Source organism: Salminus brasiliensis, chromosome 6, assembly GCF_030463535.1.
Source record: "Salminus brasiliensis chromosome 6, fSalBra1.hap2, whole genome shotgun sequence".
NCBI classification, from domain to species: Eukaryota; Metazoa; Chordata; class Actinopteri; order Characiformes; family Bryconidae; genus Salminus; species Salminus brasiliensis.
The window spans coordinates 35,090,713-35,194,450 of NC_132883.1; the positions used below are offsets into that span (position 1 = coordinate 35,090,713).

At 39.7% G+C, this 103,738-nt stretch overlaps 4 protein-coding genes across 6 annotated transcripts; 2 read left to right on the forward strand and 2 right to left on the reverse strand.

The window, feature by feature from the left end:
• Positions 1-15,793: 15,793 nt before the first annotated feature.
• Positions 15,794-24,622, reverse strand: LOC140556916 (transcriptional regulator QRICH1-like). Its single transcript, XM_072681027.1, has 12 exons — positions 24,451-24,622; positions 23,539-23,767; positions 23,267-23,398; positions 21,642-21,728; positions 20,805-21,548; positions 19,916-20,072; positions 19,284-19,438; positions 18,466-18,580; positions 18,210-18,318; positions 17,890-18,041; positions 17,325-17,415; positions 15,794-16,572 (listed from the first exon to the last, which is right to left on the reverse strand). Exons 2-12 carry the CDS (start codon positions 23,764-23,766, stop codon positions 16,383-16,385), a joined length of 2,160 nt encoding a protein of 719 aa, XP_072537128.1. The 5' UTR covers position 23,767; positions 24,451-24,622; the 3' UTR covers positions 15,794-16,382.
• Positions 24,623-30,962: 6,340 nt separating this feature from the next.
• Positions 30,963-58,752, forward strand: nadka (NAD kinase a). 3 transcript variants are annotated; one of them, XM_072682186.1, is made up of 12 exons: positions 30,963-31,215; positions 32,557-32,741; positions 41,904-41,987; positions 50,210-50,339; positions 51,178-51,286; positions 51,384-51,469; positions 52,472-52,574; positions 53,232-53,371; positions 53,731-53,830; positions 53,979-54,136; positions 54,445-54,527; positions 55,671-58,752. In XM_072682186.1, the coding sequence occupies exons 2-12, from the start codon at positions 32,569-32,571 to the stop codon at positions 55,819-55,821; spliced, it is 1,317 nt and encodes a 438-aa protein (XP_072538287.1). In that variant the 5' UTR covers positions 30,963-31,215; positions 32,557-32,568; the 3' UTR covers positions 55,822-58,752. The 3 variants fall into 3 exon arrangements, with proteins under 3 accessions (XP_072538287.1, XP_072538288.1, XP_072538289.1); XM_072682187.1 differs by having other exon boundaries at positions 51,181-51,286; XM_072682188.1 differs by lacking the exons at positions 30,963-31,215; positions 32,557-32,741; positions 41,904-41,987 and adding an exon at positions 47,872-48,323.
• Positions 58,753-62,867: 4,115 nt separating this feature from the next.
• LOC140557598 (uncharacterized) lies at positions 62,868-84,313 on the reverse strand. Its single transcript, XM_072682189.1, has 9 exons — positions 84,202-84,313; positions 81,973-82,069; positions 81,709-81,877; positions 78,348-78,490; positions 74,018-74,194; positions 73,023-73,139; positions 71,123-71,209; positions 68,117-68,264; positions 62,868-65,840 (listed from the first exon to the last, which is right to left on the reverse strand). Exons 1-9 carry the CDS (start codon positions 84,213-84,215, stop codon positions 65,818-65,820), a joined length of 975 nt encoding a protein of 324 aa, XP_072538290.1. The 5' UTR covers positions 84,216-84,313; the 3' UTR covers positions 62,868-65,817.
• A 354-nt stretch (positions 84,314-84,667) lies between these two features.
• On the forward strand, positions 84,668-101,836 carry LOC140556917 (solute carrier family 35 member E2A). The gene is made up of 9 exons (XM_072681028.1): positions 84,668-84,943; positions 86,285-86,756; positions 91,602-91,737; positions 93,549-93,676; positions 95,577-95,697; positions 96,661-96,714; positions 97,898-97,970; positions 98,318-98,463; positions 98,632-101,836. Exons 2-9 carry the CDS (start codon positions 86,474-86,476, stop codon positions 98,858-98,860), a joined length of 1,170 nt encoding a protein of 389 aa, XP_072537129.1. The 5' UTR covers positions 84,668-84,943; positions 86,285-86,473; the 3' UTR covers positions 98,861-101,836.
• Positions 101,837-103,738: the final 1,902 nt, after the last annotated feature.

Genomic DNA, 103,738 nt, shown 5'->3' on the forward strand with positions numbered 1-103,738 from the left:
AGTGAGTGAGAGATAGACAGAGAGAGAAAGAGAATCAGAGGGAAAGAGAGAGAGAACCAAACAGAGAGAGATAGAGAGAGAAAGAGAGAGAGAGAGAGAGAGAGAGAGAGAGAGAGAGAGAGAGAGAGAGAATCATAGGGGGGAGAAAGAGAGAGAGAGAGAGAGAGAGAGAGAGAGAGAGAGAGAATCATAGGGGGGAGAGAGAGTCAGAGGGAGAGAGAAAAAGGGCGAGAGAGAGAGAGAATCATAGGGGGAGAGAGAGAGAGAGAGAGAGAATCAGAGGGGGAGAGAGAGAGAAAGCCAGAGGGATAGAGAGAATCAGAGGGAGAGAGAGAGAGAGAGGGGGGGTGGGGAGACAGAGAGAGAGAGAGACAGGGAGACAGAGAGAGAGAGAGAGAGAGAGAGAGAGAGAGAGAGAATCATAGGGAGAAGAGAGAGAGGGAATCAGAGGGGGAGAGAGATAGTCAGAGGGATAGAGAGAATATGAGGGAAAGAGAGACAGAGAGAGAGAGAGAGAGAGAGAGGGAGGGAGGGAGGGAGACAGTGAGAATCAGAGGGGGAGAGAGAGAGAATCAGAGGGGGAGAGAGATAGTCAGAGGGATAGAGAGAATATGAGGGAAAGAGAGAGAGAGAGAGAGAGAGAGAGGGAGGGAGGGAGACAGAGAGAATCAGAGGGGGAGAGAGAGAGAATCAGAGGGGGAGAGAGAGAGAGAGAGAGAGAGAGAGAGAGAGAGAGAGAGAGAGAGAATGAACTAGGCGATGTGTCACTCTTTACTTCATTGGTCAAACAGGATAAACCGGTATCGGAAATCTTTTCGCACTCTGCTTACTCTCCTTCCACACACACACACACACACACACACACACGCTGCAACATTCAAATAGCTCTTTTTTACCCTGCTGCTCGAGGAACTTTACTCACGAAGATTGAGGTAAGTTGTTCTTTTCTTGGCCGTTATCAATGAATTAGCCTGAGAACTTCCGCGGTGATCATCACTGAGCTGCTGAATAGGGCCTCTTATTCCAGCAGTCTGTTCTGCGTTCAGTCTACAGACGCTGAGCGCCGCATTTCAGGTCTGAGGACTGAGCTCACTGCTGGCTGAGAGGTAAAGAGTTTCTCATGACAACAAGGTGGAGAGTTGAGCTGAAGAGTGTGGGTGATCAAATTTAATGACTTTTTCACTGAGTAACAAGCTAAATCTTCCTTCGGCCGACATTAACAGTTGGTTGGACCTTTTTTCTTAATTAATTGATGTTAAAAATGTCGGGGTTAAATTCGCGAGCTGATTAGGTGGGTGTGTACTGAAAGGACGGGTGTGGAGGGAGCAGCGCTGATGTTTTTGAGAGGCATAGCTAGTTAGGTATGAAAGCTTGTTGAAACAAGGAGGGCAGCCCAAAACCACACTGAGGTAAAAGTGGTGTCTCTTTAATTAAATACTCGCTCAGGCAGTGATAAAATCACCTGCCAAAACAGCCTGAGAGCTAACAGGTATGAGACCAGTCTCCTCACCAACTGGATTCCCTACAAAACTGCAGTGGAAGCAGCTAAACTCTGCATGCAGACTTTTAAAGATAGCTAATGGTGCCTTTAAAAGGTAAGGGTGCTTAAAAACACATTGGTTCCCAACAGGAAAAGGTTTAAATGCATGGTTCTTTAGAGAACTGTATATTTGGGAGTGAGATGTGTGAGTGTGAGGAACTCATTGACAGTGTAAAGGACCTCCACATAATGTAAAGGTTGGTTTAGGACCTACAAAGTCCCTGAAGTATCAAGCTGGAATAGCAATTTTTAAAATTAAATTCAGTTAAAAATCTACTCCCTCAATTTTCCCCCTCAAATTGTGAGAAGGAAAAAAATTGTATCAATTAATGGTTCATATCTTAATTTTTTTTTCTTCCTTGATCATGTAGAGGCTCCATAAGAACGAATATGTTATGTGAAGGTCCATATTTTCCCACACTCAGAATTTCCAGACCTAGTTCTTTAGAGAACCAAGCCTGAAGGTGACACGCAAAGCACCCTTTCCTGGCTCTTACTGAAAAGGTAGTGTAGTTTTGTGGTGTTCTCTTTTTGAGATATCTGTGGTCTGAACCAACGCGCTGAAGCTGGAAAGTGAAACATGAGAGCAACAATGAAACTGTCCATGTGCTGAGCCAGCACAACAGAATGACGTTCAATACAACCGCTTAGCAAGAAGGATTTTCTGACTCTAGCAATAGTGGAACTCTTTAGTTTTACTCTTTTTACCTTTTTTTTACTCTATATAACCATATATAACAAATATAGAATATATTATATAGTATATGTATATACATGTCCATGCATCTTCAAAATGGTGACTTTACAGGCAAAACATCCCTAATTTTGAATGGAAGTCAATGTAAAGAAGTTTATTACGTTTATTAAGTGATTTAGAGCATTTCTATTGGCCCATTCATCCAGACTTAGTGACACAGTGTACAGAAGCAGGTACAGGGTTCAAAGCATTGAAAAAGACAGTGGACAGTAGGGATTACATTACATGGTTTTCATTGGACTGCAGCGACATATAGTTTATTACTGGTGCCATATTATATACAGCAGGGGTTCCATTATAGGGAAGATTTATTTGGCCAGGCAAAGCGCCATTATAGGTTTCTTAACTTACCATGGTTTTGTCTAGCACTGTTAACTTAACTAAAGAACCTTAAAAAAGCTCTTTTAAAGAACGTATGTGGGGATTACGAACTAACTGGAATAAAGTTGATTAGTTTCTTCACAAATATGCTTGTGTTTAAATATTGTGATATTATAATTCTCATAAAAGTAATACTAAAAACTAAAAACTAAAAGTCCATCAGAAAGTTAAATGTAACCAATGCTCCATTAAAGCTTTCGTGCACTGTTGGCTAGATTGGCTTTTCTGGCTGAATTGCGTTGCCTTTCAGTGAAAGATTGTTTCCTTGAGTTGAGGAGAAATAGGCCTTGGACTTCATACATACAACCTTTTTCCCCTGTTGTCCTACAGCGGCCCAGCCTGATGAGGTCAAGTGGAGATTCTGAAATAAGAACATAAGAACTCCTAGGGTGCAAGGGCAGCATCCAGGCTTTCTAGGACCTGACAGCTTAACACTGAGTGTGCAAACTGACAGGAGCCAAGAAGAAGTTACTCTATGATGAGGTAAGACCCTGTGTGCCTGTGAGTTCCTTGCAGAGGCTGTGAAGGAGCCTCATCAAAACTTGTTTGACCAAGTTTTTTATTTCTTGGAAAAAAATTTTGTGAGGAAAATGCAGAAACATACATCATTATATTATTATTAATAATAGTATTAACAATAATACCAATAATAATAGCAACAACAACAATAATAATATAGCATTTTGCATTGTTTAGTGTGTCCATTCTTAACCTTTAATACAGAATCATTTTCTCCTTCTCACCATCCAAGTCATCCCTAACACTTTTAGTAATGTTGAGATCTGTATGCTGGGGAGGTCAATCAGACCCACACTGTGGGAGGATAATCATAAACACCCTGCTTTCATTGTTTTTTTAAAATATAAAAACGTCTGTTTTTTTCCTTTTATTTAACTTTAACTGATATTCTCATGCAAGTGGATTATTTAATTAGAAAATTAAATTACAGGTCCAGGTATAAATAAATACAAATAAAAAAAACTATAGTTACATTTCTAATTGTATTTTATTTGTTATAATTATAATTCTGATTGTAGGATAAGGACATATTCAAGAGCAGACATTCTGCAGAAGTTCCATGTGCATTGTCAGTCTCTCGCAGCCAACAATGATGCAGGATATCGAAGGGAATTTGAGGTAAGTGTCAGCTTTTACTTGAACCGTTGCCACCAAAATCTGAACCGGGACTGTTGCAGGTCTTTGTAGATGGGATGTCATCCTGTGATCTTCAAAAAAAAGTGCTAGAATGGCTTACGCTAGGCGACATGCTTTGGTCAAGTTTCTTCACGTTTCAGACGTCTTACTTCATTTTTTTGAACCATCATTTTTAACAGTGAGCTAAGTAATTAAGTAAATGTTAACATGATTTCTCACTGACCCCAGATGCACTCGATCAGCCGATGTATGTTCAGTATCCTACATGTGCTTCTTTTAATTCATAATGTGAGAGCACACATCAGATACCAAACATAACTTGGTTGATTGACTGTAGTCTGTAGTAGCATCTGTAGTCAGCGAACAGTCATGTTCATTTATTGTTTTATATGTATATGTGTGTGTGTGTTTAGGAGCTGAATGACACAGGACAAGGCTTCACATGTAGAGCTGGAGAGTTGGATGCCAATAAAGAAAAAAATAGATACCCATATATCTTACCCTGTGAGTTTCCTTCATGTTATCCTCCTCATTAAAACAGGGGCTAAACTCTGGGCTCCATACAGAACCCTATAAGTCATTCCTTCCATTAAAAGTAATTACTGAGTTGAGCTAAATTAATATAATGATAATGATAGAATGATATAGTGGCACTTATTGGGGACCTGAAGCTTAATGGTGGTTAACAAAGATGTGATTATTGGGGACCTGAAGCTTAATGGTGGTTAACAAAGATGTGACACAGATTGATTATAATCAAACTATGCTGCTGGTTATTTGACCACTAGCCAGTCACTAAACATCCAATGCCAACATTCCCCACCAACACACATATACCACCTGATGACTTCTGATGTGTCTGTGACCTGTTGTCTTGCAGATGACCACTGCAGGGTTAAGCTCTCTCTGCTGAAGTCTCAGCCACACTCAGACTACATCAACGCTAGCTTTGTGCCCGTGAGTACAGCAAGGAAGAGGTATAGCATAGTTCATTATTTAGTCAGTAAATTATCTTGTCTGTGAGTCTCTTAGTCCCAATGATATTAACAGCCAGTCTGTCAGTGCCACAGTCAGACCATGAGGAAGTAATAACTAATAATCAAAATCCATACAATGCTAATTAATTGGCTCAGGCCTATTGGGAAATATGGACTGTCTGGACCCTGTGGACTAAATCTAGAACTTCTAGGCCTCTGATTTGCCTGATTGAAGGCTATACAGTTTGCAGTGGAATTATGTACATTAACAAAATATAAATGGATAATTAAGTAATTTCAGGATTATGTCAGATGGTGACCGGCACATAGGTGTAGGTTGGGCGTCTCACACCACCTGGAGAGGTGCAGACTGATGTAAAATGTACAGAATGAATATAGTCAATTAGAGTAAGGTGTGTGAATACCCGAGTAGCACATCTCAGTCAGCAAAAAGGAATTTGGGTTAGGCTAGGTCCAGCCGGTTGACTTAAGCAAATCATTGCTGTCATATCAAATGCAATATATCAAATGGAATGCAATTCCATTTTTCCTTTTAAAAAGTGCTATAAATGTCAGCTACATCCTACCAGACAGGGACAAAAGTACTGAAACACCTGCAAATGTATTGTTTGTTCTAAAAATCAGGGCTTTTAAAAACAGTCTATCCTGCTGTTTTGGAGTATGTGCCTCGACTGTCTGGGGAAGCCTTTCTACTACATTTTAGAGCACTGCTGTGAGGATTTGATTGCATTCATTGACAAGACCATTAGTGAGGTCAGGATGTTGGATGATCACCACTCCACCTCATCTCCAACTCCCTAACATATCCTAAAAGTATTGGATGGGGCACCACTATCATGCTCTATAGCTCAATGCTGGGAGGCTTTTTGCCTCTCTAGGCCACGCCTGGCATTAGGCATGGTGCCAATAGGTTCATGTTTATCAGTGTATGTGTGTGTGTGTGTGTGTGTGTGTATGTAAAGGGTGGCTGCTCCGAACAGGACTTCATCTGTACCCAAGCCCCTTTACGGTCAACCATGGCTGATTTCTGGCGGATGGTCTGGGAGCAAAATGTCCAAGTCATTGTCATGGTGACGGGGCTGAGAGAACGCGACAAGGTACCCCCAAAGCTGTAAAAACACACAACGATGCAGTTACAGTTACTGCCAGAAAAAAATTTAAAACTGTTTAACTCAGTAAGTGTGTGTTGCCTTGAAAGCACTATATACCATACAACATACAAATTAAGTCCAATTATCAGTAGTACAAATGTGTTGTTTTCAGTAAAGTTATTGATATATGTGTGTTATTAGAGCACAGGTTTGGTTGTTACCTTCAGCCACTGTATGGATTAGTTCAGTTCCACCAGCAACTCATCTGGTTTACTTTATTAAAGAATTGATAAGACAAGCTAGGTGCTTAATGGAAACCAAATACTGGGCTACCTTGGGGATAGCTTTGGAAATGGTTAAGCTAAGACACTTACACATTCATCCCATGTGTGTTTAATTATTCTAATGTTGGTGTTTGTTTTTTAACAATTTGAATAAACACCTTAATGGAAAGCTCTCAGTCCCATTAGAAGTGACTCAGTGAAATTCATTAAGCCGGTTTGCACCTGCCATTACCATGTATTTCATATCCGGATAGTATCAGGATATACTTTGGCTGGATTTTGTTTACACTGGTCATTAAAATGTCTCCCCAGTGTGACAAGATAAGATCCGATTTTATTTTCCAGTGTAAAAAGCACACCAACCACATACACCTTTTTACTTCCTGTAATTGATGCTTTCTCACCATGGTGGTCTGGTTTGGGAGAGCGTTAATGGTTTGGAGGAAAGGTTGGGGTTCCAAAACGCAGTGGAATAAAAGATGTGCATAGGTGCGCACAATACTCTAATCGCTCCTTTAGAAAATGTGATGGACTGTTCAAGCAGCAAGGGAACACACTCTGCAATACTGCCATCTGCTATGGTTGATCATATATAGATAAATGAGCATGAATGTGCACACACTCGCCACACACTTACCTCACACAGAGCGAGCAAGGGAGAAACCAGTATACAAAACAGTAATAATTACTCTCGTTTTGTTTGTTTTTTTCAACACTTCCAGATGCGGTTTGGGTGATCTGGTTGTAATTCTGGTTGTGTTTACACCTGGCTTTTCATGTGGTTAAGAGAAAACTGAACATGATTCAAAACTAATGTACATTTTAATTGACAATTAACAGAAATTCAGGTTAATGCAAAGTGTAAACTTATGTCCCCCTAATGCCTCAGTAATCATATATCTGAGGCCTGCAAAAGCTAACAGCTAATGTTCTGGCTGTATTTCTGTACTGTACTGTTCTATACTGTTCTATATGAGAATAAATGCCAGCTTTCTACAATTCAGCAATTATCAGCAGTTAATTTTAAGTATATGTATTGGTTTGTTCTCTTGTGTGTGCCTTCCAGATTATGTGTAATCAGTACTGGCCCCCTGAGAGAGGCACAGGCTGTTATGGTGCAGTTGAAGTCACCACAATATCCTGTCACCGTGGGCCAGACTACTACATCACAACCCTCCACTTGCGACAGGTGAGCTACACATAACGACTTACAGTGCAGATAAAAGCTGTTTTCATGGGTCTACATCATTTGCATAACTGTGTGTGTTTTAGCATGGCTGTCCCACAGAGCGGCGTGTAACGCATTATCAGTATCCCGGCTGGCCTGATCAAGGTGTTCCAAAGGACCCTGTCTCTCTTTGTGCCTTCACGGAACATGTCAGGAAGCACCTGGACAACGTCTCACACCTTCGACCCACAGTGGTGCACTGCAGGTATGATTGCACATCAACTAATTTGTGCAAAATAAAATAATGCTTGTTCCAATTGGCATCTTCTTGGTACAGGGCTATATGAAGGAATTTATTTGTCTTTCTTTACCACAGTCTTATCGAGTCATTTCCAGAAGATCTATAAACCTCCTATAAAAAATATGTAAAGTCTCAAAGGACAAATCTTCAATATCATCAATCATCAATATAAGGATAATTTCCCCTTTTCCACTGTTATTTAATTTCTAATCACTGCAACTACGGATACCGTAGCAAATGTTTGTGGACGCTTTTTCTAATGAATGCATTTGGCTGCTTTAAATTGCCCCTATTACTGACACAAACATCCAAAAGCACTTGTCTAGTCCCTGTAGCACATGTCTAGTCCCATTGCCAATGAAATAGGGCTCTCTGGAGCAGATAAAGATAAATCTGTTGGCACCATTCCCAAAGCCAGGCAATAGGTGGGCTAGTGGGTTGTAAAGCAGAAAAAATGTGTTTTCTGGAATGATGGTGCTCCATCCAATGCTTTTGGGATAAGTTGGCAATCTCAGCCTAACATTTATGTCGCTGATTGCAACCAAATGCTTCCCAGAAGTGCTCCAAAATCCAGTAGAAAGCCTTCTCTAGAGAGGCAGTTACTCCAACAACACAGGATGAACTCTTTTTTAAATACCCTTCAGAAGAAACAGTAAATCAGCAGGTGTCCTAATACTTTTGTCCATACAGTGTATCTAGCAACCAACTACCATATTAACTGCCCAGCAATGCCCTAGCAACCACTTTGGATATCATATCAACTGCCTAGCAACACAAAACACTCTTTTTGACTCTCCACAATGAGAAACGTGAGGCCCATACACTGAATACTGCTAGTACCCCAAATGGGACAGGATCTCATTTCAGACAGTGTAAGGATGTAACAAATCTTACTGACACTACTCTTCTTCTGTGTGTGTGTGTGTGTGTGTGTGTGCAAGCAGTGCAGGAGTGGGCCGCTCTGGTACTTTTGTGGCATTGCTCTGGTTGATGCAGCTCTGTGTACGGGGCATTCCTCCTGATGTACGCCTGACAGTCCAAGATCTGCGCAAACGCAGAGTACTGATGGTGCAAACTCTGGTGAGACAGCTTACCTCCTACACACAGTGCATTGCTGTGCTTTAGCCTCTACACAGACAGGTTACACATGAAAGACAATAATATACAAATAAAAGGAAATAATACAAAGTGTTTTTAGCTTCAGCCTGACTGAATATAGGTTCTACAGTCTCTGGGACTGTACTGGAGGAATGGCACCATTGATGGTGGTAGAGTGTATTCTGAAATGTCCAACAGTTGTTCAGTTGTGTTAAAGTCTTGGCAGCTGTGAAGACTATAGCATATGATTTAAATGTTTTTCATACCTCAATTTGTTAGCGACACCTTGTTCCCCATGAGCGATAATTTCATCCTGTAAGCATTGAGATGATAAAGGTCATCAGCCAGAATTTATGCAGTGACCCCTCACTTTATGGAAACAAGTAAACCTGATCACATGCCAGTGTCAGTGCATGCTACAGTCACTCACTGAAGAGACATACTATGCCACATTCATTATGTCTCTCTACTTAATATTTTTTTAAAGCAGCATTATGTGAGAATTTATATTATTTGCTCATGGGCTCCCCTACTGGTCGAGAGTGTAATTAGTTGCAGAGAAGACAAATTGCTCTTTGAGCTCCCTCACTTGTTGAACAGATGTATAGAGATACAGAACTGGCATCTAATGGGAAAGAACCATGTACACTTTGGCAAAAATGCAATATGTTAAAAATGCTCACAGATTGTTTTCTTTTTTAAAAATGACATTTTCCATGATAGGGGCCCTTTTATGGGTCCGTCACCTGTATCATATTGCATTCATGTAAATGCTGTGTGCCTTCTTGAATAGGTTATTTTAAGTTTGGGAGAAAAACTGTGTGTGTGTGTGTGTGTGTGTGTGTGTGTGTGTGTGTGTGTGTGTGTGTGTGTGTGTTTTCAGGAGCAATACATACTTGTGCATCAGTGTCTTCTTAACTGGCTGGGTGGAGACATATTTAGACCAAGGTGAGAATCAATCCCTCTCTCTTCAACAGTGTTTATATTGATGCATGGGGTGCCACTAGAGATTAATGGATAGTGGGGCTAATGCTGCGTGTGAGTCCCTTAGTCTGTCTCCATTTCCTGCCTTCTCTCTTTAACTAAATTATGGTAGTTGAGTTCCACCTTATGGCTTTAGATGGGTCAATGCTGTTAATGCATTCAACATGTCTTGCTGTAAATTTTTTTACTTGACTTCTCTGTTAAAAATCTACTCACTGGAAGATTCAATAACAGCAGGAAGTAAGGCAAAGAGATCAGGAAAAGTTGTAGCAAACTCATCAATAAAATAGCACTTGCCAGACTATTTTTCTCTTATAAATGACCAACTTACAGCTGGTAAGCACTGTCAACCTGGAAAAAGATTCAGTAGAGACACCCTATTGTTTAGTCCATGTAATATAACCAGGTCTAAGGTATGACAGTGTTTTTGTGTAGAGGTTAATATGTTCATTTGAAGGTAGACACTGAACAATTTGTACTTTCTGAATTAAAAATAGATACTGTACTGAATAACTAGTACTTATTAAACAACTGTGTAATATATATGTGTGTGTATATATATGTATATGTGTGTGTGTATATATATATATATATATATATATATATATATATATATATATATATATATACATATATATATATATAATACTTATAATCATAATACAATGAAATACTAGTAGATACAGAATAATGAGTGAGTATTGAATAAATAATTATTGAATTATTAGTGGAATAACTGGTACTTATATAATAATAATAATATATAATAAGTAGATACAGATTAATTAGTGGGTATTATATACATAATACATATTGAATTATTAGTAGATACTGAATGATTCGTAATTAATATATAAGAAGATACAGAATAATTGGTGGTTATTAAATACTTAATACTTATTAAATTATAATTAGTAGATTGAAAATAATTATTACATTTGAATAATAATTAAATACTGAATAATTAGTGTCATATTTAAACCTAAAAAAAGGGTTCAGTGGGTTAAGGTAAAGGTCAAAAGCACTAAATAACAACAAAGTCATTAGAAACAGTGGCAAATCAAAGTGAATGTTAAAGTCTACAGTGGAATAGCACATGGTCAAAATCTGTTAACATTTTGTTTTAAGTCTGGATGATGTCTGGCAGGATGATATATAACCAGCTCTAGAACACATCATGTGCCCTTAAGGTTCATGGCAAGATATTCTACAGAATAAGCTGTTGTAATATAGACAAGCACCCCGACCTTTCTTCATTCAGTTGCTCGTATACATGGTGTTTGGTTGAGAACTACTGATGCCTGGGAGAAAGTGCTTCAGTCTGTGAAATCTTCCTAAAGTGTATCTATTACAAACATGGTTATAGTACACATACTATTTACTCTTTATGTAGGGGAAAAAAGCTTTTAGCCAACGTCCTGCCACAGCTTTTGTGTTTACCTTGATTAGAGCAACAGAAGTGCCCACCAAATTTGCCATAGTAATTCCTGTAATGTAATGGGTGTAGTTTTAGTAAGGCTGTTTTTTGTGTGTTTCTCTTCTTCTAACTCATTAAACAAAGTTTTCTTTTTAAACCTACAGTACCCAGAATGCACATGCACCACCCCGCACTACACAGTCCCAAAGGACCAGACAATCCAAAAGAGAACGGAGGGCCCAAAGCAGACCGCCTGACACACACCAGCCAGAATCCAAACACTCCCCTGAGCAAGTGTCACATGCAAACCCGCCACAGCAGCGAGCATGGCGGGCCATTCAGACCACCCTGCAGACGTTCCACCCCTCTAAACTCCTGCGGAGGATACTGCCCACGTCTTCACAACACACACCACAGGAGACACAGCTCTAGTCTAATAAAACACCATAATAATCAGGCTTATTGTATAAAACTTTTGCAGGTTTTGTAATAATACTCTTATTTCATTTTGTTTTGAATACTTCAAAAAGTAATTTTCTCAGTATATGAAGATATTTTTTGATTTAATTTAAACTGAACTTGAACAATTTTGATTTGAGTTTCATTTTGAAATAAAAATAACATGAAAAATGTTGAAATGTTAGAAAGTTCAATTCTCAATCTGCGTTCTTGTGTGTACTTGTGTTCCTGTGGACTTGTGAAACTTGCGCAACAGATAACACCACTGAGCTACCACACCATGTGGGAGACTGGAGTTCGATTCCTGTTCTGGGTGATTACGCTGCGCTACACCAATAAGAGTCCTTGGGCAAGACTCCTAACACTACACTGACCCACCTCTGTAAGTCACTCTGGATAAGGGCGTCTGCTAAATGCCATAAATGTAAATGAAGCTCAAGAACTGCCTGAATGTGTACTGGTTCTGCCCATCTTCTCCAGGATGCATCAGGCTGTGATGCGTGGACTTGGGCAGTGGTGGCTCAGCCGTTAGAACTCCGGGCTATTGATGACAGGATTGTGGGTTCAATACCTCGGCTCGGCAAGCTGCCACGGTTGGGCCCTTGAGCCACGCCCTTCAGCCTCTCTACTCCCTGGGCAGTTGGCTGCCCACTGCTCCGGAGATGTGTGTGCTCACTGTCCCTAGTTCAAGTGAGAGGGGGGGGGGTCAAATGTAGAGCACATATTTTGGTGTACATAGTACAGTGACAAATACTTGCACCTTAACCTTTTTTGGTTGTAACCTTTACTTGGCACAGCCAGATATCTCAGAATGCATCACACACCACGCTGCTGTTCCAACTGCAAAATTACTGAACAGCGTCCTCCCGTCCTCGAGAGCTTGTACTCATGAGTCACACTTGTCAGCGTTTCCAAGTACACACACCCCCATCACTGCATGTTATCTTGAGAGCCTCCATCCTTCTTTCCCCTCACTAACCACATGAACACGACCAGCACGTGACAGCACAGACTGCCCTTAATTTCCCACCCGGAACTGTGGCCCTGCACACAGGTACCTGGATTTTTATTTATTTATTTATTTATTATTATTATTATTATTTATTTATTTATTGTTTGGGTTTGCCCTTGATGATAGTAATTAAAACTAAAATAATAATATTAAAAAAAATAACGATTAAGGAGCGGGGATAGGTGGTCTCGGCGGGTGTGTAAATGTAGCTGTGTGTGTGTGTGTGTGTTTGTCAGCGTAACATACATACAAAAAAGTAGATCAGTAATTTTTTTAGTTATTTTAAAAGCTCTAGTTTTGTCTGTGTTTTTGGCCTACTGTCCACCGCCCGTTTTAGGCAGCACTAGCTAGCTAACAGAAAACGGAGCTTGGTGAGAAGTTCCCGTGCTGTTGTAAGGACGGGGAAACGTTTTCTGAAAACCTCAGCGTTTTCCTCCTTCTTCGTGCAGTTTTGATGTCTTTCTCTTTATGAGTTACTGTCGCCAACCATACAGGGCAATATTTCCAAAAATATCCTTTAAAACAAAATTGTGTGGACAGGGCCTGAGACTGCATCACAGTCCCTCATGGCCACAAAGTGAGTCCTTACATCCCATTAGATCCCATTTCTGCAGTGAATGAACCTTTTTTAATGTTTTAGTAAAAGCTTCTATGAACTGTTCAAAGCTGTGGTTGACATGCTAGCGATTTACTGGCTAGCTAGCTTTTTGTGCTCATGCTTGACTTTTGCTAAATTTAGCTCTATTTAAGCACGTTTCAGCAGGTGTTTTGTAGGAAGAAACGAAATGTTTTGTCACTTATTTTTTATAAAATGATCAAAATTGAAGCGTCACGCAAATTAAAATTTACTCTATAGCCCAAATCATAGGGTGTTGATGTTTTTATGAATGAACACTTAGCTAATAGGAACACTATATGAAGACTGGGTAGCGCCTCCCTATGCTTTCAGAAACCCTCAGTTCTTTTATTAGACGTTGGGGTTTAAGATCCTGGTCCATGCTGAAATCACTGCATCACACTATTCCTGCAGATTGTTCAGATGCACTTTCATTCTGCGGATCTCCTGTTCTACCACATCTCAGGTGTGTTCCACTGGATTCAGATCTGATGACTGGGAAGACCACTTGCATTAGTAGGGTAAATGTTTGTTGTTTATGTGAATACTTTGGTTTTTTTTTTTTATCTAGTATTTAGTAGTTTTATATTATTTTGCTGAATCCTGTTGGAGCTTCACAGCTTTCTCTATATACATCACTTCACATCACAATTTAGATGTTATAAAGATAAAGCATGTATATAAGTACCAATGCTGGCACTTGCACACAGTAATCAGCAATAGAGAGCACAGATACCATGAAGCTTACTGACACTCTTGTTTAAGGACCACACACTGAAGTTTAGTAGCTTTCTACCTAGAGATGTGCAGCTGAATGTGAAATTGCTGTATAAGTACTTTTTGTTTTTTAAACTGCCTTTTTTCACTACTCTAAAATATGAGTTTTAAACACCAAGTAAAAAGCTGTTTGGTGAAGCTTAGCAAGATTATGCTTCCCTACCTGCAAATGTTTCTGCATTGTGGCCATTTATATGTAATCATAGCTCTGAACCTTTTCCTATGTGCAGGTAGTCCACCAGTAAACGCTCTTCTTTCACGCTTACAACCTATAAAAAGTGGAATATCAGGATTTATACCCATCTATAGAGTATTATCGAGGACTAGCTAAGGTTATCCTTGGGTAAATAGCAAAGCACTTTTGTAAGTCGCTCTGGATAAGAATCTGCTACATGCCTTAAATGTAAATGTAAATATTTAAGTCAAGAGTTTATATCGTGCGTTCCTATTTTTAATCATGCATTTATATTCCAGATATGGCAGATATCTTAAGTCTTGCTCAAGAAGCTTTTTTTCCCTCTCAGTAGCATGTAACCGTCTTGTTGGGTCTTGGCCTGATGGGCAAACTGTACATCAACCTTTTCCTCATTTCTCTGCAGTGGAGCAAACGATACACAAGACGTTCTGTGTATGTTAAAGCAGGAGCAAGCATTCCTTTGAGTTCTTGCATTCCCTGCTGACAATTCCTGCTACAGGTGCACCCAGTCCTAAAAAGAACAACTTCTAAGCTGTGGACCTCCATTGCGTGTGTTATTAGCTAGCCAAGCCCTGTACCCACTTTTGAAGAAACTCTAATTAAGCTTCTGTTTTTTTTGTCTGTATCTTGTAAATTTGCTTATTTTAGCTAATACGCTATCCAAAAAAGGTACTGTGGTAATACCCTCATGGATACCTCTTCGGTACCTTCAGTATGGAAATGTAACTATACCACATTCCTTTACAATAGTTCACAATAGTTTTTGCTTTAGGATGCATTGCTACCATATATTCTCTGAATTTTTGACTCCAGCATAATGTAATGTTTTATAGAAGTTATGAAAGGGCACGTTTCCCCTGGGTATGTGAGTGCAGTGAACTTTAAGGTACTTAATTAGACCTTAATGACTGTGTTGTATAAATGAGAGCACATCTGCACTGTACCATGGAGAAAATGTGCCTGTACAGTACATTTTCACCTTAATTGAAACGTACGTTGCCTTGTTACGCTTATTGAACCTTATTACTTGTCTGTAAAGTATTGGGACACCCCCTGATTCATTGTTTCTCCTAAAATCAAAGGGTATTATGAAAAGATGTTTATCCTGCTTTTGCTGAAATAACTGTCTTTACTGTCCAGGGAAGACTTTCTACCAATTTGGTGTGTTGCTGAGAATTTGATTGCATTCTGTGACAATAGCGTTAGTGAGGTCACCCTGTTGGATGAGCACCACCCCAGCTCATCCCTAAAGTACAGTATTAGATGGCGCACCATCTTTCCAGAGAACCCAGTTCCACTGCTCCACAGATCAATGCTGGGGGGCTTTATACCCCTCAGATCCACATCTGGCATTACTTAGGCATCTGCTCCAGAGTGTTATATTGTATCGACAGCTATCGACAGCTGTGTGTGTGTACTGTGCATCTATGTCAGCAGTGGGTGCAACGTAAAGTAGCTGAATGCATTCGTTAAAAGGGATGTCCACAAACATTCGGACATAGTGTACCAGGGATGCCAATCATGAGACTGCTATTGCAGAAAAGAGACAGACAGAACCATTTAAATAGGTATTGTTTTTATGCATTGCTTATGTATATCAGTCTACATAATGTATGTTACACATTGGCTGGGCTTGACAGCAGCCAGCACAGTCCATGCCCTCTTTTGCGCATAAAAACGTGTCTGTACAATTTGTTTGCTGTGCAATGCACTGAACGACAAATAAACAGGGCAAAAAGGGAAAAGAAAATAAGTGCATGCGAACAAGTAAAAAGGCTCTGTGAAGTAAAAAAGGAAGGATCAGTCATCACACAATGGAAGGCAACACGAATGAAAATGAGTTCCAGGTTTGACTAATAATGAAAAAAAGGTATAAAAATGACACAGGAGGTGGCAACAAGTATCTCCTGTACTTTGGCAACAATACACAGACAACTATGTCCCTGTGAGAGTGTGTCCGAGAGAGACTCTCAGTAAGATTTGTGCACCTAAACAATGGGAGAGAACTTAAAATGGAAAGAGCAGCAGAGGTAGAGGTGTGTGTGTGTATAAGTGCGTTTGTCTCTCATACTGACAGTCCATAATGTGTCTTCTCTTTTCTACTGCATGTGTCTGTGCATGTGGTCGTAAAGGTGTGTTGGCTTGTTTCTACTGCAGAGTTTGGGCTTTGCTGGTGAAGGCCTCCTGAATCTCACGCACGGGGAGGATGCGAGACAGCATGTGCTCCAGCTGTTCCCGCGAGACTGGCTGCGTAGAATACCAAATGGGGCTGGTGGGGGAAACTACAGTTTCCGGGGTCAAATAGAAGGCATCGTTCCGACCTTTGTCACTCTGTGGACTGAAAAAGAAGGGAGGACCAACAAAAAGGATCATTAAAAGGCAGTAGTTTGGCAAAAAACAAAAAAAAAAACACAAACCTAGACCCAAGTTCATCAGCCGGAGCAGGGGTGAAAACACCCTTTTTAAAACCAATGAGCCTCATTCACCAACAATTCTTACAGATTCTTAAGATTTTCCTTCTTAAAACACACTTACAGTTGTTACAATTTACAATCCATCCACAATCCTGCAGTTTAAAATACAACTGGGCAATATGACAATATTTTATCATATCGTGATAAATTTTGTCAACATGATACACAATATGCTTCTATGAGTGTATTGTGGAAATTGTCAGTGCTTATAGATAAACTGCACATTTCATTACAAAGAGTGTAATCAGTCCTATTTTACTGAATGAAGTGCAGCATATTTTGAGTAACAATCACAGTACTCAGTATGGGAGAGTATTTGGATTGCAGTTTTTTTTTTTTTTACTATTGGTGCATTTTTGTCTACATTACAAAATATTGTGATAAATATTGTATATTGTAAAAAATGTCTTTAAATATTGTGATATAAAATTTTTCCATATCGCCCAGCTCTAGTTTAAACACACATCATGAACCTGGCATAGGCTTCTTTTTTTTTAATTCTTAGGAAGACATTGTTGAATAAGGTCCTATGCTTTTCCGTGAGTAGTCCTGCATGTTACCAAACATATGCAGAGACTAAGAGAGCCTTTATTCACCCATGTACTTGTGTGCTCACCATTTAAAGAGGTAGTAATCATAAAGTTTGACAGGGCAACGTAAAGGATTCTCAGGATACTCCAACTGCTCAGCGTACATGTCATCAGTCACTGTGAAGAGACAGACAGAAACAGGCCATCAGATGTGATCATTCCTAGTGTTGTAGCACATCATTTATTTATGTATTTTAATTTTTACCCATATTTCTTCTCAATTACCTGAGCTAATTAAGACACCCCCCCCCCCCCCCCCATTACTGGCAATGCTCCCGCCACCAGAACAGTGAGGACAAACACATGCCTCTGCCCATACATGTGAAGTCAGCCACCGCCTCCTTTCAAACTGCTGCCAATGCAGCATCACTAAGCAGCCAACACACTCAGATACATCAGCTAACACATGCCTTTGCTGGGCAGCATCTCAATGGGAGTGAAGAGGGAAGAGATCTGCCCATCCAGACAGAGCATGGCCAATTGTGCTCTCCCAGGCTCCAGCTACTGATGGCCACAGTATATAATTTTCATCTCTACATACACCCCCCCACCCCATTTCAGTCAAAATGGTTTGGTCTGGCACACCCCCACCTTTCTGGCCAACCTGATGCTGTCCAATTCCTTTTAGGTAGCGTATGCTTGTGCTCTTGTCCTTGGGGTTGGAGGAATTCTTCTTTGTGTGTCGTAAAACCTTTGTGAACGCAACCTTCAGGTGTTGATCCACTGAACTTAAATGAAAATACCTGAGTGGATATAAGAACGTGAGTGTGTGTTAGAATTGTAAATATTAGGTGAACGCTAGCAAGTAACTTTACACTTCTTTCTCTGCACTAAAATACTAGACAATTGTGGGTTATCTTCATCTGCCTGTGTCTTGGTGTTCAAAACCAATAAATGGTGCATGTGCTTACTTTGTGTTGAAGAAAATTAGAGTTGTGAGAAGTGCGGAAGGGGAATGAGCTCCGAGTTGTTTGCATTCCCACAGCATTTCTTCAGTCACATGACTGGGAATAATGTAACCTGGCAAAACAAAATACAATCCACATCACACTGAAACCTTCTTGCTTCTCTTGCTGCTATCGCTAAATGAGCATATTGAGTCTTTACAGGCCCTGAATGTATCTACATAATGTGTATGGATGTATATAGATTAGTGGGTTTTGTCACCTAACGGATGGATGCTGGGTTGCCATAAATTCAATATCTTGTGCAGTGATTGGTGGAAGCGTTGATAATAGCGATCGGTGAAGATATTATCTACTCTGCCATTATCAAACATGTACTGCAAAGAGAGGGGAAAAAACACTCATAAAAACTCACAAAAAGAAGACAATGCACTGGTGAATACCTTATCTATAAGACATTTAAAGGTATTTAAAATATTCAAAGAAAATGAAGGAAAAACCATGCAAAGGTTTGGGCACCTTATGAGATTTCAGCATTTAGATAACCTTTGCCAAGAACCTTATTTTGTTTGTTAGTTAAAAAAAAAAAAGAATGTGGATGTATCAGTGTTTTCAGGTAGTAGTTCAGGAAGCATCCTCAGTTCATAATGCAATTAAGAAGTGCAAATGGGACTGGTGGAGGTCAAGTTTACGTCTGGAAGAAAACTGCTAGGAAGGCAAACCAAATCCCCCGTTTTTACTGTTAATTAGTATAACATAGGATAGTATAGCAGGCTCTGTTCTGTGCACCTTTCTCAAAGAGTTCTTCTGCATCAGATTTCTTAAAGGACACATCTAAACAAGCCTGATGTACTTTAGAATAAAGTCCTGTGGGCTGTTTGGAACGAAGGTTTGTTGAGGGGGATGCAGAAATTCATTAAAAAAACACAGATCTGACTGTTAAACACTGGTGTTGCACAATTATTTTTTGGGCTTGTCTTGCAGACAGTGAAACTGGGAAAATGGAAATCACTGGTAGAGGGAGTACTTTTATGGCCCAGTGGAATATTTAGACGGAAATACTCTAATTTTATCCTGTACCTTTTGTATACAGAGGAAGATGTAGTAAAGCATATCAGCTTCCAAAGTCTCTTCCTCCAAACCTCTGGCCTCCTGAGTCATTAGCGCCAAGCCTAAACTCAGCTCTGCTATGGAACTGGACAGTAGGTCCTCCTGAAACCGCAACTGTTGCCGTCCTACACAAATATACAAACAATGAACTGATTATTAGGATCCCACAGTTATAGTATGCAATTATAGTTCAGGACAAATAAATGTCTTATGGACAGAAATTGAGTGTAGTCCTGGACTACACACTATTTTTTGGACAGTTTCCATTTAAAGGCACTGTATCTGATTTGAATCCACTTGAATCCACTTTGTAAAATTCAGCAAGTGTTTGCTAGCTCTCTGGTTCTCAGCCCTGGCTCCGCAAATGGGAAACAAAGTGGCTTGGTCCTAGAAACACAACACTATTCCAGCCAATCAGCAATCCAAGAGTGGGATTTTTTGGATGTATGTATAATTTGAAATGTTGTGCTAGGTAACATTACCTAGCATGGGGGGAGTGGAGCCCCAGTTGTTCTCCAAAATTGTACACAGAGCCTTTAAAGCAAAACATTCACAAAATATTGCACCAAAAACTATATATATATAAAAAAAAAAACACGAACTGCCAATAGGAGCAAGTCCTGTGTTCCTTTGATCTTTCTCTAGTTCAGAGTTCTTCCTCTGAGCCCAGAGTCTCCACTCCATAAGCCCCTCCTCCGGCTTTAGACAGACAAGTAACGTCTCACTGTCAGCAACAACCTGCACATGCCCCTGCTGCTCCTGTCAGGCAAACACAGATCCTGTTACTATATCACACAGTATGACCACTGAAGGATATGAGTTTTCCAGGTTCTCTTTTCGGTTTCAGAGCACAGTAAAACAAACATGCCAAGGTTATCAAGCTTCCAATTAAGCCGAAAAAAATCATCATAAATGATTTTTAAACATTGCTGCATGTATGATTTCTCTGATGATAAGTCGATAAAAATCTAAAATCTATCTATTTATCCATCTATCTACCTATTTATGGGGCAGTGGTGACTTAGAGGGTGGCTTAGAGAGCAGGGATATTGAAAAAAGGTTGTGGGTTCAATGCCCATGTCCACCAAGTCAAATACTGCCCTTTTCAAAATGCTCAAAGCTCTAATAACCTGAAAACAATGGAGGTATATTTTAAGACACACCTTATTATTAATGTTAGCAGGGGTATAACAATACACTCAGCCTATGATTTGATATTCTTGCAATATTTTGAACAAAATTATAATCTATTAATGAGACTTGTGACACATGATATAATCATGTTGGAAGGGTATGTTTGCAGACTGTGGTGTTTAAACAATGAAACTGTATTAAATATTAAAACTGAACACCTGTTTTCCACCATGCATAGTCACATTTTTACACTGCGATATCACAATGCTGCAATTTATTGAACACTCCTAGTATCGAAAATGTGTCCAACTGAGACACCACCACCTCATAAAACTGATTGATGAACTTACACCCTACCTGTAGCGCCTGCTGCTCCAGAGCTCCGTTCACTTGTGTCTGCATGATCTGCTGCTGAGGGTCCCAGATGTGTAACGACTGTGTGCTACTCTGACATGTCCCTGTAACCCCCGAAACCGTCTGCACAGCAACAGGTATATGAATATTTCCATTCATTAACTGTGCAGGGAACAGGGTGTTTGACAACGTTTGTACCACCTCTTCGTGTCCCCCACAGACCCCACCCCCAGACGGTATGGAAACCACAGACACACTGGGAGCAGTTCTGTTTTTGTCCTCAGCAGCAATGGGGGCGGTGATGTGAAGTGTTTGAGAGGTGCTGTAAGCGTCCTGTGGCACAGCAATGTGGGTGATGCCAGTCTGTTGGGAAGGTGCTGTGTACACAGGGATGGTCCAGGTTTCTCCGGTGGAACTGGTAAGTGTGCCGGTTGTGGTGTATAACTGTGTGCTGTCCACTGTGACTAGATCAGGCCTTAGGGACACATAGCCTGGTTGCTGACCTTGTGGAATGGTTACTACTGTGGCTAGCTGTTGGCCAGGGATGGCATAGGAAACTGTAATGGGAAGGTCCACTTTGCGTTTCTTGGCAGGTTGGAGGACACTTGCAAGGGGGGCGGTGGTTTGGTTGGGGCCATCCCCATGAGGAGAGCTTTGGGGTTGAGTTGGGGATTCAGGCCCAGTTCCTACTGTCTGGATTTGGATCTGCTGTTCGCCTGCGACTGCAGCTATGAACTGAGCCTGTTTCTAATTAGAGAGAGAGAGAGAGACAGTATATTGTGAGTTAGATGGCTCTCAAGATAAAAAAAAACTTGACTGAACCCCAACTGAGTACTGTACCTGTTGGTGTTGCTCCTCTGTGAGCTCAGCCGTTTGAATAACCTGTTGAGATGAAACCTGCCCAATCTCTGCCTGCTGCCCCTGAATCTGCACCGGAGTTGGAGAAAAATCCATTTGTTACTATTCCAAAGTGAAATTTTGAATATATACAGTACTGTATAGATGTTTAGGCTCCTGAGAACATTGGGCCATATCATTCATAATGAGGAATTTCTTCTTAATTACACAGCTTTCACAAAGATTCATTGACAGATATTCAAGGAACTTTTCTCAAGAACAAGGAAATTCCCAAGAAGATACTGGCGAATGAGGCCCTTGGTACTTAAAAAGCCATTTTTATTCTCTTGGGCTCGGACCAGGAACCACAACACTTTTCCAGCCAATCAGCAACAGGACAGGGTCAGGAAGGAGGGTCAGGAAGACCTGATCAGTAGCAAACCTGAGCTTCTTAAGGGTTTATTTGCTCAGAAAAGCACAAATACTAGAATATGTACAACTAACATTTAATACAATAAGTTTCCTTTCAGGGCACGATTAAAGTGGCTTTACATGAGATCATTCCTGCTAAGAAATACAAACAAAAAACAAAAACAGGTGTCATTTTCCACCTCTAAGGTCATGCATGTCTTATTTGATATTTTTAGGTTCCCTGATTTTCCTATATAATAATTATTAATTATTAAAAATTATTAATAATTTTTCTTATTATTTTTCCACTAGAACAGTTGTTTGTACTTTCCATTTAGAAATTTATTTTATTTAAGACAGCTCTATCTGTAAAAGCTGGGATGTGACTGCATTTTTGATCTTACTGAGATATGATCCCGATACTTAAGGCGCACAAAGTGGCCAGCTGTAAATGTGGTCTTAGTCACTTAAGGAGCAGTTAGGGATGCACTTGAACCAACGTATAAATAAAGGTGAATGGGGAAAAAAAGCTGTGTTGACATTCATTAAATATTTTTTAAAAATTACTTCCCATGACATATTTCCATAACCTACATCGCCAAACTAAAACCACACTTGGGGTAGAAACATGGCTTGTGTTCACTATTACTATTATTCATAACACTCTACTACAAAAGTCCTGTATTATTTGTAGTTAACATCTAAAAACTGATTGGGCTAATTTAATTTAAGTTAAATCCGGTATGCTGGCAATGTGTTTTCAGATCTATGCAATGCCTGGGAGCATCAAATCTAGAAACTGGAACCGCTGTTCTTCTAACCAACTTACACTTTGACTACTTACTTTTTTTATAAGCTACAAATTGTTAACACTTTCTACGGTACACACATAAACTTACTTTTCAGATAAATGGTTAAACAGGTAAACAGAAACCGTTTCAAAAGTGCCTGTAACCTTTACATGGTACATTTTAACACTGGATATTTGGACAAACTCAAACAGCAGATCTCTCTGAGCCTGCATGAGATGCCAGAGTACACTGCATGTTAACTTTTTTTTTTTTTGCATGACTGTTTTTTAGCCTTTATCAAGTCAAGAACAGTTTAACTTACAGATCTGATACACAAATCATTACACTCGACTGAAACTACAAAAATACAAATAAAATAACAACACAGAAATAGATTAGCTAAGAGTTATGTGTGTTCTAACCTACCTGTACTTGCATGGGTTGATGCTCTGTTGACTGCTGACAGGCTGTGACCTGTGCTGAGATCTGTGCCATCTCTACCTCAGGCTGCATAGACACTTGTTGCTGTTGCTGAGACTGTTGCACCTGCACTTGGACCTAAAGCCGCCAATCATACAGAACGAGGAGAGAGCAAAGCCTTTAGAAAAGCGACTGCTGAACATAAAGTGTAGTATTTCTACAACCCCTCCTCGGCCCACTATGTCAAAACAATGACTTCTCCAAATTTCCAAACTTACCGGACAGGCCAGCTCTAGCAAAGAGCCGGCCACCTCCGTGCTGTCAGCGTAGATGCAGTTTGCCCCCTGATGGTAGATCACAGCATTGCCATCTCCATCCTGACTGAATTCCTGAAGTGCTTCAGGTCCTTTACTGGCCAAGGACTCCAGGAACTCCTTCATGCGGTGCTGGGGGATGCTACGCGCCTTCAGCCTTACTAGCTCCTCAAACGACACGGAGCTCTCCATGCTGTAAGAGGAACGAACAAAAAAAAAATGTGAACAGGCCTTAAAAAAAAATTTTCAGATTATTATTTAAGTATTTTGTAAAAAAAAAAAAGATCTGTCTGCAAACCGAAGTTCACATTATTGTTACATGCATGGAGAAATTACTTAGTACCTTAGTACATCTAACCAAATACATGCAATATTGTGTAAACCTAGAGACAACACTGCAAATCTGCAATAACAATAACCATAAATGCATATTGTGCAATGTGTACATATTAGGTTCTAGCAGGAGCAGAAGAATGGATCAACATATTTGAGCAGACCAAAGCACTAAAATGGTCTAGGACAGAAGTAACACACAGAAGGGGGATGATGGGTTCAAATGTCAAAGGGGGTTGGGGTCCATCATAAAGTGTAGGTATGCATTTTGATGGGGGGGGGGGTCACTTTTCTCTACTACATTTAAGGAATTATTTGACTTACAAAAATGCTGCAATTGTAATCACTGTCAGCATATTTTAAATGTTTACGTCTGACCTATACAAGTCTTATATAGAGTTTCTACTCAAGTGTGTTTGAACATAAATGTGGCATAATTACATTATGCAAAAACAACGCATCGTCTTTATATTAAATCATCACCCAACAACATTAATCCAGACGGGATGTGAAGGCTGTATATTAGCGATATAGCTAAATTACCTCTCTTTGACTCGGCCTGGCTGCTCAGCTCTTCACCAACACGGGTTCAGGCAGTCTTGCAACAGCGCCGGACAAAGCGAGTTACTTTGGGAAGCAAAGGGCTCAGGAAATCGCGTTTTCACTCCGGATGACAACAATGTTTATGTTTCTTTCTTTATATTTGACTCACGCCTCCCGAGGCGCCATCTTACAACAAAAACCTCGCCGACCAATCAGGAGCGCTGCATGCCATGAGTCCGTGTTCAAATACCGCGAGACTTGCGCGTTCATTCATGGATCGAGAGGAAGGAAAGACGAGAAAAGCGTTTCTGTTTTCTTTACAATCAATCAATCAATCAATCAATCAATCAATAAATAAATAAATAAATTTACTCCAATAATAAGTATGTGTGAGGAGCATATGTTTATGTCAATTGCAGCAGAAATGTTGATAGAGTAAATAAAATTATTATTGTTTATTATTATTATTATTATTATTATTACTACTACTACTACTACTATAAAAGTATTTTTGGTTTTGCTTTGAAGTTTATTTGCGCATTAAAATGTATAAAGAATGTTTAGATCAGTTTTCATCTCCGTTGTACTGTTGATGATAAAAATGCAAAATCTAAAAAGGGTCGATTATTATTATTATTATTATTATTATTATTATTATTGTTATTATTATTATTATTAGGCAGTGAGGGCATGTGACTGCATGTTGTATCACTGTACTGTGTGTGTCTGACAGAGCACCAGCAGGGCGCAGCCAGTGTACCATGACTGCATCTAGTGATGCTGGGACGTCACGGTGCATCCATGTCGTTTAAAGCTCCTCGTGCAGAACCATCATGACCATTTTGCTCTCCACCTGAACAGACCTAATATCCACATTAAGATACTTCTGTAATACTGCTGTTTTCAACTCAGCAATCAACATCTTCAAATATTTATTTATATTAAACTGAGCAGTTAATTCTGCTTCAAATCCACACATTTATTAGAACGCTGAACTTGGACTGTAGATATAAGACTTCAGGAACTGTATCTAGAACTGTAGTTTGGGAGACTTGAATGACAGCTATATAATCTGCAAAGATTTTCAATTAATATGGCTTAAATATATGATACAGTGCTGCCTATATAGTTTCAGTAGTATATGCTATAGTATGCTGGCTGAACATATATATATTACCAGTTCCCTGTTAGTAATGACCACACACATGTGCTAGCATAACAAGTTAAGTAAATGAACCTGCACTTGTCTTCACTGTGTATTATTCAACACCTACTACTCATAATATTAATTCTCCTTAGTGTCACTTTAAAGCAGATTAGTGAGATGTTCAGTCAGACATAAACGCCTTATGAGTCACAAGATTTGCCCACTTCTGCCAATATAGGCTAATCCATCTACCCTATATTTTTGGAATACATAGAATGTGACTTATTTACTTAGCCATACTGTTTAAAGGTATGTAATAACTGTGAAAACCATTGGAATATATGATTTCATACCTGCATAATAATCAGATAATAATTCAAATCACTAAATAATTGTAGATCATCCATTGTAGTGCATCCATGTAATAAGTTTCAGAATGCCTTATATTTTAAAAAGAAAACTTATTTAATGTGTAACTTCCTTCCAATATGGACTAAAGGATTTGGGGCACCTGCTCATTCATTGTTTCTTCCAAATCAGGGGTATTAAAACTCTTGTTTTGTTGGAGTAACAGTCTCCCTGTCCAGGCAAGGCTTTCGACTACATTTTTTAGCATCGCTGTGAGCATTTAAATAAATTCTGTGACAAGAGTATTACTGAAGTCAAGTCAAGTCAAGTCAAGTGGGTTTATTGTCATTTCAACTACATACAGAGTACACAGTGAAACGAAACAACGTTCCTCCAGGACCATGGTGCAACATAGACAGTGCATACAAGACACAAGTGTCAGGGTGTTTGATGATCACCACCCCACCTCATCCCCAACTCGACCCAAAAGTATTGGATGGAGCACCATCACCCCAGAGAACACAGCTCAGTGCTGGGAGCTTTATACCCCTCTAGCCCACACCTGACATTAGGCATGGTGCCAATAGATTGAAGTTTACCTGCTCCAGAGAGTTCTATTCTTTTGGCAGTACTTCTCTTCAGGGACTAGACAAGCTGTGTGTGTGCATTTGCACACCTCTGTCAGCAGTGGGTTCACCTTAAAGTGTCTAAATGCATTCATTGGAAGAAGTGTCCACAAACATTTGCCCTCTGTCCATGTAACTCTCAAGTCAATGTACAAATATGTTATTAAATGTAATTTTGAACCATTTAAAGTTGAAACTGCAACATTTGTTACTTTGGCTTTTGGTGTTGCATTTAGGGTTACTTAAGTAGTCCTTGTGGTGGGATATGTTTAAAGTGGCTATTGCTAAAACTATACCTCAGAACAGAATTATTGTCTGCCTTGTTTCTGTTCACTATTTATGGTGTTAATCTGTCAAAAACATGAAAGGATGTTGAGACTGACATTTGTACACTACCAACTAAAAAGCTAAGTGTAAGACATCAGAGCATATTTTAGAAATGACAATGTGTATGATTTAAACACAGCAATTCCCAAGCCACTTAATGCTACACTTTTAGACATGACTTATATATATACACACACACAATATAGCCTGGACTATCATAGGTACACTGCAACAATGACATAGTTGCAAATAAAATCATATTAAAAACAGTCCATGACCTACTTCTAATATTTTTCTTTTTAAGTTATGAAAATATTACATTTACAAATATAAAATACAAATATTAAAGTGTAACATATTTGCAACAAATAAAATAAGGAACATTAGATACTTCACAAAACCATATTTGCTGGTCTATGCTGTTTTTAAACATGGCATGTATCATTTATGTAGTGTAAAATATGGCTGAATTATCTTATCACCACAGCCAGTATGGAGGTTGCACATGTACGTGCTTCCAAGGCCTACAATCTAATGCTTTTGATCTGCCAGCAGCCACTGTTAAGGGCCTCAAAAATCAAAGAATATTAAATGACTAGTTCCACTTATGAGGTGTAGTGGACTCATTAGATCCACCAGTGACATGTAGTCTACATCAGTGATCATTGGCTTCAATCCTGGCCTGGTGTACCATTGCCTTGCATGTTGCAGCGTTCTTCTTGCTTAAACAAACCCTTCCTGAGTTCATCTCCAGAAGAGCTAACCCTATCCTCAGGAGACAGGTGTTTGATCCCAAGTGATGCCGCACTGGTTGATGTTTACTAGTCAATGGCATGCCTAATTTAGGAAAAGAGTTTTATTTCCAATGTACACAATACGGCAAAGAAGTATGTGGACACCTGCTGGTCATGAGGTTTTGGGAACATCCCATCCAAAACGATTGGCATTAATATGAAATTTCACCCTCAATCCCCACTCCTCTGGGAAGGCTTTTCACATGATTTCATTTGTAAAATCCGGCACAAATGTTCCAAATTATCCTGAAGGTGTTCAGTGGATGGAGAGCAAAGCTCTGTGCAGGCCACTGGGGTTCCACCACATATACACAAGCTTTTGGTGATGCGGGAGCAGGAAAAGGCCCCAAACCGTTGCCAGACATTTGGAAGCATTCAGTGTAATTGTCTGAAATTGTCTTTGTCTGCTGTATTATTAGCATCTCACTTCACATTTATTGCATTAAACGCTAAAAATAGCCCCAAGCCAGTATCCCTCTATTACGCACTAAATCAGACAGTCTGTGTCGAATCGCATCTCGAGTTTTCAAAGTAGTACAGCGGTTCGAAGCCTGGCACAAAATAATGGAGCTCACGGGATCGCTGGAACTGCAGCTTCGTCACTTCCCTGAAACCCAATCTCTGTTCAAATCTGTATCTTGTATCTTGTGGTGCCACTGTTTTCTCAATTCTTCATTGAGGACATGACAGGCTGGGTTGTGTGTATTTGGTAAAACAGCGCCACCAGTTGATGGGAGCTCCTTGGGGTGCTTCGTAGTGGTATGTGTTTGAATTTTATGAGATCTTACATAAAGTGATTAGTCGTTACATATAATAACTTGGTGAACAATTTAAAGAATAATGATAATAATGTTTAAAAATGATTCATTAGTATGATCCATCACAGTTGGACTAGCACAACTATATATTATATAATATTCAGAGGTTTTAAGCAGAGATATTTAATAAATTACTTCCCATAAAATAACAAAGTGAAAAACTCACAGTGAGAGCATGGCTTCAGAATGACATCATGATCCCAAATAATGCGTTATACACAACATTAAAACCAGTCACAGCATCCTATACAAGTACAATGTGCTATTTGTGTGTAGAGAAGCCATACAGTAGTGACCTAACTAGTGCCCTATATAGGGAGCTTTCCTGTGAAGACATTAACAATAACTTTGCCTCAAGAATATGTAGAAAGACTACATCCTATGAGGTCAGAGTTTTTCAACAGTAACTTTTTGAAGCAAGGGGAAGTAAGGGCTGGGTACAAGAGTTACTTTGGGAGAGGATGTAGATAGGCTTTAGGGGAGAAGGGACCTTAAGGATCTGCTTGTTGATTTGATTGTTAAATTTAACCCTCACAGTGTTGATTTAACACTCACTGTGTGGTTTGGTTTAACACTGGCAAATTTGCTGTGTAAGACTGACTCTGGTCTCCCTTTGCGCACCATCAGGCCCCTGCAATTGATCCAGAATGCAGGAGCACGGGTCGTCTTCAACATTTCTAAATTCAGCCATGTAACTCTGTTGCTTCGTTCTCCTCGCTGTAGCTGCCCGCATCAGATTCAAAACCCTAATGCTGGGCTACAAAGCCAAGAATGGACCAGCCCCTCTATACTCGAGGGCAGCGGTCAAAAGCCGATCAGTACCAAGAGCCCTTCGAGCTTCAAGTATGGCTCAGCTTGACCTTCCATTCCTTAAAATCCACAGAAGACAAGCATCCAGGCTGTTCCAAACTGGCGTCAAGTATTATGATTCTATACTGACTTTTGTGTCTAGTAGTATCTAAGCTAAGGCATATTTGAATCCTAGTCTATACACACTAGATAAGGGTATTTCCTGTTTTGCCAGGTCTTTACAGCAGCTGCCTTCAGTTCTGCCATCAGTTTTGTGTTCAGTAAGTAAGAGCTGCTCAATTGGGTTGAGTTCAAGTGACTGACTGACATTTAGAAACATTCCATTTCTGTGCCATAAGAAGCTATTGGGTTGCTTTTGCAGTATGTTTTAGCCCATTGTCCACTGTCAAACAGAAAGTACATATTTATACACTCATACAGCAGTCATATCATCCATAAACACCAGTGACCCAGTTCCACCAGCAGCAATACATGCCCATGCCATGACAGTGCATCCACCCTGTTTGGCAGATTATGTGGTATTCCTATACAGTGCAATATTTTATTGTATTGTTTTTGTAAACCACCCTTTGAATTTAAACTGAGACTCACACTTCATTTTCAGTCCTCTGGGATGGGGTAAAAAATTCAATTACAAATATTGTATTACTATAAAAAAAATTATAAGTAAAATATTGTTTAAAGTGTGCACTAATTTTGTAAAATTGTTAGATGGGGTGGGGGGCAGTTTATTTAGTTAAAATAATCCAAAGCAGTCAAAAAATCAAAGCAGACAAAATGAGCAGGCTTGCTTTTCTAGTAATTCCCTATGAGACTGCTCTTGTGATATTGACCCATTTATGTTAAATCTTGAGTTAGTGATGATCTGATCTCTGAAAATAGCTTCCTGTTTCCTCTTTTCTGAACTTTTCACATGGGATACAAACAACAGTGATTTATGGTGTTGTTATAGGATTGTCATTGCACAAAATCTATACAATCTCAGGTTTGAGCATGTTATGCAAACAGTATTGCAACACACCATGAACTCAGTCCTGTGTAGACCTACATTCTTGTTTTGAAACCTTGACCGTAGCCCCATTCGTAGGGGGAGGGGCCAAAAACTGGCTATGTCCACCTCGACCAATCAGCGAGCGACGACGTCGCTGTGGAGTTCCCTGGTGCGAGCTGACTGGCTGGTGAACTGAGCAAGCCCAGGAAAGTACGCGTCAGTTTACCGAACCGACTCTTTCCAACTGTCAGTTTGAGTGAACAGAACGTCAGATTCAACCATTCATTGTTTCACAACAAGTCAAGACAGTTTAATTCTCCCCTCCTACGTTGTAAAATGATACTTGAGTCAGAGAGGGAGTGAGTATGATGTAGGAAGAACTACTCTACGAATGGAGTCTTCGAATCCATAATAGAAAATGGTACACAGAAAGTGTGTATAGTCTGCTGGATTTGAAGCATAAATAAAATCAGTGGATATGTTTTTAATACTGTATTTGTTGATTTCGGAGTTTTAAAATATAATCTGAGCTTTGTTATACGTCTTATGCACGTAGATTAGATGTTGCACTAAGTTCGATTCACGTGTGAATCGGTACAACCGACTTCTTGACAGGATCCGATTCAAAAGAACAAATGGTTCACGAGTCGGACGTCGCTAGTAGCTACAGCAACAGCAGATGACAGCTCGCGGGCGGCCACTGAACCGGCTGGCGCGCTACTGCGATAGCAACGCTCAGCGATGGAAGAAATGTGGCCGTGAGAGAGCAGCCTGGCCTGTATCGCTGTCTATGGGGGAAAGTCGTTTTCTTATTTATGGCGGTGCAGTCATTCCGCCGAGGGTCTTAGCTAGCTACAAAATCCCCGCTTCCCCCCTGAAGGTAGCTCGGATTTAGCCTAACAGCGTAAGTAGCCTGGTAATGCTTAACGAAACGCACTGGACGCGAGAGGCTAGCAAGCTAACGCTAACTAAGCTCGCTCACACAATACTAACTGACACTTAAGAGCTAATCTTGCAGACGGGAAACGTGTTAATTACATGTTAGGTTTTTTTTATATTCTTTATTTTGTGGAGTTTTCTGTCATTTATACAGCTGGCTAAACTAATGTTGGCGGCGGGCAGCTCGGCTAACTGGCGTTAAACTCCGTGGCAGCAAGTCCCAGTGCCCAGTTGTGTCGGCTAAAGCCAGCCTGCTGACCAACAGCTCGACTGATGGACTGCTATTCTTGTTTCGTAACGTTTCTGTGAGGGAACCTCGTTGTCCTGTAGCTAACTTGTTACGTGACGCTGGCAAGCCAATTTCAGCTCTTGTCGTAAACTTGCTGGTAGTCTGTTTGCGAGCACTGGCCACAACAATACCCGATCACGTCTGTAGATATTAGAGATAGCTAATACCTCTAGCATAAGTATCGACACTCGATGGATACAAATATGGGGACACCTGCTCATTCATTGCTTCTTCCGAAATAAAGGGTATTAAAAGAGTTTATATTGCTTTTGCTGGAGAAACTGCCTCTGCTGTCCAGGAAAGGCTTTCTATTAAGATTGTAGATCATTGCTGTGAGGTCAGAATGTTGAGTGGTCACCACCCCAACCCAAAAGTAGTGGATGGAGCACCGTCGTTCCAGAAAACACACTTCCACAGCCCCACAGCTCAATGCTGGGGAGCTTTGTACCCTTCTAGCTCATGGCTGACATTAGGCATGGTGCCAATAGGTTCATGTTCATGTAGAAAGGCCCATTTTATTGGCAGAAGTCATGATCTTCATTGCATTTCCTTTAATGTCATTTGAGATGGTCATAAGGTTTGCCATAAAAGTCAACACTAGCACAGACGTTACACGCTAGTCGGACTGAGTGAAAAAGTGAGAAACCATGGCGGTAAACTTGTCTGTCTGGACCAGCCACAAAGTGTTGAGGGCTTGAGCAACTCTACAATGAACAGTGGTGTTGACTGTGTTCAGTTTGATATGTGGTTGTAGGTCAGTATTTGTGTTGAGTTTTATTTCACTGCCTTATTAACTACAAGTAACTCCTTACAACATCAACAACATGTGGTAGAGCAACACCCCCTGTTTTTGGTTGCTTCAGTCTGCTCCTGCGTCAGCTCACAAAGGAACTGTGTGCCATCCGTATCGCAGGAGACTTGGCTTCTGTTCAGTTGTGCTTTGACGTAGAACGAGTGCCTTTTTTTGAGAAAGCTATGAGCTTTTTCTCACACTCTTCTCCTGCCTGTCCCCACCAGTCATCACCTCAGATGGAGAGTTCTGAAGAGACAAGCTGGACGCAGAAGTCTGAGACGTGCATGGAGCCGCACTGCTGCTCGGCCTGCGACAGCAAGGAGCCGCTCGTTTCTGAAAAAAAAGCCTTACGAAAGCCTAAAGCCAGGAGCATGTCCACTTCGGCTGTGTCTAGCTGTGCAGAATTCAGGTAAGATTAGACCACCCGGTCAATTCTAAATCAAGGGTAAATGAAAGTAAGTCGAATGTTCTGCACTCTAGAGTTTGACAGAGATGAGGAATTTGCTGTTCTTTGTGTCATTTTCATAGGCTTTTATAGCTTTCTGTAAAAAAAAAAACAAAAATGCTGTGCAACAAGTTATTCTACTGGTGTCACTGATAAATGAGTTGCAAATATTTTTTGTATATGTGTCAGACACTTTACATTTTTGAATATGACCGACGGCTACTGAAACATGTATAACTACCATTAAAAAGTTTGAAACCAATGTTTCCAGACTAATTGCAGATATGCATATGAAATGATTCTCATATGCTGGCCCTGTGCACCTTCAAAGGTTTCGAATTGTTAGCAAAAAGCTTTCAGAATTCACTGAGTTGTAAATTACTATTGAACATTACAAAATAACAAAAATGATTAATATTAACATTTATTAACAGTCATGTAATTTTTAACCCTGTGGGGTCTGAAGATATTTTCTTGATTATTTGTATATCTTAAGTTAATCTGTAAAGGCACTTGCATATAAGAATACTTAAATGTTTTATGTCAGAATTTTCACTATAATGAGCACCCATGTGAACTTAAAGCCATGTGTGAGGAGATACATACATACATTTAAATAATAAATTGAGAAACATTGAATTTGTCCCACCGTTGATTGCCACAGTAATCAGTCACCATCGCTGGCATAATACAGAAGCATCCGCTTCTACGACTCTTAGCACAGTTTCAAATATTCCTTCATTCAACGCACCTGATCAACTGATTATCTGTCCCAGCGACTCTTTCACTTTTTTCACAGCATTATCTGAAACTTCACATCTGTGGGTTGCTAGAAGGACTGAGAAACACTGCCTAGAGAAATCAGTGTTAACATTGTCATAGGCGACAGGTGGGCTGAATATACAACAACAGGTTTGACATTAAGCACTAAAAATGATTCATATGAAACAATATTATGATAATGTCACATACAGATGATATGTTGTCTATTAATATTGATGCATATTTTAAAAAAGAGGAATCAACACTGTGTATTGAAAGTTTAACTTTCCTCAATGCACTTCCAGTTTTGCTAAATTTCCTCCCACAAAGCGTTGTGTAAAACATATTGCAAGTTTGTGCAAATTTTTCAACCCCAGATTTGCTCAATAAACTTTGTTTGCACAGTCTTGCACTGAAATATATCAACCATTAAACAGTGCCCTCCAGAATTATTGGCACCCTTGATAAATATGACCAAAAAAGGCTGTTATGTTTATTAAGCTTATTCTTATACTTGCTAAGCTTAATCATTAATTATGATGAATTGTCATCATTAATCATCATTAATTTGTAAAATATGTAATAAAAACATTTTATTAACGCTGATCCAGATAAATTTAGATTTTGACCTCTGCCTTTTACCCATCCGTGCACTGAACACAGACATGCACTGTAGTGAGCAAACACACATGGTGGACAGTGAGTGGTGGGCAGCCATCAGTGACGTCGTTCATCAACAGCTTGCTGAGCCCGCGTGTCAAAACCGCAACCCTGTCATCAGCAGATACAGTCAGGTCCTTAAGTATTTGGACAGTGACACTATTTTTGTTTTGTTATTTTGCTGCTGTACACCACATTAATGAATTTGAAGTTAAGCAATCAGAACATGGTTGAAGTGCAGACTTGCAGCTTTAAGGGGCTTTACACCACATTTACCATTTAAGAATTATAGCCATTCCTTTGCAGTCAATGACTGTCTAAATGTAGAGCCCATGAACCATTTTCACATGTGAACCCTGCAAAATGTCCAGTTGTCCAAAAACCCAGTTGTAGTCTCACACATGTAGCTTACACCTGGAGATAATGACCCACTGTGAATTCTCTGAGAAATGTGCTCTATTCATGCTCGGACATTACCCCCACTTTGTACTAGAAGGCTAACAGGATAAAGTCTGGCACAGTGGACATTTGCGGTCACACACACGGCTCCTCCAGGTAATGTCTGAAAAACCTCTGCGCTGTATGAAAGAGGTTATGAACACTAACACTAAATTTCTTCTGACATGTTTTGCTAGGCCTTTACTGCAGCCACCTAGTGGATGCTTGTTTGTGTGCATTCCTTCTTTTTAAAACATACCAGATTTTTGTTTTCCTATTGTAAATTTTCTGCTGTCTTGCATCAACACCTTATATGAACCACATATTGAGAGTCCTCATGAACAGCTACCAGTTTCAACATACAAGTGGCCAAGAAACTGCTTATCAGTTAGTTGTTCGATAACTTTTCAACCTGTGAAAATGAAGGGCCTGCTAAAGATTAATTCATGTTTGTTATTGAATTAAAGCTGAAAGTCTACACTTCACTCACATCACATGGCCATTGCTTTATTCAGAATCCATTGTGGTGGTGTGCAGAGGCAAAATGATAAATTGTCAGTGCACCAAATACATTTGGAACTGAGTATACAGTTGAAACCAGAAGTTTACATGCACTATATAAAAATGATACAGATTTTTTTCTCACTATCTGACATGAATTTACATTTAACATTTTAGGTCAATTAGAATTACCAAAGTTATTTATATGTGCTAAAAGCCAGAATAATGGGAGAATGCAATTTTTATTACTTTCTTCAAAGTCAAAAGTTTAAAGACATTTCATTAGTATTTGGTACCATTGCCCTTAAACTGAATGACTTGGGTCAAATGTTTTGGAAATCCTTCCACAAGCTTCTCACAATAGTTGGCAGGAATTTTGGCCCATTCCTCCTGACAGAACTGGTGTAACTGAGCTATGTTTGTAGGCCGCCTTGCTCACATATGCGTTTTCGGCTTTGCCTATACATTTTAAATAGGATTGAGATCAGGGCTTTGTGATGACCACTCCAAAACATTTGACTTTGTTATCCTTGAGCCACTTTGTTGCTTTAACTTCCTGGCCGATGTGTTTGAGATGTTGCTTCAGTATTTCCACATAATGTTCTTTCCTCATGATGCCATCTATTTTGTTAAGTGAAGCAGCAAAACAACTCCAGCAGCAAAACAACCCTACAACATGATGCTGCCACCCCCATGTTTCACAGTTGGGATGGTGTTCTCAGGCTTGCAAGCTTTCCTCTTTTTCCTCCAAACATAACAATGGTCATTATGGCCAAACAGTTCAATTTTAGTTTCGTCAGATTACAGAACATGTCTCCTAAAATTAAGGTCTTTTTTTGCAAACGTTAATCTGGCTGTTTTATGTTTCTTTTGGAGTAATTGCTTCTTCCTGGCAGAGTGGCCTTTCAGCCCATGTCGATACAGTACTCCTTTCACTGTGGGCAATGACCCACTCTTATCAGCTTCAGCATCTTTACAAGATCTTTTGCTTTTGTTCTTGGGTTGATTTGGGCACATTTCGGACCAAAGCACATTTATCTCTGAGACACAGAACCCCATCTCCTTCCTGAGCATTATGATGCCTGGACATTCCCATCTTGTTTGTACTTGCATAAAATTGTTTGTACAGATAAACGAGGCACCTTCTGGCATCTGGAAATTGCACTCAAGGATGAGCCAGACTTGTGCACAGTCCACAATTCTCTTCCTGATTTCTTTCGACTTTCCCATGATGTTACACAAAGAAGCAGTGTGTTTCAGGTGTGCATCCATAGGTGTATCTCTAATTAACTCAGATGATGCAGATGAACCAGATCAGAATCTTCCAATGACATGACCTCATTATATGGGCTGTCCCAAATTGTTTAAAGGCATAGTAATCTTAGTGTATTTAAACTTTTGAAGAAAGTAATAAAAATTGCCTTAAAAATCTAATTATTCTGGCATTTAGCAAATAAATAATTATGTTAATCATAAATAACCTAAAACAGGAAAAGTTTCTTCTAGATTCATGTGAGACAGTGAGAAAATTGCAAATGTGTCTTTTTATATAGTGAATGTAAACATCTGGTTTCGACTGTATATGTGCATGTATCAGATGTGAACATCAGTTCCTGTGTTAGTATAGTTCTATTCCAAATGTGATTCCTGGGGCCCAATTTTGAATTATAGGGAGTATCTTAGCTTTCCCAGAAGGGAAGTTTGGGTAGAACACAGTAGCATTGCAAGTTTGGGCAGAACATGGGTAGTGAACAATTCAAACATTCAGTTTAAAGTGAAATGAACCTCCAGTAAGTGCTGCTGTTGGACATTAAATAAAGGTGTGCCTTGCACTATTTGTTCCTGTATAGGTTTGTTTGTTTTTGTCCTGTGGTTTTATCTACATATTGGTAGGTTGTATTGTTACTGCTCAGTTGATCTGATTATTAAGCTTTGTTGCCTTTTGAATGCCATTTCGGAGAAAGTGTGTTGGTGTGTAGGGTAGGTTCTGCATTTGTGTTTATGCTTATGCATATGCCAGTTGGTGTGTTAAAGTATAAAAGATGTGTTCTTAATGTACATAATAATTGGATTTATATATCATGCTCATGAGGAAATCTGAAGTTAACTAGTTCAGCAAAACTCCAGCAAACTCCAGACATTTCCATTTGTGGTTGGATGACCACAAAGTCGTTTTCTGGCAGACCTTCTAAGTAGTTTTTGTGGAGGTGTCATCTAATTGTGAACATCATGACCGCATGATTCCTCTAAAATGCTGCAATTGCTGCCTCTAAAACCATCTTGTTCACTGTGTGTGGGAGCAAAAATACATTTAAGTCTCCTTCCACCTAGCGTGAACACAACTCCACTTCTTTTTAGCTGTGCAGTTATTGTCCCGTGTATGTTTTACAGTTGTCACCTAATTAAGGAGTCTGTAACCCTTGGTCTCATTTTGTTTGTGTGTTCTCTGATCGTCCCCATGTTGGTAGATAACTAATGGGTAGGTGGCCGGTTGCCTGTAGGTGAGCTCATTCTTACACCACAGTGACACAGCAAGTCATAGATGACCACTTAAGATAACTTAGGCTTGCTTAAAAGTTGGAATACATGGAGGGTAAAATATACTAATTCGATTGTTCATAAGAAAAATGGGTTGCTAATTATGGTGCAAATGAAAATAGGCCGGCCGAATGCAAATGCATGTGAAGGAGACAAGGGGATGGAGCGGGATAAAGAGAAAATGGGAAAACAAATCTACAAAAGAACTGTCCTGAGTTTGACACAAGCACAATATTCTACATGTAAAAATCAGTCCAAAACCCAATATTTGGTCAAGCCTCTAGGGACTTGGCTCATGTCTGTGAGGCATTTTGACATATGAACTCTGGAAAATGTCCAGAGAATCCAGTCCAGACATTTTCCTCAGTTGTCATTTCACACATCATGCTGGAGATTTTCCGTGTCGGACACATTCTCACTACAGGAAATATTCCGCATAGTTTAGGCCAGGGGCAGCCCCTGTCTAGCGCATGCTGAGAGGCATAGCCCACTGTGAATTTTCTGTAAAATTACCTGCTCTGTTCACACGTGTGCTTACTTAGACATTACCCGGACTTTGTACTAGGGGTGGATGTCTGAAAGGGGCTGTGGTAGACCTCTAACAATCAAACAAGGAAATAAATGGCTGATTTTTCCTTCCTGGTAAATGAATCAAGTCCTTATTAAATGCCCATTGGTGTTAAGTTACTGAAACACAACACCTGTTCATGTAGTATGAAAGCTGCAGAGTGTTACTGTTCCTGTTACAGCTTTCTGGCCCAAGAAATTAAGGGTCTGCTGAGGGAAAACTTGCTAAGCTAAAGCTTAGAGATCTGCTTTTAATAAGAAAATAACAAACTAAATGAAAAATAAATGCACAGGGCAGTTCCACACAATATTTGAAGGCTTTTCCACGTCTGATCCTTTGTTCTTACCACTGCGCCATTGTGTAAGAAGCACCATAAAAGGACAATATTCACACCCTGCAGCCATGAGAAGAGTTCTCAGAAGGAAACAATGTGGTTTAGATGTATGACCTGTGGAACTATTTTACAGTAGATCATAAAAAGTTGGAAAGTCTGTAAGTCAGATGTTTTGACTGCGTTTGAGCCCGGGCATAAATGGAGACGTTCCAAGGCTGTTTTTTAGGGATGCACCAATCTGACTTTTTATGTTACGATACGATGCGTTGCGTGTCGGTCAATACCATTGTTGAATTAATAAACCCTAACGGCATCAGGATTGACTTAAGCATTACTTTATTAAATTTGTAAAACAACCTATGACCTGAATTATGATATAAAATAGCTGAATTGTTATTTATTTCTCACTAAACTAAATAACTGTGCTGGACCTTTGCACAGTGTTGTCTGGGCTCAGGACTTTTATTCTGAAATTTGAAGTCTATATATATATATACTGCATATTATGCAAGTACACATCAGATCAGTTTATTTTTATTTCATATAGTTTCATGAAATCTTCTGACCCTGATCATTATAAGATATTGAACACATTGTATAATAGTCATTGTAAAACAAAGGCAAAACATTTCAGTCCAGAATATATAAACAGTGAAGTATATATAATTTTTAGCCAATATTTAATAATTATTTTATGATCATCATAAAGCAGTGTTTAATATTTAATGCAGGTGTTAATATAAAGTATTATTAAATGTTTATTGTTGGGAGAGCTCTAAATGAATTGAAAAATCATTAAAAAAATTATTTTAATGTTAAAGAAAAACACTAACTGAAAAGCATTAAGTACTTTACATGAGTGCATTTTGTTTCGACCATTGTGCTATTGTTTTGTTTTAATGGGTACTCTTATGCATCTTAAAACTCAATTCATTTGCCTAGTGCCAAAAAAAATGGTTGTACTGTATTTCACACAGGTAGTAGGGCCAAGGCTGAAACAGGTGGTGGTACATACTGTCAGTCAACACATTGATCTTTCACTTGCTTGAGCTGTATTGTGTATTTACCATATCACTGGCTATCTCTGAAGTTACACACAAGTTGTTGCTCTAGCTGATTTCCTAGCAGACTGTAATGGCCAAGATTACTGCTGTACTTTCTCTCAGTTGCATACATGCAGAACAGAGTTTTGACACTGTGGTATGTTTGTTGAGTGTTTTAGGTTATGGCTTATAGTGAGTCTTTATCAGCTCCTCTGTCTTTTGGAGGAAGCGCTGCTTCCATACAGTAGCGCTGTTTCTATGGCACGGGCAGCAGCATGTTCAGTTCGAAAGAGGATCAGCTGTGCTTTTTATTAATTTATTTATTAATTTATTAATTAATTTACAATTTCCAGTCACGGATGGCTGTGGCATCACCAGGGATCCAACCTGTGCTCATGTGATGATGAGGCCAAAGTGTACTTAAATGAATGTGCTAGGTCTGGTATATGGTGTCTTTATATGGTGTTATTTGGTTATAGGAAGTAGGTTTCCAGAATGACTGATGGTGTAAAAATTTACTATGTATCAGTAGCAAACATTGAGAGAACTGCATATAACCGTATCAACAGATCGGCATGAAACAATAAGCACAGCTTCACGTTTCAAGTTAGCATTGCATATGATTGAAATTGATGGGTACGGTGTTGCAGTTCGTTGTGCAAGCGCTTGCAAATGACATGCTTTGTTTTATGTCAACAGAGCAACAGGTGGTTATCTAACTATTTGAATACAAGTGAAAATTACCATTTGGAAATCTGTGAAATCTGCCGCTTTAGTGTGAACTGTGATGGGTTTCTAACATGTCCGAAAGCATTTAAATTCATATTCTGATGTTCTTAAATCAACCATTGCGTCATAGAGCTTGCTTGGTTGCTTTGATCCTGCTTATATTCAGAAGGGGTTTTCATGTGTCACAGGTGTCCTATTGTTGCTTTGAACTAGCATCCAAATGGATAAAGAGGCCGGAAGTGTATTTAATAGTGTATAGCATCTAATGTTTCATAGACAAAAACAAGCAAAATTTATTGCAGCGCACACAAAACAGCACTTTGTAATTAGTTCTTTCCAAATTGGAATATGTGATGATTATAAATAATATATCCAATACACAATTGCCTTGTGTTTTGTGTTTTCCTTGCTGGTGCCATGCGCATATGATCATCTGCTCATCTGACTGGAACAGGCTGGTGTTTGGTGAATGAGAGGATTCTGTAGGATGTGACTCATGCAGAGATTAGTGCCATGGCATCTGGTTTGTGGTGTGTGTAGCCTGTAATGACCCAGGATGAAGCTGATGACGGACTGTGCTCTAATAACCTGTTATTAAAGGAATTAGGATGTGTTTGTGTAATTGGACACAGTGATGTTCCCTGTCACTGTTCAAAGGAAGAAATTATTTGTGTCAGCATAGGAATAAAAATGTATGTGAAAAATCAGATCTTGACACTAATCCAGAATTCCCAGATGCCTTTAAAAATGTAATAAATAAACAAATAAATTATATATACATGTGCGCACACACAGTTGTTTTCTAACTTTAAATAAACAAAAAGGTTAATACATAAATTTTAGATTAAAATAAAAAAAATAGATAAGATAAATTTGGACATTTGGACATTCCGGCATGTTAAATGTTTAAATAGTGCTCTAAAGATAGCATACGAGGGCTATATTTATATCTTTACTTAATTTCACCTAGAAAATTAACAAAACATCTTTTCACATAGGATGCCCAAACGTTTGCATAAAATTTACAAAAAGGTGGAGATTTATTTTCATATAACAGGCCATTGTCCCTGGGCACTGCAACTAGTCGCTCATAAGGGAGTAGCCTAAGTCTCAGACCATTGAGTTAAGGTGTTTGTAATGTAAAGAGAGTAGCGAGACTGCTTGTGAAGTATGAAACACTGCAAATAAACCTGAATCTACTTTGTACGTTGAAAATTTTACCAATGTCGTAAGCTGCATGTTTCCAGAATCCTGAAACATTCCCAAACTTCCATAGAGGTAAGGTAGGAATTACAGGCAATTCTATTGAGTATCACTAGTGTTCTATGCAATCTGTAGCCGTGCTTTTCAAACCAGTCCCCAAGGACTCTCAGATGGTCCACATTTTTGGTCGATCTGTATGAATTGTTTGTTTTAGCTGCTGGAAATACACTCTTCTCTGCAATCTTGCTATCCAGTGTATTATCTATTCTGCCTGAAATGTCACCTTGCAAGAAATCTTTTTGGAACCATACAGTTAACCTTTTCTCTTCCTTCTTTTTTTTTTCTTTTAGGCGGACCCAGTCACTGCATGGACCAAGCCCAGTGACTACTTTTGGGCCAAAAGCTTGCATGCTGAAGAACCCTAAAGCAGTGATGTAAGTCAGACTGACATGGTTCAAGCTTTGTTTTGTTTTTCCATTTGTTTTTCAAGTTAGACCTCTACATATTTGTGTTGTACTACTTATAGTTAGATTATGATTAAGCAAGCAACGTTTATCTAAGATTAAGCTTCAATCATTGCTTTCATTATTTCATTATTTTCAATATGGCTTCCCATATGGCAGACCTCTTATTGATGAACTGCTGTACAGTGATTTTGCCATGAAGATAATGTGAATAAAAATAATTTATGATAGTTGTGCAGCTTCTGTGCAGTTTTCTGCTGTCGCCCATAACAGTGGAAATTTTATTGCAACATAAAACTAGTTGGTTTAGAATTGTGGTATTTTAGAAGAAAAAAAAAAAAGTAAAAAAATGAATATCCTCTTTTTAATGCTGTTTTAGTCAGCATTAGTTTAGTTTCAGGGGTTACTGGAGCCAGTGATTCATTGTTTATCCTAACTATAAAGTCATAGGTGAATGCTGAAAGGTTGTTAATGAGTCTTACCCTCCTCTTCTTCTGGGAAATCCCACAAAGAAAGAAGAGGAAGCAGACATTTTCCTGAAAACCAGGGGATGACCTATTACTCAATATTGAAAATTCGCAAGAGACCGGTCACTGTTTCCTATGTTTCTGATACTTAAACAAACTGTTTTACTTAAAAATGTAATGCTAATTGAAATCTAACCTAACCCCAAAACTAAATATTTACAATGCTTGCCCACTGTAGTTGTTATTGAAGGCATCGCCAAGACTGCTCTCATGATTTTAACAAGGTCTAAGAATAGAGTCATGGGATGTTCAAGGATTTCGAGTCAATGCTAAGTTATAAAAGGACCTTGTGAAATCTTTGCTTTGCTCAACTGCTATAAGAACTGTTCTGGGTGCTATGCTCATGTAACTGTAAGATAAGCTTCAGTGGTCCTCTTTGGGCTATACTAATAGATGGATTAGCATTTAGTGGCCGGCTCTTTAGCTGCTGAGAGACAGTGTGTTGGCAGGACATACTGTAGTGCAAAAAAATCTCTTCATTATGCAACATGGTTTGGTTGATCTTATCATCATGGCCTACATTGTGTTTGCGGGTTGCCGGCTAAGAAATTGTTATGCAAGTCAGCATGACTTTGAATTGTAGAATCTCTTCTCAGAGTGGTTGGTCATTATAGGCTGGTTTGATTGGATTTTATTTCAACATAGATTGATTGAGCCTTTGCTTGACTTTATCAGACAGCATAGCCTATGACCTGTTCTTTTTTAGGGAGTGATTGTTGTCATAGTTTGATTATGTTTAAAGTATGGGTGTTTACTGAACACATGATCATGTGTTCTTTTGGAATTCCCTCCCTTTTATTGACTGTGATGAATGCAATAGGCGTTGTCAAATGCAAGGTGAATTTTGATTGATTTCCTTTACCGGGTGGCTTTGTTGACGTCATTGATGGACGTGCAGTACTCATATAGAGAGTCTGACTTAAATAGGTGTTCCTTCACAATATGCTCAGTGTTCTCCAAAGGTCTAAAATAAACTATTTTTCAGATGTAAAGTTCATGGGCTTGGCTAAAGTGAAGATTTATGTCATGGAAATGAGAACAGGCCAATGAGAAAAGCCGTGCCCTTATTTAAATTACTTTTCATTTAAATTGTTATGGTAGGTAAAGTAAAGTATTTGGATATTGTTGAATTTGGTTTTCTGGGAGGTCATCTTAATTAATGAGTTAATATTTAATATGTGACCAGCTTTTGCCTGATTTAACAGACTGGAGAAATAATTATTTTACATTTTTCTGCATGAATAAAAAAGTATTGTAGTGGATTATTAGGTGGAATGTGGAGTTGTCATAAGCTTTGTGGACATTTAAAGATAATGTGCATGTATAGTCAAGGTTCCTCTGATTCTTTTATTATCTTTAATCTAATATAGTCTTGAAAATATAAAAAATTGAAAATATAGTTATAAATATAGTCATAAATATAAAAAAAATATTATTTTTTACTATTTGGAGATATGATATTCTGGAAACATTCCTTTGAGATTGTGGTTTATGTTGAGTTGATTGCTGGAAATTTTAAGGAATTTTTACTTTCATGCTGCAAATCTTCCATTCTTCCATCTTCCATTGTTTTCTGGATTCAGGTGTGGTAACCAGATCCACTGATGAACTTTGAACTCATTGTCATGTTTAAGAAACCAGTTGGAGATGACTTTTGCTTTGTGACATGCTGCATTATTAGTAGCCATTATAAGAGATTTAAAATTGTGGTCATGACGGAACATGGTCAACAACAATACTCAAATGGCGTTTTTCCATTTAAGTATCTATACTGCTTGACTCAACTCTACTCTGCTTTTTTTGCTGTTCCATTAGGCAAATTTGGTACCTGGAACCGAGTGTTAAGCACGGCAGTGCTAAAAAAAAATTTTGTAACTACAAGGCTATCAAGGACCACAATGGCCATTACACCACCTCTACTAGCCTGAACTGTTGACAAGGAAGGTTGGGTCTATGGATTCATGCTGTTTGTTCCAAATTCTGACTCTACCATCTGTGTGCCTTGGCTGAAATAGAGATTTATCAAACCGGGCTACAGTTTTCCAGTCTTCAGCTGTCCAGCTTTCTGTTCTTAGCTGACAGATATGGAACCTGGTGTGGCCTTCTGTTGTTGTAGCCCAGTCGCCTCAGGGTTTGATGTGTTCTGCATCCTGAGGTGCTTTTTTAGCTCACTACGCTTGATCAGAGTGGTTATCTGAGTTACCGCAGTCTTGCTGTAACTCAAACCAGTCTGACTTAGACCAGCTTAAACCAGTCTGGCCATTCTTGGTTGACCATAACAAGGTGGTTCCATGCACTGAACCGTTGCCGCTCACTGGCTGTTTGTCCTTTATTAGACCATTTGAGTAAACTCAAGAGACTGTTGTGCTTTGATTTTCAACTAATATGGGTATTAGATATGCCTTTTTGAAAACTGGCTGGAGGAAAAGTCTTTATAAGAAGTGTTACACATCAAATTTGCAATAAAGTTTGACATTTGGACATTTACGAAGTAGACTTGCAGAAGTGGTGCAAAGCACAATGGATGTACACTTAAACCAACAAAGTCCTACAATGAAAGGCATGTACCATAGATAAGTACATTTACCTGTTCAGATAAGACATTTTTCCTCTTCTTGTATGACCTGTTTTGCTAGTGTTTGGTGTGAGAGCACCTTCAGAGTTTCAGAACCTTCTCCTGACCTCTTATGTGGGCAGTAACTCGCTAAAACCTGTCTACAGGTCTTCTCCAGTCTACTTCACTGCAGTGGTTTCCATATTATTCACTATCCAACCTTAGATATTGAACTCCCTGCTGTGTCAGTCCTCATACACACATGTCCATATAGCCATGATGCATATGTAAGACAATTTAGCAATTCCTCTAAAATGTACAGTACAATAAAATTTGTCACCCACCAGGTCCTAATATTGAATAATGGTAAATACATATTGTTGGAATGGTTCTCTATTCCTGAACTGTAGGTGTGGTTTGGATTGCTGTCAGAACCCAGGGCTAAGGAATAGGAATAAACTTTTAGTACAAATAAGTATTAATATAAGTATAATTAATAACAGGATGATGGTCTGTAGTCGGTTTCATGATGCATGAATCGGACAGCTGGTAAATGAACACTGAATAAGAAATTATAACATCAGCATAATATTTGACTACTCCTCAACATGAAAAGTGATGCAAACATAAACGAACTGCCGGCTAAGTGCTGATCACTGCCACCACATCTGGGAAAGTGATACTAACAGGTGCACATATGCTTTAACGCCAGTTAATAAGGAATACTCACATCATTCAAGCACATAATAAAGTACTGGATTGATTCTACTCATTCGTTTCTTCTGAACATTACACACTTTAGGGACTGGAGTAAAAGGCCTTCTTCTTCATTTACGGCATTTAGCAGAGGCTTTTATCCAGAGCGACTTACAAAAGTGCATTGCTATTTACCCAAGAATAACCTCAGCTTGTTTGAATAGGCAAAAAATTCAAAGATACCTTTAAGTTTAGACACTACTAAACAGAAGTCACTAAGGTGACCACTCTGCTATTCTCCATCCCTACTTTTTATACAAATAACAATAAAAAAAAAATAAGAGCAAAACGAACTATGTGAGCATAGGTTTGCCACATTGGATGCTAGAGCTGGGCAATGAAGCACTATTCCCTTAAAAACACTCTGTCAAATGTGTAGTAACTTGATACCGCCATGTCCAGTCTGTGACATGGAAGACAAAGACACCCATATTTACCATTTGTGTTGGACACAGATGGAATTTGGCCTCCGCCTTTAACCCATCCACGCAGTAACCACATACATACGTACTAGTACAAGTCTTTTCAGAAACTGCCAAGGTAATGGAATGAAATGAAATACCATAGTTTAGGAACCTCTGTCCTACAAGGAGTGGCATTTTATTATCATGAATAATTACATAGTTATTGAATTCAGTTGTAAAAATTCTGTGAACAATAACGACTAGTGTAACTGCATAAGCTGCATAGTAACAAGTAGCTGTTGTGTAACGTTGTGACGTCATCTCCCTAAGGCTGCTACAATTATTACATCACAGTTTTCCAGCTAACCCCTAGGTTTTACCCCCCACAGTTGTTAATTTCACAGTCATCCCAATTATTAATTGACGTCACAGTAAGCAGAATGTGCTCAGTTGTAATGAGAGAAAATATAATTGGTAAATTTTTTATTTTTCAGGATGGTAAACGAGTTGCCAATGTTTCCTTATCGTGACTGCAGCTTTATTTTCATCTTTTTTTTTTTCTCTCTTAAATTGTTCATTTGTTTTAAGCAAAATTAAAGCTTTTTTCCCCCTCATCCTTTAACCTTTTAAGCCCTATATAAACGATTCAGTTATTAATACTAAAGCAAAAACTATTCTGAAGGTATTAAACTTACCAGGTTTTGTGGAATCCCACACGGTTCTGTTTTAGGGCCTATGAAACTGATATTTAATGAAGGGGACTTGCATATAGGGTTTATAGGGCTAAATGTATCGTTACTATTTTGCTTATTCCAAGTATTTTGTAAATTTTAGAACAGCACTGTATCATAAAATTATGAAAAAGTATTCTGATTGTACCTTTCCCCCAACATATTTATATGTTATGTTACATGGAACTCAATGTGGTATTCTTGCTAGTGTCTGAGGGTGTGATGTGTGACTTTTGCCGAAACTGTGCCCCCATCCCCCCCTTTATTGTAATAATTGAATGAGTGGGAAGGTGAAGTGTGAAACACTTGGGTGGAATGGGTAATGTTTACCCTGGTTGACGGTCAATATTGATATGATAATTACTTTTTATTGAGTTTACTGTCCTTGGTCCTTGTCCTTATTATTGTCATTTTCTATTTTTTCCCCCAAAAACCGTTTACTTGTTGAGGTGAGGACGAGGGCAACATCTGATTAAACCAGATTAAACCTAAACCAAGCTTTTGTTTGTATTTAGCCGCAGCCTGTCACTTCTGTACTCTGAACTGTCTCTCACTGTGCAGTGTCCGCCGTTCAAGCCTCCTTAATTCAGTCATGTTTTAAAATTGAGGCTTGTGTTTATGTCATTGCTTTAAAAAAGGCAGTTTCAGTTGGGGTGCTGTTTAATAACGGCAGTGACCGTTGCTGCTGTTCATTATGTAAACACGTGGAGATTTAGTGATGCAACTGCGGACAACCGGCATGTAGGGGAAGTCCTAGTTTCAGTGGAACATAACTTTGTCAGCCAGTCACTGAGTGACTTTGTCGGTAGGGGTGGGACCAGGTGCTGTGTGGGCGGGGCTCGAGTGGCGTGGTCAGTTGAGGTTTGTTTTAAAGATTAGTGTGAGGTGTGCTCAGGCAGCAGAGCCGGGCAGAGGAACTGTCGCGGCAGATACTGTTTAGCCACTGACAAGGAAACAAAGGATAAACCTGTTCTGCGGAACTGTCGGAGGAAGAGGGGGAAAAATGGTTGAGACACCCATTGATTGCGATAGGTGGAGGAGCTGGTCATTACATAACTGAGCACACTGAGGAATAGAAGGTGCTTGGAATCTTTTAAAGGAGGAGCAGATGAGGATGATCTGAGCTTTTTGTCATCGTTCAGCAGCAGAATGAGACAGTAGCGTAGAACATTGGCCGATGAGCTGGCCTTGGAGTGCTTAAAGCTAAATCAGTGCTGCTTGCCACTGTGCTCTTCTTTGTACTGGTGGCTTCATCACATGAAGAAAACCATGAAATTCAATCAGTGTGTGCAACAGCAGGCTCCTAACGGAGGAAACAACTGCATGTGGAAATGGTAAGAGAAGGACTTTACATTTTTTGTCTGTTGTTGATTCGAGGTCTTTTGATTTTAATCAGTAATTGGGTAATTACTGTTTTTTTGATAATTTAAATAAATAAATAAATAAAAATCATGTATAGCTTTTAAAAGAAGCCCAAAAACTGGACATTGACAAAATAAGAAAAATACCTCACTAATATAGACCGTTGCAAAAATACGTGCAATCGTGTGTCTAATAGTATAATATGTAAATATATGTTTAAAATATGATTTATTATGACCAAAGTGGACAACTGATCATGAGTCAAATAGTTACATCAAGGTGTGAAAGTGGTTTATGTTACATATAAGGGCAAGAACCTTGCAATATGATCTGTATTGCGATACAGGGATTACGAATCAATATATTGCGATAATGTAAGAAAGGTTATATACTGTGATATTTTCTGATTTTTTTTTTTTTTTAAATACTATGATTGTGTGTAATCTCAAAAACACACCATTATATGCACAAAATAAAAGTAAATGGAATGTTGGCTTTTATACATTTAGAACAGTGGGACCTAAAGGCAGTTGGGGTTTAAACACCACACGAAATGACCCGCTGTCTGCCGCCAATCTTCGCGTGTAATATATTAATAAAAAAATATATATTGTGTTTTTGAGAATCAAAACTATATTGCAAAGCACTATATCATGATACTTCAGTATATCAATATTTTCTTAAACCCCTGGCACATTTTGGTAAGAGCAGTAGCGAGTAAGGACGAGTCTTGTACCAAGTGTCCTTAGATAGCCTGGCATGAGGCATCTAAGTTGCACAGAGTGTGCTCCACAGGCTACAATATATATATATATATATATATATATATATATATATATATATATATATATATATATATATATATTTTTTATTTATTTTTTTTTTTTTAATATATATTTTTTGTTTATTAACACTTTGTTGAAATGGTACAGCATTTTTCTAAAACCCCAGCAGGTCGAGGAACTTAATGTCCATTTTAGTCGATGTCCTATGGCAAAGTAAACAATGCTGGCTGTTCTGGACTGTGTTGTGTTACGCACACTGTAAGATTAGGGTCTCCTAAACTGACCTTTTAACCCGATACCCTGCTTTCTTATGCAAATGTATAATTGATAAGGCTTAGTTTCTGTTTAAATGGTTCTCAGAGAACTGGCAGAAGCTTTCTGTGAAATGCATGAATCATTTAAACAAGTTATGTGTTGGTAAGGTAGGTGATCTATACTGTGTGTGTGTGTGTGTGTGTGTGTGTGTGTGTGTGTGTGTGTGTGTGTGTGTGCGCATTCTGTGAGATAATACTGATTGTGGTTATGTAATGGTCAGGTCTGTGTCCTTGCCTTTCCGCTGAGCTGCTTGTCCTAAGCCACTGTGTCTTAATAGGATCGAAATGATCAGGGTGTCTCTGGTGGGAGTCTTCCAGTTTATCCCAGAAGAGTCTGTATGCATACTTATATGTATATACCCAGCAAATGAACACCTTTATAAATGTTATTTTTTTTATATTTGAGTTTTAAGTTACACCACATGCTGACCTCATTATTGTAGTGTTTTTTGTTGGTGACTCCTGCATCTCAGGTTTTATTTTCACACATCTCCATGTAAATTAAGGGTAGAAAAAAAGAAAAGGTGCCGAATTACCTTTTTAAAGTTGGAATTGAGTCGAGATTGCATGATGCAGGGGCATTCAAGTGCACTGAAGTGTGTCTTGTGCCAAGACTTATTTCTAGCTGTTAGGTGTAATATACAAACAGCAAAATGCAGAGTCATTCTTTTAATGACGCTTAGGAACCACAAAGCCCTGCCTTGTGTTTACGGTTAATTGTTTTGTGGGTGTGTGTTTTGTGTTTCTGTATGTTTTCAGGCACATTCAGGACCCAGCAAGCCAGAGGCTGACCTGGAATAAGCCACCCAAAAGTGTCCTTGTAATTAAAAAGATCCAAGATGTCAGTCTGCTGCAGCCTTTCAAAGAGCTTTGCATATTCCTCACAGAGGTCAGAATACCTCTTCAAGCTTTTTCGTGAACATTTATTTTATTCAATTCATAAACAAATGGAACAATTATAAGAATGAACTTTTTTTGCATATAGAACATATACCCTTCCCACCCACCCCCAAAAGAACAAGTAAAGGAGAAAAAAAAGCAACAAAATTTGACCTTAAGAAAAGCTGTCTCAATCCTTTTGTTGTTCTTGGTTTAGCTCCATGTATTCAAGCTGTTGACAGCTCCATTGAGATAATGTATTGCTTAAAAGCCCATGCGGTCCACCCACCACAAAACTGGGGATCCAAGCGTTTTACCAAAAGAAGTTGATCATTTATTTTAGTTAGGAGAAGTAGATATGGAATTGTTACAGATGGGTTAAATCAGATCTATGCATGCATTTCCAGTGAACTGTTATCTAAAGATTCAGATTTTCGATTCAGAAGCCTAAGTGATGATCTCGCAGGTCATCTGATTAGGAAAATAGGATTGGTATCCAACCACCTCCGTGTAATGCCAGGAAGAGTATGGAAACAATACAGTTTGAGCTTGTTGCCTAAAACAATCTGTGGTTAAACATGTTAACTTGAAAATATGGAAGTGTGACATGTTGACAAGTGGTGGTGGACTAAAACGGGTATTAGTAAACCAGTCATTTGTTACATGGTCATGTAGCAGATAAACCACTTGCTCAATAGATAACACACTAAATGTATTTGCTAATAATGTGCAATCTGTGCTCTTCACTCCAATACAGCTGACTCATTTTATTTGAAAATGCTTTAATGTGCAAAAATGAAACTCATTTCTGCCTTCTTTGTGGCTGTTTTTGTCTCAACGGACCATAGCAGAAGAAGATGATTGTTTACGTGGAGAGGAAGGTTCTAGAGGACCCCGCTATTGCCAACGACGAGAGCTTTGTGGCCGTGAAAAAGAAGTTTTGCACTTTCAGAGAAGGTAAACAGCGCAATTCACTAAATTCCTGCTTGAGCGCCTCCATACCATGCATTTCAAAGTGTCTTGACATAACTTGTCTTGCTTTTGTGTCCCACAGATTTCGATGACATCTCCAATCGTGTAGACTTTATCATTTGTTTGGGTGGAGATGGAACTTTGTTGTATGCTTCCTCACTATTCCAGGTATAAATAATAGGCATAAGCTGGTCTAAGTGTGTTTGTTTAAAATGAAACGATTTGTTATTAAGCCATCAGACCCAGCTGCTGCTGATTTATGTTTGACAGACGGATTGCTCAACCAAACCTTTGCACTCACTGACATGTGCACAGTCACTAACAAAAGCATTTAGACACCTGGACAACTGTCCCTATTTTGCATACAAGGAGTGCATGTGTGTATAGAGGTCATGAGGATAAGGACTTCTCTTCAGGGAAGGTACTCTGACTGGGTGGTTCATGTTATCTCTGCATTAAATCAGATGTGTCCTAAGCCAATGTCAGAAACTATTTTTCCATGTATTCCTTTTAAATAAAACATGGAAATTTTTTTCGTACCTTGTTTCTAACCTTTATTAGAGGGCACTTAAAGCTAGAGGATATCCGTCAGTGCTGTTCGTCACAATAAATAGTTTCACAAAGATAGTTTCGGGACCTTATAAATTAGATTACAGAACCAAAGCTTAGCTCAGTTTGTTTTTTTACAGATTCAGATTTTCTAACAGTAGCCCACGTGATCAGCTGCTTGCTAAGAAACTGTGCAAAAAACCCTGGTAAAATTAAAGTAATGAACCTTTTTAGAAAATAGCGAGTAAAAAGTACAGATTTCTTGTGAGAAATGTAGGGAGTAGTAAGTATAACATATTTAAGTGACAAATACTGAAGGGAAGGAAATCTACTTCAAAAATCTACTCAAGTACAGTAACAAAGTGACTTTGTGACTTGCCACCTATGACTATGCCAGGATAAAAACTTTTGTATTTTAGGGCAAATTTAAGACTTTTAATCAGAACATTCTGTTTTACCCACTTTATTCACCTCAGTGTTGCAAAGTGTCACAAGTAGGTTTTAAAAATATGAATGTATTTATGGAACAGATTGCATGCAATATATGCACAAACATCTAATTCTATTGTTTTACCTACACGTTTTACGTACAACATTTTTGATTCTGTGTGTCTGTTCTAGGAGAGCGTTCCTCCGGTTATGGCCTTCCATTTAGGCTCTCTGGGCTTTTTGACGCCTTTCAACTTCGACACCTACCAATCTCAGGTCACACAGGTTATTGAAGGTGAGTGAAGGGGGATTTGTACTGACAGAATTGTCTTTTTTTTTGTGTGTGTGTGTGGGTGGGGGGGTGGTTAGTTATTGCCACCTTGCCCTGTACTACATTATCTGGCATTTATCTTATGTGTACAGTGTGTGTTTGCTTTTTTTGGACCACTTTCCTTCCTTGTATAGCTTCTTTCCAGGAAGTTTTTGCTCTTTTGTGACTGCCTTCCCATCAGCCAAACCTTGTGTGTGCCTAGTTGTGTATGTTACAGGGACACATTACTCATGCAGTATTATTATGCAAGCTGTAAGAGGAGAGGAACAATGGCATCAGAAGAAAGAAATGCTTGTCAGCTGTATCTGTAGCTCATTGTAATAGCTCATAGGATATTATCTGCTATTGAGAACCTCAAATTTGGGAGTAGTTTTACAAAAAGAAAAAAATCCTTTTCCGTTTTATAATTTAGAAGTAAGCTTAATCTATATCTGGGAAAGTGGACCGAATAGTACTATAAAAATGCATCGGAAGGTGGGGATTCAACTCTGAATGTTGGTTTAGTATTATTTTAATAAGTATAATAGTAATATTATTACTATTTAATAATATTATTTTTTGATATAAATATAAAACTGTATAAATAAAAAAAAAAAATAAATGAATGATATGTCTCTGCAGGTAACGCAGCAATCATACTGCGCAGTCGGCTGAAAGTGAAGGTAGTGAAGGAGAGTCGTGAGAAAAGCAAGACGAAGGACAAGAATCTGATCATCACTAACGGGGAAGCCGAGTCTACCCGCAAAACTATGCAATATCAAGTGAGTAAGAGCAATAAGCAGCAACCATCTCAGTGTCTATATGTGTGTATGTGTATAGGACTGCAGGAGGTGTCATAAATAAGCACATATGCAGTCAGTTGGGTTCTTAAGTCTTTAATACCTCAGTACCTACTCACACGCCTTGTGGATAGTTGTCTTGTTTGGGTGTGACAATGCATGTATTTCAGTGCACTACAAACCACAACTCTGACTTCAGGTTAGTTAATGGATATGTGCACATGCTAGAGCATGCCTCCAGCTGGATCGGTTTCAGTCTGTAAATTATTTAAAAACACACTGTGGAGGCCACTGCTTGGCCTATATAGAAGGTCTTTACTTTTTTCTGTCTTTCCTCCCAGGTGCTAAATGAAGTGGTTGTGGACCGAGGCCCCTCATCCTACCTCTCCAATGTTGACCTCTTTTTGGACGGTCATCTGATCACCACAGTACAAGGCGATGGTCAGTGTACTTTGAAGTATATTGTGATTTCTCCTTCTTTGATTTGAGTGACTCAATTGTTTAATGTGTAAAATAATTTTCTCCGTAGTGCTTTCATATTTTATAGTTATCATTCAGTCTGATTGCAATCACGTTCTTGTGCTGTCAGGTGTGATCGTGTCCACTCCAACTGGCAGTACTGCATACGCTGTGGCAGCAGGGGCCTCCATGATCCACCCCAATGTCCCTGCAATCTTGATTACCCCCATCTGCCCCCACTCGCTGTCCTTTAGACCCATAGTAGTTCCTGCGGGTGTTGAGCTCAAGGTAATCAGCATATTTTTTGCATAAATGTTTATAACTTGTAGAAAAATATAATAACATTTATTTCTGTGGGGTAAGGAAACATTCAGTAGACATTTTAACATAGCAACCCAGCATTACTTAAAAGTTCTGCTCATCCCGACTCAAATCTAAATGTTTGTCTGTTGTCTGTATTCTTTTAACAATGGTCTGCTGATACCCATTATTATGTATCCCTAATTGTGCGCCACAATTGTGTTTCTGAGTGTAATATTTCTCTTTTGAAATAATGTGGGACAGTTACTGACATGGCCTGTGGTCTCTTCCTCTAGATCATGTTGTCACGTGAAGCCAGAAACAATGCCTGGGTTTCCTTTGATGGAAGAAAACGGCAAGAGATTGGACATGGGGACAGGTGAGCAATTACAGCATCATTACAGGTGCTAGCAATCTGACAGTGTTTGATTTATTGATGAAAGTAAAAAAAATATATAATTTAAAAGATTTTTTTGAATATCCAAACACTTTTGTTTGTTGGAATGACTGGAATAACCTATGGCCTTATGTTTTGGGTTTTTGGCTCTTAATCTGTTGAACATGGCATAGACCAGCACATCCAACTGGTTTAACCTATAATTCAGTTATGTTGAGTGGAACATGGTCTCAGTCAGTAACTACCACAGTTGCTCTTGAAATCAGCACATTAACAAGTTTACTGTGTAACCTGACTGTATAAAAGAAAAAAAGGGTACAGAGCCATACAGACCAAATACGGACTGCCGTTACACCTCTGCGAACCTGCTTTGTTCTTTGAAAAAGACATGTTTCTGATACTGTCCTTTAGGGCTGCAAGAATGTGCTGTTTTGTGATCTATTTTGCCATATTAACAATACAGTAATTACAACCAGATTTCGCTGGAGGTCCATGATCCAACACGTTGTGATATTAATAATGGCCTCTGTGAATTGAAGATTGGCATAAAACAAATTATATTGGCCAGATATTCTCTGCCTCTGGTTTCCTTTTGTATTTAGCAGCAAAAAGCATGATGTGTCTTATTTAATTTTGCTGTATGTGACATTGCACAACCTGCAGTGACTATTGACTATTGCACATACACACATTGTCTCTTTGTGTGTTAGTTATTATAGAATAGCCAGTCTCTCTTCAACCATTTGGGCTCAGATCCTTATGCAAACATTTGGTTACTAAAGACGTTCGTCCTGTGATGACTTTATGTGATGACTCCTCTTGATAAAGGAATCCAATCCGAACAGGGCCAATGTAATAACCAAATTAGATTTAAGCACTCATTCTGTCTACTACACAGTTAGGTTAGAGTAGAAAGATGTAAACTGACTTCTTAATCAAGTTATCATGCACGTCCTCAGTTTTCATATGATAATACTCTTTCTGAGGAAATAGTTCCTCAGTGAGATGGAGAGATAATGCATTTCTGGAAAGCAGCCATTAACTTAAAAGGCCCTTTTGTGCATTTGGGCGTGTTGGGGAACAGAATACCCAGCACAATTAACAATTTTCCTTTCCTTTCTCCAGTATCACCATCACCACTTCCTGCTTCCCAGTTCCCTCCATCTGTTTCCGGGACCCAGTGAACGACTGGTTCGAGAGCTTGGCGCAGTGTTTACACTGGAACGTCCGCAAGAAGCAGAGCCACCTGAGCTCAGAAGAGGAGGAGGAGTTCTGAGGCCTCGGCCAACAGAGACCAGCATGAAGCACTTTGTTTGGTTTTCTTTGCTTTCTCCTTTGGCCTGTCTGGGACCGTAACCCCAACCACCTTTGACCACAGACTTTAATGTTGCTATGTGTTTTTTTTTGTTTGTTTGTTTATTTGTTTTGTTTTTTGAATTATTATTATTATTATTATTATGTTTTTTTTGTCTGTAACAACCTTTTAACAAAAAAAAAAATCTAATTGTAGTTTGCCTATGACGTATTGCTGTCATAAGCTGCCAGGAAGTCTGAAATGTGTGACTTAGCTTCACGGTAAGACAGCGTGTGGAGGTATAATGTCAGGAATTGTCCACTTACGGACGAGGAGCATTTAAGCACCACAGCAATAAGTGTATATGGATAGAACTGTGCCTTAAATCACCTAGAATGTTACAAAGAAATCATCATTTGAGGGGTGGGTAGCAACATCTTACAACAAAAACAAAAGTTTAAAAAAAAAGGAAAAAGTGCATCATCACTACAGATGCTCTGTAAACATTAAGCTGTAGGACAATTTGTCTAGGATGCTGCAAAACAAGCCAAGGGAAAAGACCTTCTGTTGCATTTATGTTATGTTGGAAAACTACTTGTGTTGTTTGAGTTCAGAGTCTTGGAGCTAGACAACCAGCTTGATGTTGAAGTAACAATATCTCAACCAGTCCATTCCAGGTCTATTAGGATCATTCCTTAATGTTCTTTTTGTCAGTTTGTTAACATTATGAGCAATATTTGAATGAGTTATACAGCTCTGTTTCAAACACCTCATTCCATGATGTTTTGTACAGTAGTAGTAATATGATGTTTTGTTTTTCTCTTCTTTTTCCTTATTTTTTATTTCTAATAGTGTGGTCTTGAATGGGTGTTAGGAAATTGTGTGTGAAGGCAGACTGAGTCTCGTTTAAAGTCTCCTTCCCCCGATGAACCACTAAACTTTTATCAAACGCTTTGGCTGAGACATTTGAACTGGGGGAGTGCGTTCCAACTTACTTTGATACCTAGCAAATGAGATTTATCAAATGGGTAATCGGTTAACCATGGGGAAGGAAAGAATAGCCCAAAAAATGGACTTGAGACTGGCTTACTTTTAGATGATGGTAATACTAGTGTTCAGTAGCACCACAGTTTCATTAGAGTGGAATACATTTGAAAACATGTATAGGAAATAGTGGAGGAAAATCAATGTGTCGAATGAGTAGAGAAATGTAGCCAGTGAACTAAGATAAATGACTAGTACGCTGTTGGATGCTAATGAAGACTCCTCTCTTCTACGCTAGATATTTTCTCCTTATTGGATAGTGTGTTAGCATGTCCGTTTGTCAGGGAAATATATTTCCACTGTTTCTGAACCTGTTCAGGAACAACACGGAGTAGTAACATCTATCTAACACCTGCTAGAATTGTTACCATCTAGCGAACACCTGCTAGCATAAGAAATATCTGGCTAACACCATGTAGAGTAGTTAACATCTAACTAACTCTGGCGAGGGTAGTTGATAGCTAGCTAACCCCAACTACTATAGCTAATATCCACCTATGTCCAGCTAGAGTAAGAAATATCTGGCTAACACCATCTAGCGTAGTTAACCTCCAGCTAACTCCAGCTATAGAGGTTAACGTTGTTTTGACGTACAACTATGGGCAAAACTGTCATGTTTTACAGTCCTGTTATAACCTGAAATTGCAGCTTAGATGGTATACGTTCCAAATCTTCCTTGATTAAACCTAATGAAGACCTAAATGGTGATTTCAGTATTTAAAGACTGGCATCTCATAATGGTTAACCTACTGGATTCCCGTGCTCCCCCCAGTTCAAACAGGCTATTCTCTGAAGTAAAGAAAAATCAGAGGGGGCTTAATTTATGTTGCATTGTGTTTCATGAGCTCACACACACTTAACACCTAGTTTACTGAAGTGTGTAAAGGGTTTTTGCACAGTAAGAGGTACATTCAGCTGTGTGTCCTCACCAAAAATGAGGAAAGTCTGTTTACACTGTTTCCCTGAAATGGCCAAATAGTGAACTTGTGAAATTTTGTCCTTACAAAATATCTCTGCTCTTCATAATGAAAGTAACCTCAAAAGTGTAAGCTCTCCATGTCACGTTTCTGGTTCTGACAAGTGGAACCTGATTATAAATGAAGGGTTGTTTTTTTTTTTATATATATATATACTCAAGTCCTACAATAGAGTTCCTATATATATATGCATAAGATCGTATCATTATTATATATGATATAATATATCATTATAATCATATTATTCTTTACATCAGAAAATATGACGGAAAAAGCCTTTCAGTGATCATATCGGCGTATACCAACAGAGTACATTTTACTAATAGAGTCGCTGCATCTGTTGAGAGTGATCATGCGTATTTAATGTAGCCTTCCCCCTCACTCTTGGTTTACACTAACGCCTGGTGTCCAATGTTATTCTGTTAGGTACTTTATATATTATCTATATAGCTCTATATAATAATATATAAATCACAAGTAGCTGTATTTACATGTCAGTCTTCAGCCGAAGACACACTTGTTTTCTTCTTTAAAAACATTAACAGTCTTAAATATTTACACTCAGTCATGAGTGTTATCAACCATATAAAAACATTCATCTCTCAAGGTTATGTACATGAGTTTTTCAGATATTGTTGATACCAGGCCTGTAGTCTAGTGGACCTTTCTGTAAGACTCTGCCTAAAGCTAGTCTAGACTAATTAAGACATGAATTGACATCTTTTCAAGTAAAAGTCTAATCTCTTTCACACAAACCTTTCATCTGGATTTGCTTTCTTCTTTTTTACTGTTCATCTGACCGTTTTTGTAATGTACCCTTTCGAGAATATATTCTGAAAAATGGGTTTTGCATTTTTTACATAGCACTTTAATAAACAATCCAAAAAAGGTGTCTGCAGACCGTTTGTGTCCTCCTACCAGAAAACAAACCAGTTATCTTCGTTGAAATTCTGAAAAATACGGCTGTAGAAAAAACATGAATGTTAAAATCATTATAAAATACAGAGCCAGCTTCATGGGAGCTGTGTGGAAGGGCCTGTGACTGACAGGAGCCCTAAGTTGTAGAGCTCAGTGTAGTATATTTTCATGGGGCCCAAAATCCTTGACAGTGCCCCCCCGAGATGGGATTGGCTCCTCAATTTACACACTGCCATCACCTCAAAAAAAATATAACCCCCTTCTACTAAAAGTAAAATTTTAGTTTGCAAGCTAGCCGCTACATGTTCTTAACAAGTATGTAGACTGTAGGCTACGCTCAGAATGACTTGTCTAAAGCCGCCAGCAGCGTTACACCTCTGCGAGTCCTTTGGCTTATCCTCTGGATTTGACTGAGGTTTGCCATAGACTTTAACGAACTGAGGTATTTGTGCCATGCACAACAAACCTTCCTTCTTGACTGCCTTCATACTTGAGAAAAAATGTCAAACACTCCTTGTCCACAGGGCAAGACGGAACATTAGTACTAACCTTAATATACATTTGTTTGTTTTACAGAAAGTTAAAGGCAGTGGAATCTTTGCCGATGAGGGAGCAGGCAGTACATATACATGGTGCATTCGAACGGGACATGTGGTGCCACTGTTTCTTCTTTTCTCTTATTTGTATGAGCTGAATGCAATAAAAAATTTACAAATTTACAAATTTGAAAAAAAGAAATGCCAATTAACCCACCTGTTCGGAGGATAAGGACTTAACACAGTAGAGCTTCAGCCGATGTGGCATCGAGAGACAGCAGACACGCTCTGAGAAAAGCTAAAAGCTAACAGCTGCAAGCCATCATGGCTTAAGAGTGATGAGGGCAAATTGTGCGCTTTCAGACTCCGATCACTGCATGGCACAGGATTCAAACAGGATTAGATTCAGAGCCCTGGTTTAATTAAAGAGCCCTAAAGTTTTGAAAAGTGCTTGGTCACACATGTACGTTTTAAAGTAACTAATATATAAAGAATGAACATTATGAGGTGTTTGGATTGAGCAGTATGATGATCACCACCTAGACTTAAATAGGCCATTAAAACGTCTCTCTGGCCCAACGTTGACAGAATAAGTGTAGATACAGTGGAAAATGCACTGAAGTGTTTAAAAGCTGCCACACTGGTTGTCTGAAAGAGGAAGTCCAACAAGTCTGGCTGAGCATCAGTAACCCCAATCACTCACCCAAAAGAACACATTTGCACAAAAAACATAATAAATAAAATACTAAATTCTAACCAATATAAAAATGATGCATTTTGTGAGAATTGGTATTGTTGCTCTTGGGCTCCCTCTACAGTTGTGAGAATCACCCTCATGGACAGCTGTACACATGCATTTGTTGACAAACTAAGAAACACAGAAGCATATGGACTGAGATAGTAGAGATGCTGCTTTAACTCCCTCCCCCAGTATCCACTTTTTTGGTAACCCTATGGTAACGCTTTCCACCTAAAACTGGCCTAGTCACGCCCAAAGCTCCACTGTACGGTGTTTTTCCACACCTAAAATCACCTGGCATCTCATTTTAATTTCCTTCCGTTTTATTCCTACCCGTCTTTCTGAGAGAAGGCCATGATTTAACAGAAGCTCTCACAGGAAACAAGCTGATATGATGTTGTAACATTGTTCCTCTGCCTGCAGTCATGCTTAGTTTGAGCCAGGCCCCTGTAACCACACACTTCTCCTTTTTTTTTTATGAGTGGCATAGTCCATCAGCGTGAGAAACGAAAAGTATATATAAGGCAGATACCATACTGAGCATCGAAAAGGCACTATAGCATTTCACATTTATTTTTTACAATTTAATCCCCATTGAAAAATGACAGTTCTGTAAAGTAAACTCTTTTGTAACCTTATAAACTGCCTTTAAGCAAAGGGAGAAGACCATCAGGAATAGAGTCACATGCCCTGACGTGAATACTTTAATACAAGGAGCTTCAATAAAGCTAACAAAGCTCAAACAACAGAGCTAATAAGGCAGACATGGGCTAGACAGAGTCAGAAACAGAAAAAAAAATTATGCAAACAAACAAACAAACAAACAAAAACAATAAGCAACGATAGCCGCTCAGTAAACCCCAGCATGTTGGCAACACTTTGGAAAAAAGGAAGGTCGGTCACTGAACAGGTGTTTATACAAACACAGGGATTAAAAACAGGTGAGACACATCAGTATTCAGGTGAACGAGAACGGGGATTGGCTCTATGATTGGCTAAGGTGCATGGTGGTATCATGAAGCAGGGGATTCTGGGAGTTCAGCAGGTTGAGGGATACAGAGGGAGACATGACACGCTAGTGCTAACTTCCATGAGGCCCTGAGCAAAGCTTGACTTGGGGCCCCCTTCCTTACCTAAACCGCTAAACTGCATCCTTTAGCAACGTAATGTTAAACTTTCACTCCCACCTTTTTAATCCTCCTTCTGATCACCTGCTGTTAAACACAGTGTTCTCCCAGGAGTTCTTCTATTACATGCTGTCAGTTTACACAACAGTCTGTAGTGTTACTCAGAATTCTGCAGGTGAAGACGCCTTGTTGTTGAGAGTGGTCAGCAGAAAGGCTACAGTTACTGTGGTGAGCAGAAAAGCATCTCAAAACACCACATGTTGAACCTTGAGGCGGATGAGCTACAACAGCAGAAGACCACGTCGGCTTTCACTTCTGTCAGCCAAGAACAGAAAGCTGCGGCTGCAGTGGCTCAGCACAGGCTCACAAACGCTGGACTGTTGTGGACTGGGAATCATTGACTACCCTGATGAATCTCAATTTCTGCTGAGGCATGCAGATGGTAGGGCTAGAATTTGGCACCAGAGCATGAATCCATGGACCCAACAGTCTGGGCTGGTGGCGGTGGCGTAATGGTGTGGGGTGTGGGTTTGGACATCACAGCCTGAGTGTAGAAACCCAAATGGCTTAAACCTTTGCATATAGTGCTGTATTAAGGGTTCATCATTTCATAGGGGCGTATGGAGCCATTTCAGATTCAGATGATCACTGCTGCACCAAAAATAACCTAGCCCAGTGTAATACTCGATGTGACATGATCTGTATATTAGGAAATCCTGCACTCTTTACTTTTTTGAGTGTAACGGATAATGGGCTTCAGCGACACACCTCTCAGCGACACACCACTGTTCAAATAAATACAAGTATTTATTTATTTATTAAATCTGGTATCACAAATATGTCCTCTGTAGATCAGAAAATCATGCTAATAAAAAAAGTGCAAAGAGCACACATTTAATTGGCTGAGATGCACTTTCTGAGCACTTCATTAGGAACACCTGTACACATATTAACAATCAACAATAAAAATTTAGAAATCTCAGGCTCCGTCTATATATATATATATATATATATATATATATATATATATATATATATATTTATTTAAATTTATTTTTTATTTTTAAGTAATTTTAAAATGTTTCCGGGCACACAGAGACGTAAACGCGTGCACAAGCGTGCTAGCCCTGTATGCGGAGAAAATACACCACGAGGAAAGCAAATACAGAGGCTTCGTCCAAAAAAACGCACTGCTCCCTATGTAGTGCACTACACAAGTCATTAGAATTTACACATTCTAAAGCTAAATAGAGCAGGATAAAATTGTAATAGACCAGTATTTACATTTACTCATATGTTAAAAACCTGAACTCTAGCGCTATCTACCTGTATACGTCATTTTATGACTTCGGTAGTTCACTATATAGGGAGTAAGGCATTTATTTGAGATTCCGCCAGAAACGAGCCTGCGTTGTGACGTTAGTGTTTTCGAAAAGCTCCGTTTTCAGCGTTTCGTGAGGACTGGAGGCCAAAACACAGACAATCGTTTATCGTGATTTTGAGCGTTTCGTGATTGTTGGTGCCAGAAGGTCTGGTCTGAGAAGTTCAAGAACTCTTGGGAAATCTCCTGTGAGGGAAGAAATGCTCCCAGTATTTTGTGGAATCCATGCCACGAAGACCTGAAGCTGTTCTGAAGAAATGGAGGCCTTACCCGGCGTTAGTACACTGTTCCTAATAAAGTGCCTGGTGAGTATTACATGTTTAATGCATTAGACATTAGACTTTCTAATGATGACATTATGTACAGTATGAACAGAATAAACTCCCAAAAAACAGTATAGTACAATATATCAATTACAAAAATACATCAATTAACTACATCCAAAAATGTAAGGAATGCTTTAAAAACAGAAAAGAAAGAAGAGGTGTTATTAATGAATCTCATGTAACTTTGGTTTCTCTACAGAATAAGCGGTAAGTATTGTTAAAGTGTTGAAAATGAAATTGAAAGATTGCAAACTTGAGCCACTTTTTTTTTGTCTCGAAAATGCTCCCGCTGTGCAACTTGTTTTTCAGCAATCCCTGATGCTTAGGTACTGTTCCGAGTACAAACAGGTCTGATGGCTGATAGAGTATAAAAATATGCTTAAACTGAAGGATGAAGTATTCACAGTGGAATGTGCTGGCCAGACAGTAATGCTAGCAGCAATCACTGCTGCAGAGAAAGGGCAAATACTGTACGACACCAAAAACTACCCCAGAGTTAACTGCTTTAGCTAACACTGGGTGAAACTGAGCATCCAGCGCGTATACGGTATGTTTGAAGCCAGCAGTGCAGCATTTAGGGACACATTTATAAAAAAAATAAAAAAAAATAAAAAAAAACCTAAACACAAATTTATACAATTTTCTTTTTACACATATTTGATCAGACAAGACGTTGTTTGGTGTCTGAAGTTTGCTTCTTCGCTTTGACACTGCAAATGCAAAGGCTAGATAGTTGCAACTCCATTGTACGTGAGCTAGCTAGCTAGCTACTTAAGGCAAGGTAGAAGCCGTTACCTGTTAGCTAGCTAGCTAGCTACATTAGCCTAAAGCTAAAGCAGTAAACATGTGCAGGCAGATCGTTTAAGACGATTTGTAAAATAATTTTTTTGTTAAACTATTCCTTGAAGATGCTCAGAAGGCAAAATTTTAAGTGCTGGATTTAATCCCTGAGCTCGGCAAGCAGCCAACTTTGGGCCCTTGAGCAAGGCCCTTCATCCTCTCTGCTCCCTGGATGCTGTAGCAGTGGCTGCCCACTGCTCCGGACATGTGTGCTCACTGTCACTGTGTGTGTTTCATCACTAGTGTGTGTTCACTGCACAGATGGGTTAAAGGCATGTGCCAATTTTTTTCCAACGCAACGCAAATAGTGAATATGGTTGTCTTGACGTGTAAGATCATGTAGACCCGACTGATAGACTGGTCAGTCTCTCGGGCAGCATTCATGGCTCTCGATGCGAAAAAAAACAAACAAACAAAAAAACAGCCTTCGCTCTCAATGAGAATATGACGTCTCTGGTCATAAAGGCAGCACTTGGCACAGCTGGGCTGGAAACCCACAATACATATGCATGTTATACAAATGCATGTTAATAGGGGATTCTGCTGATTTTACAACATTTCTGCATAACTCCTAATTCATTCAGGGTGGTTTGGTATGAAATGCACTGTAGAAGCTTACCGTAGTGTTTACTATGGTGGTGATGGGAATCAGACTTCTCACGAGTGTAGTGCATCTAAAAAGGTGCTACATGCATTGGATAAGAATGTGTTGCCTGATGCTTTGAAGAGATGTTGTTTTGTCACAAATATTTTTTCTTAAAAGCAGTAATGGCAGAAAAGTATATGCTAATTTTGCAGTGAGTGGGTTTGTACAGTAAACAGAATGGCTGTATATTTGGTTATACCTATAAAAAAAAAAAGCCTTCATGTGGTAACAAGCAAGTTACCTAGGATTAATCAACTCCAATAAATACTTTCAATCAAATAGTGGTTCATTCAAAGTATGTATTAGAGTTTAATGAACCCAGTTCAATTGCTCCAGTCATTATTTGAACCCCTGGTTCTCATCTGCAAGTACATACGTTCTCTACAATGAACCGTTCCACACCAGACCACTCTGAATGACTTTGTTTACATCTCAGTGAACTCATTCATAATGTACAAATAAAAGTAGGTGGATATATTTATTATATATAGTAGGTATATTTTCCCCTTTTTAAATATTTACAAAATATATATAGTAACTGGTCTATGAAAAATGCAATCTGTGACTTGTTGGTGAGAAGCATACACATGTGGTTTTGCCTTAAAAACATCTAAGGCACTTAGGTGCTTAAAATAGGATTTAAAAAACATGGTACTTGGTTAAAGGTTTCACTGAAGTTTCGAACATTTCGCAAAGCTGACAGTTCATCTGACCCGCATCTTACCCACAAAGGTCCAGCACAGCTGCAGGTTTTCATTCAAAACATGCTGGAGGTCAGCCCTTAATCAGCTGGTGTCAGTCTTTAAACTGATGATGATGATGATGATGATAATGAGGAGGAGGATTATGGTATGGTGAGGTGAGCTCCAGCTTGGTTGGAGTAATAGCCTGCTGCCACACCAGCCCTTTGCAGATGAGCTTGGTGATCCCTGGCTTAAAGCATGGAAGCAGTAACAGACAGACTACCCTATATACCTTATGCATGCCTGTTATCTACCGCTATCAACTGGACCACTGACTGAACGAGGCCTCTGAATTGTAACAGAGTTAAAGTAAGAAAAGCCAAGTACTGTTAGTTTGTTGAGAGAGTCTGAAGTAGTTGTTATTTGGAATAAAATTAGTAGTGGGCATCTGTAATGGTAAAATCCACCACATTCACTCTGGTTAAAACTCGTTTGGCATGGCGACCCAAACTTCAGCATTGGCTTGAACTTCCCATATGAAACCACGACGTCCGCTGAACTCCTCACTCTCCCTTCACGTGTGAAAGTGGTCCACAAACGATCAGCATGATGATCAATAAATGGAGTAAAAATTGAGTCTATATACAGTGGGTGGAAAGTTTTGACGCGCCACCCACAGTAAAATGAAACCGCTGCGTTGTCCAACTCTTCAGTGATTGGCCCAAGTGCTGTAGTTCTCTCCTCTCCTTGTCAAAAGGTGCTTAATGATTGTCGGAAGCAAACACTAAAAAGAGAGGAGACGGACAATGAGAGAGATTAATTAATGGCTCCTATACAAATGTTATTACTGACTGTGATTGTTGATTATGGTTCATGATTCTAAAAATCTCAAACACACACACACACACACACACACACACACACACAACTGCCTCTACTGCAAAAAACAAGAAGAAAACATCATATGTCATATGCACAATGTTGAGCTACATCCAAATCGGGCAGGTCGCGCAAATCAGAAAGCGAATGGACCATAATGCAGTCTGTCTCAAAGCTCTAGCAAACGAGGCCATGAAGCTAGCTAAGCTACACTATATGGACCAAAGTATTGAGACACCTGCTTTTTTGGACACATGGCCGTTAATTGCATTCAGCAACAAGAGCATTAGTGAGGTCAGGATGTTCGATGATCCCCACCCCACCCCTCACTCTTCCCAAAAGTACTGGATGGAGCACCATCGTTCCAGAGGACACAGTTCCACTACTCCACAGCTCAATGCTGGGGGGCTTTATTCACCTCTAGCCCATTCCTGGCATTAGGCACAGTGCCAATAGGTTCATGTTTATTTGCTCCAGACAGTCCTATTCTATTGGCAGTACATCTCTACAGGGACTAGAGAAGCACTGTGTGTGTGCACCCATTTGTACACCTGTGTCAGCAGTGGGTGCAGCTTAAAATAGCTGAATGCAAGGGGTGTCTAAAAACATTTGGATATAGTGTACATTTGGTAGAAAGCATGAGTAGCAGGTAGAAGGATGAGTGGCGAGTCTGGATGCTATTGGCAGCCCAGCAGAAGCATAAATGGCCGCACAACACTGGTGAGGATTTTGCACTCCCATAAAATAAATATGATGGGTATAAAATTTAAACAGTCTGTAAATACATCTGTAAAAAAGAAACCTGTGGAGGTCTGCAGGTCTGTTCTTTGAGAACCTCTGCTCTACAGCAGTGGTTTTCAAACTTGTTGGCTGCGGCCCCCTAGTGGGCTTTTGGGGTACTGCTAGGACGCCACTGACCAAATTATTTGAAACGGGAGAAATAAAACGCTGGGGACAGTCCATGCCCTTTCTATAGGTAAGTGTGATTGCTGCAAATTTTAATACTGTTGTAAGAGCTGGACTGTCAATATAATCAGAAATTCTAGATAAAAAAGGAATAATAATATATAAAATAATTGTTATAACTACCGTGTAAGGATGACGTTACGTTTTTCACTCATCTTTACACCTATGTAATGTAACATGACAATCAACGAGATTTAATTTGACATACAGCTGGGAATATATAGAAATACTGTTATAATAATAATAAATATTGTTGTGAACGTTAGTCACAATTTATTAAAATTGTATTGTAAAATTTATAAGCTTGTTGATTAGCCTGGTAAAACCAACACAGCTTGCTAGTTATGTTTACTTTGGGGGTATTTTTCCCTTTTTCATCATATGCACTTTCCATCTGTTATGAATAAACTTAACAAGCAAAGGTTTTTGAAATATGTTTTGGTGTTTATTACATTGTATGATTATACACTGAATCCACATTTGATACATTGATTATTGTGTTATATTTGTTATATGTACAATGCATCCAATTTTACCTGTTGAGGACAACTTATTAAATGTATTTTTGGCTACAACCTTAACTCAGGTATGCTTCCAAAGACAGTGTACAGTTACAGTCCTGTTTATAACTGAAGACTTGATCTTAAGCTTTGAATAACTGACTGATTATTATCTTGTCTGATTATTAATGAAATAATGTGCCATATGCCACAAAATTTCTATGATTGCGGTTACTGTTGCGGTCACACACCCTTACACTTTTAGTCATAATGTGAATCAGGCAGTTATTCTTTACATTGTGTGGACCAACAGAAATGCTCCAAAATGTAACTTTTTACAGTAACTTCCATTGAAAGTTTGAAAGGTTTTTTCCTTCTCCTGTAAAGTTGTCAATTTGGAGATAAGCGTTTTTTCCGTGACCATGATGGGCTCTCACCCGTGCTGGCAACTGTAAGTGATAATCAGCGAACCTGAATCTGACGTAGATATTCTGTTAGGGCTTTTCTCAAGGACAATTTTAGGAAAATACTTAGGAAGGTGTGAATGAAGCCTATTGTTAAGTTAAATAATAGAGCATCTGTCTGAACAACCAGCAATACCAGGATGTGGCAATGGCTGCAAGGGGCTTGAGTGGATATTTAGGGCTTGATGATGAATTCTCTGTGGAGCTTACTGCAACAAGACCGTTGGTTGAGACAGATATAGAAAGCTTACTTCTCTCACGCAGGCCCTGCCCAAAGCTGTGGTAGAGACGGTACAGGCCCCAGAACAGCACACTTTTAATGGTCACTGAAACCACACAGCCTGTTATGGCGGCAGCCTCCAAGGTGTAGGTCTTACTTTCACCCCACTGCGAAATGATCTGTGGAGGAAGGGAAATATTTTCTTACCACAATATGACATCACACACACACACACATACACACATACACCCCCCCTTATATACACCACCAGCCATCCACCCTTATAGTGTAACAAGATATGATATAAAAAGACCTTTACACAGCTAAACAAGCAAACTATCAGACAGGCAGACAAACCACAAGACAGGAACACAAACAGTCGACAAAACAGATGTACAAGACGTGTAGGCAAATGTTAACATGGGAATAAGATCAAATAACTTGGATATGTTTATATATATATATATATATATATATATATATATATATATATATATGTTCTTAGACTGTGAGAGTTCAGAATGTCAGCCTATTAAAAAGATCGGTTGAATTACTAGAATGAACATGTTAGTTCCTACATATGGAAAATAACAGCTTTTTAATGTCTTGCCACAGTTATTATTATTGCATTTTCCAGGTAGGATTTTTTTTCCCGTGATGGTTGTAAAGGATATATTACAAATAGCCTACATAAGAAAATTGTAAGAATATGTTTCAATGACTTTCTTAAGAGAATATATCTATGTCTTGATAAGAGATCCATATCTTATTTTTTGTTTACACACTAAGGTGCATTATTCAGTAACTACAGGGATGTCTGTACAAACTGGTGATGCTATTCCCTGCTCATAGAAGTCTGTAATAACACCTTCTACCTGCTTGCAATCCACATGTGTTTTAAGACATCAAGGACATTCTTATGAACTTCTTAGTGTCTTTAGATTCTTTTTTGATTTTCCTTAGAAAAGTATTTGTGAATCTGGCCCCAGGTGTCTTTGGGGCTGTTAAAACCTTCCATGAATGTGTTTTGTTTTTGGATCGTATCCGTTTACACCTTTCACTAACTACACTGCATCCCCAAGTGGAACCAGGTGAGATCTGATTTCTTTACCATGCAAAAAGGTGAAGCATAGACTGTAAAATATTGGTGGGGAAAAAAACTAAAATAAATTTTAAACCAGGCAAAACCCAAAGATGACACGAAAGGTTATTTGAGCAATGCTATTTTTTTGTAATGGAGATGTACAAGTGTGAAGAACCCTTTGTAGCGCTTTTTATTTTGAAGAGTGAAGGTGTAAACAGCCTCTTGGATTTTTGTAAAGAATTATAAAATATGGTCATGGTCAATATAGGTCATTATAAGCCGACATCTAATCAGATTCATATCAGTGAAAAATAAACATACACTGTTGCCACAGCTGTGCTGATTCATCTTTGTGCAGGAAACAGTATTCCCTAGTACCCACATCGTGTAGAGCGGGATTGCAGAGGCCAGAGAGTAACAATGCTTGATACTTCTCAACTTTCTCTCAGCTTCATTATTTTTTTTGTTCTACACTTTCCCTTTGAATTGTTGAAGGCTTTAAACTAGTCAATGTAAGGCACTGCTTGTTTACTGTTTGCTAAATCACTGCCTCACTGTACATTCTTTTGGCCTGCTGAAGTAAATGATGACATTGTATTTTCTGTTGTTGAGCAACTGCGTATCCTGTCTGTTTACTAAAAGGTGTGTCCCAAAAAGTTTGTTGGGAATGTGTGGAGAAAAAAAAGCCACTGAACAGTGAAGAAGATGTGGGAAGCAATTCTTTTAGACCATTTAAACCAACTTTTAAAAACTTATGACAATGGTGGGGTGGTCTTCAAGACAAGAGGAGCTGATGAACAATACACTGTTCAAATGAACTGCTTAAAGGTGGTTTGTTGTTACTATGCAGCCAATGTGATCAGAGGAGAGCGATCCCCAGTTCTGAGTCTTCGGGAGGGAGCGATGAGGGGTGAGAGCACCATCTAACCACCCAGAAAGAACACGGCCAATTGTGCTTTCTTAGGCTCTGGCTGCTGATGGCGAAGCAGCTTGACCCACGACCCCAACTTGCAATCCTTGGGCAGTAGTGTCAGTGTCTTAAGCCAGGTTCACACTACATGATTGTATAGTGCCATTTTTTAAGTCGCCAACTGTTTTGGGAGATTGCAGACAAAAGCCTCTGAGGGCAAATTGCGGTTTGCTCTCCACTGGCTCTGTTGCATGCGTGAACTGCTGAAAGGCAAGAGCTTGCAGAGTGATCACCAATGCCTCAACAACCATCTAGCAGATTCTTTCTTGCAAATGGTAGGGTGAATTGCCATAATTTGAAAACTATATATTTGTATTTAAAGCATCTGGGATGGCCTGTGATTAAAACCCTCATGACATCTCAAAGATCAGGGTGGAGTCAACTTCAAACACAAAGCACTTTGAGGCTAATTTACCCTGGGTAATATTCCTGTCCTGGCTTGCATGCACTTTTGTGATCTATCCTCAGGTTCTGAATAAGGACACAGTTGTTCGGGTGTTGCTGCACAGTAGAAAGGTGCACCACCACTCCAGTCTGTCAAATCTTTTGCAGTCAAACAGGGCTTTTGATTTAGAAATCATACAATAAACGTTTTACATTTACAGTAAAAGACATTTCGTCCAGGGGTTTCCAAACTTTTGCATGCACTTTTGCATAAGTAAAGTTACATTTGTGTAAACTAGTATCCACAACAGCAATAATTACGTGTTAACATTGTGGCATGAACATTTCTGCTTGTCTAACTCTACCTGGATACAGACAACACACATTGTTTACAGCAAGATGTATTTGTGTCCACTTCCCAATGGGTTTCTTTTTTTTTTCGTGATCTGAAGGCTGAATCTGATCACAATGCGTTCAGGGCGTGTGTACACCTGGCTATGCGTTTTAACTGGTCAGTTGTTAATGCTAGGTGTAATGCAGACACGTTAACAGTTATTTTCGACGGTCAGCATTTGAAGGGAAAAAGGCGGCCACTTTACCGAGTAAAGAAGGTAAATGAAATATGCCAACTGTGGCAGGTTCTGGAGGAAAAAAATCCAAACCAGGAGCTTTGCTTCTTTCAAGACCTGAAAAGAAGAGAGAAGCAGATCACATATTAGCAGACAGTGGTGATTTGCTGGGAACAAATGATATCACTCCAGTCCCAGTCCTCTATTGTCCCTGTATAAATGGTCTTAAATGTTAAATGGTCCTAAATGGTTTTAATCAGCTGAATATGAAGTTGAGTCTTTTATGAAATCTAAACAATAATGGAAAAATTACTGTGTTGTGTACAGTTATTGTTACTGAGAGCTATGTCTGCACCCAAAGCAAAGGGGAAATTACGCAGATACTTTTATCCTGTATGAAACAGTCAGTTAAATCCCTTACAGATTACAGGCTTTTTACACAACAAGCAACAAATCCCTCCCTGCTCATCCTGTCAGAACTCGGCACAGCTTTTCACGTGATGGGTGGAAAAAAAATTACTTGCTAAGCATATGTATTATTAATCATTAAGTTATTTAATGCACCTATATTGTTAGTTCTATAATAATAATACTTTGTGTAATGTATTTGTTTAATATATACATTATATTATGCAATACCAAATTGTTATTTAGTATGTATCATTTTTGTGTTGTTATTATTATTATTATTATTGTTATTGTTGTTGTTGTTGTTGCCTCCTAAACCTACACTGGTCCACCTCTATTGTAGATAAGTGTCAGATAATTTTTAATGTAAATATTGTTTTTAGTATGTATAATTTATTTGTTTAATGATACGTAGTAGTAGTAGTAGTAGTAGTAGTAGTAGTAGTATTCCACCGTTTCATGCCTGTAGAACAAGCAGATCACTTCCTCCTGCCTTCCCCAGAATTAGTAGTCTCTGGTGTTTGACAGCTAAACTGCAGACAAAACCCGTACAGTACTGCGAATAACAAACTAGTCAGGTTAGTTGATTATGTAGCACTTTGAGTTCTGAAGATTTTGGAAAATTCATCCTGTCCTTGGAATCGCTTTCCAGTGAGTCAACTCCCAGATTAGGGGCTTTTCACACTGCAAGCAACAGATCACTCTCCACTCCTCCTGTCGGAACACAGCACAGCTTTTGCAGCGCTCTTGCCTGTTTGCTCACCTTTTTTTGTAAATAAGTAGGGACACTTGATTGGTCATTGACATCTCCCCGAAATCCCTCTCTTTAGTGCCCTTCAAAACTTGGAATAATGTTTCATTTTTTTGCCATTTTATGTGCAATAGCAACTATCACAAAGCAGGTTTAATTCCTTTAACCTAGACAACAAAAAAGGTCACATTCATAACACTTTATGATAAATTATATGAGTTATATAAGGATGTAAATACTGATAGACCTGTGTTTATGAAAGATATTGTGAAAGATACTGTGTCTATATGCTAATGATTTTTATTATTAGTTATTAGCCTTGAGATGTGACCGAGTTCTAAGTATCAGAATGTGCAGAAGTGTATCTCTGTAGAAGATGTTGATTTTGTTAATGAACATTTACTACATATTTGACCAGGGGTGCCCTTTTGAGCCTTGTGTAACATAAGCACATGCTGGTTGTGTAATAACAACAAGAGTTTAGTATGCATAATTTAAAGTTCCTTAAAATGTAAGTTTTTGTTCCTTCATATCATGCCTTCATGCCACCTTCTTTCCTCCTGCCTCCCCCAGTATTAGCGCCTTCTGGCGTTTGGGTGCTGAAGTACAAAAAAAATCGCCAGGACTTCATAAATAACGAACAGGTTGGTGTAATCGTTAATTGTCAAGTGAGTTTAGGGAGCACTTTAATGTCACTTAAAACACTGCACTAAAAACCAAAAAAACTAAATAAGTGAATGCAGGAAATGATGTAAAAGTATTTAGACTCACAGCAATGGCTCCAGTGGCAGCAGTGAGGCAGGCCCATACCAGCCCAATTCCCAGAATGACGGTATGGAAGTAGGACACAGAGGTGCCTGAAGTCAGGATTAGGATGCACAGGCATAGCTGGTGAACAGGGGAGATAAACTTGATTTCTTGATTTTTTTTTTTTGAAGAACAACATATTTACATTTTTACCTTTTATGCCAAGTAGGTCCACCAGGCCTCCACAAGTACTGGAAGCCTATTGTATGCCCCGTCATAGCATTCATGACTTGCCTTAAACTGTGTTGAGCTTTCTGAAGTCTAGGTATACATTCTTAAAGTGATATATAAATAATTGTAGTGGTGTTCATATATTTAAAACGTTGAATCGTGTTGATCACAATATTCTCTGAATAATTCTAATTGACCGCAAGTTAAAATGCTAGCTAGCATGGCCTTGTCCTTTTGGGTGGGGGAACATGTAAATGTGTATGCCTAAAAAATCTGTCTAGAGGGATCTGTTTTTATTTTTCTGAAAATATCTCTGTGAAGTTTTAAGAACTTTAGCATCGAACATGATGAGCCACAGAAGCTTTAATAGAGATGCTTCAATGGATGGATCTGTCACTAAGATGGATTAAGTGAGCTAAGAGGAGCAGCTGTGTGGGTGTGTGTATGTGGGAGAGAGATGGGGAGATATGAGGGAGGGTAAGAGAATATAAGTTTATTATGAGATTTAATCCATATTTCAGCATAAATAAAGTTGGGTTTACATCGCTAAATAACACCACTAATTTGTCATTAGGCCTACGGGAGGAAGTTGGGGCCAAAGTTGGTAGAATGATTATTGCGTTAACCGATTTTTCTTTTTTTTTAAACAAATTAGTTTGCAGATTGATCTTGTGCGTTTGTGTGTGTGTGTGTGATATAACACAGATATAAACTTGAGAAAATAGACAGAAGTGCAGGATCATGCCACTGTGTTTGGTTGAGTTGATTGTAGTTACTAGTAAAATCACCTGGGCCTGAAGATCAAAGGTCACCATGGAGAAGCAAAGGTTCAGTATGAAGTACTGCTCCTGTAGACTCTCCAAAGCTCCACCCACACGGAAGGCCATCATGTTTGGCGTTCGGATCAGGAGCAAGCCGCAGATCACGTGCAGCAAACCCACACACAGGATACACACAAAGCGTACCTGCAAAGTGCAACATACAAACAGTGAGCATCCAACAATACCATACACACAGAGCAGTCAAACATTTACCAGACCAATAAATTGCTAATGAGCTCATAACGTCCTGTGCTATCTAGCTGATCATTGACCTGAGCGAACTGTCACTGAGCTGAAATACTTTATATTCACTGTCGTTCAAAAGTTTGGAAGCAGTGTTTAAATAATAATAAAAAAAACAGATCCTATTTGGTTGCAGATTAATGGATACAATGATGCTAATATGCAAATATTCACAGGTTTCAGATCATTCATAGGAAAATAAGAACCTGGGAAAAAAATAGGACATTGTAAGACGGTCCAAAATAATGACTGTATGATAAAGCTGTAGAACATCATGAACAGAGTTAGAGTAAAATAAAACTTTTGCACTGATCTACACCATTACTTTAAAACCACCTGCCTTATGTTGTTTAGGTCCCCTCCTACAAACAAAACTGCTCTGACTCTTTGAGGCATGGACTCCACAAGACCTCTGAAGGGGTCCTGTGGTATCTGGTGCTAAGATGTTGTCAGCAGATTGTTTAATTGTTACATGATGTTGCATTTCTACCCTAAAATAGCAGCTTCAAAATCAATCTGATGCCCCACTGACGTCCAATAGGCAGAGGGGCAGCTCTGTTGTTGCCACACCATAATTGGCACCCTGCTAACTCCAAAACCACTGAGCTGTACGCTAATTGTGTTAGTGGTGTAGATGAGATGGGGTGTTCAGGTGTTTCTGAGAAAATCCTCCCAGTGCTAATAGATGGTAGTAAGGGACGGGGGGAACCTAGGGGATGTTCCTCTTATGTTCTGAGTAAAAAATAAGTTCACATCCCTTACAGAGACACACTGTAGCATTTCTATTGGTCCATTCATCATAAAAAAAAAATAAATAAATAAAATGTAAAGAACTGGTTAATTCACATCAAAAAGTGAAAAAATGGAAGTGGAAACCCAAGACACATTTAAACCAAATGCAGGAGGTGGTCTGAGATGCATTTGAGCCACGTGTTACTGCCGTGTTAATGCATTCAACAACCAAAACCCCTCCCATTGCAACTGAAACACCAGTGATAACTGCTGCGCAACCAGCAAATCTGCATATGCTGTGTCCCACACAGCAATCAGATTTCAGTCTAAGTGGGGACTCATTCGACTAATGAGTGTAAATGCATGAGGCTTAAATCGTATCAGGATACAATCCAGATACTAGTCACATTAAGTGAACGGGTGTAAATAGAGTCTTGGTGTCAGAGACATTCATATCTTCATCACTATAATCCACCCACTTTACTGAACATCACATTTAATTTGGATAGTTTGATTAGATGAATTAAGGATTAGAGTTAAAAGAATCAAAGTTATCCAAAAACCCAATTTTACTGATACAGAACACACAGAACAGATAAACACTCCTTTTGTGAAGGGTTTCTACATATCGCTGCTGTCCAGTGACAAAACATGTATCTTTATTTCTGTCTGTATTTAGTTTTCTCCATCATTTGAACCCTGTAGCTGCTCTAAATAATGTAAAAAGAAATCTGGATGAGCAGGCCAGCCATCTCCTGTAAAGCCACCATTTTGGACATGCATGTTTTTCTCTGGACAGCGACGATATAACTGTCTCTAAGTGGGGAAAGTAGGAAACAAAAACGCTAGCTCTGACTAAGGCCGACTGACAGTTCAGGAAGTCTGGTGTGAGTAAAGCAGTGATAGTTCCGTTATCAGTTCTTCACAAAGTACTATGCTTTAAAATGAGCTATTTTTTTTACTGAAGCTCTTCTTCACATCTATAAGGCCATTGTCCTTAAACTACTCTCCACTAACACTCCACTACCCTACAGGAAGAAACCCGCAGCTAACAACCTCACATTAGGCTCACATTCAGGCTAGTTTTATTGCAGGGTTGGGTCAAATTCATTTTCCATCCCCCCTTTTTAAATCAGATCCAGCCTTTTTACCACTTGCTACAGGAACTGCACCGCTCTTGAGGGTGGTGTGCAGAGCCCAGCACATCACCGAGGTTCAGCTTTCAAACCTATATTGTATTTTGACAGCCCCATGAACTACTATGCAATGCTAAACTATTTGAAGCCTTGCAAAACGAAAACCCCTTTTGAGGATGTAAGCGGGTGCGGTCTTGCATTATGGGAAATCATATAACAGTGTTGGCTTATTTCTTTCTAAGTGACCTACTTTCTTACACAACACCATCTAACTTTCCGGAGTGTTTCTTTAAGTGAAGCAAGGCCACTGCTCTGATGAACTTATGCAAATGTAAATACAGTAACATTTCTAGGCCCTTTTCTCCAACTTCTGCTTTTGTAGTTTCTGGACGGTTCCTGCTGCTATTGTTAGACAGTGGAGTAACTTCACACTTCCACCTGTTATAGCTGGATAGAAGTTGTGTAACTTTGCTGGGTCCTGTTGTAACTCATGAGCGTCATTTACAATTCGACAAAGAAGTTTGATAGTTTGACAGATGTTATAAAGCTGACGTCTAAACAAGAGTGCTACATTTTTAAATGTGTATATACAGTACTATGCAGAACCTTAAAAAGCACTTAAGCACTTTGGGGAAACACTTTGACACTATTTGAAATAGTCCTTTTTAGATGACCTCAGACTCTCGGCAACATATCAACAACATACTATCAGAGATCTCTATTAATGATCTCTATTGATCAATTGGACCACTGTGAAAATGGTCAGCAGCTACAAGTTCCTTGGTTTTCACATCACAGAGGAACTTACATGGGCAGTATAGGGACTGCTCCTCAGGCTGCTAAGGAGATTTTGTATGAACCCCTACATCTTCAGGACGTTCTACACCTGCACTGTGGAGAGCACTCTGACGGGCTGTATCACTACCTGGTATGGGAACTGCACCGCTCTTCAGAGGAAAGTTCTGCAGAGGGTAGTGTGCACAGCCCAGCATATCATCAGGGTTTAGCTTCCAAGTCCTCTGGATTCATACACCCGCCCGAGAAAGTCTAGGAGGATTATTAAAGACTCCATCCACCCAAGCCACTGCCTGTTTTCACAGCTGCCCAGTGGCAGGAGGTACAGAACCATGACCAGAATCAGTGGGTTCTGAAACAGCTACTACCCCAATTAGGCTGCTGAACAGCCAGTAGTATCAGTCCAGTTCATCACAAAGTTATCTCATTGGTCCCATCGCACCTCCACCCCATATAAACATAATTGACTTCTACTGAATTCAGCTGTTTTTCACTTTGAAGTAGAGTACAGATCTGTAGATGTTAACCCGAGAAATTACTGATCATCTAACAGCTCTAATACAGACCGTCTCAACATCCTCAACCAGCTGTTGTAGACCTGCTGCTGACACCAGTCTGGAAACTTGGAGCTTAACTGAGTTTGAGGGGCCAGGGTCAGGGTTAGGATCTGGTTTTGGGTTAAGGTTAAGGTTAGACTTAGGGCCAAGATGATGATTAGGATTAGTTTTTGGGTTGTGGTTGAGGTCAGGATTAGGGCCAGGATGAGGGTTAGGTTTAGTTTAATGAAAGTAACAAATCAATAATGCATCTATTTAATGTCAGTGATGCATCAATAAAACATCTTCAGGATATTTACCTTAGTGTATTCAGATGCTTCACTGCTGCTACTGCACTGATATGTTACTGATGTGTTACTGGTGGCCTGTTAAGAGCTTATTAAACATGTACAATGGACCACTCAGAATACAGAGTTTTTTGGTGTTTTTTTTTGTTGTTTTGTTAGGTTTACCTTTTTCAAGAAAATTCCCAGAAAGATATTGGTGAATGAGGGCCATTATTTAAAACAACTTATATGGCCAGTAGGTGTATGTGTTTATGCATGTCAAACACTGCATAACATCACACAAGAGTATTAAAATAGTAGCTTGACAAAACCCCATATGATGTGTCACTTACCCCCAGATGCAGTTGATCAGCCAAGACATGATTTTTGCTTCTTATGATTAAAATGCAAGATGTTAGGCTAATGTTGCTAAATGTCAATCAAATCGCTACATAAACTGGTTTAAAACAAACCAAAAAATGCAAAGTCTAGAGTTGTGTCGAACCCCTAAACACGTCAACCCACCCAGCCAATGTGAAAGGCTTAGCCTGGTGTTGTGGTTCCATACCATTAAAAGTGGGTCGTGGGATTGGAGTACACTGAAGTTGGCCACCGAGCGCACCATGACCACAACCACACTCAGAACAAAGACAATCAGCTCCTGCCTGTTCTCCTGCAGCACCCCTCGTGTGATGTAGTACATGCAGAACACTGGGGGGAAAATCATACACACAAGATATGAGGTCATTTTCAAACAATGCAGAAAGAATAAACGGCAGAGTAAGAGCTCATTTAGTATCAGGTCCATTCAGGCCCTAAAACCAACATCAGAGCGTTCAGCCGAATTGGAAAATGTGTGCTTGGATAGAGGTAAAGAAATGGTTGTGCAAAACTCGTCACCATGGCGCAAGGACACTAGCAAAATCCTAGCAGTCCCTTCAAAAAACCCTTGTAATCACTAGACAAGGCCTATTGCACCACGCAATACCTTTGCAACCACCTAAATTACCATAGCAATCACCTAACCACCATCTAAGCAAACACCTTAACAATAACCTAGAAAAAGCTAGCAATACTACAGCAGATAGCATATCACAGCTGCATGTCTGCCTAGTAACAGCCTAGCAACCATATGGAACAAGTCAAGTCAAGTGGGTTTTATTTTCATTTCAACTACATACAGAGTACACAGTGAAACGAAACAACGTTCCTCCGGGAGCATGGTGCAACATAGACAGTGCATACAAAACACAAGTGCAACACAAACAAGTGCAGACAGACAACACAACACAGTACAGACAGAGAATAATAAATAATTGCTGGTAGTGTGCAAATGCTTTGTGCGTAATAAATATTGAGTCCAGTGAGGTAGTAAAGTTATTAGTGCAAATGCTTTGTGCAAAAATGCTTCTCATTTTATCTGGAGTAAATGGAGAGAGAGAGAGAGAGAGAGAGAGAGAGAGAGAGCAAGAGAGAGAGCATGTAACAGAAAAGACATCAGTTCAGAGTGTTGAGTTGAGAAGTCTGATGGCTTGGGGGAAGAAGCTATTGCAGAGTCTGGTCGTGTTGGACCGGATGCTGCGGTACCTTCTTCCTGATGGCAAGAGGGAGAACAGTCTGTGTGAAGGGTGGGTGGAGTCATCATAATGCTGGTTGCTTTGCGGATGCAGCGGGCAGTGTAAATGTCCATAACGGAGGGGAGAAAGACTCCGATGATCCTCTCAGCTGTCCTCACAATGCATTGGAGGGTCTTGCGGTCAGAGGCTGTGCAGGTCCCAAACCAGGCAGTGATGCAGCTGTCTAGGATGCTCTCTATGGTCCCTCTATAGAAGAGGGTGAGGATGGGTGGAGGGAGACGGGCCTTTCTTAGCTTCCGAAGGAAGTAGAGACGCTGCTGGGCTTTCTTGGCTGTAGAGCTGGTGTTCAGGGACCAGGTGAGGTTCTCCGCTAGGTGGACACCAAGGAACTTGGTGCGCTTAATCTCCACAGAGGAGCCGTTGATGTTGAGCGGAGAGTGGTCTTGTCTTGTTTTCCTGAAGTCAACAACCATTTCCTTGGTCTTCTCTACATTCCAGTGAAGGTTGTTGACTGTACACCAGTCTGTCAGCTGCTGCACCTCCTCTCTGTATGCTGACTTGTCGCCTTTGCTGATGAGACCCAGCACAGTTGTATCATCTGCGAACTTTATGATGCTGTTAGAACTGTGTTTCGCAACACAATCATGAGTCAGCAGGGTGAACAGCAGAGGACTCAGTACACTGCCCTGGGGTGCCCCAGTGTTTATTGTGATGGTGCTGGAGCTACGGTCCCCGAACCGGACTAACTGGGGCCTCCCTGTCAGGAAATCCAGGATCCAGTTGCAGAGGGGGGTGTTGAGGCCCAGCAAGCTTAACTTCCTGGTGAGATTCTGTGGGATGATGGTGTTGAATGCTGAACTGAAGTCTATGAACAGCATTCTGACGTAGGTGTCCTTTTTCTCCAGGTGGGTAAGGGAGAGATGAAGGGTGGTGGTGATGGCATCGTCCGTGGAGCGGTTGGGACGATATGCAAATTGCAGGGGGTCCAATGAAGAGGGCAGTTGGGTCTTGATGTTCCTCATGACTAGCCTCTCGAAGCACTTCATGATGGTGGACAGTCAGACACAACACCTGTTCATCTGGCTTGGGTGTGATCTTGCTCACCAACGTGTTGTTCTGTGCCTCAAAGCGTGCATAAAAGTCGTTCTGGGCATCGGGCAGGAAGGCATCACTGTCACAGGACGGAGGCATTGTCCTGTAGTTTGTGATTTCCTGGATGCCCTGCCACATGCGCCGCGTGTCACCCGTGTCTTCTCTGGGCGTGTGCGCTTTGCCTCTCGGCAAATACAATTTGGCTCTTGCGTTCCTTACTGGGGAATTGCTGAAGCTGCACATTAACTGTATTTATTTATTTATTTAAGAAATGCACTGTTCTTGTTATTACTGTTATTAATAATGTTTTTGCTGTTCTGAGTGTGGTGTAGATGTAAGTTTGTGCAATGTGGAACTGAATGATAATGTAACTGTTGGTCAATTGTGCAATTTCTTCGTAAGACTTTCTTTCACAACGTCTAGCTTCTCAGGGTGGTCTTTCACATAGTGCACAACTGTGCAGAGCAGAAAAAAAAGGAAAGGAAGGTGAACAGCCCTTAAAAAAAAAGTGACAGAGTAAAATAGAATTGGCAAATAGCATTTCTTTGAGATAAATGATGGGGCGAATAACTTTGCCTAAGGTAATTAAACCTAAATCAAAACTATTGTATAGCCATTTAGTTTGCCACCAAAAATCATAATATTAATGAAGTGCGGGCCATAAACATACAGAGTTTAAAGGGTTTATGGGGTTACCTAAATCCCTGATTTCTTTCTAATTAGGTTAAGCTCTCCCTTGTGGGCTAACAATATACAGTTCAGGTCATTTACATACACTCATGATGGACATAAATGCTGTGGCAATATTGGGCTTTCAATCATTTTATTTGAACAGTTCCTTTCAGGGGCAGAATGAGTGTACAACATCTTTGATAGGAAAAAACAAGAATGTGGTTCTGCAAGTTCCAAAATATCAATGCTTGACTACAGCTGGTAACTTCTCTGTGCCCATATTAAAAGTCTTGCTGTCTTGATTGACAGCACTCAAGACTAGTTTAGTTCTGTTGCACTGCTGCAGTCTTGTACATAGGGTGGTCAATCTAGCATGCCCATTATAATATCAGGCCACACCCAGACAGTCATAAATGAGGCCTGATGAGTGAACTGAGCTGGTTCATGCACTGTATTTAGTCATATTTCTAGCTTTGTGGGTTATTTTTCCCCCCAAAAAACATATCAGTATCCAAACACATATTTTATACTGTGTTTCCTGTGATGCATCCTTTTTAGCTCACAGAGAAAGCACCTGTATTCACTCACAGATGCTCACAAGCTGGATGAGGGAGATGGTGAGGTCATCATCGCTGGCTGCTCCCTGACTCTCTTTCTGGATGTTGACCAGAGTGAGGATGAGGAGGGCCAGCAAAGAGCAGAGCGTAAAGCAGAAATACACCTTCACTAGACCCGGAAGCTCCGACCACCGCTTTATCTGGACAGAGGAAAGGGGGTGAAAAAGGGACAAAAGGGATAAAAGAAGTAGACTCTTCTAATGAGTGCGGTGCACCACGCATCATATATACGTACAGGTCCACATGGCGTGGGTAACAGCTCCCTGTGTCGGGGCTGCAGGTTTGGAGAAGGCAGCTCAGTGCTCTCTTGCTGCTGGGACAACACCAGTGGACTGCAAAGTGGAACATGACACATTAAAATTAAGCAATAAGTACTGTTTTAAGATTTGTTTATTATATAAAAACAAGAAAATGTGTAATTAGTTTTGTAACTAACTTTACATTCATTACACATGACATATACTGCTAAATGATATCATATTTGTCACACCTGTCCCTTTGTTTGGTCTGGCCATGTGCTTTAAAGCACATGGCTCTGTTTGTTTGTCATTCCTAGCCCCGCCTGTTCGTCAGTGTGCCCACCTGTGCCTCCTCTGTAGCCATGCCCCCCTTTTTTAGCTCCAGGTATTCCACGTTTGACCTTGTTATAAGTACCCCTTTGTTTCAGTCTTCCTCTGTCTGGTCTTCACATGTTCGCATTGCCTACATTGTTGTTTTGTTAGCCTGGTTGGGTTAGGTTCTGGACTCTTGCCTGGATTTTGGCCAGCTTTTTTCTAACATTTAGGTCTAGGTCACTTGTTATTACTAACCAGCCTCAAGAGGTATAGTCTTACAAGTTAGCTTTAAAGGGAACTTATTTAAAGATTATTATTTAAATACTTGTGATGGAAACAGTAATCTCAAAAAAAAAATTACAAGGGAAGGGGAAAACGGCTTAATGTTCAGAAGAACTTTCAAAGATTTATTCCAAGTCATTTTGGAGAATTTCTATTGGTCCCTTCATTATAAAATTGTGACACAGTGTAAAGAACAACTGCCAGATTCACATTTAGTCAAAAAGTGAAAAACGGAAACAATGGAGATACAAGTGACAATGATGATATTTAATGTTAATAAGGCAAAATAAAAAGTGAAATAGTGGCAAGTGGAAAATGCACAGTCTCAGGCATCAGGAAGCATATCTGTCACCATTTCTCAAAAGGCCTAATACCTTTTAGAGGCAGGGCTGTGAACTCAGAAAGTTATCCCCAGAACCACGCTAAATGTTTTTCTTTACATTCTAACCACTTAATAACACAGAAATGTTACACCATTGTTGTTGTTAGACATACCAAAACACATAGAACACCTTGAGTAGCTTTTTTTTAAAGAAATACTTTGATTTGATAATGATAATAAACCCTTTCATCTATTATTACTAATAATCAAAACAAACAATTATTTCATCAAGCAGTGCTGTTCCCTAACAATAGGCAGTGGTTGCCGAGTAACAAATATTAGATTCAATCAGATTTTAGCACTTAAACTACCCATAGAAAATGAGAATGATTGCTAATGAACTGAAACACAGATCTCATTGTAACAACCAGTTAATAGCACACAGATATACACACACCTCAAAGAAACGCTAACAAATGGATACATACACTAACTGTATGTATATATATATATATATATATATATATATATATATATGTATATAGTATAATCAGCATGACCAACATGACCAAGCTAGTCAACCAGTATTGCCAAGCTTTTAGACAGACCAACTAGTCCTTGAAGGTCAAAGAAAACCACTGGTTAAACTCGTTGGTTTACCAGCATATGGTATGTTTCCGCATTGACAACCAGCTTTTTAACCACCTGGACCACCAAAACCATCTGAAACCAGCCATCAGCAAAAGTCGTGGGGTTAGTCCTGAGCTGGGTTCTTCAGCAGGCCGGATACATAAGCAGGTAGTAGCAGTTATTAACATGGAAAGTTGTAAGTATCAGTTACTAACAGGCTGATAAGTAAGCAGTTACTAAACCAGGCAGCTTCCATCTAGCTGTGTACACTAGCAGTTCACAACGAACATGGTGCGCATCTGTTAGCAATTACTAACAAATCGCCGGGCTAGAGGAAACTGCCCATGCTTGTGAAGCACATCCAAGCTTTCATGAGCTGCAGCCTGTTGATGATTAACTAGCACATGATTCCCTCTCTCTCATCATGACCCAACTCCACCAGCCCGACCTAACCCAGTAACACGCCGTTTGATTAACAGGACATAAAACCGCTCCAGCTTTGTTCATTTAGCCACTGGAATCGCAAAAATCCACAAACTTCCTCCTCCAGATCTCCTGTTTTCATAACTAGCTAGCCAGTGTTTTCAAACCCACTGCTGGCGCCACTACTGTTACTGCCACCCTCAGTCCATCGAGCCGCGAGCCCGGAAACGAGTCCTTTACCCGAAACACTCACCGAATCTCGTCCATTTTGGCCGAGTCTGAAGGGAACGCTTCTTTAGCCTTTCACTCCTCCATCACTTGCTGTTGTCAAAATTCTGCAGTCCAGTTCTTTAGCTACATTTTGGGAAACATGCAGGGAGTGGGCGGGGTTGCGTGCACACGTCATGACGCACCCGTCTGCGCTTGGTGACGCCGCGGCCGTTGATTTTCTCCGTATCAGTGCTGCGTGCTAATATCGCAATGCCGTGATGCTCAATTGCCTACAAACGTTTGTACGGATCGGTGTACGGTGTTTTTTAGTTGTTGTTGTTTATTTGCGTCAGTAATGCATCGTGTTTTAAAAAAATAAACAAAATAAAAATACGTGGTCGTTGTTTTAAGTAGGAAGCGATTTCGAGGAGGAGTGCGCAAAACTTTGCTGCAGATGAGGAGACAAACGCAACCTCGCGGTGGACTGAACAGTGTATGAAGAACAACCGTGTGGAGAAGCCGTGAGAAGAGTGGCGGATGAGGAGGAGCGGGGCTGGAGCTGCTGAACAGAAACAAAACCATCTTGTTTAGGAGTGTGTTTTAATGCCTTGCGGTTCGGAGACGCCTTCTCTGAATAACAAGGCAGACTACGGGTTACAAGCAGCCGAAAGTCCGATGTTTGCTAACTCTGCTGTGCCGAGGAGAGAGAGGTGCCGATCCCCGCTACTGGAGAGATGAGCTGAAGGCTTCGCTTCTGACTACCAGAATCGCCAATGTGGCAACGGGTAACGACCTCCTCTCTGACCCACGAGTGCACTTAACACGGAAAGTTAGTCGATTAAGTGTAGTAAGTGTACCCTGTCACGGTCAAGTGCAATAATCGTCACGTTAATCTAAGTGTCAGGGTCTTTTTGTCTTGGTCATTTGCTTTGCTTTGCTTTGCTTTGCTTTGTAGCTAACAAGTTATTGTTAACGGCAGCTAACGTCAGGTTAGCTGTCTGCTAGCTAAACGTCTTACTGTTCAGATAATGCCTGCCTTTGCTCTTGTTTAGGGATGGCACGATGCCACATTTTCTGATTTGGTACTCATATTGGAAACTTTAGTAGCGGTCCATATGATCTCTATAAAAATTAAGGTTTAAAAATGTCAAAGGAAATGATCCATTCATGTAACATAAGGCAGATTGATAGATAGATAGATTCAGCTTCACTGTCAGGGCTTAGTTCACGAACAAGGCAAAAAAAATGCAGTGTAGCAAAGTCATGTTTGCTGTGTGTATATATATATATATATATATATATATATATATATATATATATATATATATATATATATATGTGTATATGTGTGTGTATGTATGTATATATGTGTATATATATATATATATATATATATATGTGTGTATGTATGTATGTGTGTATATATATATATATATATATATATATATATATATATGTATGTATGTATGTATGTATGTATGTATGTGTGTGTATGTATGTATGTGTGTATGTGTATATATGTGTAGCTATCTGTGTATGTATAAGCACAGCAAGCATGACTTTGCACCATGGTTCAAGCTACATTTATCAGCTCTGGTGCAATTACTCTGCAGATAACTCGGCAATATATTGAGATTGACATTTCTATTTCCAACATAAGTCATTTTGCACTTTACAATTTAGCCGTATGGTTGGTGTTAGTAAGGTGATCGGACGGTACACTTCATAAAGGCTCTTTAGCATTTTTATACATTGTATAAACATTGTATTGTTGTAATACAGTCATACAATAACCACTGACCTTCTCAGAGGTACTGCTCTGGTACATGTTTGTCCTGAAAAGTACCGACAATCTATAGATGATCCATCGGTGGCCTTAAGGTCCTTCAAGCACCTTAGACAATAGCCAAGAGAGTCAATACAGGGTCATTTGAACTTAAAAACAATATTTGCAATGTAATACAGTACAATTATATTCTGTAACTAAACACAGTAGTGTAGACACACCCTTGAGTGTACCACCCCAGTGACTGTACTTGTACCTTTTATCTGGAGAGGGTAGTTATCGTCTACCATAATCACTATCGTTACCATTCTTGATGGGTGTCTTTTGTTCTATCTTGCAGATGACCTCCAGCCGACACCACTAGAGTCCTCAGCAAGGTCTACCTCAATCATAGGTTGACGTTACAACGTTTAAAATGGAGTAAAATCACAGGAGTCTCTCTCTCTCCAACACCCCCCTCCCCCCTATCCTCCACACCCCCTCCCCTTTCCTGCACACTGTATGCTTGGTGCCCATCATTTGGCACACCATGCCTGGCAGTGGGCGGTTGGGGAGGTTCATGTTCTGGAGGTTCCTCTCCCCTTTAAGGAGGTCCAGGCAGGAGAGGGTGATTTTGGCTCGCAGCGAGAGCATGCCTGGAGAGCAGGTCCTCAAGATCACCATCACCGAGACCACGGTCATCGAAGCTGACTCAGGGGTGTGGAACTCCAGAGCGCTGTCTTATCTGTGCCTGTGGTTCTTCTTCAGCTTCTGCACGCTCTTCCTAAACAAGTACATCCTCACCCTTCTAGAGGGCGAGCCAAGCATGCTGGGTAAGTACGGGGTGAGACAGCTGCTGTCTGTGGAAAGTCTTCTTTTTTCCAACTGGCGACAGAGTGGAGTGGAACGCTGAAGCCAGACTTTTTTTTTTCTTTCCCCTCTCATAGTTTGCAGCAGGACAGTGACTAAGCTATCACACATAGTTGCCTGTTGTTACGGTCATATCAGCACAATACTTGTATAGATGATCCATCAGTGGCCTTAAGGTCTTTCAAGCACTTTAGACAATAGCCAAGAGAGTCAATACAGGGTCATTTGAACTTAAAAACAATATTTGCAACATTTGAGTCCTTAGGCTTCCAGGGACTTCCACAACTGTCTATAAACATTAGCCCTGTTATCAATGGGGGAGGCTTAACAAGTGCAATCCCGATGATAGCACAGACCAGGAGATCCATAGCCAGGAGAGCTTAATTGGCCTTGCTCTCTCTCTCAGGGTGGGTGGGATGGCCCATCATTTCGCCCTGTTTCCCTATGATGGGAGAGACATCTGTGACGGTGAGTCCAAGAGAGAGTAATTGGCCTTGTTCTCCACCATCGTTCAGCACAGTGCTGCTAGCCTACACAGGCGTTCATTAGCTAATGTGAAAGAATTGGCAGTTAGTTCTCCTCCAGGCTTGTTCAGCTGTCCTATGACATTGTGGTAGCAAAAGTTTGAAAAGGTGAATGTGATAGTCTGCTCCCTTTTAGCTTGGTAGCACTGTGTGATGAGGAGACCTAGCAGGCAGGTGGGAATAGGCTGATGAAACTGAGAGTAAAACTTTTGTACGTCTATTAAAGTAAATTTTTCTGCCATATTCACGGAAAGATGTTTATGATGATCAAATAATAATCTTATATCTATCTCGTACATTTTTGGAGAGCGAAGACGATGTATCAGATTTGCTACTACAAGGGGGTTTTCCCCCAATTTAGTAATTTCCAGTTGCCATCCACCAGTTAGGACTCAACCAGCACTGAGTTCTAAATCTGTTATGTAAGTCTACCCATAACCACAGTTGCTAGTATTGTGCTGAGTAATGAGATGAGAGGAAGGGCTCATACAGAGAGAGTGCTTCCAATCGTGCTATCTGAGACTCCTGGTCATGGATGGCTGTGGCATCACTGGGGGATCAAACCTACAATCTCCCAGTTAGAGCAGTGATGGGCTTAGACAGTTTCTCAAATCAATTAAGCTGTTCTCAATTGTCATGGTTCAGTAAATGTAGTAGAAGCAGGTGCAAAATGAGCTATTTGTGCAAAAAACCCTGCTGAGGAGCTTTTATATCTGATTGCAAGTATGCACTAGCTTCCATTTGTGGTCTGAAATGATTGGTAGGTACGTTGGTTGGTTGTGACTGCTGGACATCACCTGGCATTTATTTAGCACTGTTTGCTGTAACAGGTGTGTTTGACAGTCTTAACCCTTAATAAAATATGCAGTTCGATTTTCCCACCATTCATGCAGTGGATCGGCCACAAAGACAAGGCAGGGCTGTGCATTCTGACTACTTTTGATAGTGGAGTTTCCATGAAAGTTAATTAATGGAGATATAGAAACCTATGGGGCAGGAGGACTTTGGCCCATAGCATCACATCATGTGACGTTCCCATTGAAATGAAACATCCCAGTTATCTGTGCAAAGGTAATATAGGCCTACAGACATAATGAATGATATGTTGTTGATCACACACAACCTTGTTCAGGCCACATATGAATCTTGCTTTTGATTATAATATGTAAACGGGTTTGTAATGCAGGGTTTTTAGAGCGTAGACTGCCCTCTCCCTGACAGTGTTTAAATGCTGGCTATCGTAACAGTTTAACAAGTAATCCATCAAGTTATCCATGCATATCTGTACAGCGATCAAAATGTCCCAAAAGCCATTTGAATGAAATTTGCATCCAGGAACACCTTTTGGAGTGCAGTACACTGTTTGTGCCAGCAGGGAGACCTCACTTTCGCCTGAACCCTTAGTTAAGCCACAGTGCACCTGTTGATGTGGCTCCATTCATTCTTTATAGCTTGTGGGCTTCAGCAGAGTAAAAAAAGAGGATAGCACTGGCCTTTTTCCATGTATAAGAAAGATTATCTCTTATGTATCCATTCAGCATTAGCTTAGTTAGCAGGATAAATGTCTGCTCACCACAGAACATACTTACAAGGAGAACAGAGAAGTCTGACTGACCAAAAGCCCGCTTGAAGCCCAACGTCTAGAGTTTTTTGTATCTCCTAGCCAGTTTCAGACGGCCCAGTAAAGCTGTAAATGTGGAGCTCTGACACGTCGGCTGGTGTTGGGAGTAAAAGAGAGGTTTCACAAGACAGATGTTGCTGTGCTTGGATTTTAGCCATCTAGGCTTGGATAAGTAAGCTAGCAGGCTAAGCACCACAGAACAGAATATGTTCCAGCGAAGAGCTTAAAGCCTTAAAGTCGAGTGAATGGTCTCAGTAGTGTACATCATCAATCAGTGAGCTCCCACTGCACCCCTACCTTCAATGCACATGAGGGAATAAGCTTCTTTAGACAGATTATTCAGACACATTGTAATCTATAATTCAGTCAACATTATTAAATTCCTCTGTATACCATCCACCTCTACTAACACCTTATTATAACTTATAGGAGTGCTAGGGAAAGAACAGCTAGTTGGCTAAATTATCCTTGGAGAGGATCCTTACTGAGTAAAAGTTGGGTGGCAAGTTGGCCAACACATGGACAGCACACAAGCACCTATAACTACTACTGATCTCAGGGTGTGTTATCTAGTGTGGTGGGATGTGAGGCAAAGCCACCGTGTTCATGTCATGCAGTCATGCTCAGACCCAGACCCTTGAAAAAATATACAGCTCTGGAAAAAATGAAGAGACCACCCTACATGATCAGTTTTTCTGGTTTTGCTATTTATAGGCATGTGTGAAAATTATATTTGCATTGTATTTCATAAACCATGGACAGCATTTCCCCTAAATTCCAGATAAAAATATTGCTATTTAGAGCATTTATTTGCAGATATGACCACTGCTCAAATAATGCAAAGAAATGATTATAATAATTACAATGCAAAGAAGTTATTAATTAAATTTAAACAACACAGTACTAATATTTAAACTTTAAACTAAATTTGAGAGCATTCAAAAATCACTGTGGTTAAATAACCTTGACTGCCAGTCACAGCTTTCATGTCTTGGCAAGCTCCCCACGAGTCTTTCACACTGCTGTTTGGTGACTTTATGCCATTCATAGTATGCAAATTCAGGTAACTCAGCTTTGTTTGATTAAATGCCTGGAATGAAATTGCTGCCATACACGTAGAGATGCAAATGTAAGAAAACAATAAGTGTTTGTAGTGTGAACATGTGTCTGGCTAATGGCTAAACCTAAAATGGGCTGATTTAGCTTGTGATTAAACATTTGCTAGTCAACAACAAACATCATATCCAAGTCCAATGCTGAGAAGGCCAGCTTAGCATCTCTCTTACACCCTCTTATTTCTTTTAGCTCTCTCCTCCAAAGAAACCAGTCTACGATTAGCTCATGTTTACTCGCTCGCTCTCTCATTCGCTTCCTCTGGAAACATTTCCTTTGGATTCTGCCATTATATTCATGCTGGGAACACTGAGCTGTCTGCTTCTTGTAGCTAGCTGAAGATCCTTAGTTGTGGCTGTGATGCATGCTGTGAAGTGTTACACAGCTCTCTTCAAAGGTCTTGTTCACTCTCTGGGTCCAGAGCGTTGATGGCAGCGATGCCGGTCTCCCTGTTACAAGTCAATGTGTCATAAAAATGATATTTTAGGTGGGTTTGAGGTAAAATTGCTATGTTGTTTTAAATGGTGCAGGAGTTACACATTTAGGCACTGGGGTTAGTGTTCAACAGCTGCATCATTTAGGATAGAATGTAATTTTCACAAGTTCAGCTTCATGACTTTCTCAGTAAAGAGTTCTGCTTCCACTCCACTCCAGCCTTTTTTTTCTCCACTCTTTTGCTCGCTGGCTCCCAGCACTCCAGTAATTACTCCTCTTCAACTCTGCTCTGCCTCTTAATAATTAATGAGACCTTTATTTGACTTTATTTTGTTTAGATATTAGAAGTAATAACTTTAGAACAGTCATCAAAATAATGCATTTGAATTTGTGATTCCGAAAAAATTACACCGCATTAGGCAGAAATGCATTTTAGAAATGCATTAAAGAACTGAAAGTTAGTGCTCACATTTGGTATGCTGACTCACCTTAATGCTAATACTCATAATACTAATATTCATTCAACATAATGTCAATAATTTCTTTGGCAATCATTTGCAGTATTATTTGACCTGGAAAACCGACCAGGCCTAAAGGAACAGAAGCTTTCCCCTGGCAAAACAGGGTTCTTAAACACTGCACCTATACACGCTTCAGTACTGTACTGGCTCAAACAGGCTGCGTGAGCAGCTGAGGGAAGCGCCGGGTCAAGGCCACTGAATAGCAGGGCAAGGCGATGTGGTTAAAATTAATTCTTGTGTATAATTGTTGTAGTTTTACACTGTAATATTAAAAATAAAGGTGCTTCAAATGGTTCTTTGAGCGATACCATACAAGAACCATTTTTGGTTCCATAATGAACTGTTTGTGTAATAGAGACCTGAAGGTGTAAGGAATTTTCACGTGATGTAAACGTTCCTCTCATTCATTCGCATCTCTATTACAAACATGGCTCTTTAATGAAACCAAAGTGGTTCTTGCATGGCAGAACCATTTAAAGCACCTTTTTAAGAGTGTAGTGTTGCATACTGCTGTACATCTTGTGCGTAGTTCTCAAACATGTCTTGTGTGTGTGATTCCAAGCTCATTGTCTTTTTCCCCCCCCCTTTTTCCAGGTGCTGTTCAGATGCTCTCCACCACTGTCATCGGCTGCGTTAAGATGTGCGTGCCTTGCTGCCTGTACCAGCACAAATCCCGAGCTGAATACCCGCCCAACTTTCTCATGATCATGCTTTTTGTGGGTCTGATGAGGTATGCTGCTCCAACTGGCAATCCATGCTATTTACTTTACAACCGGTTTGTTTCACTGAGGGTTTATCTGCAACTGTTGACCATTACACACATCACCTGAACACAGATGTTTGCAAAGTGGTACAATAGAACATTTCAGATTTTTATCTCCATCTTAAAAATCTATGAAAATGTGTATGGAAGCAATGTGTATATAGTAGCTGCAGTAACAGGGCTAATGCAAGATAATGTTTTTATTTAGTGTTAAATGAACTGAAGCTTGTTCTCTAGATTCTCTATCTGGCTGATCATGATTATCTGATGACTACAATCTAAATGTAAATATTTCAAGAATTTCAGGCATTTCAGCGTAAAGGAATGTTTTCCAACATCTGACTGCTCAACTATGTTTTAACCTTAATTGCTAACATGCAGAAACATGCTTTCTGCTTCAGGGAAACCTGGGAAACCTTTTACCACAGTCCAGTACTGCAAATGCAGGTGCTCTGTAGCATGGTAATCACAAAGCTTTTACAGACTTACAAATTGCTACTCTAAGTCTTAATCACATCTGCCTATATACTGTATGCTCTGGATTAATTTAGTTCTAGCATTCACCAATACACAACATACTGTACACTGAATACAGAATACACTGTACGTGTTTGCATGTTATAATAACAATAGAATGTACAATATTCTGTGCTCTGTATATTATTACTTATTTATTATTATTTATGCAGTACTGCTGTTTGCATTTCTGGTAGTTGCTAACTGCATTTCGTTGCCTTGTATTTGCAATAAGCATGGTTATTTGCTTGGTCCTCAAGTCACCTTTAAAGCCCCTTGAATATAAGATAAAATCCACATGTTTTATATCAAAATATTCAGAACAATCCCAGCTCTTTCTATAACCAAGTGACCTAAAGCACTGTGCAAAGAGAGATTCTTCTTGTGAAAACACACCTTTACTAATGTGGATTGTTTTGGTGCTTGAAATGAATTTACCAGAATCTTAAGTTCACAAAAGTGGTGGAATGTATATATAAAATGCTGTATAAATGGTGAGGGGCAGTTTCTGAGTGTTCATTGGTCAGTGTCACGCAAAAACTGGATGGACGCTTAAATCCACAAATTTGAGCTACAAGTTGAGCTACTGATGACGGACACACAAACCCACCAATTAGACACAGACTAGTATCTCGGCCAGTGTTCACGGCCTGGTAACTCTGCTTGTGAGTCACGTATAATGTCTTGCTTAGATGCAATCGGAAGGACAGGCTCTTTAGATTCAGGAGATTTTTTTTAGATGCGGCATTTCACACCAGTCTGCTTGTAGACCCCAGAGGGTTAAAGGGTTCTCTACCTGGTTAAATGTGAGAAAATATTTGTAGATGTTCCATATAGGACCAAGAACGTTGTTATTAAACGCAGACTCCTCTTCCAGTACTACAGCGATCCCTTTTGGCTTGGAGTGCACTTAGCTAGTTTGGCTAAGTGATGGTATAGCTTGTAACTTGCAGCCACTTGATGGTTGGAACATGATTTCATTGGCCTGGGAGGGCCTATGTACTAGACAATTAGTGAATAGTCTTATTTAATTCAGTGGAGTTCAGCATATTTTGTGTAAAAATCACGGTACTCAGTATAGGAGAGTATTTAGATAGCAGTTGTTGTTGTTTTTTTTTGTTTTTTTTGTTTTTTAAGATGATCGCATAGCGTAAAAAACAGCTTAAAATATTGTGATATAAAAATGTTACATATCGCCCAGCTCTAGTGTGAAATATGGATGCTTTTCATTTCAAAAGTGTTCCTGTTGTCTTTCCTCTCAGGTTTACCACTGTGGTCCTCGGGCTGGTTAGCCTGAAGAACGTAGCTGTGTCGTTTGCAGAGACCGTGAAAAGTTCAGCGCCAATCTTCACTGTTATTATGTCAAGGCTGATACTGGGGGAATACACAGGTACTAAGGAACACCCTACTGAATATGCAGTGCATGTGTCATTGGCTCCTGGAATATAGGCTCATGTGTTGAGCTCTAAAAACCAGGAACAAACCATGGGGTTATGTGTATCTGGTTTCACACACAATGGTGGCCTTCTTTCCCTTATTGTCCACTTTTTTTTTTCTTTTGTTTTGTTTTGTTTAATGGACAGGAGTATGGTATGTCTTGGAACTCGAAGGCTCAGCTGTCAGGTAAATAGGACTTGTGAGAGTAGTATAGAATAGCCACGATTGGAACACAAGTTCACCTGAATAGTAGCCAGTTCTGTCAGCTTGGCTACTTTTGAACAGTGGCCATTTGTGTCTGCTTAGGGTGACAGGATCAGAGAAGTGTGAATTGCATACTGACGTAAGGCTGATGAGAGTTGCTCACCAACATGTGCTGCACTGCAGGTAAAAGTGGGCCAAATGCGATGTTGTTTACTTCATATGTGATGGGGATGTAAGAAAATATTAATACTGAAGTTCTGCAATACTGTGTTTATTCTCACAGTATGGGTTTTAAATGAATAGTTCCAAGCAAATATTGGTGTCAGACAGTGATTCAGTTTGTGTGGTGTTTAAACCCGCTAGAGAGCAGTCTTCGGGTCCCACTGTTCTGATTTCATAACAAGTAAACTTTTACTCTTTATAAGGGTGTAATTCTTTTTTTTTTTTTAACTGTAACAGTATTCCTAAAATTTTATTAAAACAGTCTTGCTTACAGTATTGCAGTATGTGACACATTTGTTACTTGCAAGGCAGTGCAAACAGCAAAAACGTATTTAATATGCATCCATCCTTCTAATCTGCTTCTTCCTGGTCAAGGTGATTGTGGATCCGCAGTCCACCCGGGAATCATTGAGAATCTTTGAATTAAGGAAGGAATTCATGTTGAATATGCAACTTTTCATTTTTGGTCCACTTGCGGTAACATGGCAATGCAACCTTTGTCTGAACAGCCAGGTCTGAACTTACAGACCGAGCCAAGTTTAAATTAGCAGCTCCCTGTTAGCAGATTTTTGATGTTGCATGAAAAGAGGAATGTGATAGAAACACTAATGTTCTTTTAAGCATGCAGGTTGGTTCTGCTGAGCACAATCTATTAAGACTAAAATTCAATGCAAGCTACATCATGATGTAAATCGAATTTGGGCAGTTGTAACACTTTTACCTGCAGCCTAAATGTTGTTATGATGTACAACATGATGGACCGTTGACCTTAAAAACTGCTGTCCTCCTTTAAAAGAAAATCTGGCTTAACCAGAAAAGAACAATTCAAAAACCTCCAAACTGTTACGTGACAGTCTTGAATCATTATATTTAATTCATATACACCAGGCACACTAGCGAAGTGGTGGCGTTTATTTTTGCAATACTGGAGTGTATGCAAATGACCGTCAGACTCTTCTAGTAATGGGAATACAGGTTGCAACGTGAATCTGGCCTCATGACTACGACTTTTCCTGTGGCATTGCTCGCAGAAGGGGGGCTCAAAGTCAGCACACAGCGAAGGCTGGAAAAGTGCTACCGCTTCTAGACTGTCTTTTAAAACGTCTTTGGTTCAACCTCTGCTCCATTGAAAACAAACTGGACCACCTCAGAGCAGGCGATAGGCTAAAATCTAGCCTGGTTTCTGTGAAAACTTTTGCCGGTGACATAAACAGCCAATAAATTCCGAGCTAAATAAATAAAAATCCTTCACAAGCCCACTATAAGAAGCATGTTTCATGTTTCTGTTTGTTTTCATGTTTGAAGTGAAATATAAGGGTTGGAAGTGGGCATGTGAGTGGGAGTGGGAGTGACTTACATGCATGGCCAGTGTTTCTGCCACATCTATCCAAGTCTTGCTCGCTAACGACCCTGTGTTTGATCAACAGGTCTTTGGGTAAACATGTCGCTGTTTCCAGTAATGGCCGGTCTGGCTCTCTGTACAGCCACTGAAATCAGTTTCAACATGCTGGGCTTCTCTGCTGCTCTCTCCACCAACATCATGGACTGGTATGTGTTCTTGGTGTTATTTAATGTGAATGGTAGAAACATTTACTAAAGAACAAACATACAGAAACATACAGAAGACAGAGAGTGAGTGTCAATCGAGAGAGACAGACAGAGAAAGAGGGGGCTCAATCGAGAGAGATGGGGAGAGAGCTTAAACATAAGACGAAGAGAGGAAGTGATGCTCGATCAGGGGAGAGAGAAAGAGATTGAGCTTGATGGAGGAAGAAAGAGGGCACTCAGTTGGGAGAGAGAGCACTCTATCTATAGATTAAGAGCAATTATACCTTTATGCTAGATGTCCATACTTCTATGATTTTTATATGAACTTGCAAAACTTATTACTAATGATAAAACTATTGGATAAATATAAAAATATTGCATGATATCTATCAACATGGCTACATAAGCAGTGTCTCTGCTCTGGCAGCTCCAACAGCTTGGAACAAAGCACCAACATGTTCTTATCTCATGTTAGCATGTCCTTTTCTGGAAACGATCAGATGGTAGCTTCAATAATATTCAAATGATTGGATGGGGAGAAAAGTCTTCTGGCCTGTATGCAGCTGGATGTTGTGTAGAACAGGCGTGCATAGGTTCCGAGCAGAGGTTATGAGCGTGTCCCAAGCCCACTTGTTCATTTTCAGTGTTTTTGTAGTGTAGTGGGTAAAAGTACTGGCTTCCTGGTGGCAGACTGGGATTCTGTTAACTGTCTGGGCAAATACACCATGCTATAGCTATAAAAGTGCTTTTGCTACATTCCTGTGTAACATGACTGTGAGCCTGTTTACACCTGGCAGTAACATGCGTTTTTGTTGATCGGATTTCACTTGTCCGCATGCAAAGCGAAGATGCATATTACAATCAGATGCTCCAAAATGACCTGGGGAAAAATGTTTTTTGCATGACTGTCATGATTTAAATGCTTATTAACAGTCTAATTCATTTCTCTATATTGTATTGTAGCTTACAGAATGTATTCTCTAAGAAGCTGCTAAGCGGGGACAAATATAAATTCAGGTGAGTGTTTTATGTTCTCAGCTGCATAGTCTTATATTCTAAAAATACCAGATAATTTTTGATACCAGTCATTTTGTTTGTTTGTGTGTTAAAATTTCAATACGACTTTGAGTAGTATTTGAGTAGAAGAATCCCTAGTCTCGGTCACACAGATTTCTCCTGTACAACATCCGGAAAATTCAACCCTTCCTCTCCCGAAAGGCCACCCAGGTGTTCGTTCAGTGTCTTGTCACTTCAAGACTTGACTACTGCAACTATCGTCTGGCTGGTCTTCCTTTGTGCACCATCAGGCTCCTGCAACTTATCCAGAATGCAGCGACACTGGTCGTCTTCAACGTTTCTAAATTCAGCCATGTCACTCCACTGCTGCGTTCTCTTCACTGGCTTCCTGTAGCTGCCCGCATCAGATTCAAAACCTTGACTCTGGCCTACAAAGCCAAGAACAGACCACCCCTCCATACTTGATGGCAAAGGTCAGAAGCCGATCAGTACTAAGAGCCCTTTAAGCTTCAAGTACGGCTCAGCTCGACCCACCATCCTTTAAGATCCACGGAGACAAGCGTCCAGGCTTTTTTCCGTCCTGGCACTGAAGTGGTGGAATAAACTTTCCCTGGAAACAGCAGAGTCACTCGCTGTCTTCGCTTACTTGGCTGAAAAGTTATGGTCTCCTTATTGACTTGTGTTTAGTACTGTCTTAAGCTTAGAGAAATCCTTGAATTTTTTTGTCTATTCAAACTAGCCGAGGTTATTTTTAAGTAAATAGCGAAGCACTCCTGTACGTCGCTCTGGATAAAATGCCTTTAATGTAAATGTAGTGTTGTTCTAAACTAAATGTACGTTTAGCCAATTCCCACTCACTTCCTACTGCTACCACAAAGTGCTAACAGTCTGGAAGGAGAGAAGGATGACCATGTTTTTTTTTTTGTTTTTTTTTTTTGGTGTTTTTTTTAGTTTTTTTTTTTAACAAAGGTTATGCAAGCTTTGTGTGCACAATTGAATGCCTGAGTCAGTAATGGGTGCGGTGAGAAGCTCTAAAAGAGTGGTAGATTTCTAAAGCCATCAACTTGATGCTCAGTGATTGGAGGCAGCAGCTGTAATATTTTTTAACCTAACACAATAGATGCCTGCTAACTACCCTGCTCTGGTAAAGCCAGTGTTCAAAGTTGTCCTTGTTTCCCCTCAGCCCCCCAGAGTTGCAGTTCTACACCAGTGCTGCTGCCGTCATCATGCTAATTCCTGCCTGGGTCTTCCTCATGGTCAGTCAGTTCTCTCGGTTAACTATAAAGTCAAGGCCTTCGTGTTTTTAACATTGCAGGAGTATGACTGCTGATGTGGAACCAGTTTCTCTTCAGTACACATCCACATTAACTAGTGTGTGAAAGCAAACAAAACAAAAGCTGAACATGAAACATGTGTTGACATATGTTGTGTCTTGGATCTTAATTCTAGTTCCTTGTGTAAGTGGGAAGGGAACTTTGGTTCTATCAGGGGAAGTGTACTCAGAGTTTAGGACTTAACCTCAACAAAGTTCTAAAATATCTATAATCACATACAATACAAGTTATGATCATGTCATGCTAACACCTTCATCTTGTGCCTTCAGGACATACCTGTAATAGGAAAGAGTGGGCGAAGCTTCAATTTAAGCCAGGACGTCGTGCTGTTGTTGCTTTTGGACGGAGTCCTGTTTCACCTGCAGAGCGTCACGGCCTACGCGCTCATGGGACGCATCTCACCTGTCACCTTCAGGTGAGAACTCCACGCAGTCATTTGATAGCTGAGTGTAGATTCCACCAGCATCTGTTTCAGCTAGTCTTAGGTCCCATTTGTTTAAGCCATCAAAATTGCAAACACGCAAATTTAGTAAAGTAAATGTTGTATGTTGTATGTAGTAAAGTTGTATGTTTTCCATCTCAGTGTGGCCAGCACAGTCAAGCATGCCTTGTCCATCTGGCTCAGCATCCTCGTGTTCAGTAACCCCATCACAGCCCTCTCTGCTGTGGGTACAGTACTGGTGTTTGTGGGAGTTATGCTTTATAACAAAGCCAAGCAAATTCAGAGAAGCACGCTGCAAGCCCTCGCCCTATCAACAGACTTGGACCAGAGACCCTTACTTCAGGAGTCCAACATCAAAGCAGCAGACTGAATCAAAGCAGCAGAGCTGAAATGACTTCTGCTTCTGAAGGCACTTCAAATCCTGTGAGGATGGGGATTTCCATTTCTGCTTTAAAAAGAAATGACCAAGTGAGTATTTTCCAGGTTTTAAAGGCTGAGACCCAATTGAATTCACATTGGACCAAGAACAGGAGAAGATACTCTGTTAGAATGATGAAATGACCAAACTATGTAGACTTATGTGCCTGGGAGATGTCATAAAATATGACATTCCTAAATTTATTTCCACCAGCCTTTTTTTTATGTGATCCCTGAAATTGGAGGCAGGCTTAAACAAGGTAGCAACAAACAGATGTGAAAGAACATCTTTAAGCACTTTTGTAGCCAGCTGCAAGTTTCCACCAGTTGATTAGACAAGGCAAAAGGGATCTTCTGTATTTGATGGGACCAAGTTTCATTTCTTGTTTTTTTTTTCTTTCTTTTCTTTTCCTGATTTTAGCTTTCAGTCATAAGGCCTTTTTTGCATTTCTGCAATGAAGAAACAAGGTTTGTCAAGTATGCCTTTAGTGGTGTCTCCTAAAAGTTTTATTGAGACCTATAAGAGAAATATGACAGTGTTTGATAGCAGAAGTTCAGAATTAATTGCACTATAGTTTGATCAAACTTGACATCTAAGCCTAGTCCCAGGACTAATAACTGACCTCAGTAATTTCAGAAAAAAAATCTGTGCTATAGAACATAGACTAGGGATGTCCTGATCCAGTCCGTTGGGGCTAATCTATGCCCAATTCGTAAAACGCTGTAAACTGATGTTACCTACAACTTGCAATAGTGAGACGTGTTTTCATAAGGTAACAGAATAGTGGGGGGATACCTCTGTGACATATTTTACTCTCACGTCCTGACTTTTAAAGTGATTTTTCTGCAGCAATTGCAAGGAACTGATGGCCACACGATCAGAGATGTCATTCAAGTTGAATTATGACATTAAACACACTGTAAATTGGCTGTTTTTAAAAATGTCAGCCAAAAAATTTAATTTATAAAAATGTTATGAAATATACCTTAAACTTTAAAACCTCAAAAAAAAAAGAAAAAAAAAACAACTTTCTTTTACTGGAGTATTATTAACGTGCAGCCAAGCAAATCTGACTTATTGTGTGACTGTGTTCTCTATGAAAGCACAAAGATTGGATCGGATTACTATTGGACTCAAAAATAAAAGTACATGGTAGGAACTGGGCACAAAGAACTAGATTGGGACCTCCCTAGATGGGACCTTAATAAAGCAAAGGCCTGAAGGAATCTAATTGAACCATTTAAATCTTTTAATGTAGTCCTTTTTTTTTTATTATTAATTGTAAAAAAAAAAAAGTGCTGTTGTAATTATAGCCTATAGAATATCAAATAGATATCGAAGTATTCAAAAACTAATCTTAGAAAAAAAACAGTAATTATTAGTTGTTGTTTTTGTTTTTTTTAATAAATAAACAATTACACACCTGTGGTGGCAGTTATTGTGGCCACAACGTGTGAGGCTACCAAAACGGGAGTTAACCTTTAATGAGCTCTTCCTTTTCCACTCCTTTTTCATGTTTCTGTCTTTTTTTTCTTTGTTTTAAATAGTTTACTGCCTTGTTTTGATCACTGAACATTTTGCAGACTGACATTCAAGCTTTTTGAATGATTTGCACCACTTTATTTTTACAGTTCAGCCTTGACGCATTAATCACACAAGCCCTAATTTACACACCATGGCAGTGCAATACATCGGCATGGGTACAGTACACTGACATCTGTCATTTATATTCCTCAGAAATCTCCAAATCCACCATTTTTCTGTTGGTCCATTTGTCTCGAAATGTTCCCAGACAGTGTAAAGGGCAGCTGGTAATTTTAAATTGTGGTTGTTGTATGGTGGAGTTTGGCCGTTCAGAAAGGACGGTGACCAAGTGTTTTGTTGTACTGCTACTGTTGGTTAATCAGACTGTAAAAGACCTTTAAAAAGCTTGTTGTTTTAGTTTGAATCCCAGGTCATGCTGCTAGCTATTGGCAACTAGGGCCTTGTTCTCTCCAGGATGGGTAGATGGTACGTACTTCCCACATCACTCCAGTGCAGTGCTGCTGGCTTTGGCATCAGCTGGCCGATGCATGTGAGCTGGGTTCCTCAGAGCGAGTTGGGAACCCAGTGATGTTCAGAAAAAGAGCCGCTGGCTGGCTGTGTCTGTCTTTACCCTCCCAAAGTCGGGATCATTGCATATGATCCCGTTTTAAACGGCAACAATGAACCACTTTGCAGTTCATGCTTAGTTGACTTGCCTGTTCTGTCTCTGTCAGGTGCGGTGTCTTAATTAAAGCGTTTACCTTGTGCCATTTTTTTTTTTTTTAAAACAATACATCTCACCTAGTGCTTCCCAAGCCTTTCTTCCTTCCACTCGTGCTTGTAATGCCTTGTATTGTGTGATGAGACTTGAATTCAGAACAAACCTGTGTTCCTTAGACTACTGAGCTTAAGACGTTCCCTGTGGTCGTCAGTGAAATAACCTACGTCATCTGTTATTACCACGAGCCTCCCACTACTCGCTGTGGGTAGAGGTGAGTCTTGGACGAACCTTTCCATTCTGAGCCTGTGGACTTTTTTTTTAAGTCTGTGGATGTCTTTCTAAGAACATGTTTGTTAGTTTATAGTTTTGACAATGTCATTGAACGATCTCCACTTGTAATGTAATGTTCTCCACTTAGCGCAAGTGTGCAGATAGCAATATGTGTGTCCTTACTGCAAAAAAAAAAAACGGTTGTGCGGTTTTTCAAACATGTCAGAAAAAAAAACGATTTTATATGGTTGTGTTTCATTATGAATGGAAAACAATAGGTTGCGTCTTAAAACGTGAGAAAATGTATTTTCGTAGAACTGTTTAACCAAATTACTGTTGGAAAGGATGTTTCTGTATAAATTGGTCTGATCCTTTGTGTAAAGTCGAAAGGTATTATTTGTGCATTGCTGAGGTGTACAGCATACTTTTAATTTGTAATGAATCTCCTTTGTTTAACTCTCAAATAAATTTCTACAAAACAGAATCCATGTTGCTAAGTTTACTTTATTGCACTTCTGGCCAGTGGTCAGATGAACTTAAAATTAAATAAAAAGATGCAATACCATTTGAACCCACCACTGTTGTTGCATGGCATATAACACTGCTTCCTGTGTTATATGCTATGCAAAACCATTTGAACCCACCATGCCTCTTGAATTTGATTTCTTTTTATCTCCATGGGTTCAAGGGGAACGGTGGGTTCAAATGGTATTGCATAGTGTAGAACACAGCCCTTGCCAGGGCAGACTAGGGTGTGATTCCCTATTACTAAAGGGGGATAAGAAGGCTCATATATTTACTGTAGCTTCACTGTCCAAGCACTTTCTAATGAACATCTGTTCACTTATTTATTCATGGAATCATCTAACTGTCGAGTATGGCGTGATAGTTGAAGTATTTCTATAAAGGCTGATCTCCTGGGATGTTCAGCACTGTAGTCTCTAGAGCTGCAAATTGTGCAATAAATAAATAAATAAAAATCCAGTACATGGAAATGCTTTGTTAGTGAGAGAGGTCAACAGAGAATGGGCTGACTGGTTTGAGCTGATAGAAAGGCTATGATAACTCCTGTACAGTTGTGGCGAGCAGGAAAGCATGTCAGAATTAACTACATGATGAACTACAACAGCAGAAAACTGTCAGGTTCCACCTCGGTCAGTCAAGAACAGAAAGCTGAGGCTGCAGGGGCTCACTGGGCAGCTCCTTTAGTGACCGGCTGCTTCACCCCAAGTGTGTGAAGGAGCGGTATCGCAGGTCCTTCCTTCCTGCTGCCATCAGACTCTACAACCAGCACTGCTCCCAGCGGACCACATACACACACGCTTAAACTACACACACGTGTTCAGTGAACACAGATCCCTCAATGTAACACAATGCCCCCCCCCCCCCCCCCCCACACACACACACACACACACACATGCAATTAAGTGTTATTTGCAATAACTGGTAAATAATATTGTTATTGCTTTTTTAATTCTTATTTATATTGTGTACATAGTGCAAATTATTTATCTATGTTTTTTTTGTAACTGAGTGTCTTGCTATCCCTTTCTGCTGTGACACTGAGAATTTCCCCACTGTGGGACTTATAAAGGATTATCTTATCTTATTTATGGCATTTAACAGAAGCTCTTATCCAGAGCGACTTACAAAGTGCTTTGCTCTTTACCCAGGTAAAGTATCTTCAGCTGTTCATGATGAGGCACCATGTCACAAAGCAAAAGCCAGTGCAGCTAATTCAGTGTTCTGCAGAGGTGTTCCCACAGATCTCAGTACAACATAACAACTTGGGGAGGTGGTAGTATGTGGGATTGGGATTTGCAGAAAAATCTAAAGGAGTGGTTTGAAACACAAACCTGCACCACAATATCAAGGCAATGTTTGCAACATCTAGAAGCTGTTTGGAGAGCAAGTGAATGCTTGATTTAGCATTCGTGTACTTGCTCTCTGCAGGGTGGGTCAATGGCACTTTCCCCCCCTATCACAGTGCAGTGTTGGCTGGCACTGGCGTCTGCTGGCCGATGCTCCAGAGCCAGGTACGCTGCATCGGCGGTGCTGCGCACGTGTCAGAGGAGGCGTGCGTCGGTCTTCACCCTCCCAGTGTCGGGAGCGTTGCATGTGATGGCGGGACAATATGAATGGGTTGCAATGATCGATCCAAATTGGGGAGGAAATGGGTCCAAATAATAAAATAAAACTAAATAAAGACCTTATCAAAGAAGTTATCAAATAGAGCTAGAAGTTAACTGTAACCTCCCTGTTTAATTCTAATTTATAACACAGACGTCAGAGCTCTGAGTGAATATGAATATACT

Bases quoted from the DNA above. Each gene is read 5' to 3' on its own strand.
- LOC140556916 (XM_072681027.1), bottom strand. From the start codon at position 23,766: ATGGAGAGCTCCGTGTCGTTTGAGGAGCTAGTAAGGCTGAAGGCGCGT. The intron at 21,729-23,266 runs GTAGGTTAGAAC...ACTCCGGTGCAG, and splicing joins ATCAACCCATGCAAGTACAG to ATTCAGGGGCAGCAGGCAGA. The intron at 18,319-18,465 runs GTGACAAAACCC...TTGTTTTGCCAG, and splicing joins ACCCAGCATCCATCCGTTAG to GTTACATTATTCCCAGTCAT.
- nadka (XM_072682186.1), top strand. From the start codon at position 32,569: ATGGAGAGTTCTGAAGAGACAAGCTGGACGCAGAAGTCTGAGACGTGC. The intron at 51,470-52,471 runs GTATAAATAATA...TGTCTGTTCTAG, and splicing joins ATGCTTCCTCACTATTCCAG to GAGAGCGTTCCTCCGGTTAT. The intron at 54,137-54,444 runs GTAATCAGCATA...CTCTTCCTCTAG, and splicing joins CTGCGGGTGTTGAGCTCAAG to ATCATGTTGTCACGTGAAGC.
- LOC140557598 (XM_072682189.1), bottom strand. The intron at 78,491-81,708 runs GTGAGTGAATAC...TTTTCCCCCCAG, and splicing joins CATCCAGCTTGTGAGCATCT to TGTTCTGCATGTACTACATC. The intron at 71,210-73,022 runs GTGAGTCTAAAT...TCTTCTTTTCAG, and splicing joins CTGCCACTGGAGCCATTGCT to GTCTTGAAAGAAGCAAAGCT.
- LOC140556917 (XM_072681028.1), top strand. From the start codon at position 86,474: ATGCCTGGCAGTGGGCGGTTGGGGAGGTTCATGTTCTGGAGGTTCCTC. The intron at 91,738-93,548 runs GTATGCTGCTCC...CTTTCCTCTCAG, and splicing joins CTTTTTGTGGGTCTGATGAG to GTTTACCACTGTGGTCCTCG. The intron at 95,698-96,660 runs GTATGTGTTCTT...ATTGTATTGTAG, and splicing joins TCCACCAACATCATGGACTG to CTTACAGAATGTATTCTCTA.